Below are 105,481 nucleotides of genomic sequence, written 5' to 3' on the forward strand. Positions count from 1 at the left end.
CCCCTGAGCTGCACTCCGCACACTGTTCCTGGATCTCCTCTCCGAAACCTGGGCAGAGTGTGTTCCCACCCAGTCCGGTGACCTTCGCCTGTCTGAGCCCTGGTTAATTTTTGCCCAGTCTGCAGGCTGTGGGGCTCCTCCCCTTCAGGGATATAAGCCTGGCCCGAGGCTGTCCTGTGCCTCACCTATCCTGAGCCTCCCCAAGTTCCCTCCGCACCCTCACCATGGCCAAAGGATTCTACATATCCAAGGCCCTGGGCATCCTGGGCATCCTCCTGGGCGTGGCGGCCATAGCCACCATCATCGCTCTGTCTGTGGTGTATGCCCAGGAGAAGAACAAGAATGCTGGGTGTGCCACCACCGTGGCCCCTACGAGCCCCACGACCCCTACGAGCCCCACGACCCCTACGAGCCCCACGACCCCTACGAGCCCCGCGACCAGCCTGACCACCACCATCACCGCGGCCACCACCTTGGATCAGAGCAAGCCGTGGAACCGATACCGCCTACCCACGACACTGTTGCCCGACTCCTACAATGTGACACTGAGGCCCTACCTCACTCCCAATGAGAATGGCCTGTATATCTTCAAGGGCACAAGCATCGTCCGCTTCATCTGCAAGGACCCCACTGACGTCATCATCATCCACAGCAAGAAGCTCAACTACAACACAACCCAGGGGCACATGGTGGCCCTGCGGGGCGTGGGGAACTTCTCGGTCCCCAAAATCGACAGGACCGAGCTGGTAGAGCCCACGGAGTATCTGGTGGTGCACCTCAAGGGCTCGCTGGAGGCAGGCAGAATGTACGAGATGGAGAGTAAATTTCAGGGGGAGCTGGCCGACGACCTGGCAGGCTTCTACCGCAGCGAGTACATGGAAGGCAATGTCAAAAAGTAAGTTAGAGCCAGGTCTGCTGGGTGGGGGCAAATCCTAGGTGCTGAGGCAGAGCTGGACCCTGGGAGCCAAGGAAGGGCTTGGGTTCGGGGCCTTTGAACCTTCGGGAGTCCTTGGCTGGCCCATCACTCCATCTGCAGCTCCGGTAGAGCAGCTACCAAGACAATCGACCCTTTCCCGGAGGGCTCCTCTATACTTTATTAGGGAGTGGGGATGAGAGATGAAATTGCCCCTTGGATAGATAGGAAAACAGGCTCTGAGGAGAGAAATTTGCCAAGGTTTCCCAGCCAATACAGGGATGGAACCTGCCAGGACTTTGACCCTGAGTCCAGAAGGAGCTCTGCTCTCCCATGTCAGCTGGCCTGTCGGCCTGGAGACGGCCTGGGGGAGGTGGGGAGGGCAGGGATTAGGCCAGGCAGCATCTGTGCACCCCCTCCCTGCACACCCAGCAACACCCTACAGCCCCATCCCCACACACCCACACGGGCACAGGCATTAAGCTGGCATACCCTCTAACCCCCGCTTCGGGCAGGGTGCTGGCCACGACACAGATGCAGTCTACAGATGCCCGGAAATCCTTCCCGTGCTTTGACGAGCCGGCCATGAAGGCCAGATTTAACATCACCCTCATCTACCCCAAGGAACTCACGGCCCTGTCCAACATGCCGCCCAAAGGTGAGAAGGTCTGGCTGGGGCCACACATCCTTGGAAAGGAGACCCCCAGGGCTGGGGCACAGGGCAGGGAGAGGGCACAACCCCACATGCCTGCATGCTCCCTGCCCAGGTCCCAGTGTCCTGCTTGCAGAAGACCCCAACTGGAGCATCACTGAGTTTGAAACCACACCTGTAATGTCCACATACCTTCTGGCCTACATCGTGAGTGAGTTCACGAGTGTGGGTACAAGGGCACCGAACGGCGTCCAGGTATGGAGCTGAGGCCACCTATCCTTCCTCGGGATTGGTCCTGGCCTGGGAGATATTCCTATTTATCCTCATCTTTGTCCCAGCCCCTGAGTTGCTAGGCAGTGTTTGAATCCCAGTTCTGAGTGATCTTGGGCAAGTGCCTTAGGTTCTCTGACCCTCCGTCTCTGCATCTGAAAAGTGGGACCCTCCTCATGAAGGGAGTTCCTGACTCCTGGGTGCCAGACAGATGGTGTCTATGGCTATTGTTATTCCCCAAAGGCCACTGCCCGTGACTCAAAGCTCTGAAGAGACACCCCTGCCCTCTCCTCCGCTGACCATGCCTCCCAGTTTAACCTAGTTGGTCCCCCAGCCTGCCAGGCTTTGGGACTCGGCCCACCTGCACCAGGACCCAAGAAGGGCCCCTGACCTACCTCTGTCTTCTTTGCAGATCCGGATCTGGGCTCGGCCTAATGCAACTGCAGAGAACCATGGCATTTATGCCCTGAACGTGACAGGTCCCATCCTAAACTTCTTTGCCAGTCATTTTGATACACCCTACCCACTCCCAAAATCTGGTGAGTGAGGTACCTCACATTGGGGGGAAGTGGATGGGTCTCCCCCCATAGCCCGAGGCCATCCCACCAACAGCCTGGACTCCCCAGACCAGGTTGCCTTGCCCGACTTCAACGCCGGTGCCATGGAGAACTGGGGGCTGGTGACCTACCGGGAGAACGCGCTGCTGTTTGACCCACAGGCCTCCTCCATCAGCAACAAAGAGCGGGTTGTCACTGTGATTGCTCACGAGCTGGCCCACCAGGTAGCCCCCCAATCATGGGGAGTGCAGACAAAGAATGAGGGGGGCTCTGGGAGGAGACGGCACAAGTTGTGGCTCCGTCCTTGGCAGCTGAGAAGGGAAGAGTTCCACCTGGTAGGGTGTCAGAGAGGAGAGTCATGATGATGTCGGTGAAGCCGAGCTCAAGACTGGCACACTGGGAACACTCGGTGAAGGGTAGCTCTGGGTACCGTTAGTGACCGCAAGGCCCGAGTGGCTTGCCGGACTGACCTCCCCTCCCCCACAGTGGTTTGGGAACTTGGTGACCCTGGCCTGGTGGAATGATCTTTGGCTGAACGAGGGCTTTGCCTCCTACGTGGAGTACCTGGGTGCTGACTATGCAGAGCCCACCTGGAACCTGGTGAGCCCGCTGCCCAGGGATATCTGGGGTCTGGGATGGGGGAAGACTTGGGTCACCCCCTCCCAGGCCAGTCTCCTGATGGCTGCTGGGGATTTGCAGAAAGACCTCATGGTGCCGAACGATTTGTACCATGTGATGGCTGTGGACGCGCTGGCCTCCTCCCACCCCCTGACCACCCCTGCCGACGAGGTCAACACACCCGCCCAGATCAGCGAGATGTTTGACTCCATCTCCTACAGCAAGGTGCTGCCCAGCCCCCATGCTGGTCCTGAGACAGTAGGGGTCATGGGAAGGGAGGTGGGGTCTCGGCCCACAGGGGCCCACCAAAGCCAGGGGCTCCGGGAGCACCTGTCCCCGCCCGATGGGGACACAGGGTCTCCTGCTGGCTCGGCGCAGCCTTCTGAGCCCCCTCTTCTCCACCAGGGAGCCTCGGTCATCAGGATGCTTTCTGAGTTCCTGACTGAGGACCTGTTCAGGAAGGGCCTGGCGGTGAGTACCCTTGGCCAGCCATAGGGTGGGAGGTGTTTCTTCCAAGCCCCGGCCTACCACAGAGGCTGAGTGGTAGACCCTGGGGCAGCAGCTTTACCCTCACTGTGCCCTGTCTTTCCACAGTCCTATTTGCATGCCTTTGCCTATCAGAACACCACCTACCTGGACCTGTGGGAACACCTGCAGATGGTCAGTAACAACCAGCCCCCCTGAAGCCATTCTGTGGGGGTCCTGAGATGCTGAAAGTCCCTGGGGGCAGCACACGTGTAAGAGAATGTGCCCAGCTCCACTGCTTACCCTCCCAGGCAGACCATCTGGAGGCTTGGTTGCTCATCTGTAAAATGGGCGCAATGATGGCTCCTTGAAGGAGGTGTTATGAGAGCCTGGGTCACGAGCCCTGGCAGGCAGCCCCCCTCACGCTACAGTGAGCTCTGTGAGGGCAGCTGAGGAGTGCCGTCATCTGAGTAGCGAGGAAACGGGCTCTTGTGGTTCCCAAGCCCAAGCCTTCCTCTCCCTGGAACTTTGGAGCCAGTCATTCACCTACTCAGCATTCCTGGCTGCCGGGCGCCCCGGCTTGCCCCTCTCAGACATGACTTTGCACACACCAGCACCCTCGGCGCGCTCTCTGACCCTCCTATCCAGCCTCACCTTGCATTCCTGTCCATTCAGACCCTGAGTGACCCCTGTCTTTGGGCAAACCCTCTGACCACGCCCACCCTCCCGCCTGCCCCTCCTCCCCACCTCTCTTGAGACTCTCCCCATCATCCCCCATCATGTCCTCTCCTTCGTGGCAGCCCCCACCCCTTCTCTGTGGCCCTGGTCAGCCCTACTGATCCCCCCATATGCCTGTGCTCCATGACCAGCCTGACCAGGGAGGGGAGGCCCAGGGCCTTGTCACAGAGTCACAGCTGGGCTCCAGGGCCCTCCTGGCCAGTCTCCAGCCCGACATCCATCTGCCACAAGGCCGGTCCACCTCCCACACCTCCCATAGCGTCAGTCCCTCCCCTCCACTTCCACTGTCTTCCTTGCCCAGCCTCAGTTTCCAGCGCCTTCCTTTCTTCTGAAGCCAAGCCCTCCTCCACACCAGCACCCCTCCAGCTCCATCTGCCCCTCCCTCTTTCCCTGAGCCCCTTCCCTCTGCAGCCCCCCTAGAGACGCCCTCTCCCTCAGCTTGCACCTTCTGACAGGGTCTTCTGCCCTCTATTTACGCTGTTCTTAGTTTTTTATTTTCTCAGTTATTAATAGATGTGGTTGGTTTTTTTGTTATTATTATGAAAGCAATGCACACACATGGAAAGAGATGAAAAAAGATTTAAGACAATAACAACCACCCTAAGCCCATCCCCAGACCCTCATCCAGGTGCGTTTCCTTCACATCGCCATGACCCTCTCCTTCGCGCTGCCTATGACATGGGGACACTGGTTTTCCTTCCTCTCTGTCTCCTCTCCCTGCCTGTCCTCCCGGGTTTGTTCAGGCTGAGCCATGGGCATCCTGGGTGCCCCTTCCTGACACACACCCACCTGAGGTTGGATCACAGAATGGGAGGCCACATAGATTTGCTTAATCAAAGTGGAATGAACCAGAGGCTGGGAAGCTCTTGGCTCATCCAGCACTGGGCAGCCGAGGAGACAGAGAGCCGGGCTGGGACCCCAGCTCCTGCCTCCCAGCCCAGTGCTCCTCCACTGCCTCCCAGCAAAGTGGTACCACTAAGGGGAGGCCAGGGTGCAAGGGGAGAGTGGGTGGGTGGGAGAATGGCAGTCGCTGATGGCCGCACCATATCTCTCTGCCCAAGGCTGTAAACAATCAGTCGGCCATCGTGCTGCCAGACACCGTGCATGCCATCATGGACCGCTGGACCCTGCAGATGGGCTTCCCCGTCGTCACCGTGAACACCAAGACAGGGGACATCTCCCAGAAGCACTTCCTCCTTGACCCCGAGTCCACCGTCACCCGCCCCTCAGAGTTCAAGTGAGCAGATGAGGTCACTGAGACAGGCGTCCTAGTGAGGGTTCTGAGGGGCAGTTGCTCTGGGACCCTCTGACCATAGCAGGGCCTGGCCTGCTGTGGCCCTGCCATAGTGGCTGTAGACAGTCTCCCTCCTGGGCCAGGAGGATGGGGGCGTTTAGTGCCAGAGTTGGGCAGAAACTGGAAGTCCGGGCAAGGCTGTTCTTTGCTGGCAGTGCCCAAGAGCTGCCATTTCTCACATCTGGCCTCTTGTTGCAGCTACCTCTGGATTGTTCCCATCTCATCTATCAGAAATGGCAGCCTACAGGGCCACTACTGGCTGCAGGGCAATGCAACAGGTAATCCAGCCCTGCCCTAGTGGACAGCAGCCCCATCCCATACTCCCAGCTTCTGGCTCATGTTCTGGGGTTATGGCAGGCCTCAGCCAGGGCTTCCTTCATCGTTTCATTCAACAAATGGAGCCAGCGTCTTTGGTTCTAATTTCTACGCTGTGTGACCCTGGCCAAGTTACCATCTCTCTCTGGTCTCCATTTCCCCATCTATACAATGGGGCTAGGAACAATATCTACCCCATTGAGTTGTGTGAAGGTTAAAGAAGAGGATTCCCATGAAATGTTTAAAACAGTGCCTGGCACATAGTATGAGCAGTCCTACTCTGCCAGGCACTGAGGAAACCAAGGTCAAGGCAAGTCATCCTCTGCCTAAACCAAGGCTGTAGATGAAGGGAAGGAAGACAAGCAGTTCAGACGTTCCAGAGCTGTGCTGAGTGCTTTAACAGAGGCATATGTGGCCTCTGGGGTACTGGGGCAGGTGGGTAGGGAGCAGGGAATAGGGAGCTTCAACTTCATGGAGAGGTCAGGAAACCCTTCCTGGAGGAGGTGAGCTGAGTCAGAGTAAGAGCAGGAGTTCGCCAGGCTAATGGCAGCAGAGAGAAGCAGTCCAGGCAGAGTCAATAGCAAGTGCAAGGCTTGAGGTAGGAGAGAGCTCGGGGACTGAGTGTGGCTCGGGCAGAGGTGCGCCCTCAGTGAAGCGGGTCCCTGCAGGCTGCAGGAGACAATGGCTATGTCCTCGGGCCAGGAGGAGCTGGGACAGGTGGGAAGTGGGAAAGCCATTGGGTCTGACCTGCAGGTATGGAAGGATCCTCTCTGGCTGCCAGGAGAAAGGGTGGAGGGAGAGCCGTGAGGAGGGGGCACGGAGCCCCCAGGAAGAGATGAGCAGTGCTGGGGGGCTAACTGGATGGGAGGCACTGCCTGGGTGCGATGGCGCTGTTACAAGCGGAGAGGTGGGAGGAGGAGGGGGTGGAGGGGGAGAGGCCCCCTGGGGAGTTGAGTCTGAGTGGCGGGGGGTGTGCCGATGGAGTTGTCCTGGTGGATGCCACTGGCCCGGCCACACAGAGCCTGTGGGAGGCAGGGCGGCCACTGAGGTTCAGAGATGGTAAATGGTCTGTCCGAGGTCCCCGGCCAGAGTCGGGCCCCGGCAGCCAGTCCTACCCCTCTTCTCCGCCCCCCTCCTTGGCGTTGGCCCAGCGGCGTGAGGGCCGGCTGCTGCCAGGCTGCAGTGGAGGCTGCTCTGCCGAGGCCTGGGTCAGGTCAGCCTGTGGCCTTCTGAGCAGCTCTGCCCAGCTCTGGTCTCTCTCCACAGCCCAGCATAATCTGTTCAAAACCGAAGAAAGAAAAGAAGAAGACTGGGTCCTGCTAAACGTCAACGTGACGGGCTATTACCAGGTGAACTACGATGAGAACAACTGGAGGAAGATTCAGAATCAGCTGCAGAGAAGACCACAGGTGGGTACCTGCTGCCCCACCCATCCCCTGCCCGAGGCCCAGCCCCAGGACGGGGCCCCAGACTGCAGGGCCCGCCCGCACCGCCAGCCCGAGGTCACACGCTCTGTTGCCCCTTCTAGACCATCCCTGTCATCAATCGGGCGCAGGTCATCTACGACAGCTTCAACCTGGCCAGGTGAGTGCTCAGCCACGGAAGCCTGGAGACTTGGCGAGTGCGGTTCCATAGTGAGAGCCAGTGCTGCCTCCCGCCGTCCTCGCCGTGTGCCAGGCTCAGCACCGTGGGGTCCCTGTGCTTGTGCACACCCCTCCCTTGACCCCATGTCCCCGGAGATTGTCGGCGTCACAGCCCATACTTCCCAGAGAAGGACTCTGAGATTCAGAGCTTGAGTACCCTGCCTGAGGTCACACATTAGCCCATGGCAGCCAGACGCAGTCCTGTCCAACTCCAAAACCACAGTGCACTCCACGGCACCAAGGTTTTCCGGAGGGCTACCTATGGCCCAGGCCACCATGCTCAGTGCTAAGAAAAATACGGGAAGGACAGGATAGAAGAGATGCAGCATGGATAAACAGATATTTATTGATCAGCGGCTGTGTTCATGAGCACCAGCAGGTGCCAAGTTCTTAGGCATAAGTGATGTCACCCATAGACATGGACATTTATAAACCAAATATGCACAGATGGCCTGAGGAGGTGGAGGGAGGAAAGACCAGAGAGCCAAGCAAATCAGAGAAGAGGTGGGCAGAGTAAATAGCACAGCTTTCTTGTCTTTTTGAATCTCTGATCTGTCTCCTATGGGCTGTGTGGCCTTAGGCAAGGCACTTTACCTCTCTGAGCCTCAGTTTCCTCACCTGTAAAATGGGGATAATGAGCAAGGAAATGTGACTGGCAGTGGGTGAGGGCCAGGCCTGGGCTGGCCTCGTTTGTGGCACCAGCCAGCATCCACGTCCCTCACCCCTACCCCCAGCCCCACCCCTGGTGAATGCTGGAGCTGGCTCAGTTGGGCCTCTGGGACCTCAGGCTCTAGGAGGAGGCTGGGGTTCCCACAGTGAGGCTGGACTGGGTGGGGGTGCTTACTTGAGCCCCTCTGTCTGTTCCCAGTGCCCGTATAGTCCATGTCACCCTGGCGCTGAACAACACCCTCTTCCTGAACAAAGAGACAGAGTACATGCCCTGGCAGGCCGCCCTGAGCAGCCTGAGGTACTTCAAGCTCATGTTCGACCGATCCGAGGTCTACGGCCCCATGAAGGTACAGAGGGGCATGGCAGGGTTCAAGGACCAACTCCCCAGTGCCTGAAATTACATCATAAGGAAGTGAATAGAAATATTGCCTGGAATGGTGAAACATGCCAGGTCCTTGGCAGTGGTGAGAGAGTAGGAGGGATGTAGGGTGAAGGGAGCAGGGGCTGAGCAGGTGAGCAGGTTGGGCACAGCATAGAAAGGACACAGACTTCTAGCAAAGTTTGCTAGATTTGGAAATTAGCAAATCCTTCTTTCAGAAGGCAACAGAAAAAGCCACAGTACAGGAAGGGGGTGGGAGACGGGGAGAAGGCCTTGTACCAGCTGTGTGGACTCAGGCAATCCTCTTCAGACCCAGAGAACCCCTCCGTGAAAGGAGCAGGCCTGTGCCTGCCTAGCCTGCCCTAAGGGCCTGGAGGGGGATGCCGATGTTAACAGTTTTGAAGCTTGGGGGCACGGGCAGGGAGGATCAGAGGGAAACTGCTCGCTCTGGATCCATAGCTGACCCCATAAGGATGTTCATTGAAGTGTGGTTTATAAAAGACAAGAAAACCAAAAATACTCAAATGTCCAACAGTTGGAGTTGGTTAAGTAAACTAGAATATCCATTTGATGGAATATTATGTAGTCATTAAAAATGTTGTTCACATGATTAACTAACTGTTATGGTAAATGAGGTTTTAACTCACTTTAAACTCATTAACCTACCTACACCTTGGATTCACCCCATCCTCCTAATGTAGTAAAATCACAATATTTGGTCAACTCAGTATTCAGCATTTACTTTATGTGATTATTTAAATATCATTCTCCGCTGAGCCACATAAAGTACCATGTTTGTGTCTCCTTTTTTATACATCTTATACAAATATATCAGATAATACATTAGTTTTGCTTTTTCCTGGAGGCATCCCTCCTGGAGCCCTCTGTCGGCCTGCTCCCTTCTAGAACTGCTACTCAGCTCCCATGCTGGGAGGCTCTCCATTGTTGCATCTCTTGTTTCCTGAACCCATGGATTCTTCCTTGAGTTTTCTCTCTATTAGGGGAGCACATCTTCCAGTTTTGGAGAAAGGGTTCATAAGAGGTGGATTTTTTCAGGTAGATTGTCTGAAATGTCTTTATTCCACCTTCACACTGCATTGAGAGTTTGCTTGGGTTTAGAAGTTTCTAGGTTGAGAGACTTCCCTGGCGGTCCAGTGGTTAGGACTCTGCACTGCCACTGTAGGGGGAATGGGTTCAATCCCTGATCAGGGAACTAAGATCCCACATGCCTTGCAGCATGGCCAAAAAATTGAAAAAAAAAAAAAAGTAGTTTCTATTTTGGAAATTATTCCTCAGGAAATTTCAGGTCTTTCTCCATTGACATCAAACCTCTCGTGTTTCTGTTGAGAAGCCCAGGGCCTTTCTTATTTCCAGTTCTTTGAATGTGGTCAGGTTCTCCTTCTGGAAGCTGTGGGCTCTTCTCTCCATGCTGGTGGTCCTTCATGCAGGCCTTTCTTATCCTTCTACATTTTCAACCTGGACAACTTTGCATTGCTCCTTTAAACTTTCTTCCTCTCCTTTTTTCCCCCGGTTCTCTCTTTGTGGGACCCTTGTTAATCCAATTCACTGCCCTTACATTGGTCCTCTAGTTTTCTTCTCTCCTATTTTCCAGCTTGTTGACTTTTTGTTCTGCCCTCTGGGATATGCCCTCAGTTTAGCACACCACCTCTCCTCATTTTTTCTATCATATATTTAAGTTTCCAAGTGCTATTCCTGGCTCCAGCGTCCTATGCAATATCTTCTCTGAACTCTTGGAGGATATTTATCATAGGCTTTTATGAAGTTTTCTTTTTCTTTCACTGACTTGTTTCCTCCAAGTCTTCTGTTTGTTTTGATCTCCTCTTTCAAGTTGGAAGCTGAGCTGCCCCTTTGAATTTGAGAGTGAGGCAGTGGTTGAAAGCTCCACGAGGAGGTGGAGTTTGTCACCTGCAGTCTTGTTATGGGGTGACTAGGTGGACAAGTAACTCCTCGTGGGGACCCTCAAAAATTAATATCTGTGACTGTGTTCCCTCGAGACCATTCAGTCTCCAGAGTGATCCTCTGTCTTATGCAGTTGAGGCTCACTTTCTGGGATCAGGGTGGGGAAGGAAACTGGGGGTACCTCCATTTAGGCTGTAAACTTTCACCTCTGGCCCTCTCTGCAATTCAGCAACCCTCCTACTGTGTCTGGGGACCCTAGTGCTGAGCCCCTCTGATTCAGCCTTGCTCATGGGGGAGGGAGGGGTGTTGCTTGAGGCAGGGAGGGAAGTGGGCGCTTGAGGGTTTAATTAGTCCCTCTACAGACTTTGACTCCATTGCCCTCTTCACAGCCCGGCCTCACTCCTGTCCCCTGCACACCCATCCCTCTAATCCTGAGCCTCGTCACAGCAAGTCTCCTTGCTTCTGTCTCCATCTCCCCCATGGCAGGTGCTCTGCTGCAGACCCCCGCCTTGGCCAAGCCTGTTCCATCTCCCTCTCTCCACCTCCCAGCTCCTACACTGTGTGGATGTCTCATCCACTGTTGTTTCCTTTCCAATTCTCTTTGCTCTTGGGGGTTTATTCCTTTTACATTTGGATGCGGATTCTGATTGACACACATGATAATCTACTGTATTGAACCAGCATCTGCAAAGGATTTTAATAACATGGGTTGGGCCTTACACGACAATGCCAGCTAAAAGAACAGCATGCAGAATTGTAGATATGCTGGGTAGAAAAGAGAAAGGAAGGGGCAAACTCACCGATTTGGAAGTCATGGATTTGGTAAGTCCTGGGGTGGTTAGTATTTTCTGCCTATGCTTTACAGTGTTTTCTAAATTCCCCACAATAAAGGCAGAATACTTATGATCAGGTGGTGGGGGATGGTAGGCCCTAAAACTGTATTAGGAAATGGTGATACTTAGACATCAAGTGTCAGAACTGGTGGAGGAGAAAGAATCTCAGATCAGTCATCTGAGACCTGGACTAGCGCCGGCTCCTTTGACCACTATCTGGCCTTGGGCAAGGCCCTTAGCCTCTGGCCTCTTGCTTCTGTAGCCATTAGCCCTTGCTACACTTGCCCACCCACATCAGAGGCTCCGTGGGGCTCCAGGTGGGTCAGGCATGAGTCTCCTCTTTGAGGCTGTTCATGTTTTCTTTTTCCCAGAGTTACCTCAGGAAACAGGTTGAACCCCTCTTCCTATATTTTGAAAATCTCACCAAAAACTGGACTGAGCGCCCAGAAAGCCTGATGGACCAGTGAGTATGACCTCTCTTGGGTCCGGAGATCACAGGTGGCCCAGGCACCCTGACCTGGGAAGTCCAGAGCAAGTCCCAGCAGCATCCTCCTCTGAAGTTCCCAACTCCTGGCCGGACCAGGGCCACCAGTCAGGGAGAGACCCCCCACCCACTAGGAATAGGGAGCCCTGCCCTGAGGCTCTATGTGGCCTCTTTGTACAAGGGACCAAACTGAAATTTCAAGGTCCCCTCACCGGCATTGTTACTCAGATTCTAGGTGTTGAAGGTGGGGCTGGAGTTTGTGCCCGCCGTCCCTGGGCTGCCCAAGACAAGAAGCACAGAGGGGGACCCAAAGGGCGGGTGGGCTGCAACCTTAGAGCCCCAGCCCTGCTGCCCTGCCTGGAGTTGTGTGTCAGCAGGGGAGTCTTTGCCAGAGTCAGAGCCAGGCCTGCTGACAAAGTGTCACCCCTGGGGCAGGTACAATGAGATTAATGCCATCAGCACTGCCTGCTCCAATGGGCTGCCTAAGTGTGAGGAGCTGGCCAAGAACCTTTACAACCAGTGGATGGAGAACCCCAAAAATAACCCGTGAGTGTGTCCCCTGCTTGTCTCCTGATCTTTATCTGTCCCTCAAGCTCACAGCCCCGTCCTCATCAGACCCTCGTCCCACCCTCCCTGCTGCTGCTCTACCCCTGACACCCTGATCCCACACCAGGATCCACCCCAACCTGCGGTCCACCATCTACTGCAATGCCATCGCCCAGGGCGACCAGAAAGAGTGGGACTTTGCCTGGAAGCAGTTACAACAAGCCCAACTGGTTAATGAAGCTGACAAACTCCGCTCAGCGCTGGCCTGCACCAACCAGGTCTGGCTCCTGAACAGGTGAGGACCAGAGCTGGATGGGGCTGGTGAGTTCCCCTCCCCGCCGGGGACCAGGGTCCCAATGTAGGGGAGAAAGAACCAGCCAGGCGCCCACACTCTCCTCCGTGGGATCCTCACAAACCTGTGCAGTGGAGCAGTGTGTTTCCCAGTTTTACAGATGAGGACACTGAGGCTCAAAGAAGCAAAACAACATGCCCAAAGTCTAGAAGCTTTACTAAGTGAAAAAGACAAGATTTGAATCTGGATCTGGGTCCACGTCCTGTGCCTTTAACTGCTGCAGTCTCCTAGCCTTTACCTCTCTGTCAAGGGCTGTGGTGCACCTGGACCTGAGGCCTTCTGGACATCCAGCTGGGCACCCCCCAAAACCCTTGGATGAGGTCTCCTGGCTCCCACTGTTGTGCCTCTTATGCCATCTTCTGTACTTCAGTAAAGAAGAGCTACCCTCAATGGCAAAGACAGGAGTGGCCACCCTACCTGGTGCAGCGCTTACCCCTTCCTTCGTTCATTCATCATCAGATATTTATCAAGCACTTGGTCTATGTCAGTATGATACCTGGCATAGCCAGCGACCCTGCTTAGTGGACTCAGTGTCCCATCTACAGGAGGGCGGTAGGACCGAGGAGTCTTTAACCCGCAGCGTGCTGAAGGCATGTTGAGAGGTTGCAGGAGAGGTGTGTGGGGTGGAGGGCAGGGTCCTTTTACTTATCACGCAGCATGCTGTCCTCACAGGTACCTGAGTTACACCCTGAACCCAGACCTCATCCGGAAGCAGGATGCCACCTCCACCATTAACAGCATTGCCAGCAATGTCGTCGGGCAATCTCTGGCCTGGGACTTTGTCCGGAGCAACTGGAAGAAACTCTTTCAGGAGTGAGTCTTCTGAGAGCATGTTAGGGGAAGCGCACACCAAGGCTGTGTCCCCTGGGGGTGGGCTGTGTGCACCACACCCTGTAGGGTTGGGAGTGGAGGGTAGACACTGCATCGGAGTGGTCCACAAAGAACCCAGCTTGAGGTCGGGAAGGGACAGGAATTGAAAGACGTGGCAGCGGGGCACAGCTGTCCCTTTTCCCACTTGGGGGAAAGAAAGTCTGGCTGGTGGGAGTGTTCTCTGAAGAGATGGGAGCAAGGACACTGCAATCAAACCTGTGTTCAAGTCCCTAGTGGTGTCTCCTAGGACATGTCATTTCATCGCATCTACGAGATGGGGACAGTCACAGGGTCCTGTGTCACCTGTCAGTCACTGAACATTTGTTCCTGGCCCCCCTCACGGTTCCTCTCTCTCCCTGCCCTGCAGTTACGGTGGTGGTTCCTTCTCCTTCTCCAACCTCATCCAGGCTGTGACCAAAAGATTCTCCACTGAGTTCGAGCTGCAGCAGGTAAGAAGCCCCAGACCTTGGAGCGGCATCCAGAGGCCCATCCCCAGTCTCAAGGGACAGCCGCCACTCAGCTCCCACCGCATGTGTTCACAAAGCAGCGGGGCTCCATGTGGTCAGGCCTTCCTCATGTACAGGGGAAGCTGGGTATCCAGACTTTCTAAATGTCACAATTCAATCACAGATATTCATCTTGGAATTTTTGTATAGGTAAAAGGTAAAGAGAATAATATAATGAACCTCCATGTACCCGTTACTCAGACTGAACAATTATTAACATTTGCCGATATTTTTTGGGGGCGGACAGTTTTCAAGCTAATCACTGATATTATATAATTTCACCTATAAACACTTTAGTCATATCTAAAATAAAGGAATTTTAAAAACATAATCTATCATTAGCAAATACAAGAAAATTAACAATGCCTTACTATCATCTTATACCCAGGCCATTTTCAAATTCTCTGTCTTTTTTTTTTTTTTTTTTTGGCCGTGCCACAGCCGCTTGTGGGATCTTAGTTCCCTGACCAGCGATTGAACCTGTGCCCCCTGCATTGGGAGCGCAGAGTCTTACCACTGGGTCCAGGGAAGTCCCCTATGTTCACGTTTTTGAGTGAACCTCTGTTTTTACTTCTCGTAGGTGTACACCTAGGAGTGGAATTGCTAAGTCATTTGGTAACTGTGTTTAACTTTTTGAGAAACTGCCAAAATGTTTTCCAAAGCAACGGCACCAACTTACATTCCCACCAGTAATGTATGAAGGTTCCAATTTATGTTTTGGGGAAAATTGTTATTTTCCTTTTTAAAAAAATTATAGCCATCCTACTGGGTGCAAAGTGGTATCTCACTGTGGTTATGAGTTGCATTTCTCGGATGACTAATGATGTTTAGCATCTTTTCATGTGCTTCTTGGCCATTTGTATATCTTCTTTGAGAAATGTCTATTCAAATCTTTCACTCTTTTTTTTTTTTTTTTTTTTGCGGTACGCGGGCCTCTCACTGTTGGGGCCTCTCCCATTGCGGAGCACAGGCTCTGGACGCGCAGGCTCAGCGGCCATGGCTCACGGGTCCAGCCGCTCCAGGGCACAAACCCCCGTTCCCTGCATCGGCAGGCGGACTCTCAACCACTGCGCCACCAGGGAAGCCCTTTCACTCATTTTTTTAAAAAATGAATTTATTTATTTATTTTTGGCTGCATTGGGTCTTCATGACTGCGCGCGGGCTTTCTCTAGTTGCGGCGAGTGGGGGCTGCTCTTCGTTGCCGTGCACCGGCTTCTCATTGTGGTGGCTTCTCTTGTTGCGGAGCATGGGCTCTGGGCACGCGGGCTCAGTAGTTGTGGCACCCGGGCTTAGTTGCTCTGCGACATGTGGGATCTTCGCGGACCAGGGCTCGAACCCGTGTCCCCTGCATTGGCAGACAGATTCTTAACCACTGTGCCACCAGGGAAGCCCCCTTCACTCAGTTTTTAATTGGTATATTTGTCTTTTTATTGTTGAGTTATAAGAGTTCTTTATATATTCTGGATACTAGGCCCTTATTAGACAAATGATTTGCAAATATTTTCTCCCATTTTGTGGATTGTCTTTTCAGTTTCTTGATAGTGTCTTTGATACACGAAGTTTTCAATTTAAAAAATATTTATTTATTTATTTATTTATGGCTGCATTGGGTCTTCATTGCTGCACGTGGGCTTTCTCTAGTTGCGGCGAGCTGGGGCTACTGTTCGTTGTGGTGCGCGGGCTTCTCGCTGCGGTGGCTCCTCTTGTTGCGGAGCACGGGCTCTAGGCACACCGGTTTCGGTAGTTGTGGCATGTGGGCTCAGTAGTCGTGGCTCGCGGGCTGTAGAGCTCAGGCTCCGTAGTTGTGGCACACGGGCTTAGTTGCTCCGCGGCATGTGGGATCTTCCCGACCCAGGGATCGAACCCATGTCCCTTGCATTGGCAGGCGGATTCTTTATCACTGAGCCACCAGGGAAGTCCAATAGTTTTTTATTTTGATGAAGCCTAACTTCCTAGTTTTCTTTTGTTGCTTGTGCTTTATGTGTCATATATAAGAAACAATTACCTAATCCAAGGTCACAAAGATTTACACCTATGCTTTTTACTAAGATTCTTATCATTTTAGCTCTTACATTTAGGAGTGATCAATTTTGACTTAATTTTTTTACATGGTGTAAGGCAGAGGTCCAATTTCATCCCTTTGCATGTGGCTATCCAGTTGTCCCAGTACCATTTATTAAAAGGACTATTCTTTTTTTTGTAATATCATTAATTTATTAAAAAATTTTATTGGAGTATAGTTGATTTACAATGTTGTGTCAGTTTCAGGTGTACAGCAAAGTGATTCAGTTATACATATACATATATTCATTCTTTTTCAGATTCTTTTCTCATATAGCTTATCACAGAATATTGAGTAATGCTCCATGTGCCATACAGTAGGTCCTTGCTGGTTATCTATCTTATATATAGTAGTGTGTGTATATTAATCCCAAGGTCCTGATTTATCCCTCCAGGCCCCCATGTTTCCCCTTTGGTAACCATAAGTTTGTTTTCAATATCTGTAAGTCTGTTTCTGTTTTGTAAATAAGTTCATTTGTGACATTTAAAAAAATAGATTCCACATGTAAATGATATCATATGATATTTGTCTTTCTCTGTCTGACTTGCTTCATTTAGTATGATAATCTCTAGGTCCATCCATGTTGCTGCAAATGGCATTATTTCATTCTTTTTTATGGCTGAGTAATATTCCATTGTATATATGTACCACATCTTCTTTATCCATTCCTCTGTTGATAAAAGAACTATTCTTTCACCCATTGAATGATCTTGGCACCTTTGTTGAAAATCAATTGACTGTAAATTTTAGGGTCTATTTCTGGACTCTCAATTCTATTTCATTGATCTGTTTGTCTTTATGCTAGTACACATTGTCTTAGTTCTCATAGATTTGTAGTGAGTTTTGAAATCGGGATTGTGGGCCCTCCAACTTTGTTCTTTTTCAAGATCACTTGGCTATTTTGAATCTTTGCATTTCTTTATGAATTTTAGGATCAGCTTGCCAATTTCTGCAAAAAAATACAGTTGGAATTTTTTTTTTTTTTTTTTTTTTGCGGTTTGTGGGTCTCTCACTGTTGTGGCCTCTCCCGTTGCGGAGCACAGGCTCCGGACGCACAGGCCCAGCGGCCAAGGCTCCCGGGCCCAGCCGCTCCGCGGCATGTGGGATCCTCCCAGACCGGGGCACGAACCCGTGTCCCCTGCATCGGCAGGCGGACTCTCAACCACTGCGCCACCAGGGAAGCCCCAGTTGGAATTTTGATAGGGATTGTATTGAATCTGTAGATCAATTTGGGGAGTATTTCCATGTTAGTAATATTAAATCTACCAATCCATTAACACAGATTTATTTGTCATTATTTTTCCTTTTATTTAGGTCTTCTTAATTTTTCTCAACAATATTTTATAGTTTTCAGCATACTGGTCTTGCAATTCTTTTGTCAAATTTATTCCTAAGTATTTTATTCTTTTTGATGCTATTGTAAATGGAACTGTTTTCTTAATTTCATTTTCAGATTTTTCACAGCTAGTGTATAGAAATACAATTGATCTTTGTATATTGCTTTTATATCCTGCAACCTTGTTGAACTCATAAGTTTTAATAGTTGTGCTTTTTTATTTTTCGATTCCTTGGGATTTTCTGTATACAAAATCGTGTTATCTGCAAATAGAGATAGTTTACTTCTTCCTTTCTGGATGCTTTTAATTTCATTTTCTTGCCTAATTGCCCTCGCTACAACCTCCAGTATTAATACATCTTTTAATCTGTAGCATCTCTTTAAAAACAACAACAACAACAAAAAGCATTTATTTGCTCAAGCAACTGGGCCATTTGTACTATAGAAATGGCCACATTTTGAATTTGGCTGGTTGCTTCCTTGTGGTGTCTGTTTAATTTGTCCCTCTCTCCTCCCTTGATTGGATTGAGATTGTAATTCATTTAAAAACTGAGGATCAACTCAATAAGAACCTCACAATGAAGGTTAAATACATGTAGGAGCCAAGCTGAACCTTGGGGCAGTCATTTTTTTAAAAAATTTTATTTATTTATTTATTTATTTTTGGCTGTGTTGCGTCTTTGTTGCTACATGCAGGCTTTCTCTAGTTGCAGCAAACAGGGGCTACTCTTAGTTGTGGTGCGCGGGCTTCTCACTGCAGTGGCTTTTCTTGTTGCAGAGCGCAGGCTCTTGGCGTGCAGGCTTGCTTCAGTAATTGTGGCTCGCGGGCTCTAGAGTGGAGGCTCAGTAGTTGTGGCGCACGGACTTAGTTACTCCGAGGCATGTGGGATCTTCCCGGACAAGGGCTGGAACCCATGTACCTTGCATTGGGAGGCGGATTCTTAACCACTGCACCATTAGGGAAGCCCAGGGCTGTCATTTTTGACCCCTGCCAGGGAGAGGGAAGGACTGGCCCTCCCTGTCCTGGAGAACAGGCTGTGGTTCCCATCCCCAGGGGCCCTAACATGGAGGGGGAGGACAGAGGACCTGGCAGCCCTCTCCTCAGGGCTGTGTTAGAGACCTCACCTGGGGCTCAGAATTATCCTTTTCCTCGCAGCTGGAGCAGTTCAAGAAGAACAACATGGATGTAGGCTTCGGCTCAGGCACCCGGGCTCTGGAGCAAGCCCTGGAGAAGACCAAAGCCAACATCAAGTGGGTGAAGGAGAACAAGGAGGAGGTGTTAAAGTGGTTCACAGAAAACAGCTAAATAGTCCCTGGTCCTTACAGTCACCTGGCCCCCCTGTGAGATGCCCACGTGTGTCTATCCAAGTGGCTCATGGTAGGGCCCCCATTCCTGAAGCCTGAGGCACCCGTGTCCTCCCCTTAGGAACAGAGTCTCTGGCCCATGTTCTCTCCACTCTGCCCAGGGGGCCAATCCAGTTTCTGATGGCCAGACTGTCCAAGTGCCTCCCAGCCCCTGCCCCTCATGCCAACCCTACCCCAGGCCTGGCATGGCTCCTGTCACCCAGGTCCCTGGGGCTGATCTCAGGGAAGTCCAGCTCCAGGGCCAGATGAGCAGAGGCCCTCGATGGATGATGGACTGCCTTGGAGGGCTGTCCTGTGCCCTCTCTCACCCTCCCATAAAGACCCTGAATCTGAGGAGTCAACAGAGCACCAGATCTGTATATTTTTTTCTAAGATAAAATGTAAATAAAAGATTTCTAGATGAGTTTCCAGACTCATTACTAAACTAGAGCAGGAGTGGGTCTGCACAACAGCTAGAGAACCTGGGGTGCATGGGGGCCTTGGACCCCCAGGAAACAGGAGGGAAGAAGTACCCAGCCTGCCGGTCCTTCCTAGAACACCTGTATGTCAGTGTCTGCCTGCAGTGTTCATTTCATTGGCAGGATTGAGACTCTGGGTGCTGGGGAACCACTGGAGGTGGAAGGAATGGGGACACAGCGGTCCCCAAGGTGGAGTGGGGCTTGGTGCCAGACACAGAGCAGGTCCTGACAGTGGAGCGAGTGCTTTTCCAGAAAGCAGGAGTTTCCATGGTTTCAGAAGCTAAGATTTGCACCTGAACTAGCGTAAGGCAAGTTCAGGGAGCAGGGTGCTGGCTGGGCCCCTCTTCCTGCACTGCAGCCAGCACACCTGGGAGAGTGAGAGAAAAGGGCCCACGGTAAGGGCAGCAAGCCCTGGGTCCAGACCTGGTGTGACCACTCACTGGCCAAGGGCATGTCCTGCCACCTCTCCAGGATCCCTGGGTGGCATATCAGTTTGTAAAGTGGTTGTTTTCAAGAGTAGCATACAGAAAAAGGGCAGGTGCTCTCCAGATCACCTGGGGCAGCCAGTGATCAGGGCCAACTCTGAGGAGAAGGTCTGGGACTCGCAGGGCTCCACGGCCCACATCAGCCTTGGTGGAAATTTCTTGGCAAAGGAGGTCCACCTGAGCACCCAAGGCTGGTGGGAGGGAAAGAGGGAGGTAACAGATAGCCCAGGTTCCTCAGGGGTCACCTCCAGTTGACCCCACCTGTGAGCTGCTCCAGCTAGTCTTGAAGTCCAGCCTGTTTCTTGACCCCTGGGCTTTGGTTTCCTCATCTGCACAATGAAGACGATCTATCGTAGGGTTGGTGTGTGGATCTAAGGAGATACACGTACTTAGCACACAGTCTGACACTTAAGGAGAGAAGGGTGTTACTATCATCCTTAGCCCTGTCTCCTGCCCAAGGCCCCATCCATCCTTTTTCCTCCCAGCTTCTTCCTCCTTGTGAGAAGCGCGCCAGCAGGCCTGGGGCCAGGAAGGCTCCTCCATGCTCCACTGCCTTCCGCATATCAAAGGGTGGGGCGGGCCAAGGGGTGGGACCAGCCTTGGGTATGGGTCCCTCCACCAACCAGGAGGCTCCCCCCAGCCCAGCCTCTCCGGACCAGCCCTTCCTGTCGCCAGGGCCCAGCTGCCGGTGGCTGGCACTTGACCTTCGGGGGACCAGAGGGCAGGCGGCCCCCTCAGGTGGTCCCCGCTGGGGGAAGGACCAGCACCGCCATCTAGGGTCCCTGGGGGAGAGCTGGCCTCCAGGTAGGAGAGTCAGCAGGGACCCTAGTCTCCGTGCCTGGCACTGGGCTAAGTGTTTATGCGCATTATCTCATTTGGTTTTCAACAGGCCCCGGAGATAAGGACTGTCTTTATCTCAGTTTTGCAGATGCAGGTGCAGGGAGGTTAAGACTCCGCCTCTAATGCCCGTGCATGAGTGGAAGCTGGCCCTGCATTTGGGGCTACAGTAGTTAGGCACTCGTCACCTGACAGCTCACAGTGCAGGCATTCATGACTGCCTGTGGGGCTGGAGGAAATCGGTACCGAGGATGCAGCGAGGACATGCAGATCCAGAGACCTGCTTGCAGAACCTAGCTCAAGGTCGGATGCAGAACAGGAGCTGCCTAGAACTCCGACTGCTCATTCCCTATCCAGCGCTCCGTCTACAGGTGGGTTGACTTCTCACGGCCAGTGGGGGGCCCTGAGGATCAGCCAGAAGCAGCGGGGGCGGGGGGGGCTCTCCCACCTCCCCACCCTCCAGGAGACTCCTCAGGAAGCACGTCCTCTGCACTGCAGGGTCATTAAGAAGCCCGGGGTGAGGTACTTGGTGAATGTCCAGTCTCTTATGGATGGTGACTGGGTCCCCAGGAAGGTGTAGGTGGACCAGTCATCCCAGGCAGGGCACCAGCATCAGTCCCTCTCCCTCCCCTGCCAGGCTCTTAGCACAGAGATGCAGCCAAGAACAGCCTGTCTGGGATGGAGCCACACATGAGAGTGAGGGGCTGCTGCTCCTGAGAGGCAGGGCTGAGCCTGCCCTCCCAGAGGGTGAGGACAGGGGTGGCGGATTAGCCCAAGCCCCCGGCCCTGCTCCCCACCCAACACCAGCAGCATCTAGGAAGTGTCCCAGGCAACTCCAGCTGGGATGATAGCAGCCTTTTGCCTCTGCCTTTGCATCTCCCAGAGGAGCTAGGAGAAGAAGGCTGCCAAATTCCAGAAGATGCTCAGCTCTGGCTGGCCCTTGACGTGGCCATCAGTGACTGGACCAAGGACTGAGCCCAGATAGGTGGGAGCCAAAGGAAGGAGATGGGCAGCTGTTCAGTTCTGCCTTAGGTGCAGGTGCCATGAGACTGTGGAGCCAACTTCTTGAGAAGGAGAGAGCACTGGACAGGGAGTCAGGGGCTTGATGTTCCAACCTAGCTGGAGGGCTAGAGAAAGTTGCTCCCCTCCCTGGGCCGGTTTCCTCAGCTGTAAAACGAAGGAGCAAAAAATAGCCATTGCTCCCAAACCTGGTTGGGCCTCGGCTCCAGGTTCCCAGGTCCCGGCCCGATGCACTGAATCGCACTCTTAGGGTGGGACCCTGGAACCAGAGGGCTCAACATGCAGTCAGATGAGGGAACCACCGGACTGGATCATCTCTTAGGTCGTGTGATTCTATTCAGCTATTATGTATTGAGCAATTACTACGTGCCAAGCCTAAGAACCCTGAGAGGTGGGGTCTATTATTGTTGCCACTTCACAGCTGAGGAGACTGAGAGTCAGGGAGGTTTTGTTCGTTTTTTAATTTTTTGGCCGCGCTGTGCGGCATATGGGATCTTAGTTCCCCAACCAGTGATTGAACCTGCACTCCCTGCATTGAAAGCTTGGAGTCTTAACCACTGGGCTGCCAGGGAAGTCCCCAGGGAGGTTTTGAAGCTTGCCCACGGTTACACAGAGAGTAAGAGCTGAATGAATGTGCAACCAGGGCAGCTGTGCCCTGTATCTTGTCTCCCTGCTGCATGTAAGCTTGTGTGAGCTTTTCCCATCCTCTGCTGTGGCAGGCAGCCCCTACAGAGGGTCCTGGGGTAGGAACCAGAACCCACTTCTAAAAGGTTGGGGGAAGATGGCACTGCAGTGGTCACCTAATCCAGCTCCTCTTTAAGAGATGGGGAAACTGAAGCACAGAGATGGAGTGACTTGCCTGGCATCAAAGGGCATGTCAGCAGGCAGTGGGTCAGATGGGAGGCCCTGCATGTGGCAGCTCACGCTCTGGTCTTCCTCCTGCCTCTGCTCTTGCCCTGCACCGTTAACAGTGGCCCCCTGCCAGGCTCCATTGCTATAAGGCAGTCCAAAAGACCAAGAGTGGCTCTGACCAGCCCACCCCTACCCTCCACCTTCACTGCCCTCTCCACCCAGGACACAGAGGCCAGATGCCTCCCCCTGCTGCCATGTGGGGCTCCCCACAACCCCGCTTCCCAGATCCTTTTCCAACTCAATTTGTCACTTTTCCCCATCAGTCCTGGACTTCAACCACCTGTTTCAACTTGGCTCATGCTGTTTCTTCTGCCTACTCCTCTTGGCAAACTCCACACATCCTTCAATACTCAGTTGCAACATCCTGCAACTCTGCCCTCTCCGAGTCAGAAACAGAATGAAGTCACCACCACTGCTGGCTCCCAAGCCTATGGCAGCCTTTGCTAATGGATCATGGCGCCCTTTCTCCAAGATCCTGGAGGTGCCTCTTAGTCTTGCTCAAGGCCACATAAATCAATGCAGCAGGACTAATGGATCAGGTAACTCAAGAACACAACAGCACTGTCAACCCCATCTCCCACCAGGCTGGCATACCCTCTCTGGTCCCAAAGTACCTGGTATAAACCCCCATCTTGACCTGGGCTCTGATCATTTCCTTCTCTGTAATTTACCCCATCAGTCAGGGCATGTTTTCTCCGGCACCTAGTACTGGGTGTTGTGAGGTGAACTGTGTTCCGCCACAACTCTTGGCAAAGTTCTAACCCCCAGTATCTCAGAATGTGAATGTATTTGGAGATAGAGCCTTTAAAGAGGTACTTAAGGTAAAATGACTTCATGTGGGTGGGCCCAAAACCAATCTACTGGTGTCCTTGTAAGCAGAGAAGATTAAGACACAGAGACTGGACCATGGGATAACCATGCAAGGACACAGCAAGGTGGCGGCCATCTGCAAGCCAAGGAGAGAGGCCTCAGAAGAAACCAAACCTGCTGACCCCTTGGTCTTGGACTTCCAGTCTCCAGAACTGTGAGAAAATCAATTTCTGTTGTTTAAGCCACCCAATTTGTGGTATTGTCTTATGGCAGCCCTAGTAAACTAATACACTGGGCCTAGCACATGGGGGCCACTCACAAGCACCCTTTGGAAACACTTCACATAACTGTGAAAGAGCCCTATGGGTCAGCAGGAATGCACCCAGGAGAATGCAAAAGGGCAATGGTGACGGGCTTCAGGCAAGTGAACAGGCCCGAGCATTAACTCACCTGTGTCGCCTGCACAGCAGGCCAGGTGGAGCCCCTGTGCAATAATTACTGTCAAACTGGCAAGTGAGGGCCTGGATTCCAGGAGGGGGAAAGCAGCATGATTTGTTCCCTGCAGGACGGGAACGTTTTTCCTTTTCCAGAAGCAATAAAAACCCAGGTGGATAGAAGAAAAACAGACCAAACCAAATTTGGGTGTTTCTTTTGGTTTTTTTTTAAGAAGTACAAAATCTAAGCATATACTTTTCTTCCCAGTCCCATCCCCACCCCCCCAAGCCCACTCCCCCACCAGTCCCAGCCTGTCCAACCACTGTGGTCAAACAACCCATGTTACTGCAGCTCAGGCTGTGCTCTGCAGAGCACTGGTCGTTCTGGGGGGCGTCTAGGAGTGGAGGGGCTGCCCCAGCCCCGACTTCAGCCAGGGAGGCCACCCTTAGCTGTTTCAAACACTGCTTCCATGAAAGACATCATTTGGAAAAGGGATCCTTGGCTAAAACAAAGCCTGAATACTAGTGAAGTAGCAGGTGAGGAGGACACCCCACGCTACAGGCCTGATTCCTGGCTGGAAAGGGGGCAGCCAAGGCCATTAGTAGAAGATGCCCAGGTGAGTCCCCTCCAAATCTTCTTGCCAAAATTCAGGGCAGCCACTGAGCTGTAGGCCTGAGCTCTGGGGAGGGCTTTCATCACTGAGCTGGAAGGCGGGGTCTGGTCCCTGGTCCTCCGAGCTGGGCAGCACCTCTGCACTGTGGCTCCAGCATCCCCACTGGGTCTCAGGCTGGAGTCTCTGGCATGCTGGGCGGGGCAGGACAGGAGGGGTTTCTGGCAACAGACAGGACTCCGGAGACATAGAGATACCCTGAGAGAGAGAAGAGTAGCGGGTTAGTGGGCCACTGCCTCATGCCCTGAGATCCTGAACCTGGATGTTCCCCACAGTGTGGCTGGCAGCTGCTGAACTGCCCTGGTGCCATGGATCCAGTGAAGCAAAGTGGTTTAGAGTACAAGCTCTGGAGATATACTGCCAGGGTTCAAAACCCAGCTCTGCCACTTACTAGCTATGAGAATTCAGATAACCTCTTTTAGTCTCAGTTTTTCCATCTATAAAATGGTGATTATGATAATAAAACCTACTTCACAGGGTTGCTGGAGGGCTGATGAGTTAGTTAATTCATGTAAAATACCAAGAATCGTCTTGGGCACACAGTAAGCATTCAATAAATTTTGGTTATTAATATGCTTTTTTATGGAAGCTTGAGAAAAGCATGAAGGTCACCAGCTCCAAGCCCATCTACTTAGGAAGCCCCTACCCCTGGGGCAGCCAGGCCTCCCTCCCCCTCAAACCTTGATGGAGCACTTGCAAGGAATTTCCTGAATTACCTGAAGGCCCCTGCTACCTTCCACCCTGGACTCTGAAAGCAAGTCTGAAGATTCCCCCCTCTTCTACATGACTGTGAAGGCTTCTAGGTAGAGGTGGTGGTGGCCTTAACTTCCCAGAGCCCCACCTCCTTCCCCAAGGAGGTTAGGGTCCTCTTCATCCTCCCTTCAGATTTCCATCCCTAACCAGGGTTGGATTAGGTAACCCGGGATCTAAAAAGCCTAAGATTCTCTGCAGACTAGAGCTTACTCACCCCCTCCGTTTCCAATCGAAGCCTGGGGACCACTCCGAGGGAAGCGGAGAGAGCCTGGGCGCGTACCTGGTACACTGCAGCCAGCTCCATTGCGGGGGGCAAGGTCCAGGGCGTGGCCTGGTTCCGGGGCTCTGGGGGTGTCTGCGTTCCGGAACAGGCTTGGGGCGGCGTCCAACGGGCCGCGTCAGGGGCTCTCCCTTGGGACAGCTGCGGGGGCGACTCCGTCCCGGGGCAGTAAGGGGGTGTCACCCAGGGACCCATATCGGGGACCCTGCTCCCCAGGCGCTCGGGCGCCGCTAGGGCTCCGGGACAGACGGGCGGGGACCCCCAGGACACCGCGGCGCTAGCGGCTGAGCCAGGGCCGCACCCTTGCGTCTGCGTCTGCGCGGGGCCGCCGTCGGGGCACAGCGGGCAGCCTCGAGGGAGCACCGCGTCGCTGTGCCGCCGGCGCCGGCGCTGCAGGCTCTCCTCGCTGAGGCCCAGTACGGCCGACAGGTGGCCGATGTAGCGGATGGCCAGACGCAGCGTCTCGATCTTCGTCAGGCTCTGGCCGGCGGGCGCCACGGACGGCGGCAGAAAGCGGCGCAGCTCGTGCAGGGCGCGGGCGAGCGTGCGCATGCGCAGCTTCTCACGCTCGCTGGCGCTCTGCCGCTGCCCGCCTGCCGGCCGGGTCCGCGCACGTCCGGGTGCCGTCGAGGCGGCCTCTGAGGCGCTGCGGGCTGGGGGCGCCGGCTGCGAGGGGCCGCGGGCACGGTCGCAGGGGCAGGAGCCCGACGAATCCGAGGAGGAGGCCGGGGACGTGGAGTCCGAGTGGCCGGTCCAGCCCCAACCCTGGGGGAAGATCCAGTGGTCGTGGCCGAGGAGGCCCTGCGGAGGAGGGGACTGGGCCATGGCCGGGGCTGCGGGCTCTGGGAGGCTGGGCCGGCCACCTCCAGGACTGAGCTTTTATCTGGACCAAAGGTGCGAGGTGGACCCCCGCCACGTTACAGAGAGGTGTCAAAACCCACAGAGCCCAGGGAAGGTCTGGGCAGGGGGCGCCCTGGGAAAGCGGGCCCATTTGCAGAGGTGTGGATTCTGACTCCTCGGGGGCTCTAATGGAGGCCCCTGCAGCCCGGGAAGTGTGGGAGGTACAATTCGCATCTGGATGGAGCTGCTAAGCTTCTCACTGTGTTCCCACCCACTCCGCCTCATCCATTGCTCCGGTGAGTGCCCGGGACCCTGACAGTGGTGGGCAGTGCCATCGTCTGGGGGCAGCCAGGCTGTCCCTCAGGTGACTCAAGGACCCCCGCAAAGAGTGGCCGCCTCCCTCATCACCACCCTCCGGGAGGCTGTACCCAGTAACTCCCACCCAGTGCCTACAAGTGTGCTGGATAAGGCGTCAAGACAAACCCCGAGGGACTTGCTCACAGTGATGGCGGGAGAGGGGTTGGGGAAGGAGGGGACATACAGGGGGACCGTTCCTGGGTTCCCAGAGCCCGCACTTGCTGCTTTGCTGAGTGACACCGAGAAAGTCATCTCACTGTCCACAGTTAGTTTCTTTCCCTGAGAAATAGTACAGAGCAGCCTGAAGAAGAGGCATGGAGTGTAGTGAGTGATGAAAATGGGGGAATGTGGGCCCCCAGGCAGGCCTGAATCAGACCCTCTTTATTTGCTGTGTGACCTTGGGCAGTTCACTTAACTCCTCTGAGACTCAAGTTGCCTCATCCCTGTGGCAGTAAATAAAATACCCACCACCTAGGATGGTTGCTGGTACTAAGTGAAACCATCCATGGGACCACTTAGAATGAGCCTGGCAAGTGGGCTGAATGTTTGTTGCTACCATTTTATTAAGAAAGTACTTACATTTCAAGATGCTTGTAGGCATTATTTAATACATATTTATTTAGCAACTGGTAAATGTCAGGCATACCAGAGTGAACAAGGTAGTTGTGGTCTGTGCTCTCATGGGATTTCAGTCTTGTGGGAGAGAGAAGTAAACGTTATGTAATTAGTAGCTCCACCACTAGCTAGCTGTGTTGCCCTTGGGCAGCTCTGAGCCTGAACTACAGCTCTTAAAACAGGAATACTAATTATAGTATCTGCTCAGAGGACTGTTGTTGTAGTCTTATGATATAACCTTTGACACAGTGAAGTTTAAAAGTAAAAGCTCCCACCCCTCAGCAATGATTACAATTTAAAGGAGGCATCAGTGTTCTTTGTAATCTTCAGAGAAAAGGCTGAACTCGGAGGGACCGTCACACTCTGGCCACAGAGGCGGAGAGGTCACAGCTGGGCCTTGAACAATGGGTAGGACTTGGGTAGGGAGCGAGGCAGGTGGAGAGCATTCTGAATGTGGGAACTGCATAAGCAAAGGCCTGGCAGTGGGACTTCCCAGTGTGCTTCAGGAATGGTGTGCAAGGTGGGGTGGGTGATGTGGAGAGCAGGAGCTCACCTTGGCTGGGGCCAGGCTGAGAAGTTGTATTTTACTGCCAAGGCAATGGGAAGCCAAATGGACTTTTCAGCAGAAGTGTGACATTAAAAAAAAAAATCAGTAATCAGTAACTAAAGGTTAACATGATGATTCAGGAATAGATTAGCCCTCAGCAGCCTGAAGTAATAAATGGCCTTGTAGTATTTTTGTGACTATTTAAAAAACTTAACTCTTAGGGACTTCCCTGGTGGCGCAGTGTGGTTAAGAATCCGCCTGCCAGGCTTCCCTGGTGGCGCAGTGGTTGAGAGTCCGCCTGCCGATGCAGGGGACACGGGTTCATGCCCCCGTCCGGGAAGATGCCACATGCCGCGGAGCGGCTAGGCCTGTGAGCCATGGTCGCTGAGCCTGTGCGTCCGGAGCCTGTGCTCCACAATGGAAGAGGCCACAACAGTGAGAGGCCCGCGTACCGCAAAAAAAAAAAAAAAAAAAAAGAATCCGCCTGCCAATGCAGGGGACATAGGTTCGAGCCCTGGTCTGGGAAGATCCCACATGCCACGGAGCAACTAAGCCCGTGCGCCACAACTACTGAGCCCGCGAGCCACAACTACTGAAGCCCGCGCACCTAGAGCCCGTGCTCCGCAACAAGAGAAGCCACCGCAATGAGAAGCCCACACACCGCAGCAAAGAGTAGCCCCTGCTCGCTGCAACTAGAGAAAGCCTGCATGCAACAACAGACCCAATGCAGCCAAAAATAATAAATAGATAAATTTATTTTAAAAAATTAACTTTGTTACACAAATTACATAACTAATATGTTCTCTTTATAAGAAATGGAAACCTGACAGATAAAGCTGGAGTCCCTGTAACCCCTCCCAAAGGTCATGTGTCCTTCCAGACTTGGTCCCTGTGCACTCACATAAACATATGTATCCTTAGAAAACACATAGTATAAATGAGGTAACATTATGGCAATTTGCCTGTAACTTGCTTTTTTTTCATTCAGCAGCGTATCTGAGAGCATTCCATGTCAGGATGTGTTTAGCTGACTCATAGTTGGTCTTAGTTGATTTAAATGTTCGTCCATTTAAATCATAGTGGATAATTTTAACTGGAAAAAAAATTAAATGGCAGGAGGTACAGATAAACCTTCAATAATGAAATTACATCACTTTCTCCTCAGAACTTTCTTTTTTAATTATTGGAGAAAATATGCCCAAGTTGCTACTCTAACGTTATGATGAAGTAATAATTGACATTGAATAAGGTTGGTCAGGGCAACTGTTTTTATTTTTTTATTTTATTTTATTTTTTTTTGTTAGGGGTAGGAGTTTATTAATTAATTTATTTATTTTTGCTGTGTTGGGTCTTCGTTTCTGTGTGAGGGCTTTCTCTAGTTGTGGCAAGCGGGGGCCACTCTTCATCGCAGTGCGCGGGCCTCTCACTGTCACGGCCTCTCTTATTGTGGAGCACAGGCTCCAGACGCGCAGGCTCAGCAGTTGTGGCTCACGGGCCCAGTTGCTCTGCGGCATGTGGGATCCTCCCAGACCAGGGCTCGAACCCGTGTCCCCTGCATTAGCAGGCAGATTCGCAACCACTGCGCCACCAGGGAAGCCCAGGGCAACTGTTTTTAGTTTATTCTAAATGCTGTGAATGAGGAGGGGACATATTTAATCTGTCCCTCACACACAAAAAAAGGTGGAATCAATCAATAATGGCCTTGATTTCAAACAGGAAAGAAGCAATTAGTTATGCAATATTTCATGATCTGAAAGGGTTTAAGCCAAGGTTAAAAAAATAATAATCCTTTTTCCTAAGGGGAGGGAGACTTAGAAAACAGTCAGTCCCACACTTTTTAGGATTAAAATAATGGCAAATCATCATTTGTCCAAGGCTGCACAGTACTATAAAGATCTTGACATATTGTACTATCAGGAAATTTATATATATGTAATTGACAGTTGTAAACAAGATTCATCAGTTTTCATGTATATTTCTTTTTAAAATTTTTATTTATTTATTTGGCTGTGCTGGGTCTTAGTTGCAGCACGCGGGATCTAGTTCCCTGACCAGGGTTGAAACCTGGGCCCCCTGCATTGGGAGCACGGAGTTTTAACCACTAGAGCACCAGGGAAGTCCCTCATGTATACTTCTTCATCTGGATTCTGAAGTGTCCGATCGCTGTGCTGTTGATACTGACTGTTCCAACTCACCCCTTTTCACTGCAGTATAATATTCCATGGAGTGCTCACACCATAGTCCCTCATTGATGTACCTTTAGCATGGTTTTAGTTTTTGCCAAAGAGTGCTGCCTTGTGCGCAGGCAGCTAGATATGGAGTGGTGGAATGGCCTTGTGATTCCCAAGAAGGTTCTGAATATCCAGAATCATTCCTCCTCTCCCCCCACCCCCTACTCATTAGAGCAAGCCTGGAGGGATTTCCTGTGAAAGGATTTGGTGAATTATGAGAATTCACCGTCAGCAGAGCTCTGCATACTATCCTTTCTTCTCTAGGATAGCCTGGCCTCCTTCTGTCTTAGTTTGGGCTAGCCCTGGCGCCCAGGCCTCAGGCTGACTGTGGGATGGCAGAGTATAAGTTCTGGGAGGTGAGGCCCTGGAGCTGGTTTGCTGTGGCCCTAGCTCTTCACTGGGCCCCTCAGCCAGGCTCTGGGAGCACAGGGGCACACTGTCACCAGCCCCACTCACTTAGCACAGGGAGACAGTATGGCTTAATGGTTAAGAGGCTGGGCTATGGAATCAGACAGATCTGGGTTTAGAGTCCCAGCGTCATCCTTTCCAAGCTCTCAGAACTTGGGCAACTTAACCTCAGTTTTCTCATCTATGAAGTGGGAATTCTGATTTCCAGGGCAATTGTTGGGACAAAGTAAGAATGCATGTTGTAGAGCTTAGAATAGAGCCTATAAGTCTTGCTTATAGTAAGTTCAGGGGCAGCAGAATAAAGTGGGTAAAGGACTAGATTGGATTGTGGGGAAGAGGGCCGACATCTTTAGCCTTGGCCCTACAAGATGATTCCTTCCTTCCTCACTCTAGCACCAGGCCTCAGGCATCCTGCCCTACCCTCTCCTCCATCTTCAGCCCTTCTTCTCTGGGACCCAGCGTGGGGAGTCCTCCTCAGCAGGGCACTCCAGCTCCTGGCCTGTGGCAGGGGTCACCAGAGCTGCAGTGCAGAGGCAATGGAAGAGCTCCAGGTGCCTGGAGCTGGAGCTGGAGCTGGAGCCGCAGCCGACTGGCCCAACCAAGGCTAGGAAGTGGAGGATCTGAACCAGCTTCTCCTGGTGGGCTGGGTCCTGGCCCAGGTGCTTTTCCAGCTTGTCTCTGGCCCTGGGACCCTCAGGCGTTCCTCCCTGTGTGCTCAAACCAGCCCCAGGTGCTGCACGAACAAGCTAGGTCTGGGCCCAGGCCGCAGGGGCTTCCACTTGAGCAGTCTCCACTTCTCTTTCATCTGACTCGCCTGGTAGAAGGAGGGATATTTATGGCTGTGTGCTGTTAGATAAGGTGATTAACTTCTGAGCCTCAGCCTGATAGTAACACCAGGTTTACCGCCCTCCTTCCCGTGATAGGAGGAGGTGGAAGCTAGATCAGAGAAACATGGTCAGTAGAATATTCACTAGTGTGGCAGACACTTCTGGCTGCCCACACAGCATCTGTTACAGCCTCTATTCTTTCTCCCTTAATAACAGGGCTCTGTATTATCATGGGTGGTGATATGCCCAGCTGAAAAACTGTATTTCCCAGCCTCTCTTGCAGATGGAATGGCCAATGAGATTTATTAGAATATTGTTTGGGGCTTCTAGGAAAGCTCTTTAAAGCAGAGAGGTACACTCCTGTGGCTCTACTCCCTTATATTGTCATCCTGGAAAATGTGATGGCTGGTGCTTCAGCAACCATTTTGTGACCCTCAGGCAAGCTCAAGGACAGCAGTCACACCTAAGGCTGGTGGATCAGAAGGAAGCCTGAGGCACTGATAACAACATGGAAGTGCCATACTGGCCCAGAACAGTCTAACTCTAAATTTCTTTAATGTGAGAGAGAATAAATTACCATCTTGTTTAAGTCATTGTCAGTTTGGGTGTGTGCTATGAGCAGCCAAACATAATTCCTGTTCACATAGTAAAGAAGTTCAGGGCTTCCCTGGTGGCACAGTGGTTAATAATCTGTCTGCCAATGCAGGGGACACGGGTTTGAGCCCTGGTCCAGGAAGATCCCAACTGCTGCTGAGTAACTAAGCCCGTGCACCACAACTACTGAGCCTGCACTCTAGAGCCCACAACTACTGAGCCTGCGTGCCACAACTACTGAAGCCCATGTACCTAGAACCCATTAATTAAACAAATAAATTTATTTTTTAAAAAATTATTAAAAAAAGTTCCTAGATTATCCTTGTCGACAAATTGGGCCATGTGAGCTTAAGTTAAGTGAATTCATAACAGATTCAATGTTCCCACAGTTGAATGGATGGATGTTCACCTAGAGGAAGGTCTCTAGTGATGTGCCACCAACTCTATTCCCAGCCTCGTCATGGGCAGCATTATGATCTTTTTAATTAATTTATTTATTTTTAATTTTCTTATTTTATTTATTTATTTTTGGCTGTGTTGGGTCTTCATTGCTGTGTGCGGGCTTTTCTCTAGTTGCGGCCAGCGGGGGCTACCTTCGTTGAGGTGCACAGGCTTCTCATTGCGGTGGCTTCTCTTGTTGCGGAGCACGGGCTGTAGGTGCGCAGGCTTCAGTAGTTGTGGCTCGTGGGCTCTAAAGTGCAGGCTCAGTAGTTGTGGTGCACGGGCTTAGCTGCTCTGCGGCACATGGGATCTTCTCAGACCAGGGCTCGAACCCATGTCCCCTGCATTGGCAGGCGGATTCTTAACAACTGCGCCACCAGGGAAGCCCCAGCATTATGATCTTGAATGAAGTTACGGACTGATCTAATTGGGGGTAAGATCCAAACCCAAGAAGTTAACTGGGTTACAGCCAGGATCTAAAGAGATTCTGGCAGGCTGGAACAACTGATCGGATCTCATTACTAATAAGGTAGAATCAGCAGAGCCCTATGTACCCTCCCTCTAAGTTGAGGGTTAGGAGACATCATGTAACTAGCAGCAACTGTGGAAAGGGCATGGTACTCGTTGCCTTCTAGGCACCAAGGGCATGAAAGTCAAATGTGATCCCATTCACGTTTGCAAGAAACAGGGAATCTTCAATCAAGGAGGCAGTGGTCTCTTATTGCCTATGCGGGGTAAGTGGTCAAATCTGGGGGCCACAGTTTATGAGGGCAGGGGATAAACCCTAGCTCAGGAGAGGGAGGTTAGTGAGGGGCTTGAAGCCAGGTCACCAGAGAAATAGCTGAAGGACTTGGGAATGTTTCATCCAAAAAGGAAAAGACACAGGGGATGTGAGAGTTGTCTCCAGATGCCTCGAGGGGATACTCCAGGGAGAGTCTGAAGGCCTTTCTAAGATCACAGGGGCTGTCTTGTGAGGGGGTGAATGGCCTGTACATGGAGGTGGTCGAGAAGAAGCCAGCTGAGTACCTGCAGGAGCTGGAGGGGATAGCTTGCTGTTGTCTCTGCCAACACTGACAGGTACCATAAAACAGGCGTTTGGACCTGATGATCCCTGAGGTACTTTCAGAGCTGAGGCCAAGAATCAGGGAGAGGACAGGAGCTGTCCCCTGGGGAGTCTCGGGGCGAGGGAGCCACAGGAGACCTTGGCTTCAGGACATCTTGGACGGGGGGAGGGCAGAATAAGGCCTCCCATGTGCTTCAGCGCTTGTGACACTCCCACCCCTGTTCTTCTGTGTGCCGGCAGCTCGGGCTCAGCTGGGCCTGCTCTCAGGGCCGGAACCACAGGGCCACGTGACCTTTGGCTCAGCTCGCCGGCGTGGCACCAGTCAGCTTGGCACTACGAGGCAGGCAGTGTCCACATCAGTATTCCTATTATACAAGTGAAGCAACAGGGGCCTCCGTCCCATCAGCCCCTGATCGACTTCCCAGGACTTTGCCCCAGACCACCAGTCAGATGGGAAGGGCAGAGGCCCAGGTTGGGGTCAGAATGTGCTCCCTGAGCCCCAGCCCTGCGAGGAGCTGCGGAGGGCATGGCCTCTGTTCAGCCTGCTCTGGGTGGCTTAGCGCAGGCCTCACCTGTGTTTGTTCACCCCCAGCCCTGCTCCAGGAAGTTCTCCACCCGCTCTTTCTCCCTGGGCAGGTGGTGCAGGTGGGAATAGGCCCAAGGACGTGGAGCCAGCTTAAGGGCTGGCCTCTGCCCCGTAGGTTTTCTTTCCCTTCCTTCCCCTTGGGTCCCTGCCAAGCCCTGGGGGTGGTCAGGCTGTGGGAACATGGGAGGGAAGGGGGCTGCATGCAGGGGGCCGTGTGGTATTCTCATTACCAGCCAGCAGTGAGGGCCAGCCCAGCCTCCCCCTTGGCCACTGTGGCTGCCTTCACACCTCCCGTCTGCCTGTTGACACAATGCCGCCTCCCCCAGGGCAGAAGGTGTCAACTTGGGAACGAGGGTGTGCAGGGGCCTCCAAAACAGCCCGGCAGCAGGTCCCCTCAGAAACCCTGGAAAGCCCTTCTGGGATGGGGGTGGGAGGCTGCAGGTCCCCATCCTGGGAGGCCCAAGGAAAAGGCAGAGCCTGTGTCCTTGGAACGGGGAGCAGGGTGCCGGGGGGCCTGCATGGGCCCCTCGCTCCGGGAGCCCTGAGTCAGCCTGCCCGGATACTCCCCTCCCCTGACCCCAGGGGCTGGTGCGTGACTCTGGGCACAGCCAGGGAAGCCCAATGACCAGGCCCTGCCAGGCAGGCACCATCAGTGTCACCAGAGGCTGACAGCCACCAGGCAAGGTCACAGAGTGGCCCCTGGAGCTGAATTCACCCTGACCAGGCCTCAGACTACTGGTCTCTGAGCATTTCCACACCACACGGCACCCAGCGCTGTGCCTGCAGCAGCCCGTTCAGTGCTCAAACCCCAGGCCTGACAGCCTGCTCTTCCCTGCTTGCTGAGCTAGGGAAACCAGGCCCAGAGAGGCCACTTCCTTTGCTTTAGGTCCCCGAGAACCACAGTTCAAACCCACAAAGGCCATGCACCCCATCATTGGGAAACACTGTTCTGAACTAGGGGGCTGAGGCTCCAGGGAGGGAGGAGTCTCTGCTGCCCTCTGGGAGCTGAGAGTTGGAGGAGGAAAAAAAATTGGCTCTGAGGGCTTCCCTGGTGGCGCAGTGGTTGAGAGTCCGCCTGCTGATGCAGGGGACACGGGTTCGTGCCCTGGTCCGGGAGGATCCCACATGCCACTGAGCGGCTGGGTCTGTGAGCCATGGCCGCTGAGCCTGTGCGACCGGAGCCTGTGCTCCACAACGGGAGAGGCCACGGCAGTGAGAGGCCCGTGTACAGCAAAAAAAAAAAAAAAAAAAAAAAAAAGGCTCTGAGTCTGTGGGGCCCTGGAGTGCGGGGCGCCCATGGACAACAGAGTGGAGCCACCTGGCCAGGTGATCAGTGCAGGTCCCAGGAGGAAGGGAGGGACCTGAAATTGTGGATTTTCTCCACGTGGAGGTGGGGCATTCCTGGCCGAGGGGAAAGGTGTGAGCTCAAGTCTGGAAGCAGGGAAGCCCAGGGCTAATTTGGGTGATTCCAAGTGGTCTGGAGCCCTGGGTTGCAGGTGGGGAGGGTGGGAGGGGTGTGGACAAGCAAGTGGGAGCCGGGTGGGGTTGGAAAGTCCTGCTGAATGAGGAGTTTGGACTCTTAGGGAGGCAATGAGACCCACAGAAATTCTGAGGAGGGAGTGGGGTTGGGCGGTAAAGAGCTGGAGGCAGGAAACCGGTCAAGAGACTGCGGTCACATCACAGCAAGGGCTGACTAGATTGGGGCACAGGAGGGGCGCTGGGAGTGGGCAGAGGATCCAATAGGAGGGAACGTGGGAAAAAGTGGGAAGGACATGGCCACTAGTGCCTGGGGCCACAGGCATCCGGGGAGCTGCCCAGCAGGCCGGGGGCATGGAGGTGGACTCGACGTTCTTCCTCCAACAAGAAGGCTGAGCCAAGGAGGCTGGTGTGGAAGGGCCTGCAGAGGCCCCAGGGCTGCCTGGTCCATCTCCTTGGGCGACAAGGCACAGTAGAGGTGGCTCAGGCCTAGGACCATCCATGCCTGGGCTCAGTCCCCATCTGAGCCTCAGTCTCCTCATCTATGAAATGGGTGTCCTTGCCAGGAGGATCAGATGCAGCATCAGGTGTTCAGCATGTAGGACTATGTGAGTATTGCCTGCCTGCCCTGCTGGGGAGGAGTGACCATCTGTGGTCCTGCAGCTCTAGGGAGGGACAAAGGAGGAGAATGACTGGTGCTCACTCCTGCAGGCTCTGCGAGGGAAGACCCAGCCTCCCCAGCCTGATCTCCAAAAGCTATAAGGGGGCTTGGGTCCACCAGCTCTACTACTGGAATGCAAACAAGGGAGGGAAGGGGGCTGCAAAGTCTTTTTCTTCCTCCCTCCCTTCCTTCCTTTTCTTTATTTTTTAATTTATAAAAGCAATGCATAATCGTTACAAAGAAGTGAGAAAATACAATCAAAAAGAAGGGAATTTTAAAGCCCCCACTTCCATCCACCTGGAGAGAACCAGGTTAACACGTTGGTCCATATCTCTGCATCCTAATCTTTTCTGAGCATCCCTACAAGTACAGAGTATGGAGACAGAGGCATTGAGGGAGCATGTTGAGTTCTTTTTCCCATTTTCTGAAGCTTCTGGTAATATATATTCTCTTTTTTATAACAGCTTTATTGAGATATACTTCACATACCATAATTCACCTGTTTGAAGTGTACAGTTCAATATTTTTTATATGTTACATTTAAAATTCCTTTAAATTGTGGTAAAATATATATAACGTAAATTTGCCATCTAAACCATTGTTAAATGTGCAATTCAGTGGCATTAATTACATTTGCAATGGTGTGCAACCATCACCACTTCTATTTCCAAAACTTTTTCATCATCTCAAGTAGAAACTCTGTACCCATTAAGCAAAAACTCCCCTTTACCCCCAGCCCCCAACCCCTGGTAGCTTCTCATCTGCTTCCTGTCTCTATGAATTTGCCTATTTTAGGTACCTCTCATATAAGTCTAATCATACAGTATTTATCCTTTGGTGTCTGGCTTATTTCATGTCATCAAGGTTCATTCACAGTGTAGAATGTGCCCAAACTTCATTCCTTCTTATGGTTGAATAATACTCCATTGTACATTTATACCACATTTTGTTTATCCATTCATCAGTTGATAGACATCTGGGTTGTTTCCACTTTTTAGCTATTATGAATAATGTTGCTATGAATGTTGGTGGACAAATATTTGTTCTAGCCCCTGCTTTCAATTCTTTGGATATATAAAGAGCATGTTGTTTTGTGACCTTTTCTCACTAATGTATGAATAACTTTTCCATATCAGCTGTATTTATTTCTGCAATGAGATTTTTTAAGGCATGCCTAGTACTCCATGGTGTGGCAGTAACAGTTTAGGTAACAAATTCTCTAGCATATACTGAGATGCCTTAAAGTTTTCCACATAGGTGTATCCTTATATTTTAAAAGTTATTATTTTTTTTTACATTTATTTTATTTATCTTATTTTTGGTTGCATTGGGTCTTCACTGCTGTGCTGGGCTTTTTTCTGGTTGGGGTGAGCAGGGGCCACTCTTGTTACGGTGCACGGGCCTCTCACTGCTATGGCCTCTCCTGCTGTGGAGCACGGGCTCTAGGTGCGTGGGCTTCAATAGTTGTGGCACGTGGTCTCAGTAGCTGTGGCTCGTGAGCTCTAGAGCGCAGGCTCAGTAGCTGTGGCACACGGGCTTAGTTGCTCCACGGCATGTGGGATCCTTCCAGACCAGGGCTCGAATCCATGTCCCCTGCATTGGCAGGCGGATTCCCAACCACTGTGCCACCAGGGAAGCCCCTTAAAAGTTATTTTTAAATTGCACGTGTCACATATGAATGCAAACTCCTTGTAAAAATTTTAGACATTACAGATATGATTAAAGTCTCCCTTTATCACACCTCAGAACCCAGCCCTTCTTCCACTCCCACACCAAGTAAGTCCTGGTACATTATCACAGACTTGGTGAGTATGCATTTACGCACATACATACAGTAGAGCCTTACAAAATGCATGGTATCATTTGATGCCTTTATGTGTAGGGGTTGGTTTTTAGATTTTTGTTTTCTTTTGCTTTTCCTTATATCAGTCGAGTCATACTGAAGGGATTTTTCTGCAGTTTGGTTCTGTCACTCAACAGTACATCTTCACTTGCACCTTTAATTTTTTCTTATCAGGATGAATTCCCCATCAGGGAACCCCCTGGGCAAAGGGCATGCTGAGGCTGTTCTGAAGCCTCAGGCCAGCCTTGGGGAGCCATGAAGGTGGGTTGTTGAGGCCAACCTTGTTGTGAGCAGCCAGCGGCACATGTCAGCACTCCCAGGGGCCTCAGCCAGCCTGGCCACCTGTGCCGGGCGCTGACCTTGCACTCCCAGGGTCTGGGGTGGTGCGTAATCTCCAAGGGTGAAGGAAACTTCCTCGGCTTAGCCAAGGGCTGGATCTTGGATTTCTCTTGGTGGGGAAACCTCTAGAACCAAGGACTGAGTTCATCCTATCCTTAGTCTTTGGCACATAATCAGTACTGACCATCTAAGACCCTTCTTCTGTTTGATTTATTATCTGGTCAACTTAAGCTCTATCCTTGCCCCCAACATGTTCTCCACTCTGTCCAGGGATGTCACTGTCCCCCAGCCTCTGGTGAAGGATCCTATGCCCAGAGGCTGTTTACTCTCCCAGGTCCTGCCTAGGCATTCCAGCTCAGTCCTAGACCCACTCTGCTTCTTATTGGGTCTGAAGACAGATACCTCGGGGGAGGGGAGGCAGAGGTGCGCTCCTTCCCCTGACCTTGGGAAGGATGACCTGGAGCTGGCTGAGAGCCTGAGCCACCCAGTGACTTGGCAGGAGCCTCATCATTGTCCTGGCACCTCACTGTTCTGCTGTGCAGTCAGCCAGGGCAGGGGTGGGGTTAGAAGGAGCCTGAAACCTGTTCGTCCTGCCTGGAGGGAGCTCCATCCTGTGCTTTCAGCAGGTGCTGGTGTTGGATGCGCCCCAAGTTGGCAGCTGAGCTGGGCCTGCAAATCCCCACTGGGGAGCTGGCGAGCCTAGAGTTTCGGTCAACCTGTGGTCTGATTGTTTTCAACCTCTGCTTCCAGAGGTGTGTAGGGAAGGTAGGGAGACCTGAGCCCTGTTTGGCCCCTGCCCTCCTGAGCCCGTCCCCCTCTCCTCATTCCTCTGGGCTCCATCTTGCTCTGCCTTTCTGCATACAGGGGTATGTTTTTCCCAGTGGACAGATGAGCAAATTGGGGTCCAGAGAGGGCAAGTGGACTGTCTGGGGTCACACGGCCCATCACGCTGGCACTAAGCCAGCTTCACCTATTTCTTAAGCCAGCCCCAGCATCTCTGCCACACCTGCTTAGCTCCCAGAGCCCACCACCCCCAACCCGCTCTGGCCCTGGCCCCAGAAGAAAAGGGCCTCTGACCGGTTGGCAGGAGGTCTGCCCAGCTCAGATCCCCAGGTCCTAGGTGGTTGGGTAGCGCCCTCTGCTGTCTGTGGCTGGGATTGCAAGGACACTGGACACCCAGGGGCAGCCCTCTGGCCTGAGACGGTGCCTTGCAATCAAGGCATGCAGTCTCCCAGGACAGCTCAGCAGGCAGTTGGGGGTCCCTGCTCCATTTTACAGCCATACAAACTGAGGAGCCGTGTGACAAGTTTCCCTACATTCACATGTCTACATCTTTGCTCTGGGCTGGTTCAACTACTTAACCCCTTTATGCCTCAGTTTCCCCATATTTCACTATAAGGCTTAGACCCTCCTCCACTTACCCAGATGAAGTGAAGGAACATAAATGTGACACCCCTAAGGAGAAGGGCACAATCTACTTACCCTGCATTCTCAGCCCAGCTCCCAGAACAGGGGAGATTCTGGCACTTCCTCTGGAGCCTTTCCCGGAATCTGACAAATCTCTCTCCTTTCCTCCCACCCCCTCCCTCCTCATCACCCCTTTGCCTCCTGTGACTTCCACTGGCTGTGCATCCGGCTGATCCATGACCAAGATAATCAGATTATCATGGGTCCAGAATAATCTATTCCATATGGCTTGCCAACTCGGTGGCTCCGGGAGCTAAAGGTGTGAGGAGAGGGGCTGATCTCAGTTGGAAGGGGCTTCCTGGGAGCTTCCGGGGCCTTAGCTGGGAGGCTGATGGGGAAGGAGGGAGGTGGAGGAGAAGTTGGGAGCCTTCCTGCTGGGCCCTCTGACTGCTCTGGGCTCCAGGTGGCTGCTGCCCCCTCTCCAGCACAAGCACGGCCTCATCTATCCACGACCCAGTGGGGCTTAGGCTCCATGGTGGGGGGCTGGGCACTCCCTGTGCCTTTTCCACTCTCTGGATTGGGGGGTGCTCACTATAGGGCATCGCTTCTCAAAAGGGGCCAAGCTTCATAATTCTTGGGAGATTTTACTTTTCACACCCAGAATCTCCTCCAGGGATTCTGGTTCAAGCAGCTCCAGGGTGGGTCTGGAAACGTTTTTCTTTTTACATCTCAACAGGTCCCAGTGACTCGTAATGAGGTTTCATGGGGGCTTGAGGACTATGGGGCGTCGTCCCCACCTCGGCACCCTCACTCTCCAGGCGGCCCTCCAGGAGGAAAGGAGCCAATCAAGTCCTCCAGAGGAGACAGGGGAGCTGGTGGTCGGACAGAACACTGGCTTTGGTCTCAGAGCCAAATGGATCCCAGCTCTGCCCCTACTAGCCATGTGACACATAGGACCGCCGCTCGGCTCCTCCGTGTCTTTAACTACAAGGCGAGGCAATGATACCCACATCACGTCAGCACAGTAGGTATTACTCATGGCTCAGAAGCAGAGGCCGGGGCCCAGAGATGGAGAGTGAGTTACCCAAGTGACACAAGTGGTACACGGCAGGGCAGGGGTTCTATTCTAAGCCACACGGGCCACACCCCAGAGGGGTGTCCTAGGCTGTCTAAAGGTGGGGACTTCATGAATGACAATCGCTCCCCTGAAAGGGCTTGCCTCTCAGGCTGGTGCCGAGGTGTGGCGGGAAGATCCCTGGCAGTAGGAAACACCCAAATTAGGAGCTTCCCAGGAGGTGCGCCTGCTGATGCCAAACAGGCTGGCGGTAGCAGAGAGCTGCTTCCTTCTCCTGGGGCCTCTGGCTCCGGAGGGGATGGGGATTAGGGGCTGCAAGGGCAGTACTCACATTGCACCTTTGATTAGCACTCCTATGTCAGAGGGCCTGGCCGGGAAAATGAGGGCGCTGAGGCTGGGAGGTGGGAGGGGGAGAGCGCTCAGGACCCAGGCTTGGCCTGAGGAAGCCGGGTGGTTCCTAGCGGGAAGGCTGAGACGGGGGCCCCAGCCTGAGAGGGTGCTGCCCTTTCCTGCCTGCCCCCACCCTGGCCAAGGACCCCGACTGAACTCTCACCTCCGCTTGGTGGGGCTGCCCCAAGGCCTCATTTCCCAGCCTTACACGTTGGCAGGCGACGGCAGGCTCGGGCCAGGGGAGCAAGAGCCACTGGCTCCGGCACTTGTCAAAACACAGGCCCCGGAGGTGTGAAGTCCTCACCCCAGCGGGAGGGCGTGTGGGCCATGCAGCCCGGAGAACTCATTAACTGGGGCAGCTCCCTAATGAAGCCACCGGAGAGGCTGGCGATAAGGAGATCAAAGGTGAGAGAGGCATGGGGGCGAGGGAAGAGGGAGGCTGGCTGACATGAGGGGGTAGAGCCCAGCATCTAGGTTGGGGTCCCCCCTTTGCCCCAACTTGGCTTCGTCAGGCCCACTGACCACAGCCCTTGCACATTCTGGGCCCCAAGACTCAGAGGCAACAGGAAAGGGAGGGACTCCCACGTGGCACATCCAATTTGTCAGCCTTAGGGCTGGAGACTGAAGGACTGGGGTTGGGGGTGGAACCCTCCCATCTGCCCTGCCTCTCATGCCATTTTTGTGAGTTCTTTGCCTCCACAGACACCCCTGGGTCTTTTTAACCCTCTCTCATGGCGTTTCTCTCCTGCTCCAGATCTCTCAGTGGCTCCCATGTAAGTGAGCGATGAATTAGTTAACTGTTCGGTCCCAGATCTGAGAATCCTCAGGGGCCAGAGCTGTGTTTTCAGGATAAACAGTCTGCCTCCCACACATATGGCCTCTTGTTTAAAGAATGTCTAGTTGATTTTGTACTTAATAAAATAAAACTTCACTTCAGAGCATTGCTGCCCACAAACCAGGGAATTGGAGGAATTTTTTGACATTCAGAGGTTGGCAACAGAATGCCCAGAGCCCTCTGAGATCCCACCCCTCCTGCCTGTCCAGCTTTTAGGCTGCACCTCCCCCTGCTTGGGTGCACAACCAATTCTCACCATTTGTTAGCTCTGGTCCAGTGGATCAAAGGGGCCATCACTGGGCTCTAATGCCAGGTTCTTGGCTTGGATCTGGAACCCCAGGAAGGCATCCATCGGCCAGGGTCCAGAAGGGGCAGACCCTGCTGACAGCTGCAGGCCTGGGCCAGGCTCTCACAGGGAGTAGATGGGTCCCATGGCATGTGCCCATGGAGTGGGCTCCTCCCCTTCTCCCCAATGGTGGGTTGGCATTGCCAGTGCTGGATGTGACCGTGGGTATAAGCATCTGGGGCTGCTGGGACAGACTGCAGGGTAGAGGGTATAGAGGGTGTTAGAAAAGGCCAAGGGCAGTAGAAGAAAAAAGAGACAAAGGGAGGAGGGAGGTGGTGAGCGGAGATGCCCAGGAAGAAGGTACCAAGCCACTTGGTTCTTTGCTACAAACCAGCTCAGCCATCAATCTCACAGAACAGGAAGCCACGGGGGATGCAAAACAGTAGACCGCCGGCACTGAAAGAGACCCTAGATACCAACCACTTCTTCTTCTTCTTTTTAATTTTTTTTTTACCACTTCTTTTGAAGACATGATACCAGACACCAGGTACTTCACAGTCTAGCTGGAGAGCAGACATCCATGCATGAAGTAGCTATTTTGACAATGTGCAAACTCAAACCCGAGGGGTCAGGCAGGCAATATATTAGATTCTCTGAGATTTCCCATGTGGACAATCATGTTGTCCACAAATAGAGTTTCATTTCTTCCTGTCCAATCTGTAAGCCTTTTATTTCTCTTTCCGTTACTGCACAAGCTAGGTACCCCCCACCACCCCCCGGCAACGTTGAAGAGGCATGGGGTAGGAGCAGACATCCTCACCTTGTTCTCAGTATTAGGGGGAAATCTTTCAGTCTTTCACTATCTAGTATGCTGTTAGCTGTAGCTTCTTTGTAGATGCTTTTCATCAGACTGAGAAAGTTCTCCTTTAGTCTGAGTTTGCTGAGAATTTTTATCATGAAGGGGTGTTGATTTTTTTTTTTCTTTTGGCTCCTCTGTGGTTTGTGGCATCTTATTTCCCTGACCAGGGATTGAACCCAGCAGTGAGAGAGCCCAGTCCACTGGACCACCAGGAAATTCCCCTGAATTTTGTTAAATGCATTTTTCTGTGTTATTTGCACTCACATTTCATTGGCAAGGCCCGTTATACCTGCCCCAAAGTGGCAGAATACCAGCTAGAGGCCACTGGTGGCAGCTGTGGCAACAGGCCGAGCCCTTGATCCTGCCAGGCTGAAGGTGGCCTGGAGGGCAGCAGGCTTCCTCTCCCTCCACTCAGACGGTCCAGCAACCTGCCCAGATTCAGCCAGCTTGTTGGATTTACCTAGGGTAGCCTTGTCCCTCCCACTCACCACCACCAGGGAAGGGTGCACCCAGGACCAACCTGCCTCAGAGGAGGAATGGATTACTCTGGCCTCTGGCAGGAATCAGGGCCCCACTCCTGGTCACTATACGAGTCCACAGACCTGGCTGCACTATGCCCTGAGGCTCCCATCATTCAAACTGGAAACGAAGATTCAAGAAAACTTAAGAATTTGCATAAGGTCCCCAACAGGTGAAGGCAGACCCAAACCTAAGTACTGAACCTCCAGTTCCCCGACCTCGCTTCCTTTAACCTACTGAGCTGGCCCAACACCCTGGACAGCGCCGGCACTGGCGCAGGCAGGAGGCCCGAGTGTCTGGGTCAGGTGCCCATGCGAGGACCCAGGAGGGGCCAACCTGGCGCAGCCAACGGGCAGGCACCTTCGCCCCCTGTTGGTTCAAAGGGTCAAGCCCTGCCCCCACCAGGCCCCGAGCCCGCTTTGAAGTGCTGATGCGGCCTGGAAGGGGCCACTTCACACCTCGGGCTCAGGATAAAGCAGTCGCTGGCCGCCGGCCCCCAGACGCGCCGGCGCTGCCATGGCCCAGTTCCTGTGCCCGCCGCTCTCTGAGTCCTGGATCCTCTCCGCGGGCTGGGACCCAGCTCGGCCGCCGCCGGCCTCCAACAGGGACTGTGGCTGCTCGCCCGCCTCGTCCCCGGACTCCTGGGGCAGCGCCCCGGCCGGCAGCCCCGTGTCTAGCCCCGGGAGGCCAGTCACCAGCGCCGCCCTCCGCGCCCCGACTGCGGGGAGGCGCGGCGCCCGCGGCAGCCGCCTAGGCAGCGGGCAGCGGCAGAGCGCCAGCGAGCGCGAGAAGCTGCGCATGCGCACGCTCGCCCGCGCCCTGCACGAGCTGCGCCGCTTTCTGCCGCCGTCCGTGGCGCCTGCCGGCCAGAGCCTGACCAAGATCGAGACACTGCGCCTGGCCATCCGCTACATCGGCCACCTGTCGGCCGTACTGGGCCTCAGCGAGGAGAGCCTGCAGCGCCAGCGCCGACGCCACAGCGACGCGGCGCTCCCTCGAGGCTGCCCGCTGTGCCCCGACGGCGGCCCCGCGCAGGCGCAGACGCAGATGCAGACTCAGGCGCAGGCGTGCGGCCCAGACCTGGGCTCAGCCGCCAGCGCCGTGGTGTCCTGGGGGTCCCCGCCCGCCTACCCCGGAGCTCTAGCGGCGCCCGAGCCGCGCGATCCGCCTGTGCTTTACGACGAGGCGGCGTGCCCGGAAGGGCCGGCGATGGAGCCAGGCCCCTCATCTCCGGTTAGTACCTCCTTCCCGCGCGGAGCTCCCTCCGGGCGCGGCGCAGTAGTGGATGGCGCTACCTACTGTTTCGCGCCCCCCGGCGCGCACTGCGGGGACCAGACCCCGTGCGGCTCCCCCACTGACGACCCGGCCTCGCCTGCTCGCCCTCCGGAGCAACAGAGTTGGTGTGCCCGGGGCGCCCGAGCGGCGAGGGGAGGGAGAGTACACGCAGGGGGCGGGGTCCCGCTCCCCGCCAGAGGCGCCCTGAAAGTGGAGCTCGCGAGGCGGACACCCACGCTCGGTGTCCAACGCTGAGGGCCTCGCTGTTCCCTCTCTCCTCAAGCTCTTTCCCGGCGACGTACTGGCCCTGCTGGAGACCTGGATGCCCCTCTCGCCCCTGGAGTGGCCGCCGGCCTGAGTAGTTGAAGTGACGGCGGACATCTGGCGCCCCGTTCTGTGAGCACCGACGCCTTTTTGGCCTCTGCGCCTTCGAAGAGGTCCCACTCCAGACTCCCTTTCCTGGAAGAGGGCACCGGCGATACTGGCATGGGCATTGCTGAAAGGGAGAGCCTGTCCCCACCCAGGACGGACTTCCCCAACCCCTCCCGTGATGGAGGGACCCAGAGGGTAGACACTTTGAGGCAGGCAGGAGGCTCTGCCTAGTACGTGTTTATTTATTTGTGAATAAATTTTGTGCTGGTGTCACTTGGCAAGTTCTTCTTTCTCTAGAGGGGCACAAAGCTCCCTTCCCCGCCTCCAAAGGACGTAGGAGAGTTGGGAGGGTTTCTTGCAGTCTTCAGACCCCAAAGCACACAGGCTCAGACCCCTTCCTCCTTTTCCCCAGCCCTGGCTTAGCACCTCCTGTTCCAGATGGGTTAGCCTGAGGGGGAGGAGATTCACTGGAGAAAGTGGCAGCGAGCGGAGTCTGTCCATCTTTTCTTTGAACCTGGTGGGGAGCTGAATAAAACCATGTATCTCTGTAGAAAATGCATTTCCATTAGTGCGTACTTGCTGTGCACCAGGTCCTTTACACATTTTATACCTAAGTAATCATTTTGCAGAAGGATAAGCCAAGGATCAGCACTCAAGCCTAGGTTTGACTTCAGAATCCGGGCTCTCAGCTCTGGTAGGGTTTTGCCAGCTCCATTCATTCTGGGGTCTTAGGGGACACCAGCTCCAAGGGCTCATTGCATGTGTCCCAAATCCTTATTCCCCTTGTGCTGGAGAGTTAGGCCTGGACCCTGGGATTTTCCCATCTCCCTTCACTCTAGTTTCTCTCCCATGTGGTTTAGAGACATGAAATAATATCAGTGGTCAGCCCCACGTTTAAGTAACTGTGACCTCCCAGAGGCCTGGCTAGGGTGAGATGAGAGGTCCATTGGTTGCATACAAATCCACAGAGCTGACCTGGAACCAGGCTTGGATTCAGGTTAGGGAAGTGCTGTGTGGGGAAGGGGAGCCTTGAGCCCTGAAGGAGCCTGGCCTCAGTCAGGGGGTCTGGTGAGCAGTCAAGCCTGGCGGGTGGTGAGGTGGGGTAAGCGGGTGTAGCCTCTCTGTCCGAGGGCTCCTCAGCCGTCTCTGGATACTCAGTTCTTCCCCTCTGCCCTGCTCAAGCATCTTTGAAATACTGGCCTTGGCATTTTTTTTTTTTTTTTGCGGTACGCGGGCCTCTCACTGTTGTGGTCCCTCCGGCCACGGAGCACAGGCTCCGGACGCGCAGGCTCGGCGGCCATGGCTCACGGGCCCAGCCGCTCCGCGGCATGTGGGATCTTCCCGGACCAGGGCACGAACCCATGTCCCCTGCATCGGCAGGCGGACTCTCAACCACTGCGCCACCAGGGAAGCCCCAGGCCTTGGCATTTTTTATAAGAGCTTTATTGAGATATAATTTATGTACCATAAAATTCACTTTTAAAGTACATAATTCAATGGTTTTAGTATATTCATACAGTTATGTAACCATCACCACTGTCTAATTTTGGGTCATTTTCATCACCCCCCAAAAGAGACCCTGTAACCATTAACAGTGACTCCCCATGATTCCGTTTCCCCACTCTCCACCCCAGCCAGCTCATCTGCTTTCTATCTCTATAGATTTGCCTGTTCTGGACATTTAGTATGAATGGAATCATATATCATGAGGCCTTTTGCATCTTGCTTCTTTCACTTAGCATCATATTTTCTCATGTATCGGTACTTTGTTTCTTTTTATTGCTCGATGCTCTTCCATTGTATGGATATACCACAGTTTATTTATCCATTGATATTGATAGGTTCGTTTTGAAACCACTTTGGAGATCATTTCCAGTGCTCTGGCCCAGGCCAGGAGGGGCAGTGATTCAGAGTGGGGTGGGGGGCTCACTGTGTATAATTCAGAAGCCCAGGCGCACCCTGCCCAGCGTTTGGCTGCAGAGAGTGCGATCCAGAAGCAGAGGCCCTGCAGGGGGCGGGACCTCACACCTTCGCTGATCCGCCCCCTTTCGCGCACCTCCACCCCCAACGCGCTCTCCCCTCCCAGAGCCCTAAGGAGCAGAACGGGAAGTCTTTTCCAGGACCTAGGCCAGTTTAGAAAATCTATTTACATGGCAAAGGCCCCGTGGTTTAGGACGGGGAATTAAAGTTATTAGCAAGTCTTTTCACAGATAAGTGGAGCTCATCGGCCAGCCCCCTCCCCTGCGGAGAGCCTCCCCTCGCTCTCCGAGCCCAGGAGCGGCCCACTGTTTATTAGCACCTGGGTGTGAATTTTCATTAGCACGTCCCTGTTAATAAGAGAGGTCTGGAGATGGGAAGGGGGCGCCTCCCACCACTCCCATGCCCCCACCCCCTTCCTGGGCTGGCCGCACTCACACCCACCGGGAGGAGGACTGTAAGCAGCGTCCAGGTAGGTGAGCCGTGGGCGAGTGGTCGCTCTCAGTTCTCTGCTAACCTGTGAGCTAACCCCAGTTAGCAGGACCATCTTGAGGATGGGCAGATAGATAAGGAAGAGGCTAACTAACACGCCCGTGCGGATATTCAGGGGCAGCGCTGGGACTGGGACGCGGGTGTGACTCTAGGGCCTGCCTGTGTGCTTCCCCGATGGTGCACTGCCTTTGCGACAGCTGAGCAAGGACAGAGGGTGCTGGGTGGCGCCTCACCTCACCTGGGGCTGGTCCAGAGCGGTCTGGGCACCGTCCTGCTAGAAGTGGGAGGAGGGGGAGGATGGCATCAGAGGCCTGGCCTGCGGATCCGCCGGCAGGCTGGTCGCCGCCAGTCAACAGTGCTGCCCTGCTTTCCGCCTTCGAAGCCCAAGGGGTCAGAAGCCACGTGGTGGAGAAACAGACATATATGGAGCAGCAATTTCAAGCCATTTTAGCCTCAGAGCCACAGGTGAGGCGGGCAGGTGGTGCTTATACCTATTTTACAGATCAGGACGCTGGAGCACAGAAAAAGTTCAAGGAATTTTCCACAAAGCTAGTACGCGGCTATTGGGGTGGGGACTATTGGGGTGGGGACAACGGTGGGTGGTAGTCGACAAATCCGGTCTTTGCCTTAGCCTGGCAGGCGAGTGTGTGAGCATGTTGGGGGTGTGAAATAAAGCTCCTAAAGCACATGGGCCACCAGTGCCGTTGCCAGCAGGGACCTGCCACTGCCTGCTGACCACACGTGTTGCTCCCGCCAAGACAGCTGTACTGTGTAGATGCTGATGCTGGACGGGCCAGTGTTTTAAGGAGGGGCAGCTAAGCTGATTGGTCGACATGCAAGACATTTATTCAAGGACACGCCACTTGGGTCACCGTATGAACCCAGGGGCAGAGGGAAGGGCTGGTGGTCATGAGTTGTCTGTATCGGCAGATGGCGGACTGTCCTGGTAGCAGGGCTGGAGAGCTGGGTGGGCAGGTGGTGCACCTGGAGGAGGGCCGTGCGTTGGCCATGCGTTGCTAAATAAACAGGTCCATCTGAGGGGCACATGGATGCCCCAGGATTCTGAAACACCCCCTACCTGGAGAACCAGGCTGGCGCAGGGCTGGGGAGGGAAGCGAGCCCTAACTGCAGAGCCCTTGTTTATCCCAGGGTGAGGCCAGGGCCACTTTGTCCACTCCCCCGCTCTCCCCCAGGGGCAGACCCTGCATTTGCACAACGCTGAGGGTAAGTGCCTCCTCAACTTTGTACCCCAGGCACTCATTTGCCTCACCCTAGTCCCAGCACTCCCCTGAGAAGACCCAAGGTTCTTGGTGCTGCTTCTAAGGGGCCCTTTCTCCCAGTGGACAAGGACCTCTTTGGGGCCACTGGCACAGCCCCAGTGGTGCACCAGCGCTAGTGCCCTGGATCCCCAGCCTAGTGCCCCCTGGGCCTCTTCTGCCCATCTTCTGGCACTTTGCCAGCCCTGGCTCCTTCTTCATCCCTCTGTGGGCCCCAGCACCTAAGGCTCCCTGTGAATGCCCCAGCCCTCTTCGCTCCCCCCACGCACACTAGGAAATGAGGAGGTGGCCTGGTGTTGGCTGCATGTGACTTTGGAAAGGGTGGACAGGGCACCTTCGTTGTCTCGGCCTGTTCAGCACCCCTCCTGCCTTCGTCCCTTGCGGCCTGTCATTTTCTTTTCTCCAGACAGCTCCCCCTTCCTTAGTTTGGGTGGCCATGACGTCCATGCCCCTCCAGGGATGGGCACGTGTGCAGGCTGGCAAGGTCGTCACGGTGAGTGGTTCAGGCAAGTGACCACATGCAGGCCGGTGAGGAGCAGGCTCAGGACTTTGCTGGAACCATCGAGAAAGGGACACTCACTGTGGGTGCTGTTGGTGGCCATGGTGCCGCCCAAGCAGAGGGCCTACCTGGAAAGGGAGTCAAAACTGAGAGGCGGAGAAGGATTCCTGCTCTTATCCAACACCGGGGTCCAGCCACACGGAAAGCATTACGCCTGGACTTTTACACTATATGAGCCCACAAATTCCCCTTGTTGCTAAAGTTAGTTTGAGGTGGGTTTCTGACTTGCTGTTGAAAAAATCCATCAGGATTTGATACAGGCTGTTCCAAGCTGTGTAACCTGAGTGTCAGTTTCCCTCTCATGTAAAATGGGGGTAATGATATCTACATTTCGCAAGGCTTATGTGAAAAATACACAGACCATGGTAGATGCCCCGTAAATGTTAGTTCCCCGTCACATTTAGGTGGCGTGTAAGGCCAAGACTATCATCCTAAGTTTTCCTTCCTCATGCTGCCACCATGCCTACTGTGGAAAAGGATTGTTGTAGAAGTTGTTTTTGCTGCTGTGTTTTCATTCCCATCTGGGGGAGGCCAAGGGGCAGAGTGTCTCAGGCGGGGACCTCTTCATCCAGGGGACATTCAGCTATAGTCAGTATCAGCACCATGAGGGCGGTGTCGTGCCAACAAAGAGTGTGTGTGACCCAGGGGAGAAGGTGGATGGGGATACAAAAGCAGCTGCGGTCACAAAACAATGCAAGCGTTTGGCCTTGGTGGGCGGTCTTGGGAGAGGGCCGGAGGCACTAACCGCTTGCAGTTCTCAAAGATACCACACGGTGTCCTCGGAGAGGCAGACGTAGGCCTTGAGCTGCAGGGGACTCCTCCACCCAGTTTTCCTGGGAAGGGCAGTTTCTAGAAAAGAAAAAGGCACCTCTCCGCCCTCTTCCTGTGCCCCCAGGTCCCCCAGCCTCCTCTAGGGTTCCCAGACCAGAAGGCAAGAGGCAGTAGTGGCACAGTTCCTGCCTGCCTCCTCACCTGCTCCTACTTTGCCTCTCACACCTGTGTGACCTCAGGCAGTCACTCAACCTCTCTGAGCCTCAGCCTCTCCAAACTGATTTCATAAGGTTATGAGACAGCAAAGAGGGAAAAGAAGTAGGCGGAGAGAAAAGGAGGCCACACAGTAGCTGGGGTGGACTGGGCATCTTACTCATTTGAACACAGTGGCTCCTGGTCCTATGAGGCAAGTGGTCCTCACAAGGCCTGGGACTCTGGCTGACATAATTGCCTGGGCCCTGCTGGGGGTCTGGACTGGGTGGGAATGAAGGTTACACACCACAGCAGCTTTGGAGTCTGGAGACAATATCGCTGTTTATTTAGGTGACACATCTGCCCGCCTGAGGATTCCGACAAGTGGCTTAGTGGTTGAAGGCCCCCCAAACTGGGCCTCTCCCCTTGCTGGCTCTGCAGAGGTCCCAGACTGCAAGTCTAGGCCCCTTAGGCCTACTGAGCTGCAGCCCTTTGTCACTGTGTCTCTTGACCTCACAGCATTCCAGGGCAAAGCCTGCCTGCTGCCAACCTTTTCAGAGAGGCCAGGGCAGCAGCCCTGTCACTTCTTGAGGTTCTCTCTTTGGAGAAGCGAGGAATACCTCTGAAGCCGGGTCCAGTGCTCCTGTTCTTTCACCTTGTTCTTCACCAACTTCTGAAACCTGTGGGCCACACAGTTGATGAGAGGAACCTGCTTTGCGCTGTGTTCCCCCCACCCTTCCAGGGGCTCCTAGGTCCCCAGGGCAGACCCTGACCACCCTGGGCTGATATAAGAAACTCTCCAAATGACACATCTGCTTCCTGTCTGTGTTCTCAGCACTCAGCCTGGTGCACAGAAGGCACTCGTAACAGCTTTACTGAAGGAACAATATAGGTCTAGCATCCTAAACTAGGAAATGTACAGTGATAGGAGGCATGGTGAATTTACAAACTAAAAGTCTGTTTGCAGGACCAACGTTAAATACATCCGAACGCCAATCGTTACATTTAACAAACATTCCTTGAGCATCTACTAGTGACCGGCACTGGTGGACGTGTTGGAAAGATCAAAGTGACTAAAACAGCCGCCCCTCCCCCCAGTTTAGTAAGAGGGACAAGAGGAAAAGAACATTTGTAACAGGAGGCATTTAAGAGCAATAGAGGTAAAGTGCAGAGAGGAGCGCTCCCTGCTTGGGGAGTGCTCTCAGAAGATAAGATTTTTGAGTTGAGTTTAAAAAAAAAAAAAAAAAAGTTTTTAAAAAAATAACAAATAAATGCATAGTCAGTGTGGAAGAATCAGAGAAGCCCAGGGTCACCCCTCATTCTGCACTTCGAGCTGGCCACTGCAAGCAGGCAGGAGGAGGCCTTCATGCTGGGGAGAGATGCAGGCTGCTGCCAGCTTTCCGCCTCTGGTGCCTGAGTGAGCGACGTTTTAAAAAATGTTTAAAAGCTTAGGGCAAACGAGAAGGGACCCTTTTGTGGGGAAAGACAAGGACTGCAGTTTTTTGCGGCTCTGCCTATGGGACAGGCATATGGAGATGTCTGGTACACAGTGCATTAAAGCATTTTTTTTTTAACTTAAAGAAGTAACCTATGCTTTGCTTTAAAAAAAAAAATCAAGGATACAAGTGAGTATACAATTAAATCTCCTTCTCACCTCAGATCCTTATTTTCTGTTCTCAAAGCAACTGTAATTAACACCTCCTTATAAATCCTTGAATACTGTTCATACACACAAGTACAGACATGCATATAATCTTTTTTAAAATTTAAATGCAAGTGTGCAACACACTGTTGTGCCGTCTGCCTTTTTCACTGAAAATGTATCCTAGCAGTTGCTTCCAGGAGGCACTCAGATCTGCCTTATTCTCTTTCCCTATTGATGACGCTTGGAGATTCCAGTATGCAGTGTATGTGTGTATATGTGTGTGTTGTGGGGGGAGCGGATGGGCAGGGGGCAGGCAGAGGGTGTGCAGGTTAGAAACTCAGGCCTTGGCCCCTCACTGCTTGTGTGCAAACCCAGCTACTTCACTTATAAGGTGCTGACCCTGGATGGGCAATTTGACCTCTGTCTTCCTCGCTGTACTGTGGGGATGATAATAATCATAGTAAGAAACAAGATATGCCACAAAGTACTTAGCATAGTACCTGGCACACAGTAGGTGCTCAGTAAAGGTTAATTTTTTTTCATTTTTTAAAATTGAAGTATAGTTGATTTACAATGTTGTGTTAATGACTGCTGTACAGCAAAGTCAATCAGTTATACATATATACATTCTTTTTTAAAATATTCTTTTCCATTATGGTTTATCACAGGATTTTTTTTTAATATTCATTTATTTATTTAGGCTGCCCCGGGTCTTAATTGCATAACGCTGACTTCTTAGTTGCAACATGCATGTGGGATCTAGCTCCCGCAGGAATCAAAACTGGGCCCCGTGCATTGGAAGTGCGGAGTCTTACCCGCTGGCCTGCCAGGGAAGTCCCTATCATAGGATATTGAATATAGGTCTCTGTGCTATATAGTAGGACCTTGCTGTTTATCCATTCTATATATAAAAGCTTACATCTGCTCACCCCAACCTCCCACTCCATCCCTCCCCCAACCCCCTCCCCCTTGGCAACCACCAATCTGTTCTCTATGTCCGTGATTCTGTTTCTGTTTCATAGGTAGGTTCATTTGTGTCATATTTTAGATTTCACATATAAGTGATATCATATGGTATTTGTCTTTCTCTTTCTGACTTACTTCACTTGGTATGATATCTCTAGTTGCATCCACGTTGCTGCAAATGGCATTATTTCATTCTTTTTTATGACCGAGTAGTATTCCATTGTATATAGGTACCACATCTTCTTTATCCATTCATCTATCGATGGACATTTAGGTGGTTTCCATGTCTTGGCTATTGTGAATAGTGCTGCTATGAACATAGGTGCATGTATCATTTTGAATTATAGTTTTGTCCAGATATATGCCCAGGAGTGGAACTGCTGGATCATATGGTAGCTCTATTTTTAGTTTTCTGAGGAACCTCCAAACTGTTGGCTGCACCAATTTACATTCCCACCAACAGTGTAGGAGAGTTCCAGTAAAAGTTAATTATAAGAATACTATTGCTGCTGCTAAATAAGTGGAAGTAAAATTGCTGGGCAGAGGGGTCAGGACAACATGGAATCAGTGAGCGACCAGTCAGGAGGCAGCGCATAGATGGAACTAGGGCAAGTTTTAAAAGGAGGACTGAAAATAAAGTCATTAGTCTGTTCAAAGAAGACGTGGGTGACTTTTAAAATATAATGTTGGAGTGTAGAAGGGCTTTCTCTATAATCTAGTAATAAATAATGGCTAACCTTTACTGAATGTGCCAGGCAATGTCCTATGAGGAGATAGGACTGTCACTGGTTTACATATGAGGACACTGAGGTTTGACCTGTCACACAGCTAGAGGCCCTCTCTACCCCCCATCGCACTGCAGACGTGCACCCTGCATTTGAGGCTCTTTACAACCGCCCCTCAGCAAAGCCTAAGGGAGAAGATGGAAAAATACCAAACTTCTGTTTGGCTAAACAAGCAACCAAAATTACTCCTATCCAAAGACAAAGCAGGAAAAATGATTCACAACATATTAACAAAGAACTCTTAAAATCAAAAGAAAATGAACTCACCCGTAAGAAAAAGACCCAGGTGGCGTCACAGAAGGAGAGAGAGAAACATACAATAGATGTAACACAAAGATGTTCAACCTTGTTAATTTCCAAATTAAAATAGTAATGAGCTATCAATTTTTATCCCTCATTTCTTGGCCAGTATGGGGAAGAGGTGGGGATGCAGAGTGAATCCACCGTCTCTGAAGGGCTGGTGGGTACAACTATCCCAGTTCAAACATGCCTACCCCATAACTCTGAAAGTCCACCTCTAATTTACCCTACAGAAATACTAGGAAAAACTCACAAAAATGACTGGTTGAGGATGTTGTCTGGGAAAGTGGGGCCAGAGTGACACCCATGGTGAGTCTGCAGTGGGCTGGGGCGCAGATGGGAGAAGAGGACACAGGAGTGGGGTGTGGACTGATTGCTGGGAGCCGTGCTCTGGGCGGAGGAGAAATAAGGCGGCTGCAGAACTGGGAAGGCGCTTGCTTGTTTTCTAACATGGGAATGTGGTCAGGACACATGCCTGTGATTAGGACAGTGGAGGGGAAGAGGTCACCAACCAGATGGACAATAAGGTCTGGGTGTCCTGGGGGAGGAGATGGCCTTGGGTATGAGCAGGATGCCTCTTTCTCTGCATCAGGAGGGAGACAGGGGGTGGGGGGTGACCCAGGAGACCCGGGTGAGAGGGCAGCCAAGGAACTGGCATGCTCTGGGAAGTGGGAGGTGAGGTTATCCACCAACGGCCAGGGCAGGGGTGGTGGGAGCTGCCTGCCACGTGGTACCAGCACATCTGCAGTGTGCTTCCCCTTGGCAGTCAGTGCTCAGCGGTGAGGGACAGGGGAGGCTGCCTGTTCATGTGAGGCTGGGCGCTGACTGTCAGGTGCCCCCTGGGGAAAGCCCTCTCTGGAGACTGAGACAACCTCCCTCCACCATCAGCAAGGAAAGGGTTTTCCTTCCCTTCATGGCACAACAGATGTGACTGCTGTCTATTGTTTTGAAGCAATGTGTGTGCATACATCTTCCAAAAAGATGGACTGTCCATCTGCAAAGTGGGAGAGGAGACGGAACATCTGTAAGGCCTCCCACAAAACCTCTGAATTCCAATAGCCTCATGGCATGCACACTTGGGATCTATGAGTCTATAAATAATTTTCCAGGGATTTGTCCCTTTGTTTCTCAAGAAAGGCAAAGGAAGGTTAGGATAGGCCCACAATTTCCCTCCCAGGGATAGTAAAAACGGGGGTGGGGTGGGGTGGGAGGGTATTCCTCCTCCACCCTCAAGGGAAGTGTCACCTGGTGTCCATACAGGGCCTGCCGACCCCCTCGCCAAGGGGGCGTGTGCCCTGTGGAGCTGGGACTGTTGGGTCAGCCCAGAAGCCCACCTTCTGCTTGGCCACAGGGAACAAAGGGGGCAGGGGGGGAGAGAGAGAGAGAGAAGCATTTTGTTTCTGCCAGCTTCCTGTGTCCTGAAATTTCTGTCTTGTGATCATAAGTCTGACCCAGCCGAGATGGCAGATACTACAACAGGGAGTGGAGCCAGATGGAAATGGTGCCCTGGAGGCCCAGGCTGGATGGGAGCAGAAGCCAGGCCTGCGGAGGGGGTGGGGTGGGGGGCACATTGGGTGCTATCTGGGCTCCTTTCAAAGTCCTAAAGGCAGGCTCCTTCACACTGGCTATTTATAAAAGTCCCAAGTGCAGGTTTTGCGAAAACAATTTGGACAGACTATCATGAGTTTGAAACTCTGAATCCATTGCCTTAAAATTTCACCTAGTTTTAGGGCCAATGGAAACTGTTTCAGACACGAGGAGTAAATAGAGGGGAAAAAAAAGATACGATTAAAAGCCTCGGACATATATGGTTATGTGTGAGAAACGATAGGAAGATGTTAATGACAGAATCTAGGTTGTGGGTATGTGGATGTTTACTGACTTTTTTCAAAGCTGCTGTATATTTAACATAATAAAATGTTGGAGGCGGGGTACTCTTTGGAAAAGCCCCAGGTGTCAGAACTCAGAGCAAGCAGAACAGGAAGAGCCTTCTTTAAATCAGTGTTTCCTAATTATCTCTGGGACCCAATTCAGAAAATGGGTTGCCGTGAGGAATATGATTTGAATATTGTGATCAGGCCCAAGTAAATGTCCCTTCAAGCTAGGCCTGCCCCAACCACACAGTGCATCCCCTTCCGGCTCCTGCTGTGGGTCCTCGGAGCCAGGGAGCACTTCCTTGAGCTCTTCCCCTCCCCCAGCTCTCACAGCCCGTTTAGCCTGAACCTTGTCCCTGGCCCCCATCGCCCCAGCTGGTCAGCCCTGCTGACGCCAGCCCTCTTCCCTGCAGAAGGTTCCCTGGGAGGCAGTCCCCTCCACCCCACCCAGCCTCTGGGGTCCCTCCCGGGGAGGGGTTGGGGTGTGGGACCTAGGGGCTAAGCTGTGTTGGCAGGGAAGAGAGACGGTTGGGAAGGGGAAACTGGAGGGGTCCCTCCCAATTCCCACTGGGGGCCAGGATAGGTCTCTGGGGTTCCAGAGACTGGAGGGGGTCAGGGCAGAAGGGACTGCCTTCTCATGAGAGCAGACCCAACCATAGCGGGGTGGGGAGGGATATTATAGACACCTTTCCCACGGAAATTACATAGACATTAAAAACCACTGTGACAAGGAAGTTTTTCTTAAAATTAAAAAGTCATTAAGTTGTATTCTGGAGTGACATAAAGCCAGATTAAAAAAGTGAACACGATCTCAACTTAGTAAATATGCTAAGGATAAAACCTTAAGGAAATGTATTAACATATTAATGGCAGTGCTGGGATTTGGGGTGATGGGTTGTGGGTTATTTAAATTTTCTTCTCTGTATTGTCCTGTTTCCCAAATTTTACAAGTGTATATATATATATATATATATATCTCAGAAATAATGAATAACATATTTTACAGCGGGGAATTACTCTGTTATGGTAGTAGTTCTACATGTGAAGCAACCTTATTGGGCTAATAAGCAGAGTTCAGCAGGTGTCTGAGTGGTAACGTCCACCTGGCACCCTGGTTGAGGGCAGGAAATGTCAGTTAGGGGCTGAAGTGTCCTGAGTTTCTTGGGGCCTCGGCTGCCAGCCAGGAGGTAAGCTGCCCAGAGCTGGAGCTACTAATGCAGAGGGCCCAGGTTCAATCCCTGGTCAGGGAACTAGATCCCATGTGCATGCTGCAACTAAGAGTTCACATGCCACAACTAAGGAGCCAGTGAGCCACAACTAAGGAGCCAGCGAGCTGCAACTAAGGAGCCCACCTGCTGCAACTAAGACCCAGCGCAACCAAAAAAACCCTCAAATCTGAGTATCTTAGCCATTTCACTTCGTTCCTTGAGGGACACCGAGACCCTAGCAGGGAAAGCCCACCAAAGCCCCGCAGCTCTGTAGTGGCAGGTGGTGTGAGAGTCCAGGGCTCCACTGACAACCCTCTTCCACCTGACAGGTATGGTCAGATCATGGCAGAAATTGTCAACAAGAATTTGAAAACCCCTAGAAGTTTGTTGTGGAGGGATTAGAAGAGACCCCTGCTTCCCCACATTGGACTGAGTACCATTAATGATGCTTTTATAGGAGGAAGGAACACAAGCAGAGTCCCTGTGAGGCTGGGGTTTACAGAAAGGGGAAGAGGAAAGATGTATCACATAATCGTTTATCTGGATGACGGAGAGAGGAAAGGGGTCTTAGACTAGGGGCTGGCAAACATCTTCTATAAAGGGCCAGAGAGCAAATGATTTAGGCTTTATGGGTCATAGGATCTCTGTTGCAGCTGTTCAACTCTGCTGTTGTAGCACTTACATAAGTAGATGAGACATAAAGCAGTGGGTGTGATGTGTTCCAGTGAAACTTTATTTACAAAAACAGGCAGTGGGCCAAATTTGGCTGTAGTTTGCCAACCCCTGTCTTAGATGACTGTGTCTGATAATCCAAATATACTTAAAAAAAAATTGAGAAAGCAAAAAGAAAAGACAGTCTTGACAGGAAGAAAACACCAACTTGCAGCCCTTCTTTTCTTACCAGCCTGAATTCATTACTCCTTTTCTACCAGTCTGAATGGGATTTGAATGCCGAAAGGATCTTACCATCAAGCAAACCACTATTCCTTAGTCCAGAGACAACCCTGGGTGCAGGGAGGAGGTAGAGACCCAGAACTCTACCTCTTTTGGAAGAAATTCTCGCACCTTTCCTCCAAGGGCAACACCTGGGGGAAAGTTGTGTCATCCAACACATTAGCTTGAGGAGTGGTGCAATTTCTTGAGATTTGTTCCAGGAGTGGGTAGGCCTCGAAATTAAAATAGAAAATAGAATTTGGGATGTCCTCGGCTTGGCTGGCAGATCCAATTTCATCTGGGTGGTCTCCTGGGATGAAACAGGAACACCATGTTCTGTTACAGTGATCCCTTTCTCTGTGGCCTTGTAGTCCAGGCGGGCACGAGGGGCCGCTCTCTGCTTGCAAAGCCGGGGTCACTGGGGTTGAGCTCTGAGGGGCTCACTTGATCTGGAGGAACAGGGGTCCGGAGAGAAGACCTTGTCCGGCATTTTATCTAAGTGCCAAGTGAGGACTCAGCAGTGGTGTCCTGCTGGCCTGTGGTGGATGGGATGAGGCGTGGGGAGGAGACTGGGTGGGGTCACCCTATGCTTTCTGAGAGGACTGAGAAATTCAGGGAAACGGTCAGCAGGCCACAGGTCTGGGCAGCAGCCCTCACAATCCCCCTTCCGTACCTCGGAGCAGGAAACACGGGTGGTGTAAAGACACGACAAACACTGGCTTCCAGGGGACCGCCAGGTGGTAGGACCTTGGGGGAGCAAAGGCGCAGACAATCTGCAGCTTGGCCACATCCATGAGGTGCACAGAGCCATTGCTGATAAAGATCAGCACCTGGGAAGCAAAGAGATGGTGAATGGGGACTTCTCCACTCTGTCACTCACCCCCGTGTGAAATAAGAAAAGCAGCTAGAAATAAAAAACAAACAGAATTTTTTCACTCTTGGCACCCAGCCTCTGGCTCCAGCCAGACTGTTCAGGGGACAGCAGCAATGTGCGTGTTTGCTCCTATGGAGCCTGCAGCAGCAGCCGGCTGGCCCCAGGGCTGTGTCTGTTCCTGGCCCGTCCTTCCTCCTTGGCCCTGCTTCTCTTGCTACTTCCCCCTCCATGCGGCCAGGATTCAGTTCTGCATCTGTGCCATACCCTTTCCTCCCATCTCCTCTGGGAATGTTCAAGCCAACAGCCGCTCCTGCCCTGGGATGGAGCTGAGGCCTCTCTCCTGCCTGGGCTCTTTCCTCTCTGTAGGTGAACATACTAAACTCACCGCCATCTTTAAACGCCCCCTTGACCCTACATCCTCTTCCCGCTGCCCCCATCCCCCAGCCTCTTCCCTCTCCACACCCCACAGGAGTCTGATCCTGCAGCTCCTTGAACTTCCTGCCGGCCTGGGACACAGTGTTCTCTCGCCTCCATGGTGCTGCCCTCTTAGTGCCCGTGGCTCAGCTCACTGTCCATCACTTCCTCCCACCGGCCTCTGCAGGTTGAGTTAGGAGGCCCCTCTCTCCGTTGCACAGTATCCTTTGCATGATATATCACATCCTTTCTCAGGTTCTAGGGCAGCTACTTGGGGGCTCGCCTGTCTTCCCAACTGAACCGTGAGCTCCACGAGGGCAGGTGCTTTCTCCTTCGTGTCTGTGCCTAAAGCTAGTCTAGTGCCCAGCACACGATAGGCCTTCAACAAATATTGGGTTGGCCAAAAAGTTCGTTCGGGTCTTTCCCCACGGATGGGATAAAATCCTAAACGAACTTTTTGGCCAGCCCAGTATTTTTGGAAGGAATAAAGAATACATCCACTAAAGAGGAATGAGGGGCCTGAGGAACCTACCATGCCAGGTAAGGCTTGGACTGGGGCCACTGCACAGATGGCTTCATCCAGGTGCTTCACAGGCCTATAGGAAACAAGACACACAGACATCCAGACTTGAAGACTTTTCAAGTTTTGCTATCCTCTCCTAGGCATATATCCTGGAGAAATTCTTGTCTATAAGCATCAGGAGGTGTGTCAGAGATGTTCACAGTAGTGAAAACTGGGAACAATCTAAATAAATCATTGGTAGGAGAATGCTTAAGTAATTGTGTTACATTATACAATGGGATACAATATAGCAACGAAAATAAAAGAGCTGGAGCTACATACAACATGTATGGCTCTCATGAACAACATCGCAAAGCAAGTTACAGAATAAATAGCATTGAAAAACAAGTTGGAGAATATACATAATATGATTCCACTTACAGGTCCCCTAAAATATGCACAGCTAAACAATATATTGCTTGGAGATACAGTCATGTGGATGTGGTTAATTCTTAAAGGAAAACAAAGAAATGATGGATTTAGGACAACATAAATAAATAAGTAAATTTAAAAAAAAAGAAAAAAGGGACTTCCCTGGTGGCGCAGTGGTTAAGAATCCGCCTGCCAGTGCAGGGGACACGGGTTCAATCCCTGGTCCAGGAAGATCCCACATGCTGCAGAGCAACTAAGCCCGTGAGCCACAACTACTGAGCCTGCGCTCTAGAGCCCGTGAGCCACAACTACTGAGCCCACGTGCCACAACTCCTGAGCCCACACGCCTAGAGCCTGTGTTCTGCAACAAGGGAAGCCACCGCAATGAGGAACGCGCTCACAGCAACAAAGAGTAGCCCCCACTCACCGCAACTAGAGAAAGCCTGTGCACAGCAATGAAGACCCAGTGCAGCCAAAAATAAATAAAGTAAAAAAAGAAAGAAAACAATGTGGTAGATTGAAAAAAAAAAGTAGACATAATATTTGGCAGTAACTCCCACTTAAAAGGTGGAGTCTATTTTTCTGCTGCTTAAATGTGGGTGTGGCCAGGTGACATGCTTTGTCCAGTGTCAGAGGCTTGGAAAGCATCAGTGAACCTCGCTGGCTGGTGGGAGCCCTCAGGCTACCAGGTGACGGAGCCTGAGATGGCCTGCAGGAGAGGCCGAAAGGAAGAGTGCCCCGGCCAATGGCTGCCAACTGCCTGGTACGTGAGTGAGGCCAGCTTAGACATCCAGCCCCTAACCGAGCTGCTAGCTGCCCGAAGGCACCTGTGAGAGCCAAGGCGAGACCAGCCCATAGTGCTGACCTACTGCATCAGAGACTGAACACTGACTGTTTTCTTAAGCCATTAAGTTGTGGAGTGGTTTGTTATATGTAGCAATAGATAATTAAAAGGTGGTTAACTTGGAGGAGGAGAGAGAAGGATGTGATCAGGGAGAAGCACACAGAGAGCCTTAACTGAATTGGAGATGATCTGTTTCTTAAGCTCGGTGATGGGTACAGTGGAGTTCTCACCCCCCCAATATGTATGCTAAATACACCCCCTCACACAGATTGTACAGATCATTTGCCTGCATAAAATAGTTCACAATTTAAAAGAGAGAGAGAGAGACCCTTGGAGAAACTGATAAAAAACTTTTGGCAGAAATGACCCTCTTCCTGGTCATGTGGGATATGAAAGATGTCATTTGTGCCATCATACAATTTATATATATATATATATATATATATATATACACACACCCACATGTAAAAGACATTGGTGATCTTGAGAAGCTTACCAGGAAAGTGATGACTAGAGGGAAAGTGGACTCTAGGCTGAGAGATTGTCAGTTTTTTACCATTAAATAGCATTATCTGTCTGGCAGATTATGTACCCACCCTGCCCTCAAGCCACTGACCTCTCCACCAGCACACTGAGGGTGGGTCTTTGGGTCCCCATGGCTGCCACCAGATGGAGAGAAGCATCTGTACACAGTACCACACATTTCATTTGGGATTTCACTGGCCTCTCGGGATACATGTTCTGTCCTTTGTGGACTAAGAAGTATTTCAGGAAGTGAATGCTTTGGCAGAGACATCTTTCAGGAAGAGCGATGACCCCAAGAGAGAGTCCTGGAGAAAGTAACGGCACAAGCAGGTCAGAAAAGGGGGAAGAGGGAGGCAGCCATGGGCGCAGGGTCTGTGACCAGCAAGAGTGTGAGGGACGTGAGGGCAAAACCAAGCAATGAGCATCCCCCGAGGGCGAAGGCAATAAACGCCAATGTCCGAGGGGAGCCCCCTTCAGGGGGACCCCTTCTAAGTAGTTGGGGGAACCAAACCCATGGAGGTGGGCAGGGTCAGCACTGGAACGGAGGGAAGGAAGCTACAACGCAGCCAGGTACTGACTCTAGCCATCAAATATGTATCAGAGGGACGGCGGTGGGGCTCACCTTTGGCTAGGTCCCACAGTGTGAGCACACCATCCTCGCAGGCCAGCACCAGGTAGGAGCAGCAGCAGCTGAGCTGAGACACCACAATGGGTGCAGCACAGGGCCACACACCCTCGGGATCTAGTGGGGAGGACACCACTCACCAGGCTGGCCCCCGGACCCCGCCCCCACCCATCACCTCCACCTGGACAACATGAGACCCAGACTAGCCTGCCTGTCTGGACTCACCATCTCTCTCCTCTCTGCAATGCTGTCTCCTTCCTCAGGATAATATATATAACAACAAGTTACACCATTATACTACAGCTGACATTGAATGAGTACTTACTAGGTGCTAAACAGTGTGGTAGGCACTTTAATGCATCATTTCATTTAATTCTCACAAGGATCCTATGAGGTGGGTCCTATTAGTACCCCTGTCCTACAGATGAGGAGACTGAGGCAGAGAAGTAAGTGACTTGCCCGAGGTCATATACGCCTGGTCAGTACAGAAGTTGAGATGAGAAGCCAGGTTGCCTGGGAGAGGGATGGAAGGAAAGAAATTCTTCCCTTGTGAGTTTTTAAACTTTACTTCTGAGATATAACTCTGAAGTACAACATAGTGTTGTACTTCATGGAATTCTCACAAAAGTGAACTTGCTCATGTAACTGCCTCCATGAGTTTGTAAAAAACAAACCACCACCACCCATATTTCCTAAGTGCCTTTCAATTTCAAAGAGCTTTCACATACAGAAACTGAATTTTGCTATTCACAACAAATGCATGCAGTGGATAACAATGGTGTAATTGAGTAGTTTTCTGTTTTGGATGAGAAAATGGGATTGGGGTGTGAAGTGACTGGCCTGAGACTACACAGTTCACAGACAGTTGTGCTGGGACGGGCCCTCTGGTGCCAAGCCCACCTTCTTTTTACCTTCGTTGTCTAAGGAGCCCTGTGGACCTGATGGGGCTCTGTCCCTATGGACCTGTCATCTTTAAGAAACATGACAGTTCAGAGACAGAGCCTTGGGGTCACACCACAGCTGCCAAGCCACCCACTCTGCCTGCACAGCTCTGGTCCCCTAAAGCCACGCTGCTGTGTCGGTCACGTGCGCTCAGCTAAGCTGAAGAAGGACATGTTTTCAGAGCCCTGAGCTTAGACCACTCCCATCTCGGCAGTAAAGTACCAACTTCATCCTTCAGCGTTCGGTTAAGCGAATAGAGGAAGAAGTTGTGACTTCCAGTCCAGTGTACACCAATGACACAGGCTACCCCTGGGAAAGAAGAGAGGAAATGGGCATTACATAAGGAGTCTGGGTGGCCTTTGGTTTGTGTGAAGGGATTTGCCCAAGAGGAAGTCAGTTTGAAATGGTTCATTCTAATGGGCAGCACCCAACTGAAGGGTAAGCTTCCAGATGAGGGGCTGGGCACCCCCCAGGAGGCCTGTTCCTAGGGCCAAGTCGCCTTCTTGTGCAGGGAGTGCAGGGAGGATGGTCACAACTGCCCCTCAGCTGCTTTCACATCTAGATAATTCATATCCACTTGGCTGTCAGTGTTTTAAATAACATTTTCTACAAAAGGAATTCATATCCAGAAGCAGCCTGGCAGGACGTGTGTGCACACCGTCCTCTGTGGCAGCTCACTCCCTGAAGACAGTGTCAGCCTCCATATCAGGGAATCTGGGTTCAGGGGCCACAGGTCCAACCAGAAACCATTAAGCTGCAGCTGGCAGCCGACTTTCCACCTCATTCCCTCCCAGCAGGCAGGGTGTGCTGTGCAGAAGTTCTCTAGGAGGGCTTGCCAAGCATTCCCCCAAGGTGACCACCTGCTTCACGTTCATTTACCTGGGGGGCTCTTAACTTCCACTGGCATTGCAACTATGCAGCTAGGAAGGAGGAAGTGGAACGTGGCCATACTGGGAAAGAAAGAGACACTGGTCAGAGCCATGGCAGACTCCTCGGCAAGGAGAAATGCTGGCAGAGTCTTGGTAGTAAGACCAGAAATGGGTAGTTCAGATGGACCTTCCCAGGAGTTCAGGGCCATGAGGCAAATCACATTCTACGTGCTGGTCCTGGTGAGGGCAGGGCAGGTGGAGCGGTGGAAATTATTCCCAGGCCGGGAACAGCACCCAGCGTGGGCAGATCCCTTCCCCAAGGGATCTTGGGGAAGATCCCTTAATGCCAGACTTGGGTGAAGTGCATAAATGCTCCTATCCTGGGAGCAGTACAACCAGTGGTGTGCTGATACGTTGGCACTCTTTAAAAAACCCCCCAAAACCCTAATTTATAGGGTTCGTAGCTTTTTGTGGTATAAATATTCCCACTATGGACAGTTACCAGTGATTTAATGACTGGCTTGCAAAATTCCTAAATACCTTGCTGGGCAGCACAGCACTGAACCTTACTGGGTTCCAGTTCAGGCCTCAGGTAGTTTCTGTTAGGGTATAGCCCTGGGACTTTGTGTGAAGTGAGAAAATTCAAGGCCCACTTGTCGGCAAGATGAGAGGTTTCACTTCCCATGTGAAGCAAGGACATCCCTGAGACCCACAGTAGCTGTGAGGAGAGCTGGTTCCTGAACCTGCTCCACCAGATACTTCAAGGACTTGGGCTCAGTTTTTACAATCACTGAGGCCTGCCTGCTGACCGAGATTAGAAAGTAATGTTTTAATAATTACACGGTAATGTATTACATTTAGAAAGACTGGATGGAAATGGAGAAAAATATTAATAGTGGTGACTTTTATTTCCCTCTTGAGGATCATCTGTGCTGTCTAGATAATCAGGAAAACAATTTTTTTTAAGGAGACGCTATCATACAAAAAATTATAAAATAGGGAGTTCCCTGGTGGTCCAGTGGTTAGGATTTGGTGCCTTCACTGCTGTGGCCCGGGTTCAATACCTGGTCAAGGAACTGAGATCCTGCAAGCCACGTGGTGCAGCCAAAAAAAAAAAAAAAAATTCTAAAATAAACTCTACTTCCCATCTCCATAGATGTCTATGCCTTCTTTAAAATCTATGTTATCAGCCTTTGTTCGAGCTATATTTAAACAATCTCCATACAACTTTTTTAAAGGAATTTTTTCTTTTTAAAAAAAATTTAATTAACGTATTTATGGCTGCGTTGGGTCTTTGTTGCTGTGTGCAGGCTTTGTCTAGTTGCGGTGAGCGGGGGCTATTCTTCATTGTGGTGTGCAGGCTTCTCATTGCGGTGGCTTCTCTTGTTGCGGAGCATGGGCTCCACGTGTGTGAGCTCGGTAGTTGTGGCGCACGGGCTTAGTTGCTCTGTGGCATGTGGGGTCCTTCCGGCCCGGGGCTTGAACCCGTGTTCCCTGCATTGGTAGGCGGATTCTCAACCGCTGCGCCACCAGGGAAGTCCCTCCATACAACTTTTCAAAAGACTTTTCTGAATTTCTCAGAAAAGTCCCCCAAACCATTGAGACCTTGAATTAATTCAGGTCCTTGGGTTGATTCCTGCGTGTGCCCAGGGAGGAGAAGCTCCCAGGGCGGGGGCGTTCTGGCTGGGCCCCTCCATGGCTCACCTGAGCAGCTCCTCCTCCCACTCCCCATCCAGGTACTTCCTGAAGGTGGCGTTGAAGATTGCCGCCTGCCGCTCCCACTGACTGTCCTTGATGAAGTGATTCTGCCCAGAGCCCAGCCCACAGCAGTCCTCTATCTTTGCAAAGACTTCCAGGGGGCTTTTAAATGTGGTACCTAGGTTGAAAATATTCCAGAATTGGTCAAACCATCTGACTTCCTCCTTCCTGATTTCCCCCTTCTCCTCCATGCTTCCCAATTTCCTGCAGAATCCCTCGTCCTCAGAAATCTGTTCTTGCTTTGCCCAGGTGTTCAGTCTTCTTCCCAACCTCTCTCCTACTCCACCAGCTCACGCAGCACAGGCAAAGGGCAGCTGCTCTCCTCCTCCCACTTCTCCATCTCCATCCCGCCGTCATTTCCTGTTTCCAGACTACAGAATCTCCAGAGGCCAAGGACATGTCACCACTAGAGGCCTTAGATCACCGTTGCTGTCTCCCAGCTCAGCAAGGCCCCAAATCTGCCATTACTTGTGCTATTCAGCTGCTGCTGCGGACCTACATTCGACAGTCCCAGCCTCTTCCTGTGCTTACATTTATCCAACTACCTTCCTTTAAAAAAATCTCCTTTCTCTGCCAATCACTTTTCTTATCACTCTCCTTCCCAGTAACCTTGCATTTCCTTCTTTTTCATCTGCTCCTAAATCCACAGTAAAACTAAGTGATTTATTTTCTGGGTTCACAGCCCAACTTTCAGAACTTCTGAAAGTGCCCAGGTCCCTCAAGTTGCCCAGGAGGTCTCCCTGTGCCCCAGGTCTCCTTCCCCAGAGGCAACCATTGTTATCAGTTTCTTGCATAAATTTCTAGAAAGAGGCCCCTTCTAGATGGCAATATGTTATTATATTATATTATATATGGAGTATTATATTTTTTATGTGTATTACATGTACATTTGTATATATTTTATAAACAAATGATAGCATATATCAACTAGCAGTTCTCAGAATGTGGTCCCAGATCAGCAGGAATCTGGCAGGGTTAGAAATGAAGGTTCTCAAGCCCCACCCCAGACCTACTGAAACAGAAACTCGGTGGGTGGGGCCCAGCAATTTGGGTTTTAACAAGTCCTACAAGTGAGTCTGATCCAGCTAAAGTTTGAGAATTGCTGTCACACACTAGAACCCTTGCATTTTGACTTAACAAAATGTCTTGAGAGGTCTCTTCATTTCAGTACTATAGATCTTCTTCGTTGTTCGTTGCTTATTTTCATTTAGTAAATCTTTCTTTTGTTGTGAAATATAACACATTCAGAAAAGAGCATAAAAATATATCTTAATAAATTATTATAAAGCAAACATCTGTCTCTACTGAGGTCAAGAAACAGATTATCATCCCTCCCTAAAAGCTTTCCAAGGGCCCTTCTCCAGTCATAACCCCCTGGGAAGAGTGACAACCATTGTCTTGGCTTTTATGTAATCACTTCCTGACATTTATTTTACTTTTGCTACCTAAATATGCATCTAAACACTACAGCTTTATTTTGCCTGCTTTTGAGCTGTGCACAATGGAATTACACAGTGTTAACTCTATATGTGCCCTCTTTTGCTTAATATTGTTTGTGAGATTTATCCATTTTGTTGTGTATAGCTGTAGTTTGTTCATTTTCATTGCTGTATAATATTCCATTGGGTGAACTAAAGTTTATTTATCTGTTCTTTTATTGATGGATATTTCGGTTGTTTCATGGTTTGGGGCTATTGGAAATCATGTAATTATTATCATTCTTGTACATGCCTCCTTGTACACATTTACTTGCAAGCCTATCAGGTATACACCTAGAAGCAGGGTGACCAACTCATTCTGGTTTGTGCAGGAGTTTCCCAGTTTTAGCACCAAAGGCCTCACATCCCGGGAAACCCCTTAGTCCCAGGCAAAATGATATTCTTGGTCGCCCTACCTAGGAGTGTAAATGCTGGGTCATAGGATATAACTTATCTTCAACATTACCAAATAATACTAAACTGTTTTCCAAGGTGGTTGTACTGACTTTCGTTGCTAACTGTAATCTATGGGAGGTCTGATTATTCCACATCCTTACTAACTTGGTATGATCAATCTCTTTTAATTTTAGCCATCCTGGTGGGTGTGGAGTGGTATCTCATTATGGTTTTAATTTGCATTTCCCTGATAACTAATTATGTTGAGCACCTTTTTATATGTTTATTGGCCATTTGAATAATCTTCTGCCTGTTTTATGCTGAATGATCTATCTTTTTCCTAACAATTTGTAGGAATTCTTTATATAGTCTGGATGTGGACCATTCATAAGTTTTACATGTTTTGCAAATATCTTCTCCCAATACATGATTTGTTCTTTCATGCTCTTAAATGATGTCTTTGGATGATTAGAAGTCCTCAATTTTAATGTAAGCAAACTTATCAACTTTTATTATATATAAGTACTTGTGTTTTGTTTAAAAAGTCTTTCCCTACCCAGAGGTCATAAAGATATTGACTTATTTTCTAAAAGTTTTATTGCTTTGTCTTTCATATTTACTCCTATGATTCATCTGGAATTTAATTTTGTATATCATGTGAGGCAGGGGTCAGGTTTTACTTTTGTTTCCATATGGACAACCAGTGTCATTTACTGAAATGACCATTCACTACTCTGTAGCACCACCTCCGTCAGGTATCAAGTGTCTATTTATGCTTAAGTTTGTCCTGGCCTCTCTATCCTGTTTTATTAATCTATTTTTCTATCTACTATTTCTATCTATTTATATTTCTGTATTTTATATATGTTTCTATTATTCACTCATCTCTTTTTCTACCTTGTCTTAATTACTGTGGCTTTATAATAAATCTTGATGGAGCAAATTATATCACCATGTTCTTTTATAAGAGTGAATTGGCTATCCTTGGTGTTTTGCATTTCTCTCTTTGTTTTTAATGGTTGTAAAGTATTCAGAGTGTACCAGATTTATCTAACCAGTCTTTTGCCTCTATAAATAGCACTGCAGTGAACATTCTTGTAGGTATATCTTTGAGGTCATATATGAATATTGAGAGGATAGACTCTATGTCCCGTGTCTACAGAGGACTTCCCCTCTGCTCCTGTTAACCAACTCCCACTTATTCTTCAAAACCTTCCCAAATGTCCCTTCTTCTGATAAAGCCTCTGCTTATTCCCTGGGCAGAGTTAGTTACTCGTTCCTCTATGTTTTCATGGCCCTGGATGTTCCCCACTGTTGCACTTATCATATCCTACTATGGTGGTTTCCTCCTATTCTCCCTTGGTACACTAGCAGCTTTTAGAGCACAGGAGATGTCTTACTCATCTTTGTGCTTGGTGCAGTATTGGCACTGATGAGTGAACTAACACAGGAATGTAGGAATGAATGAACTCCACTAGCACTTGGGAAAGATGTCTCTTTCCTGATATCCCAATTCTGTTAGTTAACTGTATCCTTGTAACATTTATATTTTTAATCTTTAGGTCTCAGAGCTTATGAATTAAAAAATTATCTTCAGAACTATACTTGTCAATTAGATATTGCTGCCAATAAATGGAAAAGATGGGAAATGTGGAGAAAGGCAGAGAATGAAAAAACTAAGAAATCAATGGCAAAAGGAAAGAGAGTATCCATTGAGTTATACCTACCTGCAACTGGTTTGGGTGGTTTGATTTGCATTATGTAAACTGGAAGACTCAACTTAACATCTTCTCTAAAAGAAATGTTTATATCCTACAATAAGGAAAAGGCACAGCTAATAAGCCAACAAAGTAGATAAAACTGCATCATTAAAAACACTCATTTCAAAAGAAGGCAGAAAAAGAGGAATAAGGAAGAAAAACAGGTGAGACAGATAGAAAGTAAATAGCAAAGTGGTAGATTTAAACCTAAACATATCAATAATCCCATTAAATATAAATTGCCTAAACACCCCAATTAAAAGGTAGAGATTGACAGATTGTATAAAAAGGCAAGACCCAACGATATGCTGTCAAAAAGAAACTCATTTTAAATATAAAGACACCAATATATTAAAAGTATAGAAAAAAGATACATCTTTTAAACTGATCAAAAGAAAGCTGGGGTGGCTGTATTAATATCTGACATAATAGATTTCAGAGCAAAGAATATTACCAGGGATCAAAGAGTCATTGAATAATGATAAAATGGTCAATTCTCAAGGGGACTAAAATTCTAAATGTTTAGGCACCTAATAACAGAGCTTCAAAATACAGGAAGCAAAAATTCTTAGGTGTGAAAGCAGAAATAAATAAATCTACAATCTCACAGATTTCAACACTCTTCTCTCAATAATTGACAGAATAAGTAGACAGAAAATCAGTAAGAATACAGAAGGGAAAGCAGTGAGGATATAGAAGACTTGAATAACTTGGACCAACAACAACAAGAATACGCATTCTTTTCAAGTGCACATAGAACACTTACCAAGATAAACCATATTCTGTGCATAAAACAAGGCTTAATAAATTTGAAATGTTTCAAATTATATGAAGTATGTTCTCTGATCACAATGGAATTAAGTTAGAAACCAATAAAAGGAAAAGAAAGATGTCTGGAACATCTCAAGTATTTGGACACTAAATAACATGCTTCTAAATAATCCATTGGTCAAAAAAGATACAAAAAAACAAATTAGGAAGTATTTTGAAGTATTTTTGAAAATGAGAATATAACATATCAATATTTAAAGGAAGCAGCTAAAGCAGTACTCAGATATAAGTTTGTACCACTAAATGCCTGTGTCATTCTGCAAAGTTCATAAGGTCTTGGTGTAGGCAAAGACATAGGAATGATAAAGGGCATACATACGAATGATTAGGTCAGGAAACAAATGGGAAAAGAAGGATTACTCAAAAATATTTGTGTGGTGGGCTTCCCTGATGGGGCAGTGGTTGAGAGTCCACCTGCCGATGCAGGGGACACAGGTTCGTGCCCCGGTCCGGGAAGATCCCACATGCCGCGGAGTGGCTAGGCCCGTGAGCCATGGCCGCTGAGCCTGAGCGTCCAGAGCTTGTGCTCCGCAACGGGAGAGGCCACAACAGTGAGAGGCCCGCGTACCGCAAAGAAAAAAAAAATTTGTGTGGCAATTGCTATTTTAAAAGAATAGATAAAAGTTGATCTCTTCCTTGCTCCATTCACAAAAGAAACTCCCATATGTATAAAAGAGTGAAATGTCCAAAAAAAACCAAAAACAAAAAACAAAAAAAATGATGAAAAGTATTAGAAGAAAACACAGGAGAATTTATTTATAACCTTGAGATAGAGAAAGCCTTCTTAAGTGCAATGGCTGTAAAGAAAAGATTAAAAATTCTGACTATATCAAAATCTAAAACTTCTTTATAACAAAAAAGCATATAAGCAAAGTAAAAAGGGAAACAACAGAGTGTAAGAAAACATATAATAGGCAAAGAATTCACAGGCAATTCACAGAAGATAAAACCTCAATAGCCAATAAAAATATGAGATTAATGAAAATTAACACGAGATGCCATTTTGTTCCATCAGTTTGCACACACAAAAAATTAATATCAAATTTATCGAGGCTGTGGAGAATTACTGATTAAATGTAAATTGTCATGCCATTTTTGGAGGACAATTTAACAGTATCTACATTAAAACTAAAAACGCACATATCCTTCAGAAGCACTCGGGTATACAAAGAAATTACAAAGATTTTCATTGCATTATATAAAAGCCACCCTCAATATCATCAATGGACAAACAGCCAAATAAACTATGGTACATCCTTAATAGGAATAGAACACAGGATGTCAAAAGAACAAGGTAGGTTTATCGGACATTGCAAAACTTTGCCAATAAGTTGATTAGTATAAAAATGCAAACTTGTAAGAAAATATATATAGTATGATGCCACTTATATAGAAGAAAATTCCCATAAAATGAAACTATATTTTTCTAAATAAACTGATATCAGAATAAAAATATACAGTAAAGACCTAGAAAACACACACCAAGATAATAATGGTGATGACCTCTGGAGAGGGCTGCTCTATCTGAATTACTTGGCTTTTCCCAGAGTGATGTGTTCACATATTATTTGTATAATTTGAAACATAATGTAATTTTAGAAGGGAAAAAGGAAAGGACTCGAGAAAGAGGCTTCCATTTGGAAGTTCACCACTGCCCTTCTGATAGGCCAGAATCCCAAGAGCTAAGCCTCTGGAAAGTATGGTATGCTCTCTGCCTCAGAGGGAGAGCCAGGAAGCTCCAGGGAAGCCATTCTGTTCTCTACGGTATCCCAATACAAAGACAACCTCCAACACCAAAAAAAAAAACTCCCTCAGTTTGGTGGATTGGGCTGTTACTTTGGCAGGGGCCAATTGGATTTCATGGGGCCTGAAGTATATATGATTTAGGGGTCTTTGTAAGAAAGAGAACACAAAAGTTTGAACACAAAATGCCCATGACCACCCTAATACCACTCAATCTGGGGGAAATTGTGACGGAGGGGAAGTTTGAGTGAGAAGAGATGGTGGTCTTAAGTGATTACGGTTAAAACATGTTACTTTTTGCAATTTTACAAAAGTACGTGGTCATGTGAACACACTGGTAGGGCCCCTCCTATGGTCTTGGAAGGGGCCATACAAGTGAGGGGCCCTGAAATTTAACCTCCTTTACCTTCAGGGAAACCCATCTCTGAACAAATGACTTGGGTCAATTATCCTCAAGGATAGGGGGCCATCTTCAAGGGAATGAGGCACAAGAGTAAGTCACAGAGAATCTGAAAATAGTGCCCTGGTAGAACATTTTATTAGTATATTTGATATTTAAGGTAAATTTCAAATCAAAATAAAAATTTCTAACATGTAACTTAGATCTCTTTGGAGATTTTCTTTAAAGTTTCTTACCGTTTCTAAATTATCTGCAGTCACGGGATCAAGAGTGTTCTGAGGAGAAAAATGAGAAATTAATTCACAATAGGTTTGGTATATGTTCCCCTTCTTCCTTCAATCTTTTGAGATGCTCTTTCTTCCCCCCAATTATTTTCGTGAAATGTGAACTCATCCTGTAGACATGGAGGACCAATATTTGTGTGGTCTTCTGGCCTGCGGATTTTAACACATGATCCTTGTCCTCTAGGATCTTAAAATGTATTTGGGGAAACAAGAAATCATTAGTGATGTTAAGAAGAAATATGAGTAGAGGGGAGGAGATCAATTAGGAGCCTATTACAAACATCTAAGTTGAAGCGAATATGTCTGATTGGCAAAATACATCAGTGATGTTGACAATTATATTTAAATAACTCTAAATGCAATTCATAGGACACGAATTACCACTGTAACTGGCATTAGTTGATTGCTTCTCAGTGTATAGAAACAGTGAATTATGGTGAGAAACCACCCCCATTCCAAGGTGCTTTTCCCACTTGGATAATAAATTAATCTCTCAAAAAATGTATCTGTTGGGCACCAAGTAGGATACCATGGGGTTGGTTGATAAAAAGAAGCAGAAGCTATGGTCTTAACAACCTAGAAATTTATCATCTAGTTAGGAGAAAAGAACTTCCATGCACAACCAGATAGTATGTGAGAAGTGTCAAAGAGAGGTATAGAGAATAAATTCTGTAAGAGTTTAGAGGAGGAAGGTCTCTGGGCCAGTAACTCTCCCAGGGATACAAAATCACACCCTGCTATGAAGACATTCACTGGAGAGAAAAGGCATTTATTCACAGCCACTCAATGAGCTCGGCATCATTGAGTCTCAGTCTTGGTCTCCTATATTAATAATATCACTAATTCTTTAGCACCTAATACAGTATGTTTTAAAGGCATGCTCAATGAATATTTGTTGTTGTTGATTAAAAAAATAAGTGCACATCAAATAGATGAGAAAATTTTGTCTTAGGGACTTCCCTTGTGGCACAGTGGTTAAGAATCTACCTGCCAATGCAGGGGACACGGGTTCGAGCCCTGGTCTGAGAAGATCCCACATGCTGCGGAGCAACTAAGCCCGTGCACCACAGCTACTGAGCCTGCACTCTAGAGGCCACGAGCCACAACTACTGAGCCCGCGTGCTGCAACTACTGAAGCCCATGCGCCTAGAGCCCATGCTCCACAACAAGAGAAGCCACCGCAATGAGAAGCCCATGCACCGCAACTAAGAGTAGCACCCACTCGCCACAACTAGAGAAAGCCCACGTGCAGCAATGAAGACGCAATGCAGCCAAAATGGAAAAAAAAGAAAATTACATCTTAAAATAATATTTACTGAAAAACTATATTTTAAAGAGATGGCATGAAGCCCAGGGATCACATATAATTAAACTGAAGTGGTAGAGTTCCTACCTTCTAAGAATAAGTGAAGAATGCATGTATTCCTATACAGTGAATCTCCTACATACAAACAAGTTCCATTCTGAGAGCATGTTCGTAAGTCCAATTTGTTCGTTAAGTCCAACAAAGTTAGCCTAGGTACCCAACTAACACAATTGGCTATATAGTACTGTACTGTATAGGTTTATAACACTTTTTACACAAATAATACATAAAAAACAAACACAAAAAATAAAGAAAACATTTTTAATCTTACAGTAGAGTACCTTGAAAAGTACAGTAGTACCGGCTACATCTCTGCTGCTTTTACTCTTGCTTCCGGACATCCTGGGCTTGAAATAAAGATACTGTACTACTGTACTCTATACAGTACTGTACAGTAAAGTGCACAAAAGCACAACCACTTGTAGAGGGTGCACGCATGTGACAACGTACACCAGACATGTGAACGCACGTTTGCATCTTTGAAAGTTCAAAACTTGAAGGTTCGTATGTAGGGGACTTACTGTATATTTAGAACAACCCTTTTATACCTTAATCTGGGGAATTTAGTGGAATGGGAGACATGAAAGGATTATTTCAACCCAGGAGGGAAAAAAAATATCTATTAGAGTTAAAAAAAAGACTCTTCCAGAGAAATGCCTGGGAGTGCTCTTGGTGGAGAGGCAACACCTAGACGAGAGAGATACCAGATTCCGACACCTCTGCTTTTTTTTTTTCCAAATATATATATATATATATATATATATATATATATATATATATGTATATAGGAGTAAAATTGCATTACAATGTTGTGTTAGTTTCTGCTGTACAATGAAGTGAATCAGCTATATGCATATCTATATCCCCTCCCTCTTGGACCTCCCTCTCCCCACCATCCCCACCATCCCACCCATTTAAATCTAGAAACAATAAATGCTGGAGAGGGTGTGGAGAAAAGGGAACCAACCATCTTGCACTGTTGGTGGGAATGTAAATTGATACAGCCACTATGGAGAACAGAATGGAGGTTCCTTAAAAAACTAAAAATAGAATTACCATATGACCCAGCAATCCCACTGCTGGGCATATACCCTGAGAAAACAGTAATTCAAAAGGACACATGCACCCCAATGTTCATTGCAGCACTATTTACAATAGCCAGGACATGGAAACAACCTAAATGTCCAACGATAGATGAATGGATAAAGAAGATGTGGTACATATATACAACGACACTTCTGCTTTTTAACATCTTATTTTAACCACAGCAAACTGATTTGAGAGACATGGGCCAGTGTGCCTCTTGTCCTCTCTTATGGCCTCCAGAAGGCCTCCTTCATCTTGAAATTGCAAGGAGGAGTTAGGCTAGATGTGGGTCAAGGGTAGGGAGAAACATATCAGTTGAAAACAGGGATGTTGCCTACCAGTTGCAGCTGTCTGACTTTTTTCTTTGTGAGTTGGGGGTGCTCCACTTCCTTGAGCCAAGACTCCTTAGGCAATTTATACACATCCAGCCAAATATCTCCAGCTCCTGCATTGGGAAACCAAGGAACCATTGAGCAACTGCAAGCAGGCAACAAGTTTCCCCTGAGAAACGGCCCGTCTTCACAGAACCTCTGTGAAGGTTGGCACAGAGACCAGCGGGCACCCTCAGAACAGCAACTTTGACAAACGGAAGGAGATGTAGTTCTGCAATGGTTATTGCCAGTCCTCACTCATGGAGAGCTGCAGAGCTCCTCTCCTCAGGCCACTGCCTCTAAAGGAAACGGGCCTCTCGCTCACAGCACTGAGGTAACAGTTTTTAACCAAACTGTCTGTGCTGCCTTGTCTCCGTGTTTTCTAGGTTCCAACGGTAAATTCCACTGATGTTTTGTCTCACAGCTATTCCCATCTGGGGAGGAAAGTGGCATATATAGAATCAATAACTAAGAGGGGTATGGCTGAGAAAGGGTTAGAATTGTGAGAGATGCCCCAGAGAATTCTTCTGACCAATATTTGAGGAGATGACAACCCATGGGGTGGTTGTGAGACTATCTCATCAAAGAAACATGCTCAGCTTCTATACTGAACTCCTGCCAACCTGGGAAAGGGTACTTTCCTATGATGGAATTCTGGCTAAATGTTTCCTTAAAAAAGTAATCTATATAGACACCTTGATTTCAGACTTCGGGCCTCCAGAGCTGTGAGAGACAAAATATCTGTTATTTTAGGCCACCCAGTTTGTGGTACTTTGTTATGGCAGCCCTAGGAAACTACTACAGATAGTATATAAGTTTTTTTTGTGATGCATAAAGCATTATAAAATATGTATCTTTCTCCAGCACCTAACATATGAGGGGCCTGGGGCAAGAATATACATGGAGGCCCATACACTGCATGTCTAAATATTTAAAAATTAAAAATCAAGCTAACAATCATTTGAATAAAATATGTTCTATCACCACAGGAATAACTGCAAGAGGCAAGATCCAACATTGAATGCTAAAAATGGTGGGCAAACAACAGTGAGAGGCCCGCGTACCGCAAAAAAAAAAAAAAAAAAATGGTGGGCAAAACTTTAGTTTTTAGTCTCCTTAGAGACTAAAGTTTAGAGACTAAACTTTAATCCTGGGCATAGTCTCAAAGTATCTCCCCCCAATTGTTTATCAATCACTGTGGAGATTTCAACATGTCTCAAAATTCTTTGATCCTCCTACAATCAGGAAATGGTGTTTATATCCTCTCCCCTTGAGTGTGGTCTGGACTTAGAGTATGGAAAGGGAAAAACAGTAGCTCAACAGTGGAGGAAACTGGCAGATCACTTTAACTAAATGATCAAGGTTAACATCAGCAGTAGTGCTATCACATACACCCCTGATATAATACAACAAAAAGCTCCTTTGTGGGACTTTCCCCCAAATCCTTAACCCTGGTTGAATCATGAGAAAAAATTCAGACAAACTGAAATTCAGGGACATTGTACAAAATATCTGACTGGTACTCTTCAAAAGTGTCAAGGTCATGAAAAACAAGGCAAGGTCAAGACATCACAAATAGGTATAGACTAATATGACGATGACTAAATGCAATATGATATCCTGGATTGCACCTTGGAGCAAAAATTTAGATTAGAAGAAAAACTGGCAAAACGTGAAAACTGTAGTTAATAGTGTTATACCAATGTTATTTGCTTAATGTTGACAACTGTACCATGGTTTTGTTAAATGTTGGCATTAGGGAAACTGGGTGAAGGGTATAAGGGAACTCTGTCCTATCTTTGCAACTCTTCTGTAAATTATTTCTAAATAGAATGTTTGGGACTTCACTGGTGGTTCAGTGGGTAAGACTCCATGCTCCCAGTGCAGGGGGCCCGGGTTCGATGACTGGTTGGGGAATTAGAGCCCGCATGCTGCAACTAAGAGTCCACATGCCACAACTAAGAAACCCACATTTCCACAACAAAGATCCCACGTGCCGCAAGTAAGACCCCGCACAGCCTAAATAAATAAAGTTTAAAAGGTTTTGGAGAAAAGTGATTATCTGGAAGAGACTGCAAATCTGAATCTTCTTAAGAGCCTTTGGTTAATCTTACCTTGTAGGAGGAAGGCTGCAAAGTCCCCTCCTTCAGAAATCTCCATTTTTATACAGGTGGTTTGCTTGCTGGTATCATCCTGAAAGGAAGAGAGATACTGAGAGAGGAAGTTCAGCCTGATGACAGAAGAGAATGTATTTCAGGGCTTTTTGTAGTTCACACCAGGGAAATAAATCCTTTTAAAACTTGAGGCATAAAAAGATGCCTCAAACTGCTTCAAACTTTCCATTTTTGCACAGGAATTAGACAAGATTGTAAGTAAAGAAGTGGAATTCAGTTTTCTGTCAAAAGGGTTTGGGACTTATTTCCTGGTTTCTTAAGTACTCCTGATGATTTGTAGTCATTTCATACTATCTGATCTCCTGCTCAGGTTTGCAAACCCTACAGACCTATGCCACCACTCAGGTATTCAAAATGAGCTGAAACAAGTTCTACATGACACTGAAAACTCTGGTCAGTTGCTTGAAAAAAGGTTCTGTCTAGGCTACTGTAGTGTCATAGTCTGATTGGGCTGCTAAAAGAAAATACCATAGACTGGGTGGCTCATAAACAATTAACATTTATTTCTCACAGTCCTGGAGGTTGGGAATCCAAGATTTCCAAGGATTTCTGGCAGATTCAGTGTCTGGTAAGACCTAGCTTCCTGGCTCATAGACTGCATGCCACCTGTGGCTGTGTCCTCACATGGTGGAAGGGTTGAGGGAGCTCTCTTGGTCTTATAAGTGCACTAATCCCATTTATGAGGACTCTGCCCTCGTGACCTAATCACCTCCCACATTGGGGATTAGTATTTCAACATGAATTTTAGGGAGACACAAACATTCAGTCCATATTAAGTAGAGACTGAATGTAACCCTAGAGTGAAACCTGCTCAAACTTTGGGCCAGGTGAAAAAGACTCAATATGTACAGTTGTGCTATTCCTTTAAGGAGCTCTAAGACTAGCAACATAAGATGGCTAGACAAATTAGGCTGGTGAGCCCCCTAAATTATTTAAGGAGAATGAGTTTTAAACATTTTTAATTTTTGTTTTTCTTTCATTTTATTTTTATTTCATTTATTTATTTGGCTGCACAAGGTCTTAGTTGTGGCATGCAGGATCTTTAGTTGTGGCATATGGGATCTTTAGTTGCTGCATGTGAACTCTTAGTTGTGGCATGTGGGATCTAGTTCCCTGACCAGGGATTGAACCTGGGTCCCCTGCATTGGGAGCACAGAGTCTCAGCCACTGGACCACCAGGGAAGTCCCTAACTTTCTTTTTTAAAAAATTAGAGTATATTTGATGTACAATATAGTTATTAACAATTTTAAAAATTTATACTCCATTTATAGTTATTATAAAATATTGGCTATATTCCCCATATTGTACAATATATCCTTGTAGCTTACTTTATATGTAATAGCTTGTACCTCTTAATCCCGTACCCCTATATTGCTCCTCCCCACTTCCCTCTCCCCACTGGCAAGCATTAGTTTGTTCTCTATAACTGTGAGTCTGCTTCTTTTTTGTTAAATTTACTGGTTTGTTATATTTTTTAGATTCCACATATTAGTGATATCAAACAGTATTTGTCTTTCTCTGTCTGACTTTTTTCACTTAGCATAATACCCTCCAAGTCCATCCATGTTGCTGCAAATGGCAAAATATCATTCTTTTTTATGGCTTAGTAGTATTCCATTGTGTGTGTGTGTGTGTGTGTGTGTGTGTGTGTGTGTGTGTGTGTCTTCTTTATCCATTCATCTGTTGATGGTCTCATAGGTTGCTTCCATATCTTGGCAATTGTGACTAATGCTGCTAAGAACATTGGGATGCATGTATCTTTCTGAATTAGAGTTTTGGGGTTTTTTTCCATTATGTACCCAGGAGTGGAATTGCTGGGTCATACAGTAGTTCTATTTTTAGTTTTATGAGAAACCTCCACACTGTCTTCCACATTGACTCCACTAATTTACATTCCCACCAACAGTGTATGAGGGTTCCCTTTTCTTTACACTCTCACCAACATTTGTTTTTTGTGTTCTTTTTTTTTTAAAGGGCTTTTGTTTTTTTAAATATTTATTTATTTTGGATGCGCTGGGTCTTAATTGCAGCACACAGGATTTTCACTGTGGCATGTTTAGTTGCAGCATGTGGACTTCTTAGTTGCGGCATGCATGCAGGATCTAGTTACCCAACAAGGGATTGAACTCAGGCCCCCTGCCTTGGGAGCGCAGAGTCTTACTCACTGGACCACCAGGGAAGTCCCTGTGTTCCTTTTGATAATAGTCATTCTGACAGGTGTGAGGTGATATCTTTGTGTGGTTTGATTTGCATTTTTCTGATGATTAGTGATGTTAAGCATCTTTTCATGTGCTTGTTGGCCATCTGCATTTCCTCTTTGGGAAAATGTCTATTCAATTGTTCTGCCCATTTTTAAATCAGGTTGTTTGTCTTTTTGATGTTGAGTTGTATGAGCTATTTATGTATTTTGGAAATTAATCCCTTAGTTGCATCATTTGCAAATATTTTCTCCCATTCTTTTCATTTTGTTTATGGTTTCCTTTGCTGTGCAAAAGCCTTTAAGTTTAATTAGGTCCCATTTGTTTATTTTTGCTTTTATTTCCATTACCCCAGGAGACAGATCCAAAAAAAATATTGCTGCGATTTATGTCAAAGAGTGTTCTGCCTATGTTTTCCTCTAGGAGTTTTATAGTATCTGGTCTTACATTTAGGTCTTTAATCCACTTTGAGTTTATTTTTTTATATGGTGTTAAAGAATGTTCTAATTTCTTTCTTTTACATGTAGCTGTCCAGTTTTCCCAGTACCACTTACTGAAGATACTGTCTTTCCTCCATTGTAAAATCTTGCCTCCTTTATCATAGATTAATTGAGCATACATGCATGGGTTTATTTCTGGGCTTTCTATCCTGTTCCACTGATCTATGTGTCTGTTTTTGTGCCAATACCTACTATTTTGATTACTGTAGCTTTGTAGTATAGTCTAAAGTCAGGAATTGTGATTCCTCCAGCTCTGTTCTTTCTCAAAATTGCTTTGAGTATCCAGGGTCTTTTGTATTTCCATACAAATTTTAAAATTATTTGTTCTAGTTCTGTGAAAAATGCCATTGGTATTTTGATAGGGATTGCATTGAATCTGTAGACTGCCTTGGGTAGTATGGTCATTTAAAAATATTTTTATTTATGTATTTTAATATCAATTTGTAGGTTATAGAAATTTCAAATGCACATGAAGACAAAAAAATAGTATAATGAACCCCATGTATCCATTACTCAACTTCACCAGTTATCAATATATGACAAATCTTGTTTTATTGTCTCCCAACTTCATTAAATATTTCTATTTAATTAATCCTAGTTCCTTAATACCACTTACTATCCAGTCTGTTTTCAAATTTCCTCAATTGTCTAATAAATACCTCTCCACAACTGGTTTGTTCAAATCAGAATTCATGTGTAACTGATTCACTTTGCTGTACACCTGAAACTAATACAACGTTGTAAATCAACTATACTCCAATAAAAAAAAAATTTTTTTAAGTCAAAACTGAGAAACCAGGATTCAAATGAAGCCCATGTATTGTATTGAGTTGGCCAAAAAGTTCATTCGGGTTTTTTGTAACGTCTTATGAAAAACCTAAATGAACTTTTTGGCCAACCCAATATTTCGTTAATTTATCTCATAAGTCTCTTTTAATTTATAACTGTTACCCTATTTGTTTTTCTTTTCACCATTTTTTTATTGAATAAACCAGGTCATTTGTCCTGTGGAATTTTTCACTTTTTCACTTTCTGGATTGGACTGATTGCATCCCATGGCATTGTTTACATGTATTTCCTGTAAACCAGCAACCAGTTCTAGAGGTTTGATTAGATTTAGGCTCAATTAAAACAAAAGGCCAGAATACTCCACAGGTGTTTGGTGTCTCCCTCCGTCATCACATGAGGAGGCTCATAATAGCTAGCTGTTCTTTCTCTTTTTTTTTTTTTTTTGCGGTACGCGGGCCTCTCACTGCTGTGACCCCTCCCATTGCGGAGCACAGGCTCCGGACGTGCAGGCTCAGCGGCCATGGCTCACAGGCCTAGCCGCTCCGCAGCATGTGGGATCTTCCCGGAATGGGGCACGAACCCATGTCCCCTGCATTGGCAGGTGGACTCTCAACCACTGCACCACTGGGGGAGCCCTGTTCTTTCTTTTAATAATGTTCATGGTGATCATTGACAAGAGGTGTCATCCTGGCTCATCAATTATAAAGTCCTCCATCAGCACTGATGGTCGTTACCTAGACTATTACTCTGCAAAATGGCTACAAAACTGATATCCCCCAATTCTATCATTCCTTCTGCATTTGTTAGAATTCTTCTATAAAGAAAATCTTTCCATTTTTCCATCATCAACTATTTGATTACCCTGAAATACAGCCTATATGGGAAAGTCAAGATAAATGCTTGATGCTCTCCCTAATTAGTTTTCAGAATACTGAGTTTGTACCTTAGCAACTTCCAGAGGTAATAATGAAGTCCTTAAAAAAATATATGTAATGAATTAACTTTTTTTTTTAACACTTTTGGTGTGTTCTAATCCACCAACACTACTTTCTTTTTAATGTCCCTGTCAAGTTTGGATATCACAGTTTTGCTGGTCTCCTAAAATCAGTTGATGAGTATTCCCTGTATTTTTTTTAGAGAGATTTCTTTTTACATAAAATTTAAAAACAGTTAAAGGGACTTCCCTGGTGGCGCAGTGGTTAAGAACCCACCTGCCAATGCAGGGGACACGGGTTCGACCCCTGGTCTGGGAAGATCCCACATGTCGCGGAGCAACTAAGCCCGTGCGCCACAATTACTGAGCCTGCACTTTAGAGCCCACGAGCCACGAGCCACAACTACTGAAGCCTGCGCGCCTAGAGCTCGTGCTCCACAACAAGAGAAGCCACTGCAATGAGAAGCCCGTGCATTGCAACAAAGAGTAGCTCCCGCTTGCCGCAACTAGAGAAAGCCTGCATGCAGCAACAAAGACCCAACGCAGCCAAAATTAATAAATAAAATAAATAAATTAATTTAAAAAAGAATAAAGTACTTTGTTAAATAAAATAAATAAAAAATAAAAACAGTTAAAGGCACAGATATTAAATGTACAACTTGATGGGTTTGGACATATATGTATACATCCATGTAACTAACACACAGTCAAGGTATAAGTTCCTTAGTGCCCTGTTTCGGTCAGTTACACCTCTATAGGCAACCAACGTTCTGCTCTTCCTCACCAACATAGCTTGGTTTCAACTGTTCTTAAATTTCATGTAACTGGAATCATACAGGGCCTGTAACATCGGCGGCCTCTGCACCCTTTCTCCTTCAATAACATCACATTCCACGGTCTATCTCCTACACGGCAAAGGCACTTCCTGGGTTATTCTTTATGGCAGTCTGTTGTCCAAGTACATCTTCCTTGGTGTCCTTACTGGTGGTGAAACCGTATCTGTTGTTCACAGGAACCATCCGACTGTTCCCCAAACCTTTGTTGCCATAACCTCTTTGTCTCCACCAGCAGGCGCAGCCCTTGCACGGGTGGTGCAGGTGTGGGCAGTGTGGAGGGCTGTGGGCTGCTGGGTCTCCCCCTCCTTGCTCAGGGTTGTGGTCATGGTGACTGGGGCCAGCTGTGACAGCTGTGGCTCCTCCTGGGGTGTGAGGGCCACTAGGCAGGGCAGCGGTGGGGTTTCTCAGAGCTCTCTGGGGTCCACTCTCTGCCCCTGATACTGATCGAACTCTAATAGCATCTTTTTTTAAATTAATTAGTTAATTAATTAATTTTGGCTGTGTTGGGTCTTCCTTGCTGCACGCGGGCTTTCTCTAGTTGCAGCGAGCGGGGGCTACTCTTTGTTGGTGTGCATGGGCTTCTCATTGCAGTGGCTTCTCTTGTTGAGGAGCATGGGCCCCAGGCACACGGGCTTCAGTAGTTGTGGCATGCAGGCTCAGTAGTTGTGGCACACAGGCTTAGTTGCTCCGTGGCATGTGGGATCTTCCTGGACCAGGGCTCAAACCCGTGTCCCCTGCATTGGCAGACGGATTCTTAACCACTGTGCCACGAGGGAAGTCCCTAATAGCATTTTTGACGAGCATAAGTTTTAAATTTTTTAGCAGCTTTATTAGGGATGTGATAACATAATAAACTGCATGTTTAAAGTGTACAGTTTGATTAGTTTAGACATGTATATCCCTTGAAACCAGCACCACAATCAAGAAAGTGGACATATCCATCACTGCCAAGTTTCCTCCTGCCCCTTTGTAAGCTTTCCCTCCACCCCTCTCCCAACTCACCCCAGGCAAAAACTGGTGTTTCCTGTCACTAGATTCGTTTGTATTTTCTAGAATTTTACATAAATGCAATCGTACAGTATGTATGTATTCTTTTTCGTTTCTCTTCTTTCACTCAGCCTATTTATTCTGAGATGTAGCCATGTTGTTAAGTTCATCCTTTTTACTGCTGAGCAGTATGTACCACGATTTGCTTATCCATTCACCTGTTGATGGGTGTTGAGTGGTTTCTGGTTTCTGGCTATTACAAAGAAAGCTGCTGTGAACATTCATGTACATATTTTTGTATGGAGATATGCTTTCATTTCTCCTGGGTAAATGTCTAGGAGTGGAACGGCCACATCATATGGTAGGTGTATGTTTAACTTTTTTAAAAAAACTGCCAAAGTGGTTGGGGCACTATGCTTTACCACCAGCAGTGAATGAGAGTTCCAGCTCTTCTATAGCTCTGCCAACACTTGGTATGGTCAGTCTTTTCAATTTTAGGCATTCTAATACACGTGCAGTGATAGCTCATGACTTTAATTTGCATTTCCCTAATGACTAATGATGGTGAATATCTTATTTACCCTCTCTATATATTCTTTAGTAAACTGTCCTTTTTTCCCCAAGACATTTGCTCATTTTAAAAAACTGGGTTGTTTTCTTACTTTTGAGTTTTGAGTTTTGAGAGTTCTTCATATGTTCTGGATACAAGTCCTTTATCAGATATATGACTTGCAATTATTTGCTCCCAGTCTATGACTTGCCTTTTTATTCTTTTAACAATGTCTTTTGCAAAACAGAAGGTTTTAGGGTTTTTTTGAAAAAATAAATTTATTTATTTATTTTTGGCTGCGTGGGGTCTTTGTTGCTGTGTGTGGGCTTTCTCTAGTTGCGGTAAGTGTGGGCTACTCTTCGTTGAGGTGCGCAGGCTTCTCATTGAGGTGGATTCTCGTTGTGGAGCATGGGCTCTAGGCGTGGGACTTCAGTAGCTGCAGCACGCAGGCTCAGTAGTTGTGGCTCACGACTCTAGAGCGCAGGCTCAGTAGTTGTGGTGCACCAGCTTAGTTGCTCCATGGCATGTGGGATCTTCCCGGACCAGGGGTCGAACCTGTGTCCCCTGCATTGGCAGGTGGGTTCTTAACCACTGTGCCACCAGGGAAGCCCAGAAGGTTTTAGTTTTGATGAAGTCTAATCTATCAATTTTTTTCTTGTATGGAATGTGGTTTTCGTGTTGTAGTTAAAATATCTTTGCCTAACTCAAGGTCACAAAGACTTCCTCCTATGTTTTCTTCTAGAGGTTTTATAGTTTTAGATTTTTCATATAGATATATGACTATTTTGAGTTAATTTTTGTATATGGCATGAGGAATTAAAAGTATCTAATTTCGATGAAGTCCAATTTCAGTTTTTTTCTTTTATGGATAGTGCCTTTTATGTCCTAAGAAATCTTTGCCTGCCCCAAGGTTGCAAAAAACATTTCCTGTGTTTTCTTCAAAAAGGATAATGTTTTTAGCCTTTACATTTAGGTCTATAATCCATCTCAAATTAATTTTTACATATGATGTGAGGTAGGGTTGAGGTTCATTTTCCCCCATTTGTTTATCCAGCATTCCAGCATCATTTGTTGAAAATACTTTCTTTTTCCCACTGAATTGCTTTGGTGCCCATCAATAGTATTTTTTATAAAACAAACTACAACTAAAAATATACTCTGAGCAATACCGCCTCTTTTTTGGATTCATTAATTAAAAAAAAAAGACACTTTCTAAGAACCTATAGTATGCAGGCAATGTACTAGGAACAAGAAATATACGGTGAATAAGCCATGTCCTCTGCCCTCAAGGAACTTACATCCAGGAGAAGAAGCAGTCATATAAACAAATAAGTGTGGAGGGTAGAGAAAACACTGTGATAGAAGTTCTTTCCTTGGGCTTCCCTGGTGGCGCAGTGGTTGAGAATCTGCCTGCCAATGCAGGGGACACGGGTTCGAGCCCTGGTCTGGGAGGATCCCACATGCCACGGAGCAACTGGGCCCGTGAGCCACAACTACTGAGCCTGCACGTCTGGGGCCCGTGCTCCGCAATAAGAGAGGCAGCGACAGTGAGAGGCCCGCGCACCGCGATGAAGAGTGGCCCCCGCTTGCCACAACTAGAGAAAGCCCTTGCACAGAAACGAAGACCCAACACAGCCATAAATAAATAAATAAATAGAGCAAGCTGTCAACAAGTAAAAATAAATAAACACTATTATATTAAAAAAAAAAGAAGTTCTTTCCTATATGGTGGTGGCACAGAGGAGGGAGGGATCAACTTCTCTTGGGTATATCAGGGAAAGCATCTCAGAGGAGGGGATATTTGAGCTGGTCTTGAAGAATGAGAGAAATTTAAGAGGTACACACAGTAGGTAGGGAGACAAGGAGAGCCTTCTATGCAAAGGGGACAGCATGGACAAGGGAACAGGATGTGAAGCGGCCTGGAAAATTTAGGGACTTGTAAGCAGTTATTAGACATGTTGGTCTGGTGCTCAATCTGGACCAGAGTTCCTTAGTAATTTTCTTCTCTTGACAACTGGGAAAATGAATCCAAGGCATTCAGTATGTACCCTCTGATGGTGAGGGATCTTTTAATAGGATATTTTGGAGGAGGCTCTCTGGCCAGGGAGGTCTCTATTTCTCTCTACTCTAGGATGGCTGTCATTGCCTCCATGTTAAAAGTAAACTTGATTTGCTACAGCTTTTGGCCCAGCTACAGATGAAAGAACACGAACTTACCGCTTCATTGATGGCTTTGATGAGGTAAAGACCATCCTTATAAAAATAAAATAGTCTAATGATACCTGAAACAGAAAAATAAGTAAGAATGAAAGACAGGCAGGTGAACTGAAGAAAAGTTGAAATTTTATATTTGACTTTCTGAGATATCATGATAAACTCATGCATTATTAGACTTCCTGCTTGGCCCCTGCACTGCCCATGATCATCTTGGACTCCTTGCCTTCTTCCGCCCCTCACTTGAAATGTTCAAGTTATTCTCCCTCTTGGGTCGTCTCGGTCTACACTGGCCCTACCCTCTTCTTCTAGAATCCTCTTGTAAGCACTTCAGCCACACCAATCCACTCATGACTTCTATTCATCTGTTTTAGCACATCATCCCATAGTGTTTCACATTGTTATCCAGCTGCTTCCTGTGAGTGTTTTTTATTCCTCGAGTGAGTTCACAGATTCTCTGAGGGAAAGGATCACATCTTACTCTTCTATGTGCCTCATTTCTCACAGCCCAACAAGCTCCTCATGCAGTTAATTTTGTTGATACAGTAAATAATTTTGTCATTCTCATTCTCATTTAACCTAAGGGCTCTAGTATGTGATCATCGTCCACCGTGACTTCTTGCCTCTTTCTTTAGGTGCCTCCCAGACACTCATAACCTGCCCCTACAGCCATAATAATGACCTTGCAGAGGTATCTGGATCACTGTGGGTGAAAGTCTAACTCAACCCAATAAACATTCATGGGATATCTGCTCCATGACCACAAATGTGCTAGGGACAACCAAGGCAGTCTCTGCCCTCAAATTCATCACACTGAGAATCACACAGACAGGAAACTAACTAGATATAAGGCAGTGTGATAAATGCAGTCCTATCTTTACACCAAACTCCTCCTCAGTATCAACATTCCCACTCCAGGTGCCTCAAAGATGTGCATGCTCAAATGGAATTTCTCAACTCACAGACCCCTGAAATCTTATTCTCCTAAAATTGCTTATCAAGTAATGGCATCATCATCCACCCCATTATCTAAGGAGGAAAGGAGTAATTTTTCTTCACTTACCCTCACATACCACCCTACTCCCTGACCCCATACATATATTCCATCACTCACCAAGTTTTTCCACTATATTTTCCTTTTCATTTTTTTAAGCTTTTTATTTTGAACTAGTTTTAGACTTAGAGAAAAATTGCAAAAATAGTACAGAGTTCCCTTATAATCCCTCGCCTCATTTCTCCTAGTGTTAACATCTTACAGAACTACAGTACAATTTTCTTTTCATTTTAACAGCCCCTGCCTTGGTTCAGACCTTCATAATTTCTCTCCTAGATGAATGCACTAGCTCTTCCTGGTCTCTCTACCTCTCAATTTGACTTTTGCAAACTCCTATCAGGGTGCTCTTCCTAAAATACCAGTTGGGTCAGGTCACTCTCCTGCAGACACGTATCTTCCAGGACACTGTCCATAGTTCTCTATACTATGGTCCCCATGTCTGGGTCATCCTCAGGCTGAGGAAGAAAAGCAAGCCTGGCTTAAATGAGCAGCAGGATTGCTGAGTGCTGGAAAGGATGTGGACTCTGGGCCCACACTGCCTGGTTCAAATCCTGCCTGTGCCACTTACTCTCTGCATTACCTCAAGTAGGTTATTTAACCTCCATGCCTCAGTTGCCTCTTCTGAAAAACAAGAATAATAAACTGTATTTACCTACTAAAGCTGTTGTGACGGTGAAATGGGCCAACAAGTGTGAAATGTTAGAATAGTGCCTGGCACACCATACTGTCCTGCAGATGTTAGTTAATACTGCATGACCAGGAAGAACTCTCCAGGTCTGGCCCCTCTCATGCCTGGAAAGGAGATTAAGTTGAACAACAGTCTACAGGTACCTATAAATTAGGCTAAAAAGGAAGATGAAGAACATGTACCTATTTCATCCACAGAAGCAATAAGTATTTCACTCCCCAAATCTGTGGCCCAGATGTAAGTGACATCAACCTTAAGTTTCTCCCAAACATATATTCGTTCAGCATTGTACAGATTATAGATGGAGAATCCTTTGGTTCCTCCAATAAACACATAGTCTTGGGAAATAGCCATACAATTTGGCATTTTGTTGAGCTGGGAAAAGAAAAACATAGAAAAAAGGAATGATTTTTCAGTTATCACCATGTGCAAGTAATATGAGCTAACTTTTCAAAGAGGGAAGCAGGTCCCTCCTAGTTATAGTATCATGTCCAAACACAGTGCCCATCTAAATATCTTGCCCAAACATCAAGAAAGTCATAGCATTCTACTCTTAGGGGAAAGGGGCCAGAGAAAACAAAGAAGTTGAGAATAAATGCTCATTCACAACACTAAGTGTGACCACAGACCCTGTGGTGAGTGGACCAGTGGCCCCATTCCCTGCACTTTATTCATCTAGAACACTGGTAAGAGCTATAACTGACATACTGGCAGATTTTCAACCATCAAGCAAGGGAGTGATTAATACACTCTGAAAGATTTTTAAATAACAATAGGATGTAAAAGATACATCTGTATAATCTTCAATTAACCAGAACACCCATTTCCCCAGGCAATTACTAGATCTATTTTCATCAACACCAGCATGCCTATAGTCTTTCAAAAATACACTGTCCTATTGTATGAAGGTTCCTGGTAGTAATTCCTTCCCTGGATCAGGTGTTATCATTTATTAACACTCAGTTCAGAAACAAGGCTGCCTTGTCAGCTGCTCCATACCTTGCTTTCTAGAAGTGGAGGGTAGATGGTGGGCTGGATGCGGCTGAGCTCAGCTTTCCTCAATGCGTCCCTCTCCTCAATAATTTCCCACGAGTGGTCAAACAGAAAGTTCACTAGCTTGTTGATCATTCGATAAGGCTGAGGTAGGGAATCCTGCTCTTGATCTGGATCCTTGAAGACCCAATCCTCTTCATCATCCTTAGACCCGTCCTTCTCTGTAGGGGACGGCACCTCCAGTGTCCCCTTTCGTGTTAAAGTGGGCAGCTTCAGCTTCTGGGCTCGACTTCCTTTGGGAGATGTCATCACAGAAGGTGGTGCTGGAAACATCTATGAAATTCTGAAAAACTGAGCAAGGAAGGAAGCCAAGGTACTTTGTGAAAAAGGGGAAGTTATCATAAGATAGCTCATCATACTCCTTAGCGTATTAGCCTATGGGAACTATTTATTCTAGAGATTGGCATCTGCCTTATTGCCACATTTCTAAGATATGCTCTTCATATTAATAAGGGTGTTAGCAGAGACAGGTATTGACTATTCACATCTTCCAGACCAGCTCAAGATGATGTGCCCTATGACAAAAGGAAAGGAATTTGGCACCCTGTTGCCTTTCTTCACCTCCTGATAAGAGAGTGGCTTTCTGTCCCAAATAGAATACACCCGTTCTCCTACGACTTGTGCCTTCTCCTGGCTCTTCCATCTCTGCAAATGGTTGTGCTGAAGCTAGCTGGGTAGGGAGCAACAACTTCTCCAGTTCCTTTTCCCTCCCCTCCAATCAGATGCAGCTCAAGCACTATCCAATCCTTGCTGTTCAATTTGTTCCTTCCTCTCTACTCCCCCTGCTCCCATCCAGGAGCTCTGTAGGCACAGTGCCCAGAACCTATGAGATTTTTCAAGGGCCTGCAGAAATGTTTGAGACTTGAAAAAATACTGACTAAAAAAAACCCCCCACAAAATCAAAATAATTAAATATTTACAAAAATATTTACAACTTATCAACTCCACTTTGTGTGTGCATAATGTTTAAGTCTATAAGAAAAGAACAAGCGGGCTTCCCTGGTGGCGCAGTGGTTGAGAGTCCGCCTGCCGATGCAGGGAACACGGGTTCGTGCCCCGGTCCAGGAGGATCCCACATGCCGCGGAGCGGCTGGGCCCGTGAGCCATGGCCGCTGAGCCTGCGCGGCCGGAGCCTGTGCTCCGCAACGGGAGAGGCCACAACAGTGAGAGGCCCGGGTACCGCAAAAAAAAAAAAAAAAGTAAAAATGAGGAAAAAGGGCAAAAAACTGATGAGACAAATAGGAAACCCTAACCATATCAATAATCATATCAAATGTAAATAGTCTAAAGACTCCAATCAAAAAACAGAAATTGTCAGATTAGATAAAGGAGAAAGACTCATATATGCTGCCCACCAAAAATCCACTTTAAGTGTAAAGACACATACAGTTTAAAATTAAAAGAGTAGAAATAGATGTACCATGCTAACACTAAAGAAAGCTGGAGTGGCTATATTAATATCATATGTAGAACATTTCAGAGCAAAGAATATTACCTGGGATAAAGAGGTATGTTTTGTAATAAAGGGGTCGATTCATCAAGAAGACATAACAGTCCTAAATGTTAATGAACCTAATATCAGAGCTTTGAAATCCATGAAGCAAAACTGATAGAATTTCAATGAGAAATAGACAAATCCACAATTACAGTCAGAGATTTCAATACCCTCTCTCAATAATTTATAGAACATGTAGACAAAGAAATCAGCAAGGATACAGAAAACTTGAACACTATTAATGAATTTGATCTGACTGACAGTTGTAGAACACTCTACCCAACAACAGCAGGATACAAATTCTTTTTTAAGTACACTTGAAACATTTATCAAGAAAAATCATATTCTGGGCCATAAACAAGTCTTAATAAATTTATAAGTACTCAAGTCATACAAATTATGTTCTCTGATCATACAGAAATTATTTTAGAAATCAATAACAGATAGATATTTAGAAGTATATAAAACCTCAAAATATTAGGAAATATTTCTTAATAACTTATCAATCACTACTACATACCTATTACCATGGCTCAAATTTTTAAAAAAATATTGACAGTATGAAATACTTGTGAAGATGCAGAGCAATCGGACTCTCATACATGGATGGCTGTTAGGAATGCAAAGTGATACCATCACTCTGGAAAAGGGTTTGGCAGTGTCTTATAAAGTTGAACATATATTAATCATATGACCCAGCAATACCACCCCTGAGTATCTACTCTAAGAGTATGAAAACTTGTGGGCACAAAAAAGCCTGTACACAAAGTGTTTATAGCAGTTCTATTTATAATTACCCCAAATGGGAAACAATCCAAATGTCCTTCACCAGGTGAATAGACAAGCCAACTGTGTTATATCCATATAATGGAATACTACTCAGTAATAAAAAGGGGGGAACTACTGGTACCTACAAAAACATGGATGAATCTCAAAGGCATTATGCTGAATAAAAGAAACCAGTCTAAAAATTTATGTGCAGTGATTCCATTTATAAGGCATTCTTGAAAATCAAAATGAGTAATGGAGAACAGATCAGTGGTTGGCAGGAGTTATAAGTGGAGGGATGATGTTATTTAATGTTATTTAAAAAGGACAGCATGAGGGAATTTTTTTGGGTGGTGTGGGACTGTTTTATCCATACTGGAAAGAACTATGTAAAGCTGTTTTTATTTATAATCAGACAATATGATTATCTATAGAGAAAACCTGATGTAATCTTTTTTTAAAAATCTACTAGAACTAATAAATAAGGTTAGCAAGGCTGCAGGATAAAAGTTCAATATAGAAAAACCTCCTATATTTCTACATACTGTCAACAAGCAATAAAAAATTGAAATTAAAAATGCTTTTTATTATACTATTTATAATAGTATAAAAATATGAAATACTTAAGGTTAAATTTGACAAAAGATGTACAAGGCCTATACCCTGAAAGCTGTAAAATACCGCTAAGAGAAGACCTAAATAAATGGAGAGAGAGAGACCTTACTCATGGGCTGGAAGATTCAACTTTTTTAGGATGTCAATTCTCCCCAAATTGATTTATAAAATCAAAGCAATCCCTATGATAATCCCAGCTGGCTTTTTTTTTTTTTAGAAATTAAGAAGCTGATGTTATACTTCATATGAAAATGCAAAGTACCTAGAATAGCCAAGATAACTTAGAAAAAGAAAGAATTAGAGGACCATCACTACCTACTTCAAGACTTATAGGGCCTCCCTGGTGGCGCAGTGGTTGAGAGTCCGCCTGCCGATGCAGGGGATACGGGTTCGTGCCCCGGTCTGGGAGGATCCCATATACCGCGGAGCGGCTGGGCCCGTGAGCCATGGCTGCTGAGCCTGTGCATCCGGAGCCTGTGCTCCGCAACGGGAGAGGCCACAACAGTGAGAGGCCCGCGTACCACAAAAAAAAAAAAAAAAAAAAAAAAAAAAAAAGACTTATAAAGCCAGAGTAATCAAGACAGTGTGGTATTGGCATCAAAAAAGACAAAAAGACAACAAATAACAAGTGTTGGTGAGGATGTGGAGAAAAGGGAACCCTCAAGCACTGTTGGTGGGAATGTAAATTGGTGAAGTCACTACAGAAAATAGTATGGAAGTTCCTCAAAAAATTAAAAATAGAACTACCATATGATCCAGTAATTCCACTTCCGGATATTTTCCCAAAGAAAACAAAACAAAACAAAAACTATTTTGAAAAGATATATGCACCCTATGTTCATTGCAGCATTATTCACAATAGCCAAGATACGGAAGCAACCTAAGTCCCCACCGATAGATGAATGGATAAAGAAGATGTGATATACACAATGGAATATTAGTCAGCCATAAAAAAGAATAAAACCTTGCCATTTGCAACAACAGGTATGGACCTAGAGGGTACTATGCTAAGTGAAGTAGGTCAGACAGAGAAAGACAAATACTGTGTGATTTCACTTATATGTGGAATCTAAAAAAACAAGACAGGTGAACAAACAAAACCAAAAAAAAAACAAAAAAAGAGTCATAGATACAGAGAACAAACAGGTGGTTGCCAGAAGGGATGGGGGTGGGAGGATAAGTGAAATAGGTGAGGGAAATGAAGAGGTACAAAAAAAGAAAAAGACAAATAGATCAATGAAACTGAATAGAGAATACAGAATTAGACCCAGAAAGATATGGACAGCTTATTTTTGACAAAGGTGCAAAGATAATTCAGTGGAAAAAGGATAATCCTTTCAATAAATAATGCTTCCTCAGTTAGATATCCATATGGAAAAAAAAGAACTCCAACCCATACCTTGCACTATATACAAAAATTAATTCAAAGTAGATCACAGGCCTAAACATAAAACTTAAAACTATAAAACTTCTAGAAGAAAGCTCAGGAGAAAACCTTTGCAATCTTCAGTTAGACAAAGATTCCTTAGATATGACATTAAAGCACAATCTATAAGAACAAATTGATAATTTAAACCTTTCAAAAATAAACTTATGCTCTTCAAAAGACACTTAAGAGAATAAAAGGTAGCCCAAAGACTGGGAGAAAATATTTGTAGGTCATATATATGATAAAGTGCTTGTGTTCAGAATATTTTGAAAACTCTTAAAACTCAGTAATAAGAAAATGACTTAATTTTTTAAAAATGGAAAGAAGATTTGCATTGATACTTAACCAAAGAAGCTACACATAAGGCAAACAGGCATATTAAAAGATGTTCAACATGGTTAATCGTCAGAGAAATGCAAATTATAATTACACATGTATTAGAAAGCCTGAAGTTAGAAAGATAGACCATACCAAGTGTTGTCGAGAATGAGGAGAAGCTGGAACTCTTCCACCTGCTGCTGGGAAAGTAAAATAGTACAGTGTAGAAAACAGTTAGCAATTTCTTAGAAAGTTAAGTTTACACCTACCACAATAGCCAGTCATTCTACTCGTAGGTGTGATATAAGGGAACTGAAATCATATGTCCATACATAGACTTGTAAATGAACATTCATCACAGCTCTGCTTGTAGGAGCTCCAAACTGGAAACAACCCAAATGTTTATCGTAGGTGAATAGATAAACTCCTACATATTCACATCCCATATTCAGCGGGAACACGAAATAGTAGAGTCACTTTGGAAAACAGCTTGGCAGTTTCTTACAAAGCTGAATATACACTTAACGTGATTCAGCAATCCCATTCCTACATATTTATGCAAGAAAAATTAAAACATGTTTCATATGAAAATCTGTGCTTAAATATTTATAGCAGCTTTATAATTGCCTCCAACTGGAAACAACACAAATGTATTTCAGTGGATAAAGAGATGACAAAGTATGGTACATCCATACAATGGAATACCACTCAGCAATAAAAATGTACAAACTACTGACATACACAACATAGATGAAACTCAAATGCATTATGCTAAGTGAAAGAAATCAGATAGAAAATGCTACATACTAAATGATTCCACTTATGATACAGTGGAAAAGGCAGAATTGTAGGTATAGAAAACTATATAAATCTGTGTTTAGGAGCACCCTGTGCTCATCTCTATCATCTAACGCATCACTGTGTTGTACTTTCCCATTCTTCTTGTGTCCCTCATTAATCTATTGCCCTAGGCCTAGAGCTTAGCACTGTGGTTGGTACAGTGCTAGCACTGAAATTCTTATTGCTTGCAGTATTGCCCTGCTCTGGGACATGAATTAAGAGAATACTTCTGGCTCTCTTCCAGGCACTCCCCTCTGCAAAGGATGAGTAATTCGTGGGGTAAAGAGGCTATCCCCACCCAAAGCCTAGACTGCCCCTCTTCTGGAGTCTAGACCATGTTCAGGGTACCTATACCCCCTGGAATTTACTGCCCAAACGATGCCAGGTTCTGCATGAGCCTCTTTCCCAGCTTTCTCTGGAGGGCAGAGAAATGGGTGCTAACATGGGCACCCCTAGACCTGAAAGGTGGACAAGGCATGGCGCTTTGCAGGATAATGGGCAGAACTTGCATGTGGCTTGGAGTATCCACACTATGTATGCAAGGCCCCTCTTAGTGATGTAAGTGGGAGCCAGAAACGGGGTGGAAAGGGTTGGGAAAGGACTGGAGATCAGCTCTCCCCACAGTACCATATTCCAGCCGTGTTTCCAGGTATTCCAAGGAGTCCAAGAATCCTGAATGTGAAACTGGACTTCTTGATCATTATGACGGTACATTTGTCCAGGTAGGAGAAAAGAATGTAGCTTATTCAACAATTTGTTACCTTGATTTAAACATTTAAACATATGGTTTGTGGGTCTCTATTTGTACTTTTACCCAGGGCCTGCAAATGTTAGGGGCAGGCCTGACCACGGGAATAAAGATTACAAAAATAGATGACCTTACTTTGTGACTATAGGTTGTACATTTTATAAAATTACTGCTATGGAATGAGTAGGGCTTCATGTCTTCAGCCCTCACAGAAGGAATGTTCAGTGGTGCAATTTCATTTTAATCTCTTTTTGCCCCCACTCTGTTCACGTTAACCCTTTTAGAATTTCCTTAAGTAGCAATCTTCTTTCAGTGTTAATAATCCTAACAGAAAATTCTCTCACTTTACCCAGCTCTCCTGCTAAAATACACTCCATGAATTGGCTTATTTCTGCTCTAACCATTTCCTTCCCAAGATCTGGAGCTGGTGTCGCTAATGGAAACGGAGGCACAGAGCTGGGAAATGATTAGGCTTCTCAGTTCCCAAGCAAAAGTTCAGAGGAATCTCCATTCGGGATTCCGCTGGGGGTCCCTGGGTACCCGGGATCTGCGGGGAGGCGCGGGGCGTCCCGGGGAAGCCGACGCTGAGGAGACGGGCTCCCTCAGATCCCCCTCTAGGAGATCCTAGAGATAGAGAAGAGTCCTGGGACAAGTGAGAAGCCGCTGCACCCAAGAGCAAAAGCCGAAGTTTCGCTCACCTGGGCCGGCAGCTTGACGTTGCCTTAGTAACCACAACTTCCGGCCCCAAACCGGAAGCCCGAGAAGTTGCACTTCGGAAAGTGTGCCCGCCCCCGCGGGGGTAGGAAGACTCGGCTCCTCGGGGTGGCAGAGACCGGCAGTTCCGTGGGGACCCGTCAGCAGCCCCTGAGGACTCGCAAAAGAACCCAGTGCGACTCTTGTCCTTGGGCTGGGTGCCATGGACGCCTTCATCCGCTTCACCAACCAGACCCAGGGCCGGGACCGACTCTTCAGGTGAGTCCGGTGCCCGCGGCCTCTATCCCTTCCCCGTCCCTCAACCCGGTACAAGGTTCCCTGTTCTCCGGCATCCGGAGAAGGAGGTAGTAGCCCAGTGGACGAAAGCAGGAAGGACGCTGCCGGCTCCCGGAGGGAGTGTGGTCCTGGGGCCCCTCCTCACCCTAAATTCAGTGGGGCTGGGCCGAACGCAACGCGTCCGGTCCCGAGCCTCGTACCCGAAAGTCCCGCAGCCGCTTCGGGGGCGCTGGCAGTTAAACCAGCCGATGAACCCTCCTCTCCTAACCTGAGAAAGACTGGGTTTTCTCCGCCCAACATTCTAACGAGGAATTGTTTAAGAGAAACTCTGGGTTGACATTTATGACCAGCGAAGCCAACACTTGTATTTATCTTCCGTTCTTGTCCCGTATATCTCATTGAGATAGCGCATGTGAAATAGTTTTGTGAACTGTAAAATAGTGTGGAGAGCCTCAGAAAGAACTACTGCACCTCTAAGGTACACGAAAATATTAAAGAGATTGCGGCTTTAATACTAATTCATGATGTTTCTTTTAGGAATTTGGTTGAGTCTTGCTCAATAATAAGAAATTAGTCACAGTTGCAGTTTTATTTAACAGCTTTTCCTTCTTCTGGGTGTATAAGTGCTAATACACACAGATCAGTAGTAACCCCAATAATTATGAGACTTTTGGAAACGGACTTAATGCCAGACGTTGTTCTCAGTGTGTTACAACTATTAACCCATTTAATCCTCAACACAACCCTATTAGGTTAAATTCTCTAAATCATCCCCATTTCTGTGAAATGGGAAAACTGAAGCAGAAGGAGGTTAATAGGGACTAAGTGACTGAATTGAGAGATTTAAAACCACACAGTTGACTCGGGGCCCACTTATTTAACTACCAAGCCATACTATCTTTCTAATTAATTTGATAGATTTTCAAAATGGTTGCATTATATACAAACTTCATTAAAATAGAAGCCTACAAATCCAATGTACTTAGAATGTACCCTGCAAATTTTATCAGTGAGGTTGGTTAATAAATAATTGTTTAGGGGAATTCCCTGGCGTTCCAGTGGTTAGGACTCCGCACTTCCACTGCAGAGGGCACGGGTTCGATCCCTGGTCAGGGAACTAGGATCCCATATGCTGTGTGGTGTGGCAAAAAAAAATAATAATAATAAATAATTGTTTAAGATATACTTATTCAGCAAGATGTGAGATCTCTAGTATTCATTTCCTAATCCCCTTGGTGATCTATAGCTTCTTTGAACACACTGGCATTCAGAAAATAATGCCTTGTGTTTGGACACATTCCTATTATTAGACCAGATCTGAAAAAGGGGGATTCATTGACCTGACCAGCTTGAGCCCTCTATCCAGGAAGCATACTTAAAAGAGAAGGAGAGATTTTTTCTTTTTACTTCATTCACAGTAACAAGTTCACCATTTTGGAAAATGTGCTATATTTTTATTGAGAATAATATTTATAGCATAAAGGGATTCAAATGCGGTTACAGGACAGTAGGAAACAGGCATCTACCTACTTTATTTACTAGACTCCCAAATGCATTTAGATGTTTATGTGATATAAAATTTTTTATTATGTTTCTGTTGGTAAGGCATTGCTATTTGTACTCATGACAATAATCACTTTATTGAATATTTAGTATTATTAAACAGGAGTCTGTATTTTATATAAAATACTAATTAGTTTTGAAAGACAAATCTGTACTTATTTAACTATTGGTGTGTATTTGGTCCTTTTATAAAAAGTTAAGCAATATGAAAATGGTGGACTTTTCATTTGGCTCTGATTTGAGTGTGTGACCTGTCACATAAGTAGTTGGTAAAAAATTTCCTTTTAGAAATCTGAAAATCTTTTAGAAATTTACACTGGAAGAAATAAAGAATATGGATCTTTGCAGACTTAACATGAGGTAGATTTTTGTGCAGTTTACTGCTTTGACTATATCCATTTCTCTGTACCAGCAAGAGGCCTTCTGAGGAGCTGTTCACTGTATTATTGCAGAGTTTTCTTTCATTACCCTTGTGTTGCATTTCCATGACATGTTCTACCCTTTAGCCCTGTGGAGTGACTGTTGCAGAATTTTGCTCTTGTAAGAGCTGCTACATGAGAAATTGTCTTGGAAACTTTGCTTTTAGCAGGACATGTTTCTCCTTCCCCTACTTCATGAGTCAAATTTTATTTGGTTTGTAAATCGTTCTCCTCATTTTTTTTCCATTTCAGAGCCACTCAGTACACATGCATGTTGCTTAGATATTTGTTAGAGTCTAAAGCTGACAAAGAGGAGGTTGTTATGAAGCTCAAGAAACTGGAGTCCAGTGTGAGCACTGGCCGTAAATGTAAGTACCCTGTCCCTTGAGGGACAGTGGCTCCTGGTTTAGAATCCTCAGACCTTGTAATTCACAAAATATTTCCTAGGTCATGATTTTCTAGTCAATCAACTTTATTGATGAAGTTCACCAGTAAGGCTGCCCTCATGGAACAACAGGCCAAAAAGATTGAACGTTTCGCTGCACACCATTCACAAACACCCTCCTATGTTCACATTTGGTGCTACATCATATCTTTCTGCTTAATCATAATCAGTGGGACATGCAATGTGTTACTTCACCTTTAGTTCCTAGAATCACAAAATGTTCTGGCAATCTTTGACATGAGCTTCTGGCTCCTGGGAACCCTCGAAGAATAGAATAGCTATATCCTCGACCCCCTGCCTTTTTCCCTTCTCTTAAGGGATTGCCAGGGGAAATGGATGGATACATTTTCTTAAGTCAATTATGGGATTGTTTCATGTTAATGCCAAAAAGTGGTCAGTGTTTTGTACTCATTTAATTCACTTTGAGTACCTGCTTCATATAGATATAGTCCTGAGCTTTATGGGAGAACTAAGATCACATGGTATAACGATCTAAGATTTAGTACCAAATATGTTGGTTAGGGTAGAGAAAAAGAAAGATGTTTGGAGGAGGTGGAACTTGAGGTGTGGCAAGAGAGAGAAGGGTTAGGAGAACATTTTTTTTTTTTTTTTTTTTTTTTTTTGCAGTACGCAGGCCTCTCACTGTTGTGGCCTCTCCCATTGCGGACGGAGCACAGGCTCCGGACGCGCAGGCTCAGCGGCCATGGCTCACGGGCCCAGCCGCTCCGCGGTATGTGGAATCTTCCCGGACTGGGATACAAACCCGTGTCCCCTGCGTCGGCAGGCAGACTCTCAACCACTGCTCCACCAGGGAAGCCTGGAGAACATTCTTGAAGGGTGGTTTCCTCTAGTGGAGGCTCAGGACTGTTCTGGGAAAACCATTGTATTGAGGATCAATGAGAAAACTAGTTTGGTGGAGACAGGACTTAGATTTTCAAGCAGAGGGATGGGAAGGAGCTTTTCTGGATGGCTTGGAAAGCCAAGATTAGAAGTTCTCAGGCTCTTTGGAATGTTGGAGCTCAAAGGTCCTTTAAAGATCACTAGTCTCTGAAGTCTAGAAAGGACTTACCCAAGGTCACTAAGTTAGTGCAACAGCCAGAACTGGAACCCAGGATTATTCATTACATATTTTGTGTTATTTTTGATAAAATAATACAAAACATTTTTCTGAGATCATAAGTTTCCTGAGGGTAGCTACTTCTGAGTGTTTGCTGAGTCTAAGATATAGTCACTTAGGAAAAGTAGTGCTTTTGTATCCTCCATAATGTTTAGGACTATAACTTACTCTGAGAAGGTGCTCAGTAAATATTTATTGATTGATGCATCCCTGATTAATTGAGCTACATGCTCAGATAAAGGACATGCCCTTGCAATGGTTGATTTAATTGAACTAGGAGTCACATATGACAGTATTATTAGTTGTGTTATCCACTAAATCCTACCGTCTCTACTTTGTCTTTTTGACAGTAGGGAGCCAAAGGGGCTTTGGACCAGAGAAATGGCCGTATGACAATGGTATTCTTTTTTAAAGCAATCTTTTAACTGGAAAGTAAGTACAGTGTAAGGTATCAGACTCTCCAAAAGAATGTTGCATCTGGAGTTCATGTAATTTGCAGTACCTTCCTTCTAAACAAGTATAGCTGGTGATATTCATATGTAACAATCCACACTTATGATTGACCTTTGCCTAAAGTGTGTAGTAAATCATTGTTAATCTAGTCATTGAAATGGAGGCAATAAGTTTAAAGAGTCACTGTCTTTTTTACATTCCAGGATCATTTTAGGTGTCCTTAACATACTGTATAATCCTCCTTTCCTGAGCAAAGACTGAGCCTCAGAGGACGGTCAGTTGTTAAAAAAACAGTGCTGACCTCTCACCCTGATACAGGGATTCTGCCTGTAAAATCCTATTGCATACTGATTAAATAACTGTTAACTCTTGTGGGTTCTTCTTGCAGGGTTCAGACTAGGCAATGTGGTACATGCTGTACAGATGATTCAGCAGAGCATTCATGCCACTGACCTAGTGCCCCGCATCTGCCTAATATTAGCCAGCCTGAACCGTGTGATTTATTTCATCTGTGACACCATCCTTTTTGTGAGGAGTGTAGGGCTCGCCTCTGGCATTAACAAAGAGAAATGGCGAATGTGGGCTGCACGCCATTACTACTATTCTCTTCTGCTGAGCCTGGTCAGGGACCTGTATGAAATCTCCCTGCAAATGGAACAGGTTGCACACGACAGAGCAAAGAAGGAGAAATCACCATCCCAGGATCCTCTTGTGTATAGCGTGGCTGATGAGGAAACAGAATGGCTCCAGTCCTTTCTTCTTCTCTTATTCCGATCTCTGAAGAAGCATCCTCCCTTGCTCCTGGACACAGTGAAGAACTTCTGTGATATCCTGAACCCTTTGGACCAGCTGGGGATCTATAAGTCCAATCCTGGTATCATAGGCCTTGGAGGTCTCGTGTCCTCTATAGCAGGCATCATCACTGTGGCGTATCCTCAGATGAAACTGAAGACCCGCTGAGGTGGTTTCAGGCTGAAGACTAGTACCTGCTTTGAAGACAACCTGTTAGTGAAATGGACATTTGCATTAGGCACAGCCATGTCATACTGTGCTTATGGACTTAGTCACATGAGCACTGAGTGACCTGTGATGTGAACAGAGGTGGGGCCAAGAACGGTGGAGGGAAGAACGTGAAGGTTTATGTGTTTTCTAGAGTGCTGGAGTGGCTTCTGAATTTCTGAGTATTTTTCCTTCATCTAACATTTATCGAGCATCTTTTATGTGCATATTAGGAACTTAGTGGTTGCTGAATGGATAAAAATTAAGAGAAAAATTGAAAAAGATCCAAACTAACAAGTGGACACTAATATAACTAACTTTGGGGCCATGTGCCTCACTACTTTTGCCCAACTACAGTAGGTCTGATACACACCCTCTGTCAGATTTAGTGGAGGCCCCTTATTCTCTGATCAGTTATCCTACTTCCTCCATAGCTGCCAGTGCCAGGATGGAGGAGAGCTGGGTTTATAGCCTCTTAACTTGGCTTTTACATCACTGCGCTCCTGTCTTTCCTCTGTCTAGTAGTAAAATCAGAAGTGCATCAGGCACCTTCATGGTATAAATTGTGTCTTTAGGTAGTGCAGTAAGGAAACAAAAAATCAGAAGCAGATAGAAAGGACTTGAGGTACAAATAATGTGGAAAGTTACAGTTGGTGCCCGCAGGTTTCCCTGTGACAGATGAGGAGACTTGAGGTTAAAACTGAGGACAGAAGCTCATTTCTCTGACTCCCAATCCAGTGCTCTTTCCATATTTCACTGCCTTCCTGATTGAGTGGAAGTGCAAGACTCTCTAGAATCCTGTGCGAAAAGCCTTTTTTAGAACCTTTGTTGGTCAGTGCTTTATATTCTATTCTACAAAAATTAAAACTATATCTAGATCCACCAGCAGGATTGTTTTATTTAAAACCATATAACATTTTGGGCACTTACACGTTAATTTTCATCAAAATTTGTGCAGTTAGGAAATTTCACGAATACGATGAAATTCTACTATATTCAACAATAAATCAGAGTTCATATTTGTAGGGTGGTTGGGCGAGGTGGAGAAGAGCAGTAAGGGGCAAGAGAAGAGGACAGTAGAACGATGAGTCGATGCCACTTGCTCGTGTTCCTACTTCTCATCTTGGATGTTGGGTTCTTATTTGATTACAGATCCTCTTAATTTGAGGCAAGTGAGGTAGAGAAATAGGGTACCATCAGGTAAGAGGTCAGTGTCAGTCCTGCCAGTAAAGCCATCTGACAGGACTGGATGGAAAGGAGAAAAGAAATGTGCACTAAGTAAATTTCCCATAAATGTGATTGAGATTCCTAAAAAGTAGACTCAGGTCCTTGGCTCTCTAAAGTGACCAGTCAAGATATGGGATTTGAGAAAGAACATTTCGGGAATTTTAAGAGAAATAAAAGCTGCTAGATCAGGGCAAATAAAAAAATTAACTATTTTTACTTTGTCCAGATCTTCTACTGTAATAAATTATGTCTAATAAATTTATAGACAAAATTTATTCATGTATCTGTGAATGTGTTCTGGGAATGGAGAAGAGTTAAAAATAAGGTGATCCAAAGATAATCAGAGTCTACATAGTTGGTAGAGTGAGTTCTGGTAAAATAAGCTCTTGGCTGGAAGATCCAAGCTCAGGGAAAGGATGAAGGAAGATTTAAATGTAGAACATCCAGGTTGAAAGAGACCTCTAAGACAGTCTCATCCAGACTGCTAGCCAGGAGAGGGTCCTCTATATCATCCCTGTCAGTGGTGCTTTTGATTCTGCCTGGAGAAGTTGGCCTTGAATCTGTGATGGCATTTTACAGTGGTGTCCATCTTGGTAGTTTTGTCCTCTGCAAGTTAGGGTGGGTGGTGGAGAGCTTGGGAAATGCCACCTCTTCTAGAATTTGTGAAAACCTTAATGGTGCCCTGCTACCTCCTTCCCTGTGCATCTTTGTCCTTTATAACTAACCATCCCCACCTCCAGGCCTCCACATTCATTCATGAGGGATTCTAAAAACCAAAGACATTTCGTTTTTTTTCTTCCAGTTTTACTGAGCTATAATTGACACAGTACTGTGTAAGTTCAAGTTGTACAGCATAATGATTTGACTTACATACATCATGAAATGATTACCACAGTAAGTTTAGTGAACATCGATTATCTCATATAGATACAAAATTAAAGAAATAGAAAAAAATTTTTTTCCTTGTGATGAGAACGCTTAGGGTTTACTCTCTTAACTTTCATAAATAACATAAAGCAGTGTTAATTATATTTATCATGTTTTATATTACGTCCCTAGTACTTATTTGTCTTATAACTGGAAGTTTGTACTTTTTGACTGCCTTCATCTAATGTCCCCTCTCCCCACCCCCTGCCTCTGGTAACCACAAATTTGATCTCTTTTTCTATGAGTTTGTTTTTGAAGTAAAGGTGACCTACAGCACAATGTTAGTTCCTGGTGCACGACATAGTAATTCAATATTTCTGTACATTTCAAAATGATCACCATGATAAATCTAGGTACCAGCTGTCAACAAAGATATTATATATTTATTCTATTCCCCATGCTGTACATTTCATACCTGTGACAATTATTTTGTAACTGTAAGAAGTTTGTACCTCCTAATCTCCCTCACCTATTTCTCTCCTCCCCGCACATCCCCACCCCAAATGGTAGGTATTCTTACTAAGAGTATTTTTTGTTTTCTTTTTTTTTTTAATTGAAATATAGTTGATTTACAATACTGTGTTAGTTTCAGGTGTACAGCAAAGTGATTCAGTGATATATATGTATTTTTTTAGATTATTTTACATTTTAGGTTATTACAAACCTAATATTTTTGTAGTTATTACAAAAGATATTGAATATAGTTCCCTGTGCTATACAGTAAATCTTTGTTTATCTTTTTTTTTTTTTTTTTTTGCGGTACGCGGGCTTCTCACTGCCGTGGCCTCTCCTGTTGTGGAGCACAGGCTCTGGACGCACAGTCCCAGTGGCCGTGGCCCACGGGCCCAGCCGCTCCGCGGCATGTGGGATCCTCCCGGACCGGGGCACGAACCCGCATCCCCTGCATCGGCAGGCGGACTCTCAACCACTGCGCCACCAGGGAAGCCCTGTTTGTCTATTTTATGTATAGTAATTTGTATCTGTTAATCCCATGCTCCTAATTTATCCCTACCCCCCCTTCCCCTTTGGTAATCATATGTTTGTTTTCTATGTTTGTGAGTCTGTTTATGTTTTGTATATAGATTTGTTTGTATTATTTTTTAGATTCCACATGTAAGTGATATCATATAATATTTGTCCAGAGACATTTCTAATAGATGTATGGGCCAGCACATTGACAACTGAACATTGTTGCCTGAGAATTTGTTTATTCAACAACGAATGTTTGAGTGCCATTCTTAGATTTGTTTGGATCCATTTGTGCACAAGATGACCAAGGTCCCCGTGCTCATGTGGTAGTTGGACAGGGTTGGGAGGGCCATGTAGGGATGGGGAAGAAAACAAGGTAACTGTGTCCTTCAAGCTGCTGCTGGAAAGT

The 105,481-nt window shown here is 47.7% G+C and overlaps 5 protein-coding genes across 6 annotated transcripts; 3 read left to right on the forward strand and 2 right to left on the reverse strand.

The window, feature by feature from the left end:
* Positions 1–224: 224 nt before the first annotated feature.
* ANPEP (alanyl aminopeptidase, membrane) lies at positions 225–19,184 on the forward strand (the record flags this gene model as incomplete). The annotated part of the gene is made up of 20 exons (XM_079701265.1): positions 225–895; positions 1,429–1,571; positions 1,681–1,820; positions 2,248–2,374; positions 2,462–2,616; positions 2,879–2,992; positions 3,092–3,235; positions 3,416–3,481; positions 3,605–3,670; positions 5,275–5,450; positions 5,706–5,785; positions 7,089–7,231; positions 7,351–7,406; positions 8,334–8,481; positions 11,638–11,729; positions 12,186–12,296; positions 12,424–12,591; positions 13,321–13,461; positions 13,886–13,967; positions 18,579–19,184. 20 exons carry the CDS (start codon positions 225–227, stop codon positions 18,726–18,728), a joined length of 2,973 nt encoding a protein of 990 aa, XP_079557391.1. The 3' UTR covers positions 18,729–19,184.
* A 5,158-nt stretch (positions 19,185–24,342) lies between these two features.
* On the reverse strand, positions 24,343–26,272 carry MESP2 (mesoderm posterior bHLH transcription factor 2; the record flags this gene model as incomplete). The annotated part of the gene is made up of 2 exons (XM_079700712.1): positions 24,343–24,612; positions 25,448–26,272. The coding sequence occupies 2 exons, from the start codon at positions 26,270–26,272 to the stop codon at positions 24,343–24,345; spliced, it is 1,095 nt and encodes a 364-aa protein (XP_079556838.1).
* Positions 26,273–44,162: 17,890 nt separating this feature from the next.
* Positions 44,163–45,407, forward strand: MESP1 (mesoderm posterior bHLH transcription factor 1; the record flags this gene model as incomplete). Its single annotated transcript, XM_079699971.1, has 2 exons — positions 44,163–44,879; positions 45,205–45,407. 2 exons carry the CDS (start codon positions 44,163–44,165, stop codon positions 45,277–45,279), a joined length of 792 nt encoding a protein of 263 aa, XP_079556097.1. The 3' UTR covers positions 45,280–45,407.
* Positions 45,408–51,141: 5,734 nt separating this feature from the next.
* On the reverse strand, positions 51,142–94,566 carry WDR93 (WD repeat domain 93; the record flags this gene model as incomplete). The annotated part of the gene is made up of 17 exons (XM_079699044.1): positions 94,529–94,566; positions 89,697–90,041; positions 88,880–89,072; positions 86,959–87,023; positions 77,887–77,965; positions 75,740–75,846; positions 72,902–72,940; positions 69,659–69,743; positions 66,004–66,175; positions 64,310–64,380; positions 63,653–63,739; positions 62,486–62,605; positions 61,955–62,168; positions 60,093–60,156; positions 58,946–59,102; positions 58,381–58,582; positions 51,142–51,241 (listed from the first exon to the last, which is right to left on the reverse strand). The coding sequence occupies exons 2-17, from the start codon at positions 90,021–90,023 to the stop codon at positions 51,142–51,144; spliced, it is 2,082 nt and encodes a 693-aa protein (XP_079555170.1). The 5' UTR covers positions 90,024–90,041; positions 94,529–94,566.
* A 2,313-nt stretch (positions 94,567–96,879) lies between these two features.
* Positions 96,880–101,910, forward strand: PEX11A (peroxisomal biogenesis factor 11 alpha; the record flags this gene model as incomplete). Of its 2 annotated transcripts, none has more annotated exons than XM_079701051.1 (3): positions 96,880–96,935; positions 99,188–99,303; positions 101,339–101,910. In XM_079701051.1, the coding sequence occupies 3 exons, from the start codon at positions 96,880–96,882 to the stop codon at positions 101,908–101,910; spliced, it is 744 nt and encodes a 247-aa protein (XP_079557177.1). The 2 variants fall into 2 exon arrangements, with proteins under 2 accessions (XP_079557177.1, XP_079557178.1); XM_079701052.1 differs by having other exon boundaries at positions 101,432–101,910.
* Positions 101,911–105,481: the final 3,571 nt, after the last annotated feature.

Source organism: Hyperoodon ampullatus (genome assembly GCF_949752795.1).
Source record: "Hyperoodon ampullatus genome assembly, chromosome: 3".
NCBI lineage: Eukaryota > Metazoa > Chordata > Mammalia > Artiodactyla > Ziphiidae > Hyperoodon > Hyperoodon ampullatus.